The 144,179-nt window shown below is 36.1% G+C and overlaps 2 protein-coding genes across 5 annotated transcripts; one reads left to right on the top strand and one right to left on the bottom strand.

Moving 5' to 3' along the window:
- Window positions 1-23,456: 23,456 nt before the first annotated feature.
- LOC124629571 (cadherin-86C) lies at window positions 23,457-118,316 on the bottom strand. 4 transcript variants are annotated; one of them, XM_047163034.1, is made up of 15 exons: window positions 118,046-118,316; window positions 77,720-77,816; window positions 38,775-38,965; window positions 37,833-38,077; window positions 36,825-36,908; window positions 35,502-35,627; window positions 33,671-33,935; window positions 29,333-29,525; window positions 28,920-29,163; window positions 28,253-28,838; window positions 27,811-28,162; window positions 27,530-27,725; window positions 27,309-27,439; window positions 26,510-26,836; window positions 23,457-26,427 (listed from the first exon to the last, which is right to left on the bottom strand). In XM_047163034.1, the coding sequence occupies exons 2-15, from the start codon at window positions 77,761-77,763 to the stop codon at window positions 23,970-23,972; spliced, it is 5,442 nt and encodes a 1,813-aa protein (XP_047018990.1). In that variant the 5' UTR covers window positions 77,764-77,816; window positions 118,046-118,316; the 3' UTR covers window positions 23,457-23,969. The 4 variants fall into 4 exon arrangements, with proteins under 4 accessions (XP_047018990.1, XP_047018991.1, XP_047018992.1 ...); XM_047163035.1 differs by lacking the exon at window positions 23,457-26,427 and adding an exon at window positions 27,114-27,166 and having other exon boundaries at window positions 26,681-26,807; XM_047163036.1 differs by lacking the exon at window positions 23,457-26,427 and adding an exon at window positions 27,118-27,166 and having other exon boundaries at window positions 26,734-26,836.
- Window positions 118,317-123,480: 5,164 nt separating this feature from the next.
- LOC124629572 lies at window positions 123,481-132,450 on the top strand. Its single transcript, XM_047163038.1, has 2 exons — window positions 123,481-124,056; window positions 130,320-132,450. The coding sequence occupies exons 1-2, from the start codon at window positions 124,019-124,021 to the stop codon at window positions 132,130-132,132; spliced, it is 1,851 nt and encodes a 616-aa protein (XP_047018994.1). The 5' UTR covers window positions 123,481-124,018; the 3' UTR covers window positions 132,133-132,450.
- The last annotated feature ends 11,729 nt before the right edge of the window (window positions 132,451-144,179 follow it).

Here is a 144,179-nt window from a genome sequence, read left to right as displayed (position 1 = left end):
AAAAACACGTAAAAACTGTGTTTCGAAGAATCACCCAAATATTGTACAGTTTAAAATTATGTTCTACATAAAAGTGATGTCAATAATAACGGCTTTTGTTACCAAAAACGTTGAATAAAATCAATGTAAAGTATCGATACGGTGATTAGGAGCGAAGAGGTAGACGGAGGTCAGCAATAAAGTGACCGTCGTCAGACGCTGCGTCACGTCCGACCGCTGACGACAGCGGCCCGCCCTCGTTCGTCGCAGCGATTTTATTGACTCTTGCGGTTGATGCGCTCCTGGTAACAATTCGTGTGTTCGAAAGTGAAAACGGTAAAATTCATCGTATTCGATAATGACTGTGACTGCAGTCCGGATTTTGGGACAAGTTACGTTGACATTGAAAAGGAAAAGTAATGACGTGTGTTTTGGTTACGCGTTGTTTTTGTTGCGTTTGGGGGTTTTACAAGCTCGTTCACGACATTTATACTTGACAACGTATTATTAAAAAAGAAGAGGAAGGAAAATATGTAGTTGGCAGAATTCTAAGATAATACCTAAGCATGTCCATTATCTTACCTACATTAGCTTATTATTAAAGCAAAAAAAATGTTGAACTGAAGTTCCTTTACTCTTTAGAGAAACTAAACAAACGGAAAATTAAATAAACTCCGCATAGCTACTCCCGTATGTAAATCGTCCATGTCTAATACGTAGGAGGTTATAAATATCACTCATATTTCAAAGTCGTTTGCATCTGGACACCGGCCATTGAGACAAGAGGGGCTCGCTCCAGAAATAATTGTCAAAGGGCCGAATGTTGCAAAGAAAGAAAACGAAATAATAGCAGCGATTATGTTTCAATTTTTTAATACATAATCAAGAATTTTGAAATTGATTAATTGTGTTAAGTAACAAATAAACACGTAAGGTACGAATCAAATTGATCGAACAAAATAAAAAATAAAATAAACAACAGACACAACAAGGGTGTAGAATTGTCACATTCCCTCAACACTCCCTTTGTGACAGGCCATAAAACGCAAATTCGGCAATAAAAAGAACACCCCGACAAAACATCCTTCCTGGACACTGGCTCAATACAATGGCCGCCGTTCACGACGAATTATTGTATTTTTCCAGCACTCGAAATATTTAAGAAAGGAATTAATGAATCTTGGGCTAAACCCAAGCGATACTCAACCCTGTGCTGCAATATTTTGAAGCTGATTTGGTATCCAAATTGAGGCTCCCGCAAGATTCGTTTAACAATGAGGTCCTAATTAGCTGTCAAGGCTGCAGACTTGAGCCCGACGCGCGTCCGTGTCTGTCCCAGAAATGCGAATAATTCAAAGGATGTCTCCAGTGATTTCTTTCGTTTTATTGCAATATTGTGTAAGGAAAACGTGCAAAAAAGTTGCACAACCGCAGATTCGCAAAGCGGATAGGTATGTTGGAGGAGCAATTTTTGGTGTAACTTTCCCTAAGCTTTAATACTTTGGTGAATATTATAAAATATTTCGTGTCTTTAATTAAATACAATTATGTAAAATAGCTAGAAATACTCGAGTAGTATAAAACAGTGAGCCCGTCGTTATCCGCGTATATGCATAATACATCTCAAATGAAACGAATTAGCGTTAAAATGACGATAAATCAGCCGAAACACAAACTACAGTTACGCATTCAAAAACAATTACGAGGGCGCGATTTTGGGCCGCTGCCTAATTGGTATGAGATTTGCAAGTGTTTCTAATTGCGTAGAAATTTACGCATCCAAGGCGATCAGTCACACCGCCATCAGGTTAATTAAACCATTTGTCTGCTAAGTTCCGATGCTCATGTACAAATTGTTCGGCTATTTGCGATTTGTGAAAAATTAGACGCGTATTTTTGTAGGGTGCAGCGTAGGAAGGTTGAGTCGACCAGTCTTGATCGTTGGTTTAATTTTGAAATCTGTGCATTATACGTAAAATTTTAACGCAAATAGGGTAGGTACTTAGGTAGTTACAATATTGTTTATAAGAAAGCTAGAATTGGATAAGCTTTACTGATTTTTTAACTTTTCAACTAGTGACATTGTTATTTTTTTGTGACATACTGAAGCCAAAACTAGACGAAAATCTCGTTGTAGGTTGGCAATTCCTGCCGCCAGCCTAGCATCTATTAACAATGGTCAACATCAAAATATTTTTTTGATTAGTCATAGGATCAAAACCTCTTGATCCTTCTCACAAACATTAGGACGTGTTCCTCGAATTCATGGCATTTCGTTTTATAAAAAAGGTTCATTTTCATTAACGCCATCGGTTCACATATTTGTCATAACCTGTTCGTGTCGTCGAGCCCGGCCTCTTGCAGCGAATGCTCCTTTTTCCGCCGTTTTTAATTTACGCTGTTCCGGTTTTGTTCCTTCGTGTTGGAGATGGAACATAATTGGCCCACGTTTCATTGGAATTTACCATACCGGACTGCTCCTAAAAGGGCAGAGATGTTTCGTGAAATGAAAGCAGTGTTATTTTCTCGTTTGCTCTTCACTTGTTTTTACTTCGTTTCTTCTTGTGGTTACTCATTCATATAATCCTTCCTAGCAGTTGTTTGTTCTTGTTGTTGGTTATGCTATGCGTTGGCTATTTCAAAACACTAATCATGACCCTATGCGGAGTCACTCATAAAAAAAGAAATAGTATTCGTTTAACTGTTAAAGTTCTTTCCATAATCAAATATTCGTTCGGTCGGAACACATCGCAGCTCAATGGAGATTCATGCCTCACCACCGCGTCTAGACGCACACAGACCCACAGTCTCTGCCAGACTGTCTAATGTGCCAGCTTTACATATTTAAAACCTATGCCCTCGTAATAATCGCGTTTGACTTTTTTAAATTTTGACGGGCTTTATCGAACTTTTCAACGTTCGATTCCACATGATGGAATTATCTCTTTTCGAGACCCATTTATCAATTATTTATCAAGTCTGCGCTTGAAGTTGGTTAGGGCACGTAGATTAAATATATTATCAGTCTCGGTATTAGTGAAGCGGATAATTGTATTGGTAGTAAACAGTATCTCATTAACTTAACGATGCACTCATGAAATAAAATATGTAGCTATTGGTTTCCCGCAGACAGCCTTCATGGAAATTGCTTCCAACCATGCATAAATATCTATTAGGCGGCATCGCGGGATTAATATTTTTATACAAAGGTTGAGGGACTGTCTCAGAACAAATGGGCGCAGACTCTACAAACAAGGGTGTACGAAACAGCTAGTTAGCGGTAAAATGAATATTTTGCTTTGTTTATTTTATTTCGGGAAAATAGCTGTGGGTTATTTGGGTTCTCATATTATTATTTCATCCTTTTTGTAAGTAACCGTTCTTCATAACAGACGAAACAATTATGTGTTGTCGTACCCTTTTTAAATTTCATAACGCGTTTTTCCAGTTTCCCTGTTTCCGACCCTTGCCTTAGAAAGCGGGTGGAGGCGATAGGTGCGAAATGATATAGCTCCAAAGGTCCAATGTCAGACAATAGGTAGAATTCATACGGGCTGTGCGCGGTGAATGCAAACAACCTAATTATATTCACGATAGCCAAGATGGCGACGGACGGTGGAGGAGAGAAGAAACTGTGCCTTGCAGACGTACTTATATTGTAAGTTGAACTTCAGGTGTTACGCTTGATTGATTATTGATTGAACTTGTTTGCCATCTAATGAGATGTTAAGAATTTTATCGACAAAAGTTAAAGGCTCGTTAAGAAGAATTTGCATTTAAAATTTTTCATTGTTTCCACTTAAAGAAGAGCTTAGAGGTACTTATTCGTAGAATAAGAAATTCGAAGTCAAAACAAAGTCTCTGTCACCTATATCGCCAGCAGGCGAAAATTTAACTTTCCGTTTATCGCTAAACGTGGGATCAATAAATCGAAAAGTAACATCTTTATCTGCAAGGTAAGAAAGTAAATACGCTTAAACTTAAGCTTTACTTCTCCAAACTTAATGGCGTTTCATTACATCGTTAGGTAGGCTTAGGTCGGTTCCGCCGCCAGTGAATTATGGTTATTTGAATTGTGCGAAACAAAATAAATTTAGTGAACGTGCTCTATAGCGTACTGCTCTTTGCATTTTTGAGTGCTTATTTCGAGTAGGATAAAAGTTTGCGTTATTTATGGCTCTCTCTAAGATTTAATGTGAAGTCAAACAGCGATAATGTGAATCCCGTCTGAATATTTTTGTCGACTGTGACGTATCTACCGTTGTTTGTGAACTTCTGAGTTTTGGGGGGTGAGATTTTCGGAATGTATTTCCAATTTTGGAAGTATTCCTATTTCAGTCATTATCCAAATAGAAACCAGACAGTTTCCAACCCTTTTCTCATACCTACCAAAACTATAACTTCATTACTTAACCAAATAAGCCATATGTAAACTACAAAATCGGAATGCTCATCAAATAACAAGGCTCATTTCCCGGGTCCGGTAGTAGTAACATTGTTTTATTGTGCATGGGCTGGGATCGCGTTTCTCTAACTGTTCTTACTATTTCCTCCCTAAGCGGGATGAATGCCGTACCGTTACTCGAGCCATTTGCCATAATGCGCGGTTTGGTCGGATTGACAGCTTTGAGGTAGCGGTTATAGTGAGTTAGCGGGTGAAAGTGGAAGATTAAATTGGTATTTATTTTCTAGAAATTGCATATGTTTCTGTATAAAATATACATGTAGTATTCGTTTCAGTATTGATCGTAAAAATTAAGGCTGGGATAATTTCAATAAAGATTTTAAATGATATATAACATAAATGTGTATTTCAAAATTGAACAACAGTGTTCATCATCGATTATTTTTTAGTGTTCGGTAGTTTAATATATAATATAAAAATAATTTACCGGTTAATGTTTTAACAGTTCTTAAATTCAACACCTTTTCCGCTCTCTTGTGCAATGTGATTGAGTCCTTGTTTTCCTGCGGAACCTTAATGATACCTACTTTGAGTTGTACTGTTTTCCAATATGTGATTTAATTAATGGTTCCAATTTAAACTTCAGAACAAGGCTGTTAGCAAACTAATGGTTTATTTCATAATTTAATTTTGGTTTAAATTCATTTATTGAAATTAAAATAACATAGGTATATTAATATGGGTTTCATGTACCTATTTATCTTAATTTTGCTCTAGTACCTACACTTAGCTTTTACAAAAACTCAAAGAGTTAAGTAGGTAAGTAGGAACTCACTTTATAGTTACCCAAAAGAAAGGATATTTTCATATGACCAGACACATTAATAAAGCATAAAGATCCAAATTAATTGTGTTTCCAAACCGACTTAAGCTACCCCGAGTAACCTAGATTTATATGCGGATAATAACCTCATAACTGGTAACTGAGTTACAAGACATGTTAGGGCCGCCCGGCCACATGTAGCGAAAATTCCGGATTAGTACGCAGTAAAATTTGTTAAATAGGACTTTCAGGATACGGGTGCCTCGCGGCTGTGTCAGAACCAATACCACAAGACCTGTGAAGATCCCCCCAATCCTCCTTTTAACTTAAGTCTTAAAGGCCCAAAGAAGGGCAGGGGAGGTCATGTTACCCTGGCAGTTTCTAACATGTATTAATACGAAGCTGCGGACGGGCCAGCGACGGGCCTCAACTATCTCCCACTTGCAGACACGAACACTATAATCCCCGATAAAGCCCGCACATTTACATTCAATTCTAATTCCGGAACACCCACTTCCACTCGGCTCTGATTGCCTGGTACTTGTCTACGTTGATTAAAATACCCCTTTAGCTAGATAATCTTTGATAATAAATTAATGTGTCTCCCATATAGGGCAAAGTACACATAAACGGACTTACGAACTTTAGAAATAGGTTAAACTAAATAAAAAGTGTCGTTATAGCCACAAAGAAAGTGCACACATAAAATTAAATATTTCAAAAGCAAAGGGCACTTAATTGAGTTTGTTCAGGACAAAACAAAGAGCGAGAAAACTTTTTAAATTGAGTATCCGTGAAGTGTTGCCAACATGTTGATCTTTTCCAACTGCGCTACTTAGAGGGGACAGTGGGTACCTGCCCGATGTCCCAAGTTAATATTTTCTTTGCTGGCAGGTCTGCTCTATTTAAAACTTAGATAAGGTCCGCTTGTTTTCCTGATGAAACTAGTTTTGAGAGTGTTCTTTTTTTCATATGACTTATATTTTTTTCTACGTCAGTAATAGTAGTCTTTACAACGGAATAGGAACTCATCAATTTGATATTATTGTTTCCTTAACGTTCTACAAAATTACTCCAAAGTCTCAATTCATCATACAGAAATTATAATTGAATCCTTTTATGAGGAACATGCATCAAAACAAACAATAAACGTAAAGAAAAACTTCGCAAATAACAGTTCTGAGTGAAACTGAACTTTTTTTACTGTCGCTTGATATTTCTATTACACCTATGATAAAATGTTACGATCGCGTATCGAATGGGGCACACGGGGGTAGATATTTTGTATTTGTATGTATTTTATTTACAAACTTCGCAACTACATTATAATCAGAAAAGCAATCTCGTTCCCCACACACACTTTATATTTATACTTTCTACCTGTACAAGAAAATGTACCGAATGATAATCCAGTAAAAAAACTTTCGTAAAGTTTTTAAAACAACCAATATTTTTCTCCGTAAAATATCAACAGTTTAATTAATTGATTGGCTCAAGGCTTGGGCTGAAAACAAGCCTCAAGAAAAGCAAAGATTTATTTTACTTTCGGTAGCAATTAACGTTGAAAGTGAAAAATCTTTCAAAACTCCAGCGCCGCCTGCAATCCGGCGCTTATTCCCTTTCTTTAAATTGAGCAAATTTTTCTTGCGAAAACTTTTTGATTCGACCCCTTTCTCCGGCAATCAGGCAAATCTCTTGGCGGCCACATGATACGTCACAGAGTAGTACTAAGCAGTTGGGTAATTTTATTTAGTGCTGTTTTCGCTTGTGTTCGCTTTAACCTTAGATTAAAAACCATTATGGGGTTATATTTTGTTCCAAAAAAAGTAATATACATATTTTTGTTATTTAATTAAATAAAAGAAAAACAAATACGGGAAAGGGAATCACTAACTCTTTTGGTGACACCGTAATTCGTTACTCTGTACCAATTCTTACAAACAATAATAATGGGCGCAACGGCAAATACAATTAGGTTAATTAATGAATTAAGACCCGTCGAGTTTCTTTATCTTGTTATTAATTTGTCTAAGGCGAGCTACCCAGACGTCTTACAAATGAGAACCGAGCAAATATTTGTTTAAAGCGAAGCAATTCACTTAATTCAATCAAACTTGTTACATTATCCATATCTATTTAGGTAAAATATATCGTATTCTGAATTTACCTCTGTTTAACTAAACTCAGTTGCAAAAGCAAGCGAAACTTAAAATTTTTCTTCAAAGCTTTTTTGCTTATTAATTTTTTTTTTATATTTGGTATTGAAGAAAAAAGAAATCATGGTTGTTCTATTTTCATGCTCAAACTTTTTAAGAAAGAAAAAACAACTGTCGGCAAAAAAAAACGCATCACAGATCCAAAACACGTTACACATGACGCCCGTCTCAATTTGAAGACGTTAACAAATGTTTGCAAAGAAAACAGCATTAATCAGGGTCAGGAAGCATCATTTGAATATAAAGCGGAGTATGAGGTGGTGCATGTGAGCCTATCATTAGTCATAAACGCGAGAGGCGGCTCAAGAACGTGACCTGAAGTGTAATGGAGCTACTTCTTATCGGGACATTTGGTACACTGGCGGACATGTGCACTTAGGCGTAAACGACTCACACGTGGTTCGCACGCTTAGTTATTTGCAGTCCGCATAAGTACGTTGTTTCGAGTTTCGAGGTTGAAAGCAGTTATGATAGCGTTATTTCGGTTGCTAATTGGTAAATGTTCGTTTGAGAATTTTGTTGCTTCTGATTTTTATCTGAGCTTTAGTGGTCGGTTTAAAAAAAAATTCTTCGGAGTATTTTTATCAACCTCTCATTTTGATGCAAGTCAAGAAGTTCTGCAAATAAAAACGCAATAACTACATAAGTATACTTCTAAATTTGAATATTTCCATTTTGAATAACACCGATACATGACCAGAATATAATATAAAATCAAAAATAAAATAGAACCGTCGCACCCTTCTCCGATAACTGGATTACGAAGGTATAGGCAGTGACAATTGAAACATCACACCGCACTGGACCGCACTGAATTTAAATATACGATGTTTCCAAAGCGTGGTCACCGAATACCGCAGTTATTTAGATGAGCATCAAATTTGTCGGATTTTTGCGGATATTCTTCGGAACACTCCCGAGGGATTGCGGTTTGTATTCCGATATTTTTATTTTCATTGACTAATGTCCATAAAGTGGGAATGGCACGTCATTTACAATTTTATATGAATGTGATGGTATTTTTAGGTGAATATAGCTTTTTTGACATACAAAGGAGGAAGATAGTTTCATAAAATAGAGGATTACCAGACTTTCGATTGGCGTTTATCCCTTCAAGTTTAAGCAAGAGACTAGCGCTTATGGTCAAGTCAACTTAGCTGTTCATCAACATTTTCTTTTAAACCCAAAAGTCTGTCTTAAAAAGTATACTGCTCAAAACTGTTATTTAAAACAAACGCATTCGTTAAAATAAAGCTAATATTTTCCAAATCATAACCACAATAAATCAGATATAGCCACCTCATTGGCATTCCTTGCGTACGTCTTAGCATTCCTCACTGGCAGGAATCAGTGCGGTGGTAAAAATCAAATTGAGTGGCCGATAAACACTCCGACGTTCCTTCGCGCGGGTTTCCACCAAAATTTTGATTACACCGAAAAGTGTTACTTATTCTCAAATAAAAAATACCGGAGGAAAAATTTCGCTGATGTCGATATTGTTATGGCGGGTTTATGTCGAAAATTGGGGGTACGGTTATTGCATGTCATTAGGAATTATGGGCTTCCGAGGTAGGCACGAGAAAAATTCGCCGATGGTGAGGTGGCGCTTATACGTACTTTTTTCGATAATATAATTATTGGAAATTTATTCCGCGTCTTTTAAGTGGCAGGCGGTTTGTGTAAACTGTACTTAGTATCTATTTAGGTGGAATTGTTAGAGACATTAAGGAATATTGATTTAAGGCAAGAGGAAACTTTATGTTAAAATGAAGCGAGTATGCATTGTGTTAGCATGTTTAGCATTGTGTTGTGTTGCTGTTCCAAACTTTTATACTTAGGTACTACATATTATCTCAAACATTTCAAATTCAAATAAATAACATTTCATAAAGGACTACCTGAAATATATTGAGTGACACTTGAAACTAATTTAAAGACGTTGAACTCACAATACCAGCTAATTTATTAATTACACACACTAGAAAACACGAGACATAACACTCACGAGTAATAATAACAAACTTAACAAAGAAATAAACCATCGGCTGGAGCCCTTACCGGCACCGTGATGCATGGGGCCGTTGAAATAATATTATCGTTACCGAGTACTCACACTCCAAGGAAAATCAACATAAAGTGAATAAAAGAAAATTATGAATCGCACGAAAATAAATTACCCCGTGTTGGCGGCAAAATAACATCACATTTGAATGCCTTTTATGCTTTATGGGCCCGTAACTATATGAAATAAGTCCCGGTACCGTTTTATGGGACACGGGAGCACGTACGCCGCATTATTTTTCAAATGTTTGTTGCGAATCGTAAGTCATTTTTGAGAATGCAGAAGTTTCTTCTTACTTTGAGAGCACTTATTTATTGATCCGAAAATATGGGCCGGTAGTTATTGTGCTACCTATTTTGGTAAACCTTTTGATGTTACTTAATTGTGTCCAAAGCTCATTTCATTTAGACATTTATTAAGGGAACTGAATTAAGTATAGCGAACGTCTATTTATACAATAGTAAGCTACTGCCAAACTAATCAAAACTCTCTAGGATTCACTGAAAAAGACATCCATTAATCCATTTCCAGAAAAGCCAGCGTAGAAAACACACAAAAACCCAGAAGGTTTAAAGGTAAATATTTGTTTATTTTCCAGACGTTTGACGCCTTGTCCCGTCAGGTGAGAAGTGTAATGGCGTGCGATTCTCCCCTGGCTTGAACGTCCACCGGCGAATATTTCATGCGCCAATGCACGCATACTGGTCCCGAATTATGACGGTCAACTGATCACCGGACTGAGGAGTCCGTAATCAGATCAACAAACACAGCCTTTGATAAAAGGCAAAACGTCATTGTTTAACTTATCTATGTAGAATGGAGTGGAGATAATTTGGTTATCGAAATGTTTGAGAGAAGGTGCGCCTGATTGAAAGTACGTTTGATTGAGATGGTCTATATCTATATAACATAGATAGGAACTTGTAGATAGGTTGTTATGTAATGAGAGCTTTTTAAATACAAAACAGGTGAATACTAATCTTAGAAGTTATGCAATGAGCAAAAAAGTAAGTAGTTGTCTGTCCAAGGTCTAACCATTTGCTTTACCGTCCAAATTCTTACAACCAAAACTTCTACTGCCAGCACCGAACACAAATTCAGTAGGTATAGCGAGCATAGTTTGGCAAGTTTCCGTCGTTCAAGACGTGACTGACATGACTGTAACGTCAGATTTGCAAGTTGAATGTTTAGCGGCACCTGCTTGGGCCATCGACTCATAATATTCGGCTTAGCGCGCCTCCCTCGTGAAACGTTTTATATTGAACGGCTTGAACTTAGGGTGGGTACATGTGTAAACAAATCGACAATGCGTTTTAGATTATTGATTTTTCTTGGATGACCTTTTGTTTGGGCATTAAAAGAACAGAGATAAAGAGACCAGGGTCTTAAGAGTGTTTGTACATCCAATAGATGAAAAACAAAAGAAAACTAACTCAGTTACTTATGTGATATCTCTTTATCGAAGTAGTCAGCAGTAAATGGGTGTCATTGCAATGAATCAACTGTCAGACGCCCATCATTTTCTCACATCGGGACAGAAACAACGAAATGCGTTGTCATCAATTCGGTTCCTGTTCCGTTGATAGTTTTCCCATAAATGACCACCTTGGGGTGGCAATAAAATCGCCCACTATCTATCCAGTTTTCCGATACACTGCCTGCTGGTCACTGCGGACGCAGCTAACAATTATCTAAATAGCCATCTACATTCTTACCCCTTACATTTTATTATTACCGGTCAATTTATCCGATAGCCTCGTGCGGTGTTCGCAAATCTCTGCCATACTCCTGTTTGCCTGGTAGATTTGCCGATATCGTTGGAAACTGCCCAAGAAATAAAACAGGGGATTTTCATGGTGTTACGCACAAGTTTTCTTCTATGTTGATATTATCATACGTAATTGCGTTTGTGTTTGCGGTACGGATTTTATTGGGTAAACTTTCGTACATTTCAGACAGAGATTGCTCACACATGGGTATATAGATAATATTCTATCGAGTACTTTGGATTTTTTTGGATACTACTCAGAAATAATATAGACGAGTTACGAGTATATACCTTGCAAGGACCTATACATACAACTAAATAAATCTTGTCCTCAATTTTCTACGAAAATAAATTAGAGTCATGAATAGTTTCTTAGACACAATAGGTGGTGATTTAAAATAAAGCCACCCACGGTTGTCAAACGGACCCCGCGCCTTGTGGTCTGAAGTTAATGTGCTGGACATTGGGAATTCAGACGTTTGGGTAAACCACAGACTATGGAATGAATAGAGGCCGACATTAAAATATTTTTAGTAAAATTGCGTGTGCAGTGTTTTTGTGATTTCAGTAGCAGCAGCTGCTGGAAGATTTAACAAAAAAAAGTAAGTTTTACTGGGATATTGGTACGTTTTCAAAAATAACAACTGTGTAATCTAAAACAGTTTAAAATCTTACGTAGTTCCTTTTAAGATAACTTGGTCACAACACTGACTTTTCTCCGCGATTTTAAGAGTTTTTTTTCACTTTTAAATTCTACCAAACTTTGCTTTGACTCAACATTGCATTTCTAACTCTATTTTCCAAATATTCGTCCGCTGTCGATTGCTGACTGGTCCTTCCTTACATTGTCTCGAGGGCGGCTCGGTGGCTGCGGGCGGAGACAAAAGAATCACATCGCTCACCGCCCGCGCCGGACACAATGACCAAAGCCTATTTATCTTCGGGATTAACTTGCTTATCGCTGACCGGCTGCCCTTGAGTTATTACGTTTTTGAGGATTTCAACATACTTAGGTTGGGATGGGTGGTTTTGTAGAGATGTATGTGTAGCTTTTGGATTTTTTTGTTCCGTCTTTCGTCTACGCGTATCAATATAACTAAAAATAGAAAAAAAAAACTATAATAGAAAAATATCTTGGAACAACACATTCCATTTATACTCCCCACAAAATAAATACAACATCAGCATTATCCGCATTATTCCCACAAAAACTAAACACAATTAAGACGTTAAATTATTCAGATGACAGGCCCAAGGGTATACTGATGTCCCTCTTAGCACTTTAATAGTGTGAGGAGTCCCCAAGCGGCGGTCAAGTACCGTGGACAGCCCAAAGGCGTTCCGGGACCATTAACGGCCGTCCGGCACCTCCCCTAGTTTGTTCCCGCAAATTAGTTCGCACAAGAAAACGTAATCCCGGTGTCACCTTCATTCCACTTACCAAATGAATCTTTTCGAGACATTCTGGCTTTTACCGAAATATTAATATTGGGCACGTAACGCAAGGGTGAATACTAAATTAACATCCGCTACCTTCGGCAAACATTGCCAAGACACCGGTTCGTAATACAATGTTTGTTTCCATGTAAGGGCCTTTCGATGAATCTTAATCTTCCTGAGTCAGGTTACCCTCTAACCCGCATGTGTATAACTTAATCGGCGCCCCCCATCTCCCTAACTTGCCTCTAATTGTTTGCTCTCGATATTGTCGACGTCCATGTATTCGTAATGTTCTGTAGCTAGTCTCTGTTTGCGCAAACAACATTAGTCAGGAGTTATATTAATCAAGTAGCAGATCTTTGTATAACAAGGAAGCCAACATTACACGTAAAGTGCGTCGCCTTTTTATTGCTTGTCTTGCGTCGCTTATTGCAAGGTGTTCTCATTACAGAGAAGACAAGAAACCCTCTCACGTTCTCAACTGCCGTGACGAATCGCACTCATAAACTCACATGCTCTTCTTCCTTATACACTCCGAGTACTTTCGACTGCAACTTATGAACTTTTCCTGTAATTAAATGGGTCTTTATTATCATTGCTTAACGCATCTGATTACGTACGTGCAGCATCATGTTTGAGGAAATTGGAAACATAAACTGTAGACATTTTGTTCTGAAGTGAATAAAGTCGTAGTAACCACAGTTTAAGTAAAGACAAAAAGATTAGGAAGTTCTGTACTTTATTTTTGATCCTGTGCAGCAATTAAAAAACCCGCCGTTTCCTCCGTCTCGTCGCCGACCGAAAATAAACACAGAATACGTTTGGCGTGTTTTCCTTTAATTAGCATATCAATGTTGTCTTGCGCACCGCTCGTTACATCATTTCCATATGGAAAAATGATACGATTCCCTGTTAGATACCCCTGTGACGCAATATGTCGGTTTGTGCGGGACCCGGGACGTCGCAAGAAACACCCTCCCATACGCGAAAATTATACGGTAGCAGAACGCATTAATTTGCCATATTAATTTGGCCGTAAAACTCTGCTCGCGACAAGCCGACGGGGAATTTCTGAAGTTTGGCGTCCCAGGCGGCCGCTTGTTCACACAATCGCTTGTTCAACACGGTGGGTTTATGGGCCTACAGCTATTGAAGAAAATACCGAAGCGATGCGCCGTGTTATGTTATTGCTAATAACGGTGTTGTAAAACCCTTCCGTTACACGTAACAATGTTTCATTGTGGATATTTAAATGTTACAGGTGACTTTGTGTAAGTTTGACAGTTTCTTAAAATATTGCTCAATATTCCATTACGTAGACCGGATTTTTGGGAATGGTGAGCACTCCTAGAAGTCTTAAATATATATTTCCTTATCCTTATTCTATCTCTAGGTACTATATATCGTTATCATTTATTAATGTGGTTACTCTATTGCTAATCGCAATGCAACTGATTGATTGAAAACGAAAACGTGCCAATAACTCACTTACAGATTACTTTCCCTTTCAAAGGTGCAGTGGAGCGATTCATCAGGGCTGACAGTTATCGGCAGAGTTCATTTTTAACGGCATTGTTGGAGCGTCCATCTGCAACGGCACAACACATGGAGTGCCAACCCTAGGGGATGAGTGGTCAATCGCAACATAATTGATGATGGTGATGTGAGATATAAATGCAGCACTTGAGGTGGTGAAGGTTTTTTGGAGTTACTTATCGATGAAGACGGGAAGAGTTCTTACTGGTTCCTTTGAAAAAAAATGTACAAAATGTATAGTTATACATGTGTGTGTTATACATGTATTACAAAAAGAAAAACAATTAATACAATGTTGGGTAAACGTAAAGTAGATAAGTGGTCTTTTTTATATTTACGTATGCAAAAAATCATATTATGTAGTATCACGTAAAGCCAACAAGTATGGGTTGATCATACAAAAAATATATCCAAAAATACCAAAGGTATATATATGATACATACATATAGCGGATCTATGTCGCCGAAACAATATTATTGATCAGCTTAAAGATCAAACTCACCAATCTCTCTGACTTAGCACTTCTCACATCTAATTTCAAAAACATCCCACAGACATCCAAAACTAATAGTCACAGATCACACGGCAATATGTTACACCATAATTCATCCCCGTCGGAGCCGCTATCGAATCCCATGATAAGCGTTTTCTCATGACTTGCATATTCCGCTGATGTTACCGTGGAATATCTGATACTGGTGAATTTGGGAATGGGACGATCGATGCTTTATGTATCGAGCTTGGAAGTGTTCTAATAAGTTGAGCTTAGTTCAAAGTATAATTTAAAAAATGGTGTGGTGTTGAAAGTTTAATGATTTATAGACACTGATGGGTATACACGTAGACACTCACATATAAGTACTTTTAGTCACGTGCTAAGATTCAAAGGTAGGGCTAATTTCTAAATAGGTAATATATTTTAATCGAGCTGACAAAAGGAAGAGTTTCTCAATTTAGATACATCTGTTTTCATGTTTTTAGAACAATGAAGACTATACCTAATATTCTAAGACAAACCCACCCAAAACAAAAATGTGAAAGACTGCCAAGTTCGATAATATGGGAATGCTTCGCCTATATAAGAAGTGAGATCTGAATAAGTACCAAGTTCCATACACATACCTCAGTTAAAAATAGTTACTTTTTAATGATGTTACTTGGCAAGTTTTCACACACCTTGTTATAACCCTACTAAACGCAATGAATCAAGTATTTAATTTTCTATTAAAACTTGCCAAGTAACATCATTAAAAAGTAACTATTTTTAACTGAGGTGTGTGTATGGAACTTGGTACTTATTCAGATCTCACTTCTTATATAGGCGAAGCATTCCCATATTATCGAACTTGGCAGTCTTTCACATTTTTGTTTTGGGTGGGATTTCATTTATTTTTGTAAGGTTGTTTATTTTATTTTTTTCTTATGATGAAGTTAGTTAAAGAAATGTCTCATTTATACTATTTTTCAGATTTTTTAATATGCACTATGTTTCTTACAAAGAAATGAACTAGATTAACTAAATGGACTAGATTTACCAACTAACTGACATGACATGTTATCATATATATTATGTTCGTGGATCAAAGTTACACATTCGTTATTTTCGAAAGTGATTCACACTTGGCCGTTTTCAGATTTTTACTTTACTTTGACTAAATACAAACCTTTGTAACGAATTTCAGATCGGTACGACCATTCGAAGATATATTATATAAATATAGATAAATTTAGTTCGTTTTAGTTCCTTAGGGGTATAAATTTACACCGGGTATAAAACACCTTCATTATTTTGAAACCGACTCACACTGGGTCATTTTCAGATTTTTCCCTTTACCTTGACATAAAGACCTACCTCCATGCCAAATTTCAAGTCAATACGACCATTGGAAGTGGTCTAGGTTTTTGATGAGTGAGTCAGTCAGTGAGTGTATAGTAAAAATAGCGATTTTCTGACGTCAATATCTCAAGACCTACAATAGGTATATTAATGAAATTTTGTATTTTAGATAAGTGAGAGGGTCTCAACAGATACTAGAAATTTGATATGCGTAAATAAAATAGATTTTGAGTTACAGGGGGGTCGAATTTGGCCCGAAATGGTTCGTGTAATATAACCCACGGCCGGTGTGTCGCTTTTTTTGCTCGAACTTGGCGGACACACTGCCGTGTGTCTAGATTCTTACTACTCTAACCTTCACAGTAACATCTACGCAGATTTCTCCTACAGAAGGGAGGGTAGCCACGCGTGTCTCTCCAATCGACATGTTTATCGCTTTAATATAAAATAAAGGGAACGGGGTTACCGATATGCCAATAGATGAAAAACTTCCACCAGATATTCCAACACGGAAATTGTATTTCTTTTCTCTTGTAACCTGTCAAAAGATTATTTTAGAATGATGGATGACTGTGAAGTTTTTTTTTATCAAAATGATCAGATTCAAGAGTTTCTTCATCATCACCATTAACCAATATCAAGGTTTGTTTTGGAAAAATTACGGTCAACATTTAATCCGTAGAGAGTTCTGTTGAGGTCAGTATATGAAATTGAAGAATAAAAATGACCTTCTACAAAGCGAGTAAACCATACATCTTCTGTATGCAATAAACATCACACATGAAGAATTCAGGCCACGAATAACTTCGTAAGGGGTGCACACAGAATAATTTTATTTGTTTATAATTTTAATAACTCCCCACGCGCGCCGTATATTACTGCTTCGCGAGGCACGGGGTGTGCATACATTTTTCACATCGCGGGTACAATACGAAATATTGTCACTTTAGAATTTGCTACGGGGTGACGTGTCGAGGGCGATATTTATAGATTATCCCGGATTTTCCTCTCGAAATATTCCATGTAAGGCCATAAACATATTTCTGCATCAACGTATTACAGGAGATCGTTGAAAAAATTGGTCTATTCATGCGAGGATGATAAGGTTCCACGGTGTAGTCATAAAGTAACAACCAAATCATTACATATTTTGTTGCTGAGGTATTGGCAAAAGCAATAGAAAATTAGATAAACTACATTGATAAGTACTAGCTGCAAAGAGAAATCTTGCCATTCTTTCTTTGAAAAAATATTTATATAAGAAAACAAGAAAATACGGTGACCTTATAAAAAAGGTTGTGGTAAGATTTGTTTTTCTTCCGTACACGTTGCAGCTACAGTTCCTGTGTGAAGCCAAAGTCAACGCGCGGGATTTGAATTCCAAATTCAAATTCATCGCATCTCGATATTCACCTTTCTGCTTTTCTTCTTATTGTTTATCTACCGTTTTTTGTTTGGTTACTGGCACATGATTTTCTTTCAGGATGATCCAATAAAAAGTGACAAAACAAACCTTAATTTTGGAATTTATTCATTTTAAAATTTTGGATGTATTTTTCAAGGATCGGCTCAAAATGCTTGTCAATACCTAAATTACTTATATTGATAAAAAAAAAACTATTAAAAATACAATTTTCTCCCTAAACTCAAAACAAAACTATATCCACTTCTATTTTCTTGTAATCATTCAGAGGAAACTTTTGAAGAGCCTCCATATTGAATAGTCCCACTCTACCAGGATCGCATAAGTACGCAGCGGTCACCCCTGTTGTCTTAGTAAGCACTAAGCGCAGGTCAAGTAAACATCCATAATGGATTCTACCCGAGTCGGTAAATTATCATCTTCCCGGATATTGAATATATTAAGGCAATATTGCTCCAACTGAACATGCAAAGCAGGAATTATGTGTTTGTGTAATTGGCGTTGGTGAATCCCACGATGTTATGGTTAGCAGCGGTTGGGTCCTTTGACAATTGTAGAAACAACACTGTAGCCCCTTATATCTCTCAATATTTCCTTATGTAAATATTAATGTAGCAAGATGTTGTTAAAATAAAAAATAGGAAGGGCTCATCTGCATAATCAGCAAAGACGATAAACAAACCTCCTCAGGAATGCAATCACTCACAAAAGGAAAGTAATTAGCTTGTACGAAATCAAAGCAAAAGTATAGAGAGGACACGAAGGCGGTGTCGTCCAAGCAATAATGGAGAAGGAGATGAACCAGACCAGCCGGGCCCTGAATATTAATCGACTGCGGGAAATGGATTAAAAATTCGTGTCCGTGTCCCTACAACCGCACCAGCCTCCGTCACGATCTCTCGTGTTTTCCAACAAGTTTTTTTAAACATTCCGATCTCATTTGCATTATTTTTTTCCTTTTCCCTCGTGAATAATTTAATGAATCTTAAGAAATATCGCCTCCTGCAGTTCGGAGGGATGTCTTTTGTTGATATTGTTCTTTAATTTCGAAACAATATAAGTATGCATGAATGCAAGAATCAGAATGAAACAAAAAAAAAAACAATAACAAAAAAATTTACGTACACGACTTTTAAATTAGACTTTTTTTTCCTAACCTTAAAAGGATTCGCGCTGAGTGTAACAAAATTTAACGGATATTAAAAAGTTTAACTCGTCGTACCGGAGTTAATATTGACGGGCGTGGCAGATGGGAAGAAAGGGTTTCTTCAAAAGAATTCAAACGGTGACAAAAAGGCGTAAAGAATCACGGGCGGGAAGGGGTGAAGTAACTTATGCGGCGAAGAAAGAGCCCAAGAATTAACAAAAATAAAAGGTGACGGCCGCGTCGCTGTTTACAGGGTGGCGAAGGGCGACCCTTAATTAAAGGCTTTTGGACTTTTCGCGATGCAATTTGCCTAAAAGACAAGAATTATTTTTATTGAAGTCATCACTAATTTCGGAAGAAAAGAGGGGGGTGAGAGGACCGCTCCTTTGTTGTGGACAAATGGCATTTAATTGCGCGGTTTTTGGGACCAATTGGGAAAATAATCGCCCGTCGGCTGATTGTTAAATGCCATTATTTTCTCGGAATGCACAAAAAGCTATAGAAAATATCTATTTTTATTTCTTATCCCTTTTTCCTCCATTTTAGTAAGTTTTAGTACACATTAAGTATATTTAGTAAATACTATGTAATTGTATCATTGACATTAAAAAGTTAGCATTTCTTAAATACACTAGAGTTCCGGTGTTAACTTAGTTTCGAGTACCTTGGTACACCATAAATTACATTTGGTTGTCAGGTTGCGTCACAACCGGCTTACGTTTAGGTAGTAATCTGAAATATTGGCCAAACTATATTGACTTGAATTACGATTTTTTAAAATATTGTTCCATATTTCAGGATTCAAAGCCAGCAGGTACAAAACTCCTACTTATTTATCCGTAACAAGGAAAAGATTTTCTAATTAAGTTTGGAAATGCTTAAACAAATTTTAAGTAGTATTAATTGTCTTCCTCCTTTATTAATAAAAGTCCAAACTGGAGTCGAAAAAATTTGAGTGGAGACAGTTGTTCACAAATCCTTGATTTGGCCGAGGGTTCGTACAGAGAGCAAAAATTAAAATCATAAGAAAATAATTAAAGTCCGTAAGGGGATTTATTGGACAGAGGCGACGTGATTAATTGGTTTTCTTGGATAAATTTGGGGAAAAGCAATAAGTGTCAATGTTGTGCGTTCGGGATTCATTGGAAAAATTAATAAAGAAAATTTTAATGAATACGCTGGTATGTACCTTGTTTGAGATCTTGGCCCTGTCCTTTACTCTATGTTTAGAAGGAACATTGTCGTACGTAAATTAAAATGGCTTAAGTACTACAAGGTATATAAATCTAAATTGGTTGTACTTATATACTTTTTCCTTCTTAGAAAAATCATCGTTCAATTTACACTTTATGTAAAATACGAGTACTTACCTCATTGTTTAAATGCTTTTGTGCAATAGATATATTTTATAAATAATCAACATTGTTTAAACCCAAAACAATTCCCAGTTATTAAAATATCTGAGAAACAAATGGCATCAATTTAATAATTCAGTTACAGCAATCAGTTCTAATTTGGGGCGAAGCGGCGGCGGGTTGAACTTGACCATTAATAAATGGCAATGATACTTCAAAGTTAACCCTCTCGCTGCTGAGGATAATGAGAGGTATCAGCCTCAACTTATGTTTCAAATGTCTAAGCTGATGGATTTAAGTGATTCGGGGGGTTAAAAACAATGTGACTCAAAAGTTTGTATGTAACATGTTCGCGTCTGTAATTTTAATTAGAAACTATATAGATGTCTAATTAATATTTAAGCTTTACGATATGACTTTTTAATACCATTAGGTGTAACGTTCCATTTTTGACAGCCAAAAACAAAGGTGTAGAATTAAGGACTTTACTCTCTTCTGCAGAGTCAAAAGACACTAGTTACCATGCCTTCATAATTCACATCGCAATAAAACGGACATTAGAACCGTTACACACTTAAAATCGCATAAAATATCGCTCGCCCTAACCTTTTTAATGGTCTTGGCTCACCCTAGGGGAAAACAAAGCGGAAAAAAAAAACTTTGCAAAAAGTAGTGTATTCTGGTGATATTTATTATTATATTAAAAGTAGGGGATTTCGGACCAGTTTGAAAAAATGTAGCTCCAAGTTTGATTCGGAATACATTGCGTTTTTTTCTCAACCTTCTAACTAAATTTCAGAACAAAATCAGCAGTGTATGTTGAAATGAAGCTGGAATGTCTTCGAATTTTCTGTGGAAGAGCCGTTCCTGGGGTCGTTCGCTAAGAATTTCGCCGTCGGCGAGCGCCGGGCGATTACTGCACCGACCACAGAATTTATGGTCAAACTTCTGTGTGAAAGCGACGGCGCGAGTTTTTATTATGATCAGCCCAGTGGACCGTGAAAGCAAGTTGCCGCGGGGAGACGTAATTTCCATACCTCATGTCTGTTTCTGTCGCCCTAGTACTTTCTTAATAAAAGTTGCGGTTCTGTTTTATTATTACTAAATTAAATACGTTCATCGGATGGGCTAAGGTTTGTTTTAATATTTTATGTTTGAGGGAAATGGTAATAAGGCCTTCTCCTATTATCCTTCTTTTATTTCAGGTCAAGTCTTAACTTTCAGCCTTATTATTAAATAGGTATCTAAGTATTTAGTCCAAGGTTCAGAGGACACAATTAAAAGATATAATTACCAAAGTTACCTACCTGTACTTATTGTAGGGGAAAAAATAATTAGAATTGAGAATTTTCATAAAGGATCATTTTTTTAAACATTCCAATCAACACAAACGTTTGTTCAATCAGAACAAACTAAACAAAACTCGGAATAAAAATTAGCCAAACACCAAAAAAGAAGAAAAAATAAACAGTCAACTCCCAAACTCCCCAGTTATGAAAACTTTAGTAAGTAAGTAAGACGTGAAAAATGGGAATATGAAAAGAAATAATTTTCCGCGCGACTCGTCTGTGCAAATGAGCTGAATGAACAAACTGCTCACGCGAATGATTGAACGCAGTTCTGATGAAACAATATTTAAGTTCACGTCGTTAACTAGGAAAATGCGGGAAGAGAATGACTTTTTGTGACTTTGTGTGGTCTGGTCGCGAGTTAAAATATAATAAAATTCCTACGTCCGTCCGTTTGGTTTGAAGATTCGGTTTTAAAGTGCACTTTAATCAAGACTGTTTGGTTTGCATACACCACTGAATTCAGAATGGCTGTTTATACACAAGTCGCCTTTATCAGTAGGTCTACATCGATTACTATTCACAGACATGGTACAGTATTTACAAGAATCATATATATTTATATAAATGCATCTTATTAAACACAAAAATAATCTAAAATGTAGAATTATGATGATTTACTGTGCAAAAATAAATATCTTGAAGGCAGGAAAAACTTTAATTTTTACAAAGCACGAGTAGTTCCCTACCTTGTCCTACAAATGACCAAGTAGATCGTAAATATACAAACAGATTTCTTCCATTATTAAACACATACATATAAATTACATTTTCAAACGTAGCTAATAAAACAATAGCATTATTACTGGGAAATCTGTAAAAATAATTTATAATTCATTCAACTCTGCCACAAGTATAGCCATCAATGCCATCTATTGTGGAATTTGTAACTTTCATGATTTTTCAGACCTTTGTTCACCAACTCCTAAAATAGAAATAATGTTGAGTGTAGCGACATCTAATATGGCTGCTGGGAAAACTGGCCGGCGTTTTGCTCACAGCGCCATCTACATTTTGATTCTGAAAAACACGAACATTGTCCTTCGATACTCCTAAGTGGTTATGAAGCCCTGGTAAAATTAGATCCAACGTTCCGAATATCAACGAAAATGTTCAACGTTTGTCTAACAGCGCCATCTTGATTTTAGTTTCGAGAAACACGAACATTGTCCTTCAATACTCTCAAGTAGTTATGCAGCCCTGGTAAAATTAGAGCCAACGTTCCGAATATCAACGACACGGGCGGATCAACTGTATCTTGGGTTCGTTCAGAAATAAAAATGAACCATAGATTAAAAACTTGTAACATTGTAGAGTTTGGATAGAATTTTGAAATCGTACGGATTGGTGGCAGTATTCAATGAAAAACCAATTTATTTTATTTCTGTAATTTTTTTTGTGTCCATTTTAATTTTTTAGAAAATCAGTGACATCTACATATACTTTGAGCATTATTGTATACTTACATGCAACTACCTAACTATTCTGGTAAAATTCATTGCTTGCTGTAAATATAGATATTTTATGTAAGTAGGTAGGTAGATTTTAGTTTTGGTAATCTGACTAGGTAACTAGCGCCTAACAAACTCGCGTATAGTTCCCGGCACGTAACTTGGCAAGAATCGCGAGATGAAAACAGGTCCTATTTTTTTTAAGCAGACATATTCTCCAATAAATGATGTCACTAACCATAGACTAATGCATAAGCAATAACAGGGACCATTTTTTTGTATAATTTAGTGCACTATGTGCGAGCTCCCACTCATTAAAGGTCCCAAATCCTTGCCAACTTATATGCCGGCTACTATACCATTTCTAGAGTTACGCAAGTTTGTGCGTCATGAATCTTCAGGTAGTTTATAGTAAGTTTTTCAGACAATCAATTTGGAATTATAATACAGCGTTAAGACGAATTGTTTAAATTATGAAATTGATGCATGTTATCGATGCTCAATGATACGACAACCGGGAGCCACTGCCTGGTGCAAATGTCTTCTTGATGGCCATTGTAATCATAGCATAGGTGAATAGCTTGTTGTCTTTGATTATAAAGGGGTAAGCTTGGTTCGAAACAACTAGGGTAAAATAACGACAAAAATTAAATAATACTCACGGTTTAATATGTAATATATAACTTTATATTTTATAACAAATATAGAATTGCACACTGTATCAGAATGCATTGTAAGGTATTACAGAAATAATATTTACAAAGAGATATTATTAAAGCTACAATTAATTTAAATATTACTTAATTATATTTTCAACATGTGGCCTATATACATTATTATAGGAAAATATTCTAAAATTATATAATAAACCAGTCAATAAACAAAGGCAGTTGTATCAAGTTACACTTCTTATACAAAGCTGAACTTGAATTCATTTTAGCTAAAATCCTGTACAAGTAACGAAACTAGCTTATTATAATTTATTCTAAGTATCTGGATATTAGCCAAAAAGATATCAATATTCCAGCGTAAAAATAGTTCATTTTGTTTTATCAAATAATTTAACACTTTCAACATTGGACGGAGAGTAAGAAAGAGTCTTTAATTTTGGGACTATCCTAATTTATTCACAATGATTTTAAGGCACTCAATCGACGGACACGAATATAAAAGTGATTTAGTAAGAAGTGGAGCTACTATCTGGTCGAAGTTGTTTGGTTTGTACATCGTCGTATGCGATTGTGAACACACTTTTCTTTTCAGTGATGGGTAACCTCTTCGTGTTATTCTGTTGAACCAACGTATTCATAGCTATACCGGAATCATTGTCATCTATCTTAGACGTGACACTTCTATGGGCTATGTCGGGAATATTATCGCCTCCTATGTTTATTTTAGAGACATGAACTTCTGGATTCTTTCGATCTTCTTCGTAGCTTGTTGATATTGATATACTGTGGGTTAAGGCACTTTCTGCTATATCCTGTTTAGGTTCTTTAACATCATCTTGATTTACATAAATGGGCTGTTGTTCTGGTGCTTGTTTCCGCGGCATTGGTTGCTGGCCTAAATATTTAGGTATATGCGTAGGCTGTATGTAACATAGAGGATTTTGGTTTTCGTATTGGTGTTCATATCTATGTTCAGAATGTTGCAGTAAAGGATGAACATCTGGTAAGGGGCCTTCTGGAACTGGAGTAACCTTTTCTTCTTTCAGTATCCGTGGATGAATAAACTCACTTTCTTTTGATTTGAAGTTTTTTTTTACCTCTGAGTCGCCTTGAGTGTCTTTATTCATAATCTTACCGTACCGACCAACTTTATCATCATCGTTTTTCGTTTTCGATGATCTTTTTGGTTTCCTCGGTACTACTTTTTCAGCGGGTGTAGATTTTGCTGCTGCTGACTTTTTCCCATACCATTGCATATAGCGTGGTAAGCTTTTTTGTGTCGGTTTAACACTTTCTGACGATTTCGTTGATTCACTCGCTTCATTTACTCTTTTACTAGGTTCTGGATTACTTGGGCTATCTAATTTAGAGGACTGCGCCTCTACGTCTGATGATTTTGACTTTGCTGAAGAATGTTCTGCTGCAATTTCCCGTGCTTCTGTGGAAGAACCTTGTCTTGAAAATACTAAATTGCGATGGTCTTTTGAAGCTGAACTGCTTCTGCTTTTATTGTCATTACTATCATTTTCGATAGCTAAAGGGCTTTTGAGCTGTGTATCATCGGTTGTAACAGAAAATTGTTTCTGGAGCCTTAATCTTCTGTCGCTGATGTCAGATTCCACTTTATCGTCTATAGAATCCGAAATCTCCATTAACACGTCTCTTCTTAATCTTGATTTTCTGTCACTGTCAGATATTTTTATTTGAGTAGACGATACGGTTTCATTTTTTGATGTAGTTACTGTGCTTCTTGTCATATCGCCATAATTTTTTATATGTTCTTCCCTTTCGTTGGTTTTGCTTATTTTTATATGCTTTTCACTTTCCAAGGAAGGAGACACTTCACTTTCTTCGAGGATTGGTGTCTTTATTTTTCTACTTAAATCGTATACTCTCATACTTCGCCGGGGATCTTTGTGTTTTAATTTCTTTTTAGGCTTTCTCTTTTTTACCCACGCTACTTTTTTTGTTTCATCTTCTACAACCATTTGTGATTCATCTTCACTGTACGAATCATTGTCACTTCTCGCTTTTCTTCTTGTGGGCTTCATTAGCTGTGGCTCAGTTTGTGTACCAATGTGACATTCGGTTTGGGTAGCCATCACGGAATGGCCAGGTAGACTCTGAGTTTCAAGTTTACTTTCAACTTGAGAAGCAGTTTCTTGGTTTTGTAACATTCTTTCTCGTTCTATGAGTATTTGATGTAAAAGCTCATTTTGTTTTCTGAGTGATGATTCTAGTAGCTCCTGATGGATTGTTGATTTGTTTTGCATTTCTAATAGCGCTGACTGTAAGTAATCTGTTTTTAAAGGCACTGTACCTGGTACTTCAGGGTGAAGGTTAGTATACTCATGAAATTGATTTTGCCCTTCGCTACCTACTTGTGATCTTTGTCCGTAGCTTTTAGCATCTTTACCATTCGAAATGTTATCTAAGTCAGTTACTTTGCTCATTCTCTCTCTAATATTTTTAGCTTCTTCGCCTTGTTCTCTTATAAATCGTTCCATTAATAGATTTTTTCCGCTATCTACTACAACGTATTGTGTATGCGGTATAAGTGTGACAGGTCTTTGTTGTTGAGCAGGAAGATTAACGTAGCGCTCTTCTTCATTCTTACCTCTAGTCACTAATCTTAAAATTTCTGTATTTCCCTCTTTTATAAAATATTGATCCCTGCCGTGAGTAGATGGGGCGCGCACTTTTTCCGAATATTCGTGTTTAGTTTTGCTATCAGTCTTGTCGTGTAAATTTTTGTCTACATCAGACTTGAGGAAGACCCCGACTTCGGAGCCCCTATCTATTTCATGTCTACGTATCGAATCGTTGTCTTGTTCCCTACGTTGATAATGTAGTGTTGCGATTCTATCGTATCCGTTTTCTAAGTCTTCGATATACTCTTTATGTTTGTTCGCAAATGCTTCTTGTAGTTGCATTTCTTTTGTGTAAATAATGTTGGGTCCATCTCTGCAACAAGGAAAATATATTTAACCTTAGGTATATTGAATGTAATAACTCCTAAACAATAGTTAAACATATTTCAAATTACCTGCGAAATGATTGCCGATTATCGTTATATCTGTAATCATTGTCAGCTGCTGTATGTACGAACTCTTGATGAATATCTCCCGGCGTTGAAGCTGGTTTAGATGGCTCTTTATTGGATCTGTGGTTTCTCTTATTGAACTTCCACTGCGTTGGTTTCGTCCTCAAGTCTGCCTGTTCAGCACTCCATGCCTCGCGCCTCCTCCACTCATTAGCTTGTATTGACTTATTTTCTATATTTTGCGTCGACTTGTTTTCCCTCCCAAGTCCCTTGTCGCGCACCACTAAATGCACGTCGTCCTCTGTGGAGTTGACACGTATCACTCTTTTCCTAGAATTTATTAATGGATTTCTATGTACCTATCTGTTCTGTTATCAACACTTAATTAGTATATGAATTATGTGGTGCATGTTAACTTGTGGAATACATTCAAACACATTCCCAGTTAGGTATCATGCAATGTTTGTGTTTTGTCGCTTTTAGGATATTATTATCTCAAAAAGCTGTCTTTCACATAAAAATCCTAGATTAAGCATCATTTTTTGGGTAAGATTGAGGAACTTAAAAGAAAATAAATGGTGCTTTGTAAATGAAAATAAATATTTACCTACAAAAGTGTTAAGCTGTTGTGGGGACTTGCATTAGTTGGTGCATTTCAGTCTGTTAATAAGAAAAAAAAGGAAATATTAGTAGAAAAAAATATTAAAACATTAGTAGGGTGCCTGATAAGGATAGATGTGTTAAAACATAGCAATTGTGTGAATAGTAAAGCTTATAACAAAACATAAGAGTTGAAATTTACCTAGGAGGCATATAAAGTGGACATCCTTCGCATATGCAGCAGCATATAAGGAGTAACAGTACCAGGGCTACTAATATCGCCAGCAGTATTAGTAGCCAGAATAATAACCGACTTTCTGCTCTGTAGAGACCCTGAAAAATGCAAAACAATAAATTATGAAAGTTCCATAAAAATAGGATAGTTCATATCCTAGGAAATGAAGAAATAGTAGATATACTTACAGAATCACTACCGTCGGCTGTAGACGCATGATCAGATTTTCCTGAATTTGATCCTGATCCTGTACCAGTGTTGAAGACACCACCCGAGTTAGTGCCGGTCGTGTAGATTGTTACATTCTTTGCCAGTTGCTCTTGGAGCTTGGCTACATTTATGGCTGTGTTTCCAGACATCCGCACCACAGCGATAACTTCACTCCTGGAAAAGGCAATTTATTTATTTTTCACGGAACTTTCATTGAAATACGATTTTAGGTCTAGCTAAAAGTAAAATCAATACTCACTTTTCTTGACTAGATTCCTGACCGTTCAAATCTGTTGCAGTATTATCACTGCCTCTGTATGGCTTAATATCAATAATAGTTACTTTTCCTCCAGAGAGTGTACTAAGAACTTCTTCTAGTTTCTTTTTATCAGGGTTAGCACCAGGAACTATGAAAGACATTGTCCTAGTCTTACTCTCTGGAGGATAAACTTTCGCTATTGTTGTAGAGGATAATCTAGGAACTCCTAGATCGTAAGCTCTTATTGTAAGCACAAATACTTCGCTTTCCTCTTGATCATTAGATTGACGTCTTCGTCTGTGAACGTTTTGTTTCTTTGTTCTTTTTAGCGCTTCTAGAAGATACAGTTCACCTGGAAAGTTAACATTTATATTAAGTACTTGGATTTTCCAGTTTCCGTATAAACAAATATGTGATGGTAAGCAATGACTTGACGAATTACCTGTATCTTCATTTATAGCGAATTTTCCATCTCCATTTCCCTGTATTATTTCATATCTGACTATATTATTTGGTGGTTCGGAATCTCTGTCAACTGCCTTTACGAATGCTGCCGATGTGAAATTATTCAGACTCGGCGACAGCACAAACTCGTAAAGCGATCTTTCAAACTCTGGTGGGTTATCATTTACATCTAGTAACTTAATAATTAATGGCACTGTTACTCTTAAACCTACTCCATCATTATCTCTAGCCTCTACTAAGAAATGCAGATCTGGCATCGCTTCACGGTCGAAGCCGTGATTATTTGTGGCGACTGTTATGACACCTGATATAGGGTCCAAGTTAAGGGATGTGTTGAGGTATCCTAATATGGCAGTGAACTGTACTTTGCCAAATGCACCAGTGTCTACGTCGTCTGCTGCGACTTGTACGACCTTGGTGCCGGCGGTTACGTTTTCTGGCAGTTCCACGTCATATGATTGCGCCAGGAAGATTGGCGGGTTATCGTTGACGTCGTTTAGATAGACTGTCACATTCGCTGTCACTGACAGATTCGTTGCTGGGCCAAGCTCTTGAGCTAAAATCTGTAATTTAAAAATATCCTTGTTAGTACATTTCGTCTTTACTATTTTAGGGTCAAAAAGTAACGTATACAATGCATGTACCTGAAACACAACAGACTTTCTAGCTTCAAAATCGAGCATGGTATTGTCCCGCACTTTGATGATGAACTGGGCGTGTCTCTCAGCGACAGTGGGCGAGATCTCGAAAGTTCCATTGTTGCCGACCAACGAGAGAGAGAACACGCCATTCTTGCCAGCGTCGTTGTCGTTCACTTGCGGTATGTAGGGATCGCTGAACATCAGCGCTGTGCCTTGAGGAGCGTTCTCGTCTAGGTAAGTAATGTAGCTGGAAAAGGACAGTAGATCACTATATAGTTTTGAACACAAAAGCATGAGTGATACGCACTGGCTTCGGCTAATCAATGAATGTACAAAATCTTATTTTAGTATGCTTGATTGGCTCGCCGGTAATCGGACCTACTCCCTAATTAATAATAAAAAGAAGGAATACTTACAACTGATTCTCAAAGTACGGCGGTGAGTTCTCTCGTTCGGGCAGTATGAACGCAAGCTGTACAGTCGAGGACATGGCTTCGGGCTCCTCTCGCGACAATCGAACCTCTTCGGCAACCACTGTCAGGAGTATTGGGGCACCAGCGTGGGAGATCGCTGCTATCTCCTCGATAGGACGCTCTAGGGTTACCTCACCTGAAATAATGGTCAAAGAAATTATTAACTGCCCATAGATACAATTATAGGTATAAGTTAGACAAAAACTCTTAACGTAAATACTTAATACTGGGACTGAACCCTTTTGCATAGTATCATATAGCCATAATCAAGGAGCTCGTTTGTTTTTGATAGCCATATGTAGCAATAAGTTTGTAGTGAGTGTTGATGGGAGATGATACAACGCCATCTATACGACAAACCTGTAATCCCTTCTTAGTAACGAGAAATGGAGGCTGATCTCGCCCTATTTGCCCTACGTCCCTACTGAACGAAATACCTATTTATAATTCTGTATTTTGCTCACAGATGGCGTATCGTGACTATCTCATAATACCATGCTGTTGATTTAAAATAGGTTCGCGCTGTATGCAAAATAATTCCTACATTAAGTAATTAAATAGGATTCGTGCATAAATATAGTTTTCATTGTATTCCTTCAAAGGCTTTCCCTTCTGACAATAATTTGCTGTTCTAAAAGCAAAGTTACGACAAAAAATGTAAATGATATTAACAAAAGAGAAGGCCCTGATAACATACACCCTGGTATGTGAAAAGAAAAACAATAAACCCCTGAACATTTTATACGTCAGTTACCCAAACATTCAAGCGTCCCCTTATAATGAAATTCTTTACCAAGTTCCATTATTTATTAAACGAGTTTCAAACAGCCGAACAACTACAAACATTTACCATCTTTGTCGAAAAAAAAACATGTATGAAATTAATTAATATGGACATAATAATTTGGACGTGCAAGAACATGCTTCTATTCATAACAGCCTGGTACTTTGGGACCGTTTAATTATGCCAAGTAGGTGTTTGAGAAAAAAGTCGTGAATGCCGATTAGCATACAAAAGTGGTGCATCCACTCTTGATATGAACCTCCCGAGATCGTCATCTGTCGGCGGTGACAAGGCAAATGAGGGGCTCATTAATTATTTACTAGCTAGACATGAATGGGACGAATAAATTATTGCTAAGGTATAAATTAGTTCGGGTTTGTTTTGATCTTTCCTCTTCTGAAGGAAGTGGTTAGTAACTTCGTCAAGTTCGAAAGCAATAAAAAGGCACTTTTTGAATCGTACATCTTTTTTTTGCAGCCGGTAGCGAAATGGTTCAAGATTTTATTTGAAAGAAAAGTGCTTTTATTTAACCAGTATTGATTCAAGATTATTTTTATACACCACTTTTAAAGTATCATTATGAACTAAACCCGAGACATCTAAATGTCATACAATATAGGAAATAATTGCTCCAAATGTTTCTGTAAACGATCGTGGGTTAAAAATACAAAAACAGTAATTAAATGTAAATGGCCTTACTACAAAAACCTTAACCCCTGTTTTACACTTGTCTAATAAAATTTTGGCTGCAAAATGAACCGTATGTCAACGTCATAATTTGACATTTTTTTAGACAAGGCATAAACTGACGTTTAAAAGTTTTTGTGGTAAGACCGAAGGTGTTTAAGGTTAAATGCGCATTAACTTCACTTCGTCGCATTTATATGGAAAAGCTCACTTATTTTACACCAACGCGGTATTAACGCTGGACCGATGGCTTAACTAATGAACAGAATTGATCGCCTCTTTTATTCATTTCTATCTCCTACTTAATAGCAAAGCTTAACCTTTAAGCTTGAACATTATTCATTCATTGTACTGGGATTAATTTAATTACTAGGAAACTTCTGCAGGTAATTTCTTACTGGCAATTATTGTAGTTAAAAATGAAAACATTAAGAATGTAATGGTGTAGCGGAATCCTGTGGATAGTAATCATTACTAGATAATTAAATACGACGTTGAGAAATATGTAGTAATTACTATCGAGTAGAAAAGCTTTCTTAATGATTAGAATGATTCCCCAGATACCTATTTAATTCAAAACACAGTGAACAAAACAAGGTTCTAATAACAGCGAGCACGAATATTGAAATGAGGCCAAAAATATACCACCTACTTTTTATACCGGAATCACAATAAACTTTATGGGCGGGTGTTCACAATACAACCATTCGTATGTACCAAGCACCCGACTCGTAATACGTCCTCACACTAACTTCGGAATAGCTCCAACCAAATTGAATCTTGATACCCATTCACACGTTTATAAGGTGTGGTCTGATTAATGCGACAAATTCACAAGTGCGACAGGTCTTCCGATACCTCGATAAGTTTTAACGGTTCTAAGGGGCAAGTTTGCGGAGGCGAGCATTTATCGAGCTGATAATGTCAGAGCAAGTCGGGATTGTATTGTCAGCTACTACGTAGGTACGGGGACGCTATTCAAAGGAAGTGCCTTTATTATGAAGTAAGGTAGGGCAGCTTTACAAACAATGGATGGCGAGGCGAGAGCGCGACCGGTAAGGTCTAATGAGCCATTATGTGCTTGTTCAGCAGAATGCAAGGTTGCATTAAAAGCCCTGTTAGCGTTTTCGAAGTCCGTCGTGTTTGTAGTTTTGTTAGCAAACAAATACGCATTGTTAAGTGTTGTCAGAGCTACCACCGCCACGCACTCAACATCAACTTATGGCATTGTTAAGGGAATTTAGATGTAAAGTTCAACTTTAGATTCTTGTACGTTGAAAGTTGGAGCAAAGTTAGTTCTAGAATAGTTACTGTGACTGCTTGTGACAATGCGGTGGCATATTGTTTATGCTAAGTAGCTTTCAGGCATCTGAACGCGTTGAATGTATATCAAATAAAGGTTATGGGGCATAAATATTTCCAGACATAACAAAGCAATATTACCTAACATAAAACAAATAGCAAACACTGCATTTAATTTAAACTCAAACTAATTACGAACCCTTTTGTCTACACGTTAATTGTAACACTTAACAAACAAACTTTGGCTATTCAATTTGCTGCCATAAAATGGAAGTTTGGTGGAAAATGACTGCAAACTAAATCTGATAGTGTTATAAAAGTAAAGTGGGACACGCAAGGTTGCGGGCAGTGGTACTTCTGTATATATAGCAACTGGGCCATAAGGGGTGGTGTCGACCAGCGATAAGGAAGTAGGATATCCCACGGAAGCCGGACGCTCGACGGACGTACCGATCTTATCAAAGCAAAAAAAACCTATGAAAAACTTCTCTGACCTAGTAGTGTCTGCAAAAACATACTTCTAGAATACTGAGAAACTAAGCTAGCAACATTATAGGCTAAGGCTAAATGTTTAGCTGAAGTGGGTTACGTTACAGGCTGCTAGACTTCTTTTACGACCTCCGGTAAACGGTTAAGTTAGTGCTAAAGTTGAGCTGATAAATTCTCAGTTTATGGTCCAGTTTTAGAACATAAAAGTACCAGGCCACGCTTAACAGATAGCATTTGTTCCTTTAACAGTGCGCGAAATGACTTGAATTGAATTGATTTGTAAAGTTGGAAATCGAACATAATAATGATTTGATTTCCCATAGTCTATGTACAAACAAAATTAGTGCTGAGTGTTTCTTGCAGCGAGGCTTCAAAACAAACATGCTAGCCATTAAAATGCCGCTGACCCATAGCACTTAAATGTTCTTCGTGTAAAATTAACGTAAGGGTAAATGCAGCATTTTAGTTTCCCGCAAAGTGAATTCAACCCTAAATTCTGGTTTTAATTATGTAATTAATCCAAAAAGAAAGTACTTACGTGCAATTTTAATTACTGGATAAACTGGGATATCATGAGGTCCATTGTTAAAAGGTTTTCGGATAAAACGCCGGAAACGTTCAAGATTTTATTAATTAATTAAAAAAGCTTTTAGTGCGCCGTTTATGAGAATCGGATACAAAATGAGTTTATGTAAATGAGTGTTCGTGTTTTAAGTAAGACTATATCATATTAAAATATGATAATATTTACTTTATAGGCTTCTAAAGTGTCCATTGTGTCGTACTCTAATTATGAAATATAAGAGAGATTTTAAAGTTACGAAAGACACGTTAGTTATCTTATTCAGATAAGAATGGTATAGCCTTATAGAGGTTAGAGAGGTTGTTAATAAGGTATCGAGGAAATGGAAAAACAGTATGTTGTATAATTATATGTAGGAAAACTGGCAGTAGCACCAGAAAAATATATCTTCTACTAACGATACATGACTATCCAGTAGTAAAAGTAAGAAACTTACCCGATGTTTCATTGATGTTGAAGAACGGTGTAAAAGGATTCCCTTCAGACACCAGTCCGTATCTGATCTGCCTCGGTGCCCCCTTATCTCCATCTTCTGCTCTCACCCTCACCACCATGTCTCCCGGAGCCACCTGCCTTGGCAGATGGGTGATGGGCGGAGCAGCAGTGAACACTGGAGGCATGTCCTGAACATCTTGGACGACCACCACGACTTCTAGGCCGGCGATGTTGCGTGTATCCTTGCCTATTTCTATGAAGGGATCCTGGAAGTAAAGAACATGGATAAGAACTGTTTGATCAACAAAAAAAAAACTAGTTGACACAAAAGTAGGAGCATAGCTTCAAAGGCGTTGTTCAATCTTAAAGAAAACTAGAAATACTCTCATGGTTACAGCTACGGTCCTGCAATGTTACGGTTTAATCAATCAGCTGTTTTATTCTAGGTCTATAAAACACTGTACCACTACTAAGAAATACCTATTCCACATCCTAAAGCAGAATTTATTTTAAGACTACAAAGAAATCATCATCCAATCGAGTATGAAGTTCTCAATATTGGCAGTATACAAGCCTAAGTGCAGCTTATCAACTGTTTATCATCCTGTTATAAATCCTCTAATCCCCTCGAGGAACACCCACGGGGCACATAGGTTCTATTCTTAGATCACGACCACACGGCAAAGAGGACTGTGTGTTTGTATTATTTTATAGGCCGACTCTTAATCGATAGAATGTGCGCACTCCCACGCAGCCTTATGTTCGGAAAGGGTTAATAAAATCGTCAATGCGTTTAAGGAGGTTTTATTTGAAAAGGGTCCTAACGGCTTCTGAAGGTTAAGTGCCATTCTACTTCTGTCTATCTTAATTCTTGATCTATTCCTGTATTTTGATATTTTCGAAGAAACGAATATTAGAATGGCAGATTAATTTATTTCTTAAGAGTTTTTGGCGTTTCTGAATTATTTTTAATTTTTAGCTTTGATACTTTATATCATGTTATTTTTGGCAATTTCAGCAAATTTCAATTACTTCAGATAAAAATTAAGGTTAAGAGAAATTAGATTATATTCTAAATAGATTTTTAGGGGGACATATTAAGATGTTAATAAGTCGCTATTATTAAGCAAATATTTGTACGTGAGGTACAAGATATGACTTTGGCACGAGCCCACCATACTATTCCTAGTTAATGGCTGAATTACTGATGTTTAATTAGCATACAGATTAGAACCCCTTCTAAGAAAAGGCACTTCCTTGGTTCCTATTGTATAATTTTATATATCCTTAATTATCGATCTTTATTAGATCTATTGTTATGCAAGAATTGAAACTTAAATGATATAATAACGTCGCATAAGAGACTCCATATGAATATTTAAGAGGATTGTGAATAATAGCGAATTAGGATTCATGAAACACGTATTGGCCATAAAATTCATTTAATTATTGTGGTGCACTTAATCCTTGTTCTGTTTCCAATATGAAATCCAGATTTTTTAAACAGCTGCGACCTAATTGCGCATTCTTTGGTATTTGCAATGAAAAAGAATTAAAAATTGTATTATACATTGGCAGACTAAGAATGCATTGGGAGGTCAAAGCAGAGACATAAACCCAAAGTAGTACAAATATCACGCGTACCAACATACATCAGTTGGAATCACGACAAGCCACGAAATCTATCGCACTTGTTTTGCCATAATTAATTACAGTTTAAATTCTGATCATTAGTCTATGTACCAGATTGCGCGCTTGATCTAGTGAAGGAACTCAGAATAATTAACCCTAATTAGGGAAATAAGGTTCATTTGAATAAACTAGTTCCTTACCACGGCCAGTAGTGTCAAATGGTACATCGATTGGGCCTCGAAGTCTAGTGGCCCCACTAGGAATATGGTCCCTTCAGTATTTTCGGCTGATACCCGCCGCTGCCGGATCGCAAAGAGAGGAGATCCCTGCGAACAAAAATGTTAATTAGGAAAGTGAAGCAATTAAGATTAATGATTAAGTTATAAAGCATCGTTTGCGTCATAAAGTGACGTAAATATTTAAGTACCAATTACGTTTTAATTGATGTGATATAATGTTGACACCGCAATTTGAGCTTCCATTAAATTTGGTACGGTTGACGACCTCACCATGAAATGGAGCAGATTTCTTGAAACGTTTATTTTTCATAGCAAATGTGAGATCCTTTTGCAACGAAATTATTTCCCACCACTTACTTAGCGAATACTATGTACTCATTATCGAAATAGGGCTCTGGACCGATACAGTAAATTCACTTAGGCATACCCAGTTGGATGTTACCCAGCCCACAACCGACATTCTAAAATTACACTACATGTAAGGACACGATCTCCATTATTATAGCATTTAAGCCTATAAAACGACCTCGAGTCGGGTGCTAGCCATTCTCTGGCCTGTGAGAATTTTAACACGCTTTGCTCTTAATGCCCTATAATTGCATCCCGGCTGATGGACCCTCGCGAAACCGAACTACACTACATGTATTAAGCAGAGGCCTAATGTAATCTCATTCGCGAAATAACGTATTCATAGCTACTAGTTTAACTTTATTGAGTACTATAACCATCAGTTTGGCTTGACTACATCTGTAACTGTAACAAAAATGAGGCACGAATTGTACCAAGAACACTTTAAATTGAGCGAATTAAAGCTTTCGCCTTATTATCTTTTTGTGCTTTCAACGCGTTTTGTTGTTACAATTATCATTTTGTAATGGTACTCTACAATGCTCGCAATTATTGTAACGTGAATTAGATTATTTCGCACGAACATCACATTGTCGAGTCAGTTGAAAAGGAAAGAATTTACGTAACTTTTTACCGTTTCTTAACTTCTTCATGAATTTTTTTGAATTTATTGCCTTTTAAAATTGGAGTTAGATCTTTCCTATTCCGTATACGTAACGTGAGGGTCCGACCGCATAAACAGCAAATGAGTTTCGCGAAGGCGTATCCCGCGTCAGCCATAACACCGTGAAAATGATCCCTATTACTGAGCAAGCGAAACTTCATTATGTGGTTACGGCGAAATGCGTGTCAAACACGACGCAGGCGTAAAATATCATTAGCTAACCCCTAATCATCGCTTCCATCGCGACCCCTTTTAAAATATAAATTACTTACCCAAAGTTCGAGTTCCAAAGGCTTCGGCGTCACGGGGTTTTTTCTCGCAATTACTATCTCAAGATCGGTTCCGCGTTTAGCGTCCTGTAAGAATAAAAAATTGTTAGACTCTGTTACGCAAACATAAAAGAGTGCGATAAAAAAGGCCTTTACTTTAGGGAAAAGTAAAAGTTCGCTAATAGGCTAGTCAATTACTGTAGCACAGTGTTATGCAATAACCATAAATTATGTTTAAACTATGAGAAAATTTTAGACAAGAAAATTACGAGGGAAACTGTAATTAAAAAATTAATTCTTCCATGAATTTACAACTTTATTATGCGTTCTCAACCACAACAAACATCTCACTACTCCGTTTACTATAATGTTGCGCTAGAGTAATGCTAATTTGGATATGAGGCTGGCGTCCATTGTGCCAGAATGCACGTACGTCATCATCATCATCAATCACGGCGTCACACGGCACGCTTCTCGGCGCCTCATTTGTTGCCCTGAACACCGACAGGTGCTTTTTCCACGTAAATCCGCCATTATAACTGGACTATGCAAATGAACATCTTTATAACCGCCGACATTTTTAATGCGGCTATTTTATTCCGAGACTTTTGCAATTCTAATGAGCCATTCATGTGTCATTTGGAGTGATAAACTCTCATACTCAGAGTTTGTAGCCCTCTTTACAGAAATTGATTTTGAAGCAATTTTCGATGATGCTTTACACTTACGTTTACTAGAACTATCAGTTAAGAGTGCATAATGAAGGAGAAAATTGCAGTATTTCAATTACAGACTGTTTTATGATAGGTTAAATGAAGTGGTTTTTTATATTCATAGCGGGAGAAGGTAATCGTAGGTTGTTCATATAATTTGATGGATCATAAGTTGTGAAGATTGGCAAATGCTTTTAACTAAGCTTTGCAGAAAAGACGGTAAGATAAAATCAATTTACTTGATAAGTTTTGGACTTCATTCATCACCAACAAATTAATGTGTTACAACTAAACCTACCTCTGGCACCAAAATGATTCCGGGCTGGTGAGGAAAAATGGTATCCCTGGGCGTTGTGGCATTGGTCCCAGTTACAGAGCAGGCTATCCTGGAACTTCGTCCTCTGGTGTTCCGCACCGATAGCCTGAAGTCCACATACCGGCCGGGCTCCAATCTCCTCAGGAGGATGATGTTGGCTTGGCAAACTGAGTTGTATCGAGTACAGGGAAGGGTTTCCACACCGATGTCTAGGCGACCCATTTGACCTGGAGGAAGAGACAAGAGAAGTTGGGGGTTAATATTAGTACTACCTGCATATATTGGTTCTATAGAGGTATATTGGTTTAATACATCGGTCTCTTGTAAATATTCAAATTATTCATTTGATCAATTGTAAGGTTTGTACTTGCAATCTGACCATGTAAGAATACATTCAGAAATGTAACTATTTCCAGATTTGTTACCAATTCTAGCATTGTTCGAACATATCAAGATTTATGAATAAGGAAACAATTCAGATTTTGTCCTGAATAGCAGGAATTGTTTACGTTGATTTCCGTTAATCAATGACAAATTAACTTCTCGGGTTTCTTGCTAATGGAATGCAATAACGCTTTGTTTTCTTTCAGGCCCCCTGATATTGGGTTACAAGCTGTCGAGTTGACTTTAGTAAACTTTATCTTGTATCCCGTACTAATTGGGTAGCTTGAGTCGAGGCACGGCCAAATTCTATTTGGTGTTTTTGATAATACGGCGAAGCGAAAATCTTAAAAATTACTTTTGGTTTGTTTAACTTTTACATTGCTTTAATCATCTATTATATTGTACATCATTTAGCGTTTATTGCTTGGCTGCTTATGCTTTACCTGGTTCAATTTTTTTAACTTCATTAAAATTAGGAGCGAAATGAATTGGCTCAGATTTTAAGTAACCACTAAAATCAAAATTAATTTGAACCCTTACCAATAAGTTCAAAATGCAGCGGATAATCGAAGTCAGGGTCGGAGGCGCGGACGCGGTAGATGACTGAGCCGACGGGCACGTCAGCCGGGACGAGCACCAGCCGCATCAGGGTGCTCGGGTCGAACACCGGCTCGCCGGCGCTCGCGCCGACCGCCCACCAAACCACTACCAGCGCCAAGGCGAACGTCATCCTGGAAACAAAGAATTTGTTAGAAGTTTGTATTTTCCTGCAAAGAATAAGATGGTACATAGTTATGTAACTACTTACAGAGATTTTGACAAATAGGTACTGCATTAGGTTAACGATCAAGCTCGTAATAACTCCAATATAAACCAATTTGGATGAACATTGCAGCAGTGAAGACTATTTTATGGTAAACTTGCTTCCGCCAGCGGCTTCGCCCGCATGGTGTTCATAAAAAGTAGCATATGTGTTAATCCAGGATATCACCTATCTACATACCAAATTTAAACCAAATCGGTCCAGCCGTTTTTGCGTGAAAGAATAACAAACATACATCCATACATTCTCACAAACTTTCACAATTATAATATTATAGTTCGGCCATTCAGAGAATGCGTTCCTGACACGTCGCGATTGAACTGACGACGTAACTTTGCAATGGCGTTGCAGTACGATAAAAATATTTTTGCTGGTTGTTTACCGTTTTAACAATTGAGGAGCATAAAAACAACATTATTATATCAATAATCAATGAATGTTATTACGTCGTCAGTTCAATCGCGTCGTGTCAGGAACGCATTCTCTGAATGGCCGAACTATAGTAGGATGTATAACGAACAATTAGACACGGCGTAGGTATATTTTCATGAATGATGAACGAGAGTTACATAGGACTGTTTGGTGTGGCTTAAGATTCATTTCCTTACGGGTCCTGTGAGAGGACTTTCCTGATTACTCATTGTCTTTTAGAACCAAAATCACATACATACATATCCGTTGTTGCAAAGAACTGAATAAAATTGACAATCGCTAAAGAAAAGTTTTATGTGTAAAAAGATGTAATGTTATAAGAACTGGCTCTCCAACATTATTTAATTAACTCTCCAATTTTAGTATTAACTGAAGTTAATGCTATTAGCTGCGGTGATGCTTGTTTGTAGTCTTTAATTATTAGGAATGCTGAAGAAAAATATTTACGACTGGATTTTCCCATGGGAGTTTTTGCAACTGTTAATGTTATTGAAACCTTGATCAAGGGGAATCAATAAAGAGGCTTTAGTACTAAAAATAGAAAAATAGTTCGATTAGTTTTTCTTAGTCTAGTTTTTCAGTCCTTGTCCCAGTTTTTTTTTGTAAACTTACGAAGTAAATATTCAATACGAAATATATTTTTTTGTAAAAAGAACTAATCTAGTAAATTTTACTGTACTCGGAAAGCAAGAAACACAATGACAAAGTTTCCGTAGTCGACCCCAACACTAAGTTAAATCAGAACCAACTCGACGAACAGCTACAAGTTCGGAAACGAGGTTTCGCTGCGACCCATTTCATTATCTAGACATAACTCAGTAAATCATAATTCGAATAGCTGAAATCAAAAGTTAGGTCCGTGTATCTACTCGTACGATTATGTCGGGAGCGAGCAAAGCGGGCATTAAATTATAAATTGGCCGTATCTCCGTGATATTCTCGGGATCAGCTCCGACCGCAGACCTAGCAAGCCTTGCGAAAGGGAAATTCGAGTTATGAAATCATACCACTGCGCCGCTTCTGTGTGCCGACCAGGAAGTAGCCGCTCTTTATGGCTCGCCCGTAATAACTCCGTTAGGGATGCTATCAACTCAATTTTATTTTAATTTCATACGCAACCTGCGTCTCTAATCTCGGATCAGCATTGTGCGATAAAATAACCATAATTAAGCGCACACCATAACTCACTAGTTTATTACAAATCTATAATATTATTTGCTCGATGTTATTTATTATTTACGCTAGCTAAAATTTATTGTGTTTCGTTACAGAAAGTTATCACTTCCAATAGGTTAATAGATACAGTTATTTCTTTAAGTAGCCCAAAGCATTACGAAACTGTTGTTGGTTTTCTCGTATTCCTTGAACAGTGGCATAACTATTTTAAAACAAAATCCAGCCGGCGAACTAGAATAAACCTATTCTCGTGTTGTCTGTTTGTGTGTTATCTACTGCGCTGCAGTTGTGTAAGTAACACCAACTACGAACAAGTTCACTGGCACGTTAACATGGAACATGTCTAACTTCGCAACTTTCGGATAAACATTTTGCGAAGAAAATATCGCAGACGGAAATTGACACGACGATACCGATATGTATCGTATTTCTATTTAGACGATTATTTTCAAGATTTTACGTTTGTTTTGTTTGAAGGGCGTCTCACTGTAGGATGTATACGGTCGGTATGCGAGGGCTATTAATATCGGCCAAACGTCTGAGAGGCAATTATTCAGCAGTAAAAGTTATTGCTTGTCGGTAGGGAGGCTAGTGTTTTAGAGGTGAATCTCGCAAGACGAATGTGGACGTAAAGGCTCCGGGAGTTTGATTTAGCGCAAGCAAGGTTTAGTGTGGTCTGCGTCACATCGGTGTTTCCTCGTGGCGCCGCGACCAAGGTGAAATATTTGTCTGACGCGAACGCTCGCCGCCTGCGACACTAAATCTTGTCGCGTGCTCAACCCGGACTGTGAACTACACTACATCTAGCCCTAGATATCGACAACATTTTGATACCACACCTAAATGTTGTAACTTATTCAATAAAAACAACAATTTCCTCCATAACTGTAAACACTTGAGCGATACTTAATTATTACTTTCCGAACAATAATGACAAAGTCTATTGAAATATACGCCATCTCCCGACGCCAATTAAAGTCATTTCGGGCAGACAGAGAGCTATTACTGCCTTTCGATCATTCGGGAAAGCGCAGGAACGCAATTAAGGTATCATTATCTCTGAGTCCATGCGAACCGAGAATTTAGCTTTAAATCATCTGACAGTCCGTTTATCCTTGACATTAATATGAGCTTTATGGTATGGTAATGTGTATTCTCGAGGATACAGCCTTGTTCTCTCAGGTAGATTCGAACATTTTGGTGTAAACCTCAAAGCAGGTAACTTGGCTTGTAACTACAATCTATTTATAGCCACAACATTCCCATAAAAAGTTATAGGCGTGAACTGCACCACAAATGGTAACGAGTACTGCGATCGTAGTAGAATATCATTTGTCATTATTATTTATGAGAGCTTTCGTTTTGAAGTGGGAAGTAGCGGTCGGTCGGTCCTGGGGCTTTAGTCCCTAACAGCGGGAGATATGCGGCAAAAATGGAAGGCGCACGATGTCGTCCGAGCGAGCGACGCGACCGGCCGCGCGACCGAGCGACCCCGGCGCAGCGCGTAATAGAGCGTTGTTCCCTTTTGGTCACGGCTCCCCATTACCATAACACTGAGTGTGTGAGGAGCGGACGTGAGCCTCTCGCCGACAGATAGCCTCGCGGTCTCGTGCTTATTATAAATTCTAATATACAATCTCGTAACAACGTAACATTATGCGCTGGCGATCGATTTGTTAAGATACCGGGTCATGGTTCCCAGCCTCCAGCTATCCCGTCTATAAACTTTTATTGCTAATTTACCCGTTTTAGTATCACCCCTCAACGCGTATTAGTTCGATTGTGTGTACTCAGTAAAATAAAACAAGCGAAATGTTCATAGTGTAAAAGATACCGAGGGATCAATTTACTAAACTGAAATCGTAGGAAGTCAAGCGAGTTTTGTGATGGGATTAAACCACCTAATCCTATATTGGGAGGTGTTAACTAAATCCGAGATTAACATAATTGTGATCTCATGAGGTTTTTCTGCTGCGTAAGAGTTCACTTTAAGTAGTTTATTTTTATTTGTATTGGGTTACAAGTTTATATTAGGTAATAGAATGAGTTTGGCCTCGGCATCTACGGACGCGTGGGTAGTAATATTATTGATTTTTCTTTCACAGCAATAACGTACTGAAACAAATTGCCTGTCCATGTCGCTAATGAGGCGCTGGGTTATTTTATGAAATAGACATTTTGCACAAACACAAGCAGACGATCATTGGAGATTGTTAGTAAAATATATCGATTCGTATTCTCGATCATTTCATGAAGATATCGACCGAGATAAGGTCAGTTAATATAGAGTAACAGTAACAGCAAATGGACTAGCTGTAGCCAACTTGGAGGAACTTATTAAACTTTATTAATGTCGTGCAGTTAATCATGACCATTTAAGGGGGTATCGTGGCGCGGTAAATCTGGACAAAAACGTAATTTTATAGCGAGAATCACGCGAACTGACCTCTGGTGACCCCATTAACTGTGTAGTGGCTAAGTTGGCCCGTGCTTACAGAATAACACTATAACATTGTTAGTTCATAATAAAAAAAATAACTTCACCAACATAACTCTTTGAAGCTATTAAAGTGTGTTTCCGTGAGCAACTGTAGTAATTTGAATACAGAATTATAAAGTTTATTACAAACATTTACCTTTCAGGGCCAGATTTAATTAATATTTTTTACCCTTATTTTAAAATGAGTGTCTGAAAAGTATAAATGAGCAAAATTGAAGCTTATTCCGAATTTAATTAAACACAATGTTAGGGCTGAAGACCACAAGGATTTATTTGTTTAAAACAAAACGGACCTCTATAAACTGTGATGGATAAGCTAAAAGACTAACTTTTGTTAACCCGGACCATTCATTTCTGCCAAAAGTGATTTGTTCCCCATTACATTGGCAGACAAAGCCAATTTATTTGAAAATTTAATGAACAATATAAACAAGGAAATCCTTTGAACATTTAACAGATAATAATCTCAAACATAACTGATATAACCGTGTTATTCTTTATTACGTAAGTTTTTACAGCTTTAGAAGTAACGAAACGCAGTATCATAAAACTTCATTATCAGATGCAAATAAACAAATTGTTGAGTAACTTACGAAGCTGTAATAAATGCTCCACATATAATTATAATTGATTAATGACTTATTCAATTACATTTTTATTTCGTATCAAGGTATTTGTATTTGTCACGATTGATAACATAACATGGTCATAAATTATCTAATCTCGAAAGTAAGCAGTAGTAAAATAGTTAAATGTTTCTTTATATCTTTTTATGACATCAAGAATTGTGAAAAAGTAGCAATTTAATCGGTTTTCCGTTTCAAGCAATTTCAATTTAACGGATCAATTCAATTTATAATTTTATCGTACGGATTGTCAACCTACTTTAACGGTCTTGAAATATCAAATGCTTTCAACTTTTAAAATAAATTCCTATTTAAGCCTCATTTTCAATTCTAAAGCTTTGCGATTTTTGATGGAAAAATAAAACTTTTGAGACCTAGACAGACATCCTCAATATCATTTTCATGAATGACTAAAGCCTATTTTCACCGAGAACATGTCCAAATATCCGACTTCTGAAAACAACTGTTTACTTTGAAAATTAAAAGCCAAAAATTCACAGTGGGTAAACATGTTTCAAAAGAGGACGGTTATGTTGTCAGTGAACACGGGCCTAAGACTAACTACCTAACCTATAAATAAATAGGTACGTACATATCTACCATCGTGACGACACGCCAAAAAGAAACCTAGCGAACCAAACCCTAGCTTGTATGAAGTAGCTTTTGTAATGTTACACAAGTCTACAACTATCGACTATCCCAGTGCTGATAAATTCGCACTAAGCCCTACTTTCTCTGGTCACGTCTCCTAACATGCCGTAACAAATCACCGACCATTATTTCTTCATTATAGCTCATTTCACTTTTATTGAATCGCGTTTCAAACTATATGTTTTAATTAGAAGGATAGAATGTTCTGGAATTGAATTGATTGCTTTATCGGACGATGCAGTTGGTTGTAATTTATTTTGCAAGCTTTTCAATAAGTTTTACATGTAAGTAATTGTAATAAATTAGTAGATGGTTTACCTGCAGGATATTTATAATTATAGAACGACTGTGTGTACATACATAATAAAAATCGGAATATTTCTTTATTTAATCCAGATAAGAGCGGCGTTGTGTAGCGGTAGAAATAGATACGATAGTAGAATTACAGCGGACAAACTCCTACGCAAATACCTCAAAACAACTGAACTTAACATGAAAGACCCATAGAATAATATAGGTACATAGTTCAGACGTTTTTGTCATGTTATTCAAAAATATGTTGGGGTATTATGTAATTTTAAAAAAATACCCTTACTTAGTTATAGCATGTACAGCTGTGTACATAATATAATTAGATGTTTTATTTATCGCTTTATAAAATACTCCTAAAGACCCGATACACATTCAATTATTTCTAAACTATCTGGTACCGTAAATGAGCGATCGTGTTTTGTTTTTAATCAAGTGAACCGATGTTCAGTTCTTCAGAGATTGTTGCTTCGAATACTTTAATGAAAACTAGTGTTTTCTCATTTAGCATTCACTTTGAAGAAGTTTCCTTTGACCAGCTTTTAAAGACCTGTCCTCTTGAAGGAGTCTAAAAGGCTTGTAGATTGGTGTACGGTTCTTTAAGTTCTGGTTTACCTTATTTATGTCATATTGCTCAATCGTTCGAGAGACCATCTCGCTTACACAATGTGAGCATTTTTGCTCAACACTGCCCACTCGACCATTGTTTAACGTACATAGTAATGTGAAACAATGATGTACTATACTTTAATGTATGTAGTCGTGTTTGTAGTTTTGGTTATCGATTGTGTATCAATTTCTTTTGTTTGTTTAAGCAATTTAATTTTAATTTGTGGTAATTTATTCTGTTTTGTATTTGGGTATTATATTTAGGCATTATTTTGATTCAAGATTTTTTCTCAAACTTGAATTAAAAAGTATAGGTGTATAGTTAATTTTTCTATTAGGTACACTGGATAACATAAATAATTAATTTGCAGGTACGTTAAAACCACACAAACCAACACCAGAAACCTAATTAAAACAACAGTTACACTACAAGAACTAAAACTAATTTCACTTAGCCACTTTAATCGGTCAAATAATCTCTTTTACAAGTTAAATTCCGATACGTGTCGCAGATAAATGGGACTTTCGTTTCGTCCGCAATGTTGGTGAGTTACGTGCCTATTATGTGCTTACGGTATACCGCTGATTGTTGTTTACCTGACGAGGTATCAACTACCTGAGAACTATTTGTTACACACCGTTACACAAAACACCAAAAAAAACCTAATTGTGACACTGTCATTGACTTCTTTTCACGCCGCACCGATAATGATGTGTATTCCAATTTAATTATATCAATTAATACAATATAATGTGAGGAAATTAATACAATATAATATAATGTGTACAGTAAAAACCAGCAAGGAAAGATTTTTTTATCTGCCCCCATAAGTCAAATGAGCTATTAACAGACACAGAAGAGCAGAAACCAGTAAAAAGAAACATTACAAAAGTCATTTGGTAACGTGAGGCACGATGTTGATATACTAATTGTAACAAAACTTTTTACAGCCGTTTTGAAATTGCCTAAATGATGCTGGCTGGAGAAGAAAAAATAACGTTCCACATTCAAATTTCAAACGTTCGACGCACGAAATAAATCAAAGAGACTAATTAAGAATTATCGAGGTGGCAATACAGATTATAATAATAGAGGCTTTTAACACCCCTACGCGTGGGAATGAAGACCGAATGAACGAATGAACGTTATTCATCGTCGAGACAGTTATGGCTTCAGTTGATTACATAAGGCCTTAAAAGTTTCTACAAAATGAATTCAAATGACATAAAGCTGTTAAAATTTAAATTATGACTGCGCCGTAGTGTCGTATCACTTTAAACCGAATTTAATGAACTATCGTCGCAGACAGATTTGGTCAAAAGTTGTGGTTGGAGAAATAAAAGGTGCTTTAGAATGAATGAAGAGATTGTGAGCGAATTCGTGAGCATTCCATCGCGTTATAATTAAGGCTATCGTTAAAAAAGGAATTTTAACTGTCACTTTTAAACTTGTAATTGAATGGAATTCTTTTTATTTGAGAAAATTTATGGAATTAAAGTCAACCAGTATCAAGTAATGCTTAGATATGTGAAGCCAATAAAATCGGTGACTGAACTTATAAAACATGATACCGATACCCTTAAAGGTATCCTCTAATCTAAATAAAAGCCTGCTTCATTCGTTGCGGTTAAGAATGTAATAGTATCGAAGAACTGGCACATTTATGGTTTACCCGCAAATACCGTAGTAGCCAATTTAAATACGCTACGATTTACCGTATCACCGGGAGTAGATACTTTTTACTCAAACCAACAATCTCGGAGCTAAAAAAAAGAACAAAACAGGCATATCTCTTCGTATAACTAGTCCCATTTAATTCAATTTTTACGCCCCATTCAATTACAATGTGGAACAATTTTTTCACCAAATATAGTTATTGAAAGTGGAACGCGTTAGAAAACTTTTTATTGCCAACGGAATTGAAGTCGTGATCTTTGGTATCATGATACGAAGAATTTCTTATATTATTACGATCGTTAAATGCCCCACATCTGGTCCATCGTTAAATGCTTTTATTAGCCGTTGGGCCTTATTGGATCGTGTTTTAAAAGTAACAATGTAAATAAACAGTTGAACATCACCTTAATGAATCCATAAAAATAAACAACGGGAAGAAACAACTTTTTCAATGTAAATGGGTGACTTGAATATTTTATTGCTTGCATAATTTAGTTTTACCAGTCATCTTGAAATGTGTATCTGCTTTGATTAAACGAAAACGTGAAACAAAGTCAGCTTCTTCTTTGAACCAAAGGAGTATTTGCATTTCGGGGAACATGATATGACCTTTTCCGTCAACGGAGATGGGAATACTTTTATTACAACAATAGTCACAAAAAATGACATGAAAGACGAATACCAGACTGGGTCTAATGATATGGTCTATCTCTCATCACAAAGGCACATTGTGAGGGTTTCCGGCATGTAACACAAGACGTCTAATTTAACTTGACACATGAGATCGGCGCCACGCGCAAAGGAATCTGTCAAACAAATGTCAAATCCAGAACTTTTAGCTTTAGTTCCATATTTTACCACCGGTCATGTTATATTGGGTACTGGTAGAATTATAAAAGATTTTAATAACAGCCAGCAGGCAATGTCGCCTTACAATAAGCTGGTGCCGGATGTTCAATCATACTTATTACCATAATATAATTCCATCACTGTCGGGAATTTCACGATTCAATTTCTAGTTTTTTTTTTCTTGGGTGTCATCTTTGACGTAAAGGCTTTGGAAGCCTTTACGTTTATTGGATAGTAAAAGCTTTTAGTTTTTTTTTTGTTGTTTCACATCGTGTGAAAGTATTTTTATCAGGGAGCTGTCCAGTCAATCCTGAATTAATTACAAGACGCTTTAATTTAATATTTTTTGAGATATCAAGGCAAGCATAAACAGTTCTAAGATATAGGAACTGCAAAAAAACGATTGTTGAATATAATACCTACATTTAAATTAAAGTACATTGTGGATTTTATCTTAAGTAGTTTTTACACCATTGATATTTTTTGTGATGTCTTCTGTTGAAAGGAACTAATCCGATCTTTTTAAACTTTGGGATAAGTGGCCCTTCGAGCTAGTGCTCATTGATCCGAAATAATCCTTTAATTGCCACTTCGAGACCCGGAGCATACAATGGAAGGGAGACCTCACAATACCAGACGAAATGGTGGATAAGTATGACAAAAAGTGATATTGAATTCATCATTCTTTATTTAGTTGGTTAACCAACTTTTTGATGCTTCTATCTTTGCTGAGGTTCAATTTATTTTATTTTCTTACGACTTTATTTGAGAAATATTTTCACACCATATTAGGCCTCTTCCACGTAAATAAAAGCACACATTACTCCCACATAACATTACGAAATACCAGAGCAGGTAAGCTAAACACGAATCTACGAGAATAGTTAACGAGCGTTCGAGTCGGATCGTTACGTCCAAGTCATGTGTATTATTATGCCTAAGAAGGAATGCGCGGCCGAACCCGGGTCGCCCCACTAGTATGCAGTAGCCGACGTGAGCTATCTCCGTACATACGTTGACCTTAGGGCAACAATTACATCGGCCCATTTTACATGATTTCTGTACTGTATTTGTATTGCTGTGTTCGTTATTTTATATTAAAGTCGAGTATTTTGTAATTGCACTTGTGGTCAAGTAATGATTTGTATTGAGGACAAGATTTTCTTTATAAGATGAAGTACTTCTTCTCTGTATGGTGATTTGTATTCAGTAGCCGATGATTTTAATAAAGGTATACAGGTACATTGAATGAAGGTTGAACAAACATTTGATAACACTCAAGCGAATTAAAAACTTAAGACGAACTTAACCTAAAAATTATGAAGCGCATCACAAATAACTATTACGAAACTAAAACGACAAAGCAACTGAATGTGCTGACTAATAATGAATATCGAAAACTAAATTCAAAAGAGATTCTTCTTATTTTACTAAATCAGCGTTCCTTTGTATCGCCGAATGCTATTAACAGTATCGAGATTGTAAGATTAGCCTGGTTATCGATAGGAATCTTTTGACCCTTGATCCGCTAATAATCGTGTAGCCAACGTATTTGGTGGGGCATTATTGTACCTTTTTAGTATCGACACCGTCACACGACAACTAAAGCGGCACTTGCCTGACTCGATGACTTTGCAACTCCTTTGTACGACCAAGTGTAAACGAGATGTCTTTATTCGATAGTAATAGGCTTCGAGATCACTGTTATTCAGTAAATGGAGATACATTCTTTTCGTACGAAGTTTATAGGGGTCACAAACCTTGGTACAAATCTCTTAATACTCTATAGTGTAATAGAGGTGGAGCAAATGTAGTTACGGCCATAAGCTTCGCGAACGAACATAAAACACATTCGTTCTCGAGGAAGCGAGGAAGTACCTATACAGGGGTCGTAAACACTGGTACAAATCTCTGCGAATAGACTGAGAAGCAGGGATGAAGTTTATGTATCTACAGAAGGTTTATGGGGGAAAGAAAAGGAAGAATTGATAGATAAACCATGTGTTTATTGATTTGAAAGTAAGCTTTGAAGTAAGAAAGATACGTATATAATACGGTTCACCGACCTTGGTAAGGGAAGTAACAAAGCTATGTGAAACAAAAGTGTCATATAAAAACGAGGAATAGCCAAACAAACAATTTCAATCCATTCGCTTCGGTGACAGCAGCTATGCATTTCAAAGACCTGAATATGAATTTAAGTTCGAAGTTACAACACAAACGACTTGCTTGGCTCGATCCTGGGCCTCGTTACAGGCACTTCCACAAACAAAGCTTCACATCATGAAGCACTTGTGTGGCTGCAATAAATACTTATTTGCGATACCGTGAGCTTGTCATCGTAAGGTACAATCAATGGACAAGAGGCGAGCCGGTCGGTCACTCCGCCCGGGGCATTGTTCCCATACAACTTATATTTGCTTTAGTACTAAACCCATCGCTACGTTAAATGCCACCCATACGATTGTAAATTGCTGTTATTGAATATGACTAGCATACTTTGTCTGCAATAAACTCAATAAAACTTTATAGTGTGTATGAGAAAGTCGTAGCTTTTTAACTTGATATCGCGAACTAGTTCCGCTGTACCATAATGTTCATTGTTACTATGCGTGATAGTTTTTTGTTTATTTTTACTAGACGTGATAATCGGTGCCATCAAAGACGACGTTGATGTATGATAGAAACTCATTATTTTAACGGCTTTAGGGGTTTGTTTGACCTTAACACGAGGTACAGCAATAGCTTATATCCTAGGAAGTTGTCAAGAACCAAAAGTATCCAGCAGAGCCTCATTCATCTATCAATTGGTCGCATTAGAGGCAACGAGCCAGTGAAATGTTTATGAAGTTGCAATGGGCTCATTTATTATAGGACGCACGCATGCTCTCGGCACTCGACGTGTTTTAAAATTATAATTTATGGCTTATTTGAGTGTCGAAAGAGTTGATTGTGTGGGCGGTATCGGTTATAGACGTTGTACGTACATCTTGTGCGTATCGGTGTAAATGTCGTCGGCCGTATTGTTCGTAACGGTGTAATGCACGCTAAGCTGCAATCAACTCGGATTTATAGCTCCGGCGGTATGTGTGAATTATCATTATGTTTCACATTAATATTACATTATGTCCTAACAACAATGCTTTTGGCACTAATGGCAAACTACTTATTTATAAGGCGTAATCGTACACTTCTTGATCTCAATTTGAGCAACTTTTTCGTTAATTTTTTTGGCCACCAAAAAGGTCAATGACTCATTGATAGAAAATGATAGGAGGGGTTCTATGTAGTCGAAGTTTTGCCAAAGCGTATCCATGTCACATAAGTGTGCAACGACATTCTTGCTCTTAGAGTGGAACATAGCAATCATAGTTTGTAGCAGAAATAATTTCGAAAATAACACCCTTATTAAGCTCATTACTATATAGTACGTAAGCCATAGGAAATACGGTGAATATCTTGTAGAAGACCATTTCCCTAAACTTTATATAAAAATATGTAAAGTAAATTGCATAGATTAGTATCTAAAGTGTATCTGAACGATGTGTGTGAGTTGAAGCGAATAACTTGCGCACGCGTCGGTCGGTACTTAGTTTAGGCAGGATACCATCAGTAGATGAAGCGATATGTTTAGTCTCGCCTCTCTATCTTTTCTTAGTTTTGGTCTTAGAAACATGATTTAAAAAAACACAGGAATAAGAATAAAATTTTAGAGGTTTTTATATCTTTTATGCAATTGCTCATAAGATTATGAAATACTTACATATTTAACGTAGGCGTTAAAGCTTTTAAAGTTTAAAATCGAGTCTATTTCCACATACACACATTAATATATCTTACATTGGAATAAGTGAGGAAGTAAAAGCAATAAATCATGATTACGATCCTACAAAATAATTACTATAATAAGGCCTTCAAAATTGGTCGCGCCACTATTTCAACTTGTTACGTATCTCCGACCTTTGACACCAAACCGAAGTAAGGTATTTTTTTATTAGTATCAATGTTATTATTGCAATCTATTGTTGTCAGAAATGATGTATTGGCTCTTTTTATACGACGTGTCTATTTTAGATAATCAGCCAGTCACGAAATAACATAAAGTTGTCTTGTTATAGCAGTTTATTTACTCGACGAATAAAAAATGAAGAAATTTTATTTTATCGTCTTCATGAGCACTTCTTCTAGTTCAAAGGCTGCTTTATGTATCGTTCATGAAGGTTCGTAAGCATTGAAACCTCTGAGGTCGTCCAAGGTGTATTACCAAATATAGTGACGTTTACGATACGTCGATAGTATCGCGACATGCCTACGGTACTAACAATACAAAAAGGTAACTGTTAGTTATTGTGATTGGTTTCGGCAGGCAGTGCGCGGGAAAACTCTCAGTCACGCTTGCTCGTGGTCCGGGACCCAACTCGATCGAAACTCGATCAGATAAGAGATGCGCACAAAAATATCGAGTCGATGGACCGATGGAGCGATCCGCGGTCGTGATCGATAGAGAATCGAAGTGTCACGCGCAGGGTCGACGCCCTGCGGTCAGGGTCGGGGTTCCTCGTCTTGCATTTATGCAACGCAAATATCGTTTCCCCCGACGGATACGTCGTTACGTGGAATATTACATGTAAACACTTCATTGTTATTCCCTATCGAGTGTTTTTATTCGTGACTCGCCGACAGAGCGCGGATCGCCGTTTTATTTGCCGAGCTCGCGTCTGGGTGTTTAACCTCTGTTCCGTCATGTCACTGTTTGTCTAACCGCTCATTTGATTAGAATTTGTGATAGTGTTTTCTAAGAAAACCTATGCGAATATATTCAGACTGTAACCAATTTCTTTAACGTCTAATTTCCATGTAGCCGCACGTAAAAGTCTAATGAACTTCGCAATAAAATATTACAATGCGCATATTAATAAGAGCTTGCATGCAAATGTATTTAGAAAATTTATACTTCCATTGTAGCTGAGCGTAATCATTCCGCGGAATGCTCTGCAAGTTCGTATTGCAATTGGCACTGACAACAAACGTATTAAGGGACTGCTAGACGATTCGTTCCATTCCGTTCCGGAACTTAATACTTACACTTGTGAACGCTAAACGCCAATTTCGAAGCGAATGGTATCAAATCACCATAAAGCTATCTCGGTTATGGCTCAATATGGAGCGCACGGAATAACGGAAAACTGTTCACTTCTGAGAATGATGTAGGTACCTCGCACTCTGACCCTCGCTACGGTTTAGGCATGAGATTGAAACAAAGAATATGCAGTGACCCACAGGTTTATCATAAACTTTACAGTTTTCAACTAAATATGCTCAGACTCAGATATTCGTGTCGACGTTATGATAAAAGGTTTATTCTATTTTGTTATTCTATTCAAAGAAACTAGAAGTCATGAGAGCTTGCGAAATTGTTTGGGGAATATACTAGCGTGACACATGTGCTAAAGTTAGAACGTAAACTATTTCTGTATTTAGGGCTAGGGTCCTAATAATAACCCAAAGTTATTGTCTTTCTTTTTATGGTCTTAGGGTGTAACCGAAATATTGTATGCTTTACGATGCTAAGTTTATTCAATAACTAATTTAATTTAGCTTTTTATAGACGCTACACTTATAGTGTCAACAATGAAAAAGTACCTATATGTATGTCTTCTATATTCTGTCCCTCTTTTTAAAGGTTACCAATTTACCTCAAACGGACACATAAAGTTCATGGTTTAACAAATTCCATTAAAGTGTACTCGAAGTAGATCAATCACTATACCTGTTTGGGGCAAAAATGTAATTGACTAAGGTCAGGCTGTGCCCCATCGGCGCGGGAGCATAGGTTAATCGAGTGTGCGCCCGAGCACGCCACTGTCACAGCGCATAGGCGATAGCGATTAACGATAACTTATTGCCTTTTAGCCGAATAAATTGGGTACAGACACGATCGAAGATTACGACGTGTTAAATTGGTTACTGTGAGATCAAAATCTTATTTTGTTTATGAGCATCTTTATACTTCGAAACTTTTTCTGGAGACATTTCTCTACGGGTGTTACAACGTGTATAGAATTATTCTTAACGTTCGAGGTGTTCACAAATTGTAAACGTTATCCCAGAGTCGGGTTAACTTACTGTCCATAAAAGGCCTTAATTACTACAAATGTCGCATTTAAACTTCATCGTAACACGGAAATCAAGGCGACATTTTATGTCATCACGTTGAGCTGTGGTCGTAACACAGTGACACGGGGGTTATCGCGTAGACTTAGCAATGTGTGCACGGCCCGAGGACGCGGAAGCGGCGCAAGAGTCGCTGATAACACCACATAATAAAACAATGCACGCCAGTGCCCGCCACTTTGCCTACGTCCCGCCTTTTTCATTGAAAATTTAAGGGCAAAGTGATTTACTTCGATGATACGCTAGACGCTTCGGAAACGGTTTCAACGACCTGTAAGTGGTCGCGACGTTTACGATATGATTAACTTTATTACGTCGAGTTACCGTCTACACTGCTCTTGCATATAAATGTTTAAACCCCAAACTTACACCATTTTGATAGAAATCCAATTCGGCCGTAAATAGTATCCGGTTCTCAGTTAACATCAACACCACACGAATATACCTCAAATGTTACGTAATCATTCTAATAGCTATTAGATTTGTAACAATTTAAGTTGTAGATACAGTTAAAGTTAATGTCATTACTTACTAAATAAAAATGATATCCAATTAAAAACGTCCTACGCATCGTAAGAGACGACTGCATTCCGACACCCGGCTAGCTCTCGTGTTATTCTTCGAAAAAAAAGTGTATTTCTAACGCATAAAAACTCGTGTGATTATCGAAATTTTAATGAGCCCATAAATAACATTGGGCCTTTGATTATTATTTGAATATAGGACAAATTGGAGATGCACCCTCGGGTCTCGACAGTTAACAATACTCAAAGGAACGTAGGGTCAAACCTTTTTTCTTCTCGCCCAAATAAACCGCTTTGAATGGAGGCTTGATTTTATGATTTATAGGGCCCTTTATCCGGCCTCTGCTTCTTCGTATTCTGTTTTGATTGAGGCTCCTTTCAGTGCTCCGAAGATTGATTGTTTCTGATGGTGTGGGACTTTTTGTTGACCACGTCTGAGTGTAAATGTTTTAGTTTTATTTTTATTTCTATCAAAGAATGGTCTGAGCAGTGGCAGGAATGAAAACAAATCGTTTATGGCTTCAAATCTCAAAATAACCGACGATGGATGGTGTTTATGTCTATTTATAAATTTGATATAATTGCCCAGGAATTTGTGTCAAGAATTAATTTATCGATAGTTAACTGCCAAATCACGTCAGTTACAGAACTTATAATTATAATTGATAGTTTATTGGTAAAGTAAAGCTAGCAAAATTGCATTTCAGTGGCGGCATTGAGATATTGCTGTTTCCAGCTGTATCGATTGCGAGGCATTCCCAAGAGGCAATTGAGCAATAGCATCCACCGCGGGCCCCCACCTTCCTAGATTGTTCCTCCGAGCCTTAACTGAATACCTCCATCCTGTTCGACAGACCTATGAACTTAACAGACATTCTCGTTCCACTTTTAAATATTTCCTGAGTTTGAATTTTGACATGTCTGTCTTGAATGACAAGCATGTGATAGTCAGCCATCATGTTTATTTTAAAGATTCTTTCAATATTCTGCCGGAACAACTAAGGTTGAACTGATTCGAGCGGTCCTTTGTTGGTCACGAGAGTATCTCCATTCGATGACATTTCTCATTAAGCACCTCGTAAACCAGAACAGTTTGACGCTTACTAATATGTTCACGTCACATCTTTACGATCATTGAACGATTTAGATGTTGAAGGGTCTCAAATGGACATAGGATTGTTATAAATTACCAAAGGAAATGAGCTAGCCTGATTTCGATGACCATAAAAAAGACCTGACATACTCATCTATTTTTATATAGCCGGTTTTCAAAAAAATTGTTTATATTCGAAAATAGGATTTTGAATTCAATTTCATTGGATTTGACATTATACAAAAGTCATTTGCATTAAATCGTAAACGAATCGGTTTGACTAGGGAATAACGGTGTTGGATGAGACATTCAAAGGCAAGTCATGGTATAACTGAATCGCTAAAGGGCTTTATAAATTGGCCTCGCCGAATCTATCCCATGTGTTACACTGCCCGAAGGCAGGGGACTGCAATTGAAATGTCCCGCTAGCGTGTAGTGGGTGCTAGCCGTGTCCATTTCCGCAATTTCAAGACGTACAAGAGCCGATCGTGTACCGACAATGGGCGCTATCGTTGGGCGTCTAATCACGAGGGCCGTTGTACTGTTAGGTCGCTGTATCGCCCGCGGCCGAGCCAGCTCGTAATATGCGTGCGAACGCGATCCGATCGTCGTCGCCTGCGCAACATCTCGTCTGATCTCGGTAACGTTTGCTGGGAGCACTATCTGACAAAACACTAATCACTGTGACCGAACCAGCTTGATTATGCGTGAACGGTCAAAGGTCTAGCGAGTTATTCGTAATTACTGGTCGGTTACACGCTAGTAAAAGCGATGTTTAATTGCAGGTTAACATGAAAAATTCTAAAACGGTATCGACCGAACGGTTGTAATGTCGAATTACTTGACAGTTAATTAGGGCCTGCCATTCAGCCGCAGCCTTGTTCCGAGCTTTGTGGCAAACTTGTAGTTTCGTAATATCTGTCGTATGTCCGCCCGCCGACAATACTGCGCCTATGATTTATGGTCCTAGGCCCTTGCCGCAGATTGAACTCTTTGTAATCATTGACAAATTATGCGGCTACCATTTACTTTTATCCGGTCCTAGCTTTGTTTCTTGTTAAGAATATAATAGGTTCGATAGCAGTCAGCGTTGAATGCGCAACGAATTATAATAAGCACCTAACTGTACCGTTAGCGACTGACATTTGAAATTTACTTTCATAGACATTGTTTTGGTTTATAATAAATATTGGGATAATTAGTGGTGGTGCACATTATTTACGCAGAGCACGGCGTATGACTCGCGAGTAAACTAGGGCTTGTCTTTGTATGCACGTTGGCTATGGGATTTTCAATAGTGGACATTAACGACATGATACAGCTGATAACTATCTTTGCAAAATTGACGGCCTTAATGGTGTATTACTATATGTAAATAAAGTAAAGTGAACACAATATAAGGCTTTCCTCCATCAAAGCAGGAATATTCCAGCATTCACAGTCGAAGGAGCCATTAGCGCGGACACGCACAATATGATTTGCACTATTTGTAACTTGTAGCCCAGTAATGCGATCCTTTGTGAGATATCCATAAATTTTTCATACGGTTCCCTTCTCATGTAACAATACGTTTGCCTACAAACAACATTTATAAGGTCGGACACAAAGGCGAGATTCCGATGGCTTATAGTCTAGCGCTCTATGCCTGAAATAAACACTTATAAATCTCAAAAGGGTTATATTTAATCACTAGTGCCTTCACAGAAAGCACGTTTGCAGTTGAAGTCTGAATTATTTTAAAGCGGAGACTGGGTCTTTTATTGTGGCAAGCATTGTAAGACCCCAGTAAATCAGCTTAGTAGACGGATGCTGTGAGTGTTATCTTCCCTACTTTGAATTGTATGAATCTTACTGATGATTTTGGTTTTTAGTGGACTTTAGTAAAAGCTTCTTGTCTCCTCAGTGTCACTGTTAGCTGGCTCTCTTGATTTATACTGGGAACTGTTAATGCTTTTACATGGGAAACCATTAATGTGTCACAATTTGAATCTTATATAAGAATAGAAGATGTAATGACAACTCTTTCTATACCATAGCCAAAATTGTTGACTTGCAATCCAGATTTGGGACCCCACTTTGTCTTAAGCCTCCATATTTTTAGTGACAACTAATGCCCTTGTTTGCCAAACTACTTTATTTATGCCACAAACAGATAGCCGAATAAGTGCAATAACAATACAACAACCTGTTGAAGGAACCGTAACACCCGACTGAGTGAACGTAAAGATTTAACTGATAACTTACCATTCTCGAGCTTGAATTAATCAATTGTTGAGCCAGTTTTTTCTTAAATCAAGATCAAATTTTGGAAAATTATGTCAATATTCTGAACTTGGTGATAATTTTTGAGGTTTTTCTTAACCAGACTTTTGTTTTCAAAACTAGCAAATATTTACAAGGTTAAATGAATATTTCACTAAAAGGCGACTGTAAAACAATTGAATATAAATCCATTTCGCGTTTGTGACAAATAATAGAACTTTGTAAACACTCAGTAGGTGTGCTGTCTCGACTATGGTGACATTTAAAGTTAGTTAAAAGCTAATAATCCCTTAGTCGGCTTATTCAAATTTAAACGATTTGGTGTAACAGATTTAAAGGAGAAACCTTTGTGGTGGAATCCATTTTAATGCTATTAGTAAATGGATTGGGTTTAGTAAGGAGACACTTATAGACGGTGTCACCGCAAAGTGATGAAGGTACGTAGTTAGCGGTGTCTTTGTTGCGCTGTGTTTGTTATAGCTTCTCGGGACACAAGTGGATTAGGAAGTCTCTTTCTAGTGTTTCTGATTTTAATCATTACTAGAAAAAAAGGTTTGATTTTTCAATAAAAGTTTTTGAACTGTTCCACTTCTGTTTTTCTATGTTACATCTTCAAGAAACATTCACATGACGTCAAGAAATATCTGTGTATTTTCTTTTGCTTTAATTATTTTATAAAACTTTTTAAATCCAGGTAGGTACTGAAGTCATTACATATCAATGCTATTAATAAAAATAAAAGTAAACCAACCTTTTTTTATTAAAAACCACAAATTAAATTTAAAACACAAGAAGAAAATACACAATATTTTACAAAGAATTTCTAAGTACGCCGTAAATCCCTACAACGGCATATTGCGGTCAAGTGGGAGCGGGTAAGGCGCTTACCCGAGCCTCAGACGCTAAACGGAATCAGATTATAATTATTTTTTCTTCCACTTTCCATTCCACTGAGTAAGCTACTCGTAGTTCCAGTAATATTTAACCTCTAAAAGTGAAAACTATGGTGTTATTGTTGGTTATGAAAACGACTACAGTTTTTAGTTTTTTAGGTTTTTAGTCTGGAACGAAACTAACCAGTTTTATCAATAATGGTATAGATTCTTAAGGAACTTTGAATAGAATTATAAATATGCCAAAGGGCTTATAAAATTGATATTAATTTAAGATACAAGCAAGATGAATAGACAGCGATCCATCTCGACAAACCCGACTCACGCCTGCAAATCGCACAAAGGCCGTTTTACTGAAGTGAACCACACAACAAGGAGGTAGGTAACTGTTGCAACCATTTCACCCGTTACGACATTATTAATGATCCCAGATCGGATCACTTACTAAATTGAATCCAGAACGACCAAGCAGGTTTTTATGTCTAACAAGGCATCACTGTTCCATAGAGTTTGAACGTAAACTATTCGTTGTTTTAGGATGTCGGCCGGTTCGATAAGGCATTAATTTTTAATTCGGAACAGTCGTGACATGCTTCAGTGTTACTTCAAGGTGCTTAGAATCCATTGCCTCATCTTTAAGAGCGATCGTCTGCCAAATGTACCTGCGTCACTATTGTTCATTTGGACTAACAAGGCAAGAGTCTCGGTATGACCGCCTTATGTCAGAAGCTAATCATTTAAGTCCGTTGGTTAATGGTGGGCAGTATTGTTCTCCAGTGAACCGCGGTTAGGTAACGCTATCGCAATGAACCACAAACTTTCGAGTTATTAATTATGCTTTATTGGCTTCGGCTGAGGACCGCCCGTCATGTTTACATACGGCTTGGGTAATGTTGGCCAGGTCATAGGATAATGAAGATACTAAATCCGTTCATAAACATTATAATCGTTGTTTGTTGTTGTAACTATTATCATAGCTCATGCATTATGTAAAGGCTATGATGCCTGTACTGTTTCGACTGTATCGAGCAGGTAATATATTACTTATTTTAATATCTTCTATTCTTCATCATCATCAACAGTAGTAAGTAAGAACATTCATCAGAAACTAGATGCAATGTGTCCCAAAAAAACGAAGTACATATTTATTTTCTTTACTAAATCATTCTTACTGTAAACATAAATGAATGAAAGAACACCGCAAAGAAAAACAATCCCTTTCTTTTACACATTAACACGAAGTCTGATTGTTGATATTTGTCGAACAATGAGCGTGTGTATGAAGTGAAACACGGACGGTCAACACACAAAAATGCCGTAACGTCCACACGGTTTACGTAATATCGTGGGATTCGAACGTTCAATATGACGACTCAGAAAATCGACCATGTGTACCACATTGACGTAACTGTCAGTTAATTATCGACCACTTTTTATACTTTAAATCGTTAAATAACGATGTTGATGTAATTCTAACAACTGCAGTCATGAGTCATAATCATTTTATGTGCAGTATCTCTTGATCTCTTAGGCCTTTTTATAGGTTCTTTCCGTACGAAAGTGGGAGTTTTTGATGAAAGTTAATGCACAACGATATTCCAAATTAGTACTAAAAGTTATGAAACATGATCTGTTCGTTCCAAAGAACGTTTATGTGGGTGTAGTATCCGGTATGTTAATGGTATAGAGGTGGCAGTTTTGGGTTAAGAATAGGCCATTTTTCTTGGAGAAACGTCCTGTTAATTCTACATGAAAAATGAATAATAGTTCCACGTGCAACATTAATTAAAACAGTTTGTTAGCAGGGTTATTAACCCTTTTGAGATTCATAAAGTTAACATCCATAACCAACATTGACAAAGCGTGCTATTAAAATTATTGCAACTCAAACAGCTATTGTGTTTCTGAAGTATCTATAAAATGTGCGATGTGTTTAATGTGCAAAGCTTTAGAACTGTTTATAGGCAAAAGGCGGTCTTTATGTAGGTATTATGTAAAGTTTCCCAATAGCCTTCAACTAGTTTTCACACATCGCTGCACTGTCTTAACGGCCGGTCTATACAGTACTAAGGGCCAGGCCACAACAGTGCGTTGCGGCGTCGCATCGCAAAAACAACATTGCACAGCTATGCGATTAATATGATATGCGTCGTTGATTTTTGCGATGCGACGCCGCAACGCACTGTTGTGGCCTGGCCCTAAGTAAGCTATCAACGCTGACTCACGGCCATACCAACATTTAGGTGATCCAAATTTCTAAGTAATACTTTCATTACGAATTCATGCGACGGTGTAATGTGGGTTGAGCAAATAAAATGCTGTTTATACCGTCAATCCCCCTCCGTGACATTATCCAAACACATGAGTCGTTGATTCCACTGATAAGTCACATGATGAAAAAATAAAGCTCTATTTGTATTCAGGTTTGAATTTTACGTCGCACGGTTAGGAAATTGGGGCGAACGTCAAACCTGTGTAGGAATGAATGGACCAACTTTCACGGTTTGATAACAGTTTCTCGGCATTCAATAGTATTTGCAACCCTTGGCAAGGCATGCGGTGTTACCAGTTATCTCAGCCAACGCAACATTGTAACAAGTACAGTAACCACCCTATTCAGTAAACACGATTCAGATAAAAACGTTAAACGCCGTTACATCTGTGCATAAATACAAAAATAAGACATGATAATGCATAATGCCATTTTACAGGCGTCTCATTGAAATGCGAATAAATTAACATAAACGACGCGACGATGTCTCGCAGGGAGCGTTTGCGGAACAAGCTAACGCAATAAATATCTGAGTAATGACGGTACACTGAGCATTGCTGGAGATGCTGTGACGACAGAATAAGGGGCATAAATAAAGATTTACTTTTCAGACCACAATTATACGGCGCCCTGGCATATATTCATTTATGGAGCACAACTGGAGCCCAAATTATCATCGCTTATCGGCGACAAAGGAATATCAAAGACATGTTTTACTCTTGCACGACAGACCATTTTTTGCCAAAGTCCAGATCCCGATCTGCCTGCATGTGAATTCGTGACTGTCGATTTGTGGGAAATTGATAAGTGAACTCAAACAATGTTGGCGGAAACGAACCTTGCCTTTCTAAACCTTGCCCAACACAGCATAATACAGCAGTTTAATGAAAAATCATGTAGCATGGGAAAAGTTTATGGTATCTCGTCTTACAGTTATCATTGAGCATGCGTAACTGGTGCGCGGAGGACTATCGGCCGGTTATCTCGTCTGCGCCCGCGCTTTGTTAGCTGCGTGCCCAGAATAACAAGTCTATCGGAACTATTATATAGCAAATATGAGACCTTCAATAATACGTTGTTTATTGGAAAACTACAGATAAATATAGTTGCGTGTCGACTTGAGCTGTGTAAAACATAATTTATGTACAGTTATGAATTTTGCCAGAGAGCTTTGAATCTAGAAAGGACCATATAAGGAAACTGCATCTAAATTAACGGCAAAGAGGCATTCAGCTAGATGTTTGGACGGATTTTATTTATGTTTTATCTGTGTTGCTCCCAATGGCCACATGGTTTCGGTTCGCGTGTGAAACCCGACCATCAGGCACATCAGGCGACTCGTTATTGCATTGCGTGCTATAATGTGCAAACGTGAATTTTAAACTGCGCCATGAATTATTGCCTACAGTTGATTTGAGCGCATTATCTGTGTGTTTGTGTAGTTGCCCGGGGCGAGCGTGATGGCGCGAAGTTTCCGCGAGAGATCTGTAATTTATGCGTTGAAGAATGACCACTATGTGCTCGGCTACACATCGTGGCAAGCGCCGGGATAAGTAAAGAAAGCATTAGGAAAGTTCGTGCAATAGTTGCCGCATAAGTCACCCGTATACACCCAAAGGGCACACACATAGTTATTTCTGAATACCAACCATTCGTAGACATTATTTGAAATTCAAAATATTCGCAATTTCGCCGAGTTTTATCCTGGCAGCGGCAACGTCAGCGACATTCCTTTGCACACCTTTATCTTTGCCACTGAATTCTTTGTAGATGTGCAATTGGAAATATTTTTCCTTTGGTAAGGGATCCTAATAAATAAGGTTCGCGTGAGCTATGTAATGCTCACATGGTATATGATACAGATGGAGTTGTGATTTATCAGGAGATACATCGGATGTTAAAAATATTTTATAGTGCAGTAGTGCTCGAGCCTCGTAAGTAATGGGACGGGTAAGATTTGTAGCTATATGTATGTGAAGCGATAAAGTACTAAAGTAAATAATCTTTTATCGACTTTACTGTGCATTTTATGAATAGACTCATTGTTTGTTCTTGATGGCCGGATATTAACTTTACTAAGTATTATTTGAAAGTTTGATTAAATGATAATTTACGCCGTAAATTCATCAAGAACCAATTCAGTACTTAGTTGTCACAGCCGGGTGTTTATAATGGTACAATAGTAAGTTAGTTTAATTCACAGTTGTTTCCTAACTAATTCGTAGTAACTCTATAACACTTGCAATATAAATTATCATGATGTATGGCTCTAATGATTTTTCATTTTGTGTCAATGTTATCTACTAATGGAGATGTATACTAATTGAACCTTCGTGTTTCTACAAATGTTCTATGATTATAAAATTCCGTATTATGATGCAGATTAAAATAATAGTAGGTAACTCTATGTTCGTTTGATTTAAAATCGATTGTATTTAAAACGATGAGTAATTTTTTATCACTCTGTTAATGTGCCAGAATTTGATAGCAGAAGTGGATAATTATGAGCGAGTCACAATTACTTTTATTCATATTTTCCAAACACGAGGTATCTGATTACATCATACTATTGCAGTTTTATTTTCCCGTCGTAAAGTCTCCAGTCTAATCACATTATTGAGCAATTTTATATTCATTTTCTTATAATTTGCTATTTGATAACTCATTTCATCAGTGCCGCAATCTTTGCGAATAAACTAATAGAATCTGTCCCAGTTTCTTTGATTGATGGCAAGACGGGTCGCCGAGTGATGATTGCATGTCTGCATGTTCAATTGTTTCTAACAATGCGATAGAAACAATCTATTTCGATCGAATAAATTCGATTCCTTCTCCGATCTTACATAATTCGGAGCTGGTTATTGGCTGGCCACGTTTTCTTTGTTTACATTGTACCAATCATTACTTACAGTCACTTCGTATCATATTATTGGATCTCGTGATGATGTATATTGAGTATCAATTGCTTATCCTCGTGTGAATTGTTATTCTACAGAAGGAAACGAGTTTGAGTAAGCTTCTGCTTACGACTATGTGATTGACGTTGGACAGAAATTAATCGAAGTAAGTTATACGTGTAAACAAAATACACACATCAAAAGTGTCTAGGGATCAAGCATTTTTATGCGGATTTCTTGAGATTGAGATGTGGCTTTGTAATAAATTTATGATTTTATAAATTTATATGGATCCTTTTTGGTGCATTTCATAATTTGAATCAGGAACTGTGAATCAAATTCGAGTAAAAGATGAAAATCAGCTGTCAATATTTTCCCTATAAACACATACAACGCATTGAAGACATTATTAGTGCTACTGTTTCCCTACTACTGATTAAAACCAACGTTATTATGGAGCGGCGACGTCATTTAAGCAGGGAAGAAATGCTCAGAGCCGTGGGAATGATAGAAGCTGGTTCCCGGCAACGTACTGTGGCTTTAGCTCTGAATACAAGTCAGAGTGTTATCAGTCGACTTTGGACACGTTACCGAAGCACTGGTACCGTAGCTGAGCGCCATGGAGGACGGTATCGCTGCACCACACGGAGACAAGACCGATACATTCAAATCTTAACTCGAAGAGCTCCAACAATAACCGCCATGATGTTAGCCGTGAGGCTTCATCACTCTTCAGGGAACTTAATTAGCGACCAAACAGTCAGAAACCGCTTGCATGAAGTGAACCTTCATTCCCGAAGACCGCTACGGGTACCACCTATAGCAATGCACAATCGTAGGATTCGATATCAATGGGCTCTTGAACACAGAAATTGGGCAGAAGAACAATGGCGTTTCGTGTGCTTTTCTGATGAGTCTCGTTTTGGTATGAGACCGGATACAAGACGTATACGACACTGGAGAACCCCTGGACGCCAACAGCGATTAAAATCCTGCCAGGAAGTCCATCCTTATAGTGGTGGAACCATCATGGTATGGGCGGGTATTTGGATCGGCGGAAGAACTGAGTTGATTTGGATCAGAAGCAACCTCAACGCTCAAATTTATGCTGAGACGATTGTATCAGACGTCATCGTTCCTCTACAAGTGCAAATCGGTCCCTTATTTCAGTTAATGCATGATAATGCACGACCGCACACCGCAAGAGTTGTAAGACAGACTCTCGCGGCAGCTAACATCAATGTCCTGCCCTGGCCTGCTCAGTCGCCAGACTTGAACCCGATTGAGCATGCATGGGATATGCTACAGAGAAGAGCTCTGCCGAATATGGAGGGTATCCAGTCGCAAGAAGACCTTTTTTTGTTGTTGCAACGAACATGGGCGGCCATTCCACATCGTGATTTGGATGAACTCATTTTGAGTATGCCAAACCGATGTTCTTGTGTTGTTAGTGTTCGCGGTAGAAACACGGATTATTAATTGTTTAAGTTACCCAATAAACTTTTAAAGAAAACTGTTATTTCAGTCTTTTTTTTCGAACTTTTGTGTTAGTGTTTCAAATGTCAAAAATCCCTTTATTAGGAAAATGGCAAATTTCTTTATTAGTGCAAAGGTGACTTGGTTTATCGTTACTGTGACAAACGAAAACACTTTATTTGATGAATCCTTAAAGAAAATTTTAATTAATATCAATCAGGAGAAAAGTTATTGCAAAAATATATGTTGATCCCTAGACACTTTTGATGTGTGTATTTTGGAAAAGGTACTTTATTGAGTAACTACATATGTCGTTCACACGTTCATCACTCAATGCACAATATTTCGTGTCAACTGTTTCCAACCAGTTATGCTTAATTTGATTTAATTAAGCACTAATTTAATTTATGTAATAGACAGTAATTAACACGGACACTGTAATTTGATCTCATGTGAGAACATGAAAGTATAACATGATATTTAATGACAGTCTATTTTATTCCCGTTGACGTAAATTGAACCGGCTGTACCAGGATATCAGAAATCCTAAGCAATTAATGAAAACAACACCAATTCAGCGATTATGTTGTCATCGTCATCATGAGCGCTGGTTCGGTCTCCCATTCCTGTTATCTACAACCTTTTAGTACCAGGAGATCAGAAACATCTGCAATTAAACAAGTTGTCCTGTTGGAGATATTACTGCCTGTATATATACTTACGTTCGTATCTTAGAGCCGGTATATTATGGGTCACAACTGCATACTAAAATCAATCTGCAAAGCCGTTACCACAAGTTGTACGTGCCAAAAGCTGTCATGTAAGCATCTGCATTGTGTTCTGTTGAAAGGCTCAAATCCTAATCCATTGGACTATTGTGTTGGAATCACTATACCACAAGTACTTGGGTTGTATAATATCCTCGTTCTGGGACGTGTACTAATAGTTGATGGGAACTCAAATACTCGAACCTAAAATTGATTGAAGCTAGAAGGATAAGTTGTGTGTGATTTGCAAAATCGTAAATTTAGCGAATATGGAGCTTTTTCGTAGCACACCATAAGGATCATTTTATGTTTTCCGATTTATTTCAAAAGAAGCTGTTCCCCGTGGTCCTTTCTCAGGACTGTGTGCCTAATGTCTTTTAAATAGATTTATTTTGTTTTGGCGTGAATAAGTAGAGATTTTGTAAGTAGCTGGCAGTTCAAAACCTCACATCAATATCCGGATTCTTGGACACCAAAAAAGTACCATAAAACTGGTCGATATAAACCTTATCTATGACTGGTAAGCGTCCAGTATTTCATTATAATTGCTGCTGGTACACGAACCGGTCAGTAAGACAATGACGAACGTGTAGCCGGCCTTATATAATTTGTTTCTTTGATCTCAAAAATAACTAATTAGTAGTCTGAGTACCTACTGACAGGTTTCGCCATAGACTTTTGCTTTTTATTGCGTAACATATGAATGAATTGATTCTATAGTTGGTTTTGTTAATACGAGTTTGTATGTTCAATTAACATGTAGTCGTGCGGTCTAAATTAATAATCTCATTGATCTACGCATGTGTAGAAATTAAGCTCTCTTATCTATACGCAATATCACGAGAAGCTACTAGATTTCTTCTGTTCTCAGTCATCAAGCTGTTCTTTCAGTTTTAATTGATCAGGTAACAAAATCCTGAATATTTTTTAACCGCTGTCAGTTTTTGCCCAAAGCTCACAGTATTATACTAGATGATTTAAATATAGCCATTGCATGAGCTCGGAAGGTTGCAAATGTTGCAATGTGCATATTTTGTACTGTTGTTAAATAATGTTTTATTTTAAGACTCAACAGTTGTCTAGTATCTGGAATTAAATGATATATACGTACAAACGTATGTCAGAATTCTCAAATATAATTTATAGCTATTTGACCGGAATGCAGGTCATGTATTCTAGTTTTTTTTCCGTCATAAATCTGTTCATTTGAGAACTATGACAGGTATATATTTACAAACGTGTTAAAGGTTACCTCATATATTACATAATGTACCTACTAGTAACTAACCTCGGTGGACCAATAAATTGTTATTTGTGACTTATTGATATATTACCGTTTCAACACCGATGAAATAGTTAAAAGAGATAAAACTAATGGAAGCGAGATAGGTGGTCTGTTTTCTTTGTATGTAAATTAAGGAAATTACTATTTCATTCAACTGTTGGTTTAAGAGTTCATTTAAATTCTTAAATTAACGGTGGTCAACAGTTAATTTGAAAATTAGCATTTAGAGGTTATTTGTAGAAGAATTATATTAGATTTACCTAAGCGTTTTCAACAAAATTTCACTTCAGCTTTCTACTGTTAAACCATCAACAACAGCATTTCCCTCACAGGCAGGAAAAAACGAGAACTCTAATTTTGCTGTTCTAATTTAGCTACTGACTTTCAGGCTGTTTACAAGCGATATTAAAGTTCCTACAAGTCTATTAACGTACTATAATTTCATCTGGAATGCCAAAGCACAAACAAAAAAGGTACACATTGCACATACTCGAACTATAGTACCTAGGCACCTCTATACTTCATTCACACCGATGCACAGACTTCGTCGAAAAAATGCCAATCACCAAGGTCAATGCCCTATCTGTACTTTTTCGTGGAACTATGGCCAATGTGATAATTGATGCTAAACATTTAGTTCTCAGAGCTTCGAACGTTACGCTCCATTCATATTCACCGTTGCAGGTGACAAATATGATGGCTGCATCAATATTGTGTAGACTCAGTGGACTCCATACTATTTCATTCATGCTGCATAATAATCAGCCTCATGTTTGGCATGAGCATCGAATGAATGTTAAGCGAACATATTGGCAGTAAAGTATGTGGACGTAGGTTTAATAATCGCTAGAATGGCATTTGTTGTGTTATGGCTGCGATTTAGTTGGTCTAGTTTTCGATTCGATTATCATTGTTCAACGTTCGATATTTTGGAATCTATTGTTGATTCCTAGAAGCAGTTAAACAAAAGGTAGGTTAATACTCCAGTTAATACGAAATATTAAGTACAGATTAAGTAAACCGGCTCTGAAAATTGAGTTCTTACGTCGATCTACCGAGTTTAGTTGGTAATAAACCCACGTATGACTGCAATATAGATACATCAGATAATATGTGCGTTGTCCTAAATCAACTTCCCATAAGCCACGCCATTAAATAAACATACAGCGGCAGTAGTACCATAACCGTACGTTCAACAAGTCTACATCTGAGCCATTAAATCAATCCACTATTCGTATTTTCAATCTGGTACACCGATAAAAGACGCAATACACGTAAATCATTGCTTTCTATTATTATTTATTGGTGGCAATGCTACAGTTAGTGCATTATTTCATCAAATTCAATGCAGTGTCTGCCCACAGCGATGTGGACTGCCCATTCACCGGATGTTTCGTAAATGCAATGCACACAGGCATTCTTATCAAAGCCAATCTATCGTACATCCGTAAAGTGACTTCGATAAAACAATATCGGTGTATATCCGAGTAATCTGATAGGTCGTGACCACCTCGTGAAATAATTCACACTCTGTGTGGTCCCAACGCTCCATACTTTGGAAACTCATTAATAGATTAACAATTAAACCAACGCTGTAAATCTCGATTTCGAAAACTTCACTTTACATAAATTATGGAGGTATGCATTTTCAAATAATAAAACTACAATCGGAACATTTTTCCGTCTTTCAGTTACGTGGAATTCGTTAAATATTTACAAGAAGTTAAAGGCACCAAATTTTGTGAACCAGCCAGTTGGCTGGTTCACAAAATTTGGTGGAATGTCCGGTTTTTCAAAGAACCCGTGAAGTTGTGGTAATTTGATGATTTATGCTATTTACCATTGCGTGTTAGGAAGCTCGTGAAGTGTAGCGAAACATTATAATTGCATTTTTGTACATTGCATTTTTTGTGTTAATTGCGAATTTAGCAAATCGTACGGTTCGTGCTTATTCTCAGTACCTCAAAACACCATTAAGCACACCATTACCATATTATCTTACTTAAATTGGCACATACTGTTGGAAATGACGCTAAAATCTCAAATAATTTCAGTAGACCCAGGTTTCTCTTAGAAATTGACAAAATCTAGCATGATCGCAAGAGACGTTATTGTGAAATAGAAATCAGCTTTAATCCGTTGACTCAACTATCGAACCTTCGATCGACGTGGCTCGTAGAGAGGGCGCGAGTCTGTCCGACCGGCTATTATCCGCAATGACTGCACAGTAATACCGACTCAATGAGCGACTAATTAACTCACGTATAATTACGTCAGCGAGCCCTTGTCAAACTCCAGCCATTGTCAGAAATGTCTGACAATAGGAAATGGACTGACACGGCGCTATGAGAGGCGATAAGAATACGTTTTAAGTGTCCTTAGGATTAGATTACTCGGAACTTGAGTTCCTGAGAATAAATGTTTAGTTAGTAACCATTATGTATTGACGGTTGTCCCTGATAAGATACGTGGTCTAACATTTGGATTAGTGAGTAATTTATTTGACTTGACGACTATTTGAGATTTGAGCTTGTAATGTTCATGTTAAATTGCTAATGACTAAGATTTGGCAGTAATGTCTTGAGATACTCTGGTCTGTTTTGGATAACTCAATTCTACCAACGGTATTGTTTTCACAATATGAAATGAGGGATATCAGTTATTGAATTCATGAAAAAAACTTTACTCTTGATGTGTTTTACTAACTTCGTAACAGAATACTCTATAGCTTCTTGGAATAAAAGTGTCCTTTTTCTACAACACAATAAAATTATATTGAAATTACAGATAGGCTTTTAAATTCTTCGCCAGTATTAAAGTGTTGTATTGCAAAGAACCTATCTAAAACCAAACACGCACATAAAAGACCATCGCCTTACAAAGAAAGAAAGGAATTGCTTTTATTTTCATTCCTTCCAAGATTAATTTCCACTGCTTATCCCGAGTATATTAGAGCAGAGAGCGACATTCCGAAACGCAAAGAATTTTCATATCGGATTCCAAATCGATTGTTATTCTATTCGATTCGCTAATCGAGTCATGTTAGTCGAGGGTACATATAGGGCACAGGACGTGGTCTGCTTTCGTCGACAACGTTTGTCGTTTGTCGCTGACAACTGGTATGATGCAAGCCAATGAGTTCGACATGCTTCGAACAAATGCTTGCTTGTTAGTAATGAGACCGTACTTACACATGAGTACAATATAATATGTGAATCGATTTATAAGGAGTTAGACATGCAAATTCATAGTCCATTTAAAGATGTAAGACCTTATTGAAGCTTGTAATCATTATTTTATTTTGAAGCAAGATATTTTTTATAACATTAATAAGTCGTATTTTACAGTTGTGTGCGTTTTTGTGGGTATGAATTTTAGAAAGAGTAAATAAATGTCATGTCATGTACATCTATTGTAGCCTGTGGCATTCTCAAAAACAAAGTGTTTAAAGCTTTTAAACAATTGTTTACATTCATTCAAGTATACTTTATGTCAAACATCTTCAATGTATAGAGTATAGAGTGCTTGTTAATAAACCTCTATGGCATTAATGATGCGTCTAAACAATTAATTAAAAGAGACACGACATAGCTTTGAAAGTTTCCGGGGTGATTACAATTAGTTGTGTAGTTCTTGCTTAATATTCATGTGTATTAATTATGTCTAATTATGTATGAAGGTGCATTTATTATGAGCGAAGATAAGTCAAGTTTATTGTCATTAAGATTGTGTTTATTTATTATAGAGTAAGCGACGTTTTCAAAATTTATTGATTGTTATTAAATACGTCACATTTTTGTGTACAATGTGATTCATCATGACTGATGGGATCATGGATTCATGGTGATCTGTGTTAGCAAAGGTTGCTACCAATTCAGAAAAGTTCCGTAATCATTTTATTTTTTCCAAAACTTCATTATATTGAGATAAGTTTATTTTATATGTAGTTTTGATTTTTTAATAACTTAAAAAAAAAACATTGATATAAATATTTATATACCTAAGCATCTAACACTTAAATTACATTAGACTGAAATACAGGATAATCTCGTATGCAATCGCCAAACCTATAATTTTACATTGTAAACACAAGTTGATCAGCTGTAAACTATATTTGATCAGTAATAAAGAACTTTTGACCAGTTGTAAAGCAATCTATTCATATTGAACAATCGACTAATTGTTGAGTCTAGTTAGATTACTTCTTACAACAGTATTGCTTTGCAAAATTATACATTTGGTTAGAAATCTGAAACATGCAATAATAATAATAGGTGGTTCTCTTATTCTTTATTGTAGGTATACTAGTACTATGTGCACTTATTTTTAGGGTAAGAAATGGAAACAAGGATATCTCATAAGTTTATATGATTCATTATCTACGTATCTCTATGTTTGTTTTTAAGTTATTTATTGTTAGTTTACTGTGGTTAAATATCACCATATTTTTCCAATTACTGACTGGATGATTAAGAAGAGAAATGAATTGAATAAAAAAAAATAGTGAAAAAAGCTTATGTTATGTTTTTTTTCTTACTTCGCCGTTACATATTAAACGTCATCAATATTTTCAGCCCAATCAATCCCCTATCAATCTTCAATCAACCACAAACCCAACGCCCTACCACTACACACATAGATTACCAGGCTCTATGACTAACTATATAGTTTTTCTAACCAGCTGCGTAATGTTGTGTAACTGGTGTTAGGAGCAGCGGGTACAACAATAATTACTAGCCAAGTGGAATGGCGGCCCGCCGTGTGCGGCTTTTCATATAGGGCTGTCTGTTTCATTTTGTTCTGCAATGTTGCTACGGATTACGGTTGAGAGTTATGTAGCTGCGTTATTTCGTGTGAGAGGTTAAGCTGCGGTTGAGTAGGTCAGGTTTTGGATGGGTGACCGATTTCTGTTAGTTTTGAGCGGTTAGTAGGTACGTTAAATGAGGGATGATGTAAATTTTTTAACTATTGTTTTATGTAATTTTCTTTGATTAAAAAAATATATAAGTATGCTTTCTTAAACGATTCTAAACTGTGGTTATGCTCAAGAATGATAATCTTTATTTAACTTCCGCCAAGACTAAGATTATTATGCAAGTTCTAGCTTAAATTATGCTTAACATTAATTTTGAACCTCAGATGTGTAACAACGTTAAACAAATAGATTTAACTTAGACAAAGTTAGTTCCGTTAGCGGTAACCGTGCTTAAACTGATAAACTAAATCCGTTAGTCTGAACAGTTAATTTACAGGTCTCCTTTATTCATGCCATATTTCGCGACCATAGTATCAATCTTATGTCAATCAAGCGGTACTTATTTAATTTAGAACAAAGCTTTGTACAGACCAATTAATTTTAAGTAACTTGCAATAATAATGCCATTCGAATATATTGCTAAAACACTATCGCACTTGACTCTTGCAAAGATACGCTATTCAAAATATCTTACTACATGCATTACTATGTAAAAAGGTGGTAGCTACAAGATAAAGTAAAATTTACTATTCAGATAATGTCGGGTTGGAAGATTCCTCAGCACACTTATCAATGTTTCCGCATAGCAACAGAATATGGCTATCGCAGTACATAATTACGGCACCACATCCTTACATTTCTGCGGGCCTGGTAGCCCTGGTAGCCCGTAGGTACAGAAAAGGCAACCCTGACGGTTCGTTGGTCTTGCAACCAGTTTACACGGAAGGACGTTTTAGGCATTGCACGGCGAGCTTTATGCGGCAAATCGATGTGACAACCGCGGCTTTGCATGCGTTCCGCCTGATCTCTGGATACGTTAGTCAATTAGGCTTGTCACGATCATGACTACACATGGAATATACCGTAGATCTTGTGCAAAAAACTCAACGATAGGTGAATCGCTAGTAAACATCGAAAAGATTGCGATAACGCCCCGTTTCTAAATGAAATAGGCCGATTTATCACTGTTTGTTCATTGCTAAGAATTTATTGGACATTCAGATTTTTATTGGCCGTTTTATGGGATCTTAGTTTGGATATCGTTTGAGTGAACAATCGCTTCCGTTGATGTTGAGATTGGTCGACAGATGCAGTTAAGACGGTATCAGTTAAACATACGATACAAGTGAGTGCAATCGGAAATGAAAGTAATATAATTTGGACATTCTAAAGAACACAATAATAAAGAAGTTACTTCATTGGGGTGCAGTGTACTTTTAATGCTTAACAACATACTAAGATAACTATTTCCAAGTCTTAATAAATCTAGAGAGCCGCGGGTTAATGGCGTCGCAAGCGCAGGTTTTGATGCGCCTCTTGTTAAAATTCTCAATTTTTTCTTCGACAAAAATATAGAAAATTCCTTTAAACGAGCTCAAAGGTCCCGGGAAGGATGTCTCCGATTATCGGGCGTCATTACGGCGGTACCGTGGCGCGGGGATGCGACAGGTACAAAGAGTATGAACTGAGACACAGAATACAAATAATACAATTTCCTTGCAAAAATCTTACTACATATAAGAAATGAAATATACAGAAAAATAAGTTTATTAAATAATGTTTCTAAATAAAATCAAGTATATTGGTAAGACCAAAAATTAGAACACATAACAGAGCCTGCAATTAAAATGTTGCTTAATCGTTAAGTGCTCGCGCTTGCATTGCCTGAAGGCCTTACATACGTTAGGTTAAAACTTCGATTGTTTCAAACATGTGTAATAAATAACACTTATCTTCAAGGTTTTAAAACTAACAAGTTTAGAGGTTTTTGTTCTGCAATTATGAATTTTTCGAGATGCCAATAATACCTAAAATATGATAGCAAAAGCATACCTACGATTTGACAGACTATGTCTACTTTATATAGAACTATATCGAAATATTTTACCGAAGTGCAGTCACTCCATCCTAAATCTAATAAATGATCACAATAATTTCAAAAGATTCACAGCTATAACTTTTTAAATCCTCCCCTATAATATTCCTATTGCTAAAGCGCTCTATAAATTCTCCATTCTCTGAGGTCAGTTGGTTGTCGCCCCACCACGGCAGGTTGGCTTCGATTTATTGGTTAATCTCTACGCCATTAATTGCTCCTTGCTCCAGGGACCACTTTTATTTCTATTATTTTTGAATGCCTCACTTAATAATAGCTTCTCTCGAAAATCGCAATTTATTGCAGAGCTAGTGGATTTTATCTCGTATTTATGATTGGTTTTGTTTGGTTTGCTTGGACGTTGTTATTTCTTATGATTACATTATACTTAACTTGATATAATATCTAAATACTTATTTAGGTATATAGTCTTGAGTCTAGGAATGAAAAGCACATTGAACGTACTGAAAAAGTCTGTAGTAATTTGATCCAAAGACAAGTTGTCTTACCTCCGCTACTCTCAAAGCTACGAAACATCAACTGAATTTCCCAAATCCATCTTTGTACATTGAAACATATTTCGAAACATCTTGTCAACGATCTATTCTGAATAGGATTAACTTCAATAAACCAATAAGGATAAGTCAGATACATTCAATAAATTATTAGCTCCGATAGTTTATTGGCAGTCTACAGTTTCGTCATATCGTGGATTTACTCAGTTCTGACGATTTCATCTTGGCAACATTTTATAAGTAGGTAAGTTAAACATAAAATAAGGGACTCGATGCGAATTTCTTAGCATTTTGTCGAATAAATCTTAGTAGTTAATAGTTGCGTAAGTAGTTTCGAAATATTGAATGCCACAATTCATTGATTGGGCTTACAGGCGTTAAGTTTTAGAGTTATTGAAAAGCCTGGAATGTAAATACGGTAGTTAGGTAGGAACTGCGTGTGTTAAATACTTAAGTCTGATTTAGTATGATTGTGTTTAGTGGTTGAAATATGACCGTGGATAGTTGCTCTGTGTAAATATTCGTGTTTAATACCTAGTGATAGTATTTCGTTAGCTTTTATGCCGCTTATGATAATTGGACCTGGTTTGTTTAACACACATAAAACAGTGAAAGTTATCGTATTCCATTGCATATCCCTGGGCTATATCGACTTCTTATAACCACTTAACGTATTTTTAATACTAGCAGTATTTCTATTTAAAACCTTCAATATAATATCAATTAATATAATTCAAACACATAAGCTCGATCGAATTAACAGAGGGCATTCAAGGTAAAAAGTGTGCACAAAAATGTTTTTGCTCCTACTTGTGTTCAACATTAAGAAAAGTAGAATAGGGAGTGTCAACCTTCCTTAAGTTAGGGGCACGACACGCACACACATAAATCACACGCACAGTAATCAAAGCCTAATGTGCTGACGGAAGTGCAAGCACGCCCTTATTAATTGGGTTCAGTTTATTTTGGTACTTAGTGAAATGTCGTTCTATTTTTGGAGGTAACTTTATTTGTCACTATTGTACTTAATTAGGTTAACAGTCAGCTATTTTTATCTCAAGCTTGGTATTCTTTCATTTATGTTAACTTTATATATAAGTATCTACGTATCTGATCTTTCACAGTCTTTCGTTAACGTATCACCATTTAACAGTTAAATTTAACAAAGAGATGCTACCAACACGGAAATAAAATCCTATTCCGCCACATTTTTATCTGACAATAACCGTCCATAACTTTATGAGGTAACAACCTTATTCAGCATTTTGTGGCCAAATCGTTTCCGAAGCGAGCTACGACATTCTCCACAGTCTGCGAAAGCTATTCGCTAACGAAATGGCTCACATTTCATTCCAATTCGCAGTTCGCAAACCAGTCAGCGTCTAGTCAGCACCATCTGGAATTACTCGTATAATTCAATCGTTGAATTAAACAGCGCGAAGACTCAAACAATACGAATGATTAGGAAAGCCGTAATTGTTAATTTGTTCCCCAAACTTTCGGTGAGCGTCAAATTTTATCACAGTGTGGAAACAACAAAATTTTCTTTGACAACCTCTTTGAATTGTTGACAACGGAGTTAGCTTGTTCCTTCTATTGAAACGATTAATAGGAGGGCAAGCTTTGTAAGGTTAAGTTCAAAGTTTGTTTAGGAAATTAACAACTCAGTTAGATCAGTTTAATGACGAAAACAAACACAAAATCGGTACAATTTTGACGTAAACTGCGCCAGTGTCACACAACGCGTTGATTAAACGCTTGAGGCTAGCCACATTCATTCACTTCCTACGAACTGTAGATTCAACAAGCTGTAAACATTTCTCAGGCATGCAAATGTCACCGACGCACGTGTACTACGTATCGCGAGAACTGAGTAATTTGTTGGTTATTTATCGTCGCACTCCCCTAGATGTATTTCGTAAGGCGGTGCGTTTAAATCGTGAAATTATACGAGCCCACGTGGGCGGGATATGACAATGCGCAAATGCATTGTTACACGGTGTGTGTTTCGCTCAAGCAACGGAACTATTCTCAGCTTACTCAGAATCATAGTCGTCAAATCTTTGTTCTTCGACCATTTCACAATACGATATAGTTCCAAAAACTATTATGAATAAATACCAGGAAACCAGAAATTGAAAGCGCCTTATCGAATAGCAATAAATTGTCGAAGACGATCTATTACTATTTGTGTTTTATTTCTTTTATTTTGATATCGACTTGGAGTATTTATGGCCTAACAAGAACCCATTCGGTCCGGTCCATACGTGATTTACTGTCCCTGCACCAATTTCTACAGTTTATCGAAAGCAATTTCAAGTAAAAACTTTTATATTTATAGCTTACTGTGCTTAGACAAGACTATTATCAAAATAAAGGCCATTAGTGACTAACGGTTGTGCCCCATTAAAATAAACAGCTTACAACGTTTTGATAAAGGGCCGTTGCAATTTTTGTTTTAGCTAAGCAATATCTGTGACTGGTCTAAATTGGCGCTAAAATGTAACTCCAATTAATATCTCAAACCAATGACACGCTGACCAATCCAATTATCTGGTTAGGACTTACGTAACTTATCAATATGGCAGTTTAATAGCCTCTAATAAACTTATTTTTATGGTTCAGCGAAGTTTACATTTCTCATCCACACGCCGATACCTAAGTTGAACATGTGCCAAGTTCGTGTGCCTGCAATTTCTCTAAGGCAATGTACGTGATTTGTGTTCTAGATAGACTTTAGTCGCATTATCTCTCTAAATTATTTCTATCATTCTGCTTAGTACTATAATAAAGTTTGAATGGAATATATTCATTAAGACTTACCTGTTGATTTCAGTATGTCTGGGCCAAAGCAGCGTTTCCAGCATCGTTGCTTATTCCTCATCCTTTGGGAGGCACGGCTACCGTTATACTACTCCACCTAAAACAAAAGAAGGTTTGATTATTACGAGTTTCGAAGTGCTAATGAATTAATTAGAATTTATTAGCATAGTTTCTCCGAGTTTGATTTTTAGTTCGTCTTCAATTAGCATGGCACGAGAAGTGGAACACCGTTCCTCATTAGGAGAGCAGAGTGTGGCAAGAGGTAGATGTGAGATAACGCATTACGCATGCGCGCGCCATTGTCTTCGCGCCCAGATGCCTTAGATAATGCGGCGAAAGCTCACAGTATATTTAATGCTGTAAGACTTGTGATGTCACGCGAATCATAAATAATTAATTGGCAGTGTTGCTGTATGAAAAATGATATACGACTTCGTTTTTGTTTAGTAGTGATTTGAATGCAAAGTGATGTTGTTTATTTCATTGCGAAATGAGAGATGTAAAAACTTATATCACCATGGCGTCTTTTGTCTTAGCAAATGCCTTGTCTACATGATCTGATTTATCCGCTTCTATTTTTCGCCTCTCTTTCACTTTTTCATTGCATCCGAATATTTCCCATATACTACACAAGTAAGTAAACGCGAGTAGCTTACCGAGCGCACGTGCCAAGCACTCCGTACTTCGCATACCTCACCAAACACAGTTCAATAAATACGATTTTGGATATGCATAATGAGTACTGTCCAACGATAACTATGGTCAATGAGAACCAACGGTTAGTAAACGCGGAACTTTCAGATTAGAAACTGTATTGAAGCTGGTGAAATCGCTCCTATTGTCACACTTTAACGGTTTTGGTAAGGTATTGTATGTGGAAGCTTAGTGTAAGATCGTGTCGCAATAATGGATGGTGTGTCCTTTGTTTTGGATGTTCCTGGTTCAACACTACACCTAGGTCAAAAATCATAAAAGCTGTATAAAGAAACTTAACAGAATACAAATATTTCTGCAGGCGCATTTTTGATAAAACAATATAAAAATGATTAGAGTTCAGAAAGTTGCTATGTGCATCATAAATAATACATTTATAATTTCACATTCAACAACCAATTTGATTATTCGCAAAGCAATTATGGGGGTAATTGCTAATAATTCGAGCAGTCCACTTTAATAGCTGATAATTTTACGTCAAACTCAGTTGTAGTGCAGCAAAGCTCTGTCCAAATGAAATAACGTTATCCGAGCCGATTGCAATGGTAAAATTATTGGCATTTATTACCTCACAGCTCGTAAAATTCGTATAACAGAGGTCTATTTTGAGAGAGACGTTGGACCCTCGGATAACGCCATTATCGTCACGAGTCCATCGGACGATGGTATCGGCGCACCAATGAATGCTGGTTGCCATCAGACAGATATTATCTTAAAGCTAATTATTGCTCGGGTCCTAGCTATGTGTAGTATTCGGTTTTGCTCAATAGTCTTGTAAGTGTAATTAAAGTTGCCGTGATATTGTAGACAGACTTAAATAAGGTAATTATTAAAACAAATGACTGTCAGGTAAACCACTGACGACAAATATTATTTACAAAGTATCAATTTTACAACTGTTTAACAGGATAATTTCTCGAGACGACGTGATTCAGTCCGCGATGCCGCGAAGAAAAACCGCGCGGAAAATTCGTGAAAGACTGCTATCCGCGATCAACGTGGAAAACTCTTTAATTTGAAAGCGCTGTAATATTGTTATTATTAGCTATATAGAACAGCCTAACAATTCAATACATTTCTACAATTCAATAAACACTATCAATAAAATCATTCACACACTCTAAATCAAAACAGAAAACATGATCCGATGTTTTCTGTTGCAGTTCTCATAATCGCAGACATTGTTCCTCGCACAACAGATGTTCTATTTACCAACCAAATGAAGCAAACATAACGGTACAAAGAATAACTTCACAAAGAGCTCTTAGTTCTTATCTTACGTTAAAACTAAATAGTTACTTAGCAAAAACGTGATGGAGATTGTATGAGATGTTAGTGAAGTTATGAGGGAAAATCTTCAGAAGTTTCACAGGTTTGTATGAATAAGTAAGATTTAAAAGCTATTAAGGATAAAAAAAGAAAATTTTCAGTGGTCTTTCCTACAGTATTCTGATAAAAACAGTGTAAAATGGATGTTTGTATAATAATCTACACTTTGAAATATATGTGCTATCTTTTTTATTATTTTCACAGCTAAAACTAACTTCAAATAGTTTGTCGCTATTTATAATTATGCTTTTTTAGGATTCATTTGATAATTTACAAACTTAAGCTAAAAAACTCAAAAGGTAACTTTTAGAGGTCACTAACTTACCTAAGAATTGCCACGATATAAATTGCGATTTTTGTGTACAAAATATTAAAGTTATCCTTTTATTGCGATTTGGATGGAGAAAATAAAAGCTATCCTTCTTTATGTACCTACTCTATGGCATAACACATAAAGGCGTGTCATTTGTTCATATTTTGTATGATTATTAGAAGTGTTTATTGTGATGTAAGCTTGTCTGTAACTAACCGTTCTGTTAATTACTCACGACACGGTAATTAATGAGCGATTCGCTGAGAAAAGCTTTTTGTTATTAATGCTTGATATAACAAGTTTCTTTATAGAAAACGAGATAATTATACGGAGGCGCTTTCATTTTGAATTTTTGTTTACGCCCACTGATGATCAAACTGCACTCAGCTTGCAGATTGAGGAATATTTATATACTAAGTCTTTCTCACAGTTTCACTCGCATACTGAAGGAACTCGTCATATTAAAGAAGGTAGGATAGAATATAATCTTCCTCCACAAAACGATGTTAGAGACAGGATGGTCTTTCTTAAGACTCAAATAGGGCGACCGTGAACAAACAAACGAACACAAAAGCCACTTATAATATTTGTAGAAATTGTATTTCCTCTTCGTTGAATTAAATCTGAGTATAATTTAGTACTACTTAAACTATTACAAGATACATAAATCATTCCTTAAAAAGATTAATGACATAAGTATTACGGACGCTATTGTTAGGTATAATGCCCTCTTTATTTCGTCGTGATTAAAATAAATGTTTTTTTGTTGTGTGTTTAGAATATAATATGGTTATTTGTACGATATATATTTAAATACTAAAGTAGTTTATCTATACTCATAAATATAATAAAGAGGACACATTTAATAGTTTTTTTGTAACATAGAGGCTCTGAATCGATAAAAAAAATCATTTTACTGTTGGGAAGCTAGGCTTACAGAGTAGCATAGGCCATTTCGTCCAGGTACGGGAAGAAGTTTCACCAGGACGCTGGTCAAAACCAAAAGAAAAAACCGTTTTTTGTATGGGAGCCCCCCAAAATATGTATTTAATTCTTGTTTTCAGTATTTGTTGTTATAGCGGCAACAGAAATACATCATCTGTGAAAATTTCAGCTCTCTAACTATTACGGTCCATGAGATACAGCCTGGTGACAGACAGACGGACGGACGGACGGGAGGGGAGGTAACTTGGACCCGGGAGAAGGTTTTAGGATAGTTTTTGTCACCATCCGGCGGGATGCGGGTGAAACCGTGGGCGAAAGCTAGTATTTTAGATAATGAAATACATATGTTACATTAAGAAATTACCTACGTACCTACGTATCATTATTCATAATCCCATTTATACTTTTTAATGTAGTTACATTATACATCGTATTACGACTTTAGCTAGATATCGAAAACTAATTTTGCGGCATTGAGCAACCTACAGTTAAATCTAATTTCAGTGGGTACATCAACGTGTCTACTTGTCTAGTTAAAATCTAAGAAGTCATTAGGATTAATAGTTCAGTAATGAACTCTAACTGACCTATTGCACTTTGCACACCATTAATTATGATGATTATCACTAAAATTTCTATTCAACAAGAACAATTTTGTCAGACTTTAAAATCTGGTGGCCTTACTACAAAAACTTAAACATCTGTCGAACAATTGTCTAAAAAAATGTGGCTGCAAAATGGACCTTATTTCAACGTCATAATCTAACATTTTTTAGACAAGTGTTCAACAGACGTTTATAAGTTTATGTGGTACGACGGTTAGTGTTTGAAATGGCCTTACAAAAGTTCTCGGTTAACCATGTTACGCGATAAAATAAGCAGATAAAACTTTAATATCGCCTTTAATTAAGTATGATAATTTTGACGTTTAAATTAGTTATCTTAATTAAGAGTCGTCACATAATATCACTCATTAATAAGGTGTAGTAATTATGCAATAATGATTTATATTATATTGATCAATCAAAGATGTTGTTCACGGCTATCCAATATCTCAAATGACCATGTATTTTATAATTACTAGTTTTAACCGGTTTATAAAAAAGGGTTTAGTATTTACGATCGACACATAAAGGCGTGTCATTTGTGTGAATAAATTAGTACACCATTTTAATTACTTTTCTAGTTTATGTCATCCTGGTAGATGCAGTTCGCAGCAAGCAACTTTGTGATCTGATGTTAGCCATTTGACGTGTCCACGCACACAGTAGTATTCTATTCATATATATTTTTTACTATTGTTGTTTTTTCAAGTAAAGCTTCTCGACAATATTCAGGAACAAATGCGCAAGGAGTCAAATGGCTAACTTCAGAGTTGTAAAGTTATTTGGTGCGAACTGTACTCACTATTAAAACTCAACAACAATTTCCTTAATCCCTATCGGCAAAGCTCAACTCGTATACAAGTTACATAATTGATCGATTTGACAGAATAATCGAATGAATATCGATTAATTACATTCTCGCTTTACGCTGGTTGCAACAGCACGGCTTTCGTCTCGTAACTGAATGCTAATGCTTTACTTGTTTTGTTTAGTGTAACAGCCCGCCATTGTTGTTGGGCAGCGGCAAATTTACGTGCCAACAGTTTTGCAACAACCAACCAGTTTTTGTAGGACCGATGAAGATATGAGAATGCTAGGTACTGAGCCACTTTCGCAACTTGTCGCGTAATTAAGTGTTTATCAGAGGCACAGGGTATCACAACCCTTCTATCTGACGCCTGAGATTAAGTAGGCAAGTTACAATTGCTCAATTAATTATTTCGAAGTAACTGAGTACCTACTAAACACTTACTAAGCCTGTTTCTGTACTGAAGTTTACTACGCACGCCAATTACAATCCATTTCGAACGGAAATTTTAATTAAACTGTTTAGTTGTAATGTTCATTATTGTGAACACTCAATAGTTCTTGGAAATTTATCTCGAAATTTTATAGCGTAATATACAATAAATACAAGTTATCACACCCGGAATCTAATGCGTGTTCAGATAGAAAATAATAAATAACAGCTAAGAAAACGCCAAGCTTTACGCTTTATTAAATCTTTTACGATATCTTTAGCAATGTTGTGTGAATTAACTTGTAGATGCTATCTATTTTTAGCATTTATTATAAAATATTTTGTTGATCACACTGGAGAGACGATAAAATTACCTAACAACTGCTATAAAACATGATCACACGACAACATTAAACAGGTATTATTCCGTCAATGGTCGTATCGTGGAACGGAATCAAACAGAACCGGCAAATTATAATGAATTAAAAAATAAAAATACACGATTAAAAATGCAGGAATGTGATTCAATGAACTCGTTCAGACGGCGCGACCTTGGCAGAGCGTGCAAAAAGAAAACAAGCGGAATATTTGTGTGCGGGTCAATCCACGCGTATGTTCGGAGCTCGGAGCTGCGTCCCCGAAGGTAAGCCACTTTCCACACCGGTTCCGTACATTTTGAACGCCTTTTACTTACGATATGCACGTTTGTGGTGGGCGGGATCCACCGATACCCCTACTCTGTGGCCGAGATATTACCAAACTGATTGTTGTTTTGGCCACATTTTATTGCGCAACAATGGCTTATTTTGTAACCGACACACATGGATGACGTATTTCATATTTAAAAAGACCACACTTGAAGTTTAAGTCTTGGTAAAATAATTCTGTACAAATTCGCTGAATGAAATGTGAGCATCACAATGAAACAGAGTAAATTGAATTCGTATTTTAATCTCACTCTGAACACACAACAGTGTAATAATTAATTTTATTATGACATTTATTGAAGCAGTAAGCTTCGAGTCGGTGAATTATTTGATTAATCTAGAGCAACGATTGGGTTTAGACACGTAATTAAGGGAAAACTGGAACTATTAATCATAGGAGGAAATTGTGAAGCGTTGGGTTGCGGTTTACACCAGTTCTTGAAGAAAATGAAAGTGGCCAGGTTATAAGGAAGTTCGATTAAACAGAGGCTGTGCTTAATGGTCAGACAGGGTCCTAAATACAGTACAAAACAGATTTCCGTTGCATGGGCGTTCTAAGTTTCTGCTAGACATCAGCTCTACCGCAAGTGTGAGTGGGACTATAAACAATGACGTTTATGTCAATATTTGAATTTATTGATCGGAGATATCGAGAGTGTCGAATAAAACGGAATTACGATCTATGATGGTATAAAATTACGTTTATGAGTTAGACAATACTGTTATGTTTGTTGAACCCTCGGTATGTTTATTAATAAAGGAAAGACATCAAAGATAGTGGAAGCACAGCTTTACTAAACGTTCTCAATGAAGAAGATATAGGTGCAGATAACCACTATGTCTTCTTTTTCATAACTTTAAAGCGTGGGGACATGACCATACTTAGTTTATATCTTACCAATTGAAGGCTTTACTACCAATTGTTCATCATAAATGGAGCTTGTAATCCCAAGTGTAAAAATGGCCGTATCACACCAATTTCCAAACGTTTACATTTAATTGTTCGACACAAAAGGTGCTTGTAATTGTCAGCGTTTAAAATCCATTTAAGTCTTTCCGTGATGTAATGACATGCCGGGATCGTATAAGTAGAAAGTTTACGTAAAATCCGCATCCGCGCACAATGCAACAAAAATAAAACGGTCTGCCATTTAAGGAGACGGTACGCAATACCGGCTATCTGAGCGCGCAGTCCTTTAAAGTCGCTAAGCCGCTTATGAAATGTGGGTACAGACGTTCCAACTTTTCTCATCGGCTGTGCTCATAGCGCTCATTCCGCCGGCCGCTAGGTGGCGCGCCGAGCGACGCTCCCAACGCTCAATGAATTTTTCTTTCATATCAACCGCGAGTTCCGGGTATAGTTTATTGAACACTACGACTAGTATAAATTACTCATCTCACGCTTCGCAGCCACGCAAAAACTTCACTGACGCGCCGATTGGTTTCAAGCTCAAAAAACTAAAAGTATCTGACCGTACATTTAATCTGTGGGAGATTAATGGATTTTTTAAAAGATTCAATAGTGTTATGCAAATATGGTGATATATCATTAAATTTTTACAAGGAAGCTATAAATCTATCGAATGGTTCATTAGTTCTGATTGTCGAACACGTTTGACAACATTAACGTAATTTGCGTCAATCAAAAGCGTGGACAAAATGATTTATTATACTTAGCTATGTAATAAACCTTTTATGTGATGTACCTATTTAACAAGCTTTCAGTCATAAAGTGATGTAATATAAATCTCTTCGTTTCGGTAACTCTGAAGGCTTTAATTAATTTCGGATTTATGTGAAATATTCATTCTACCTTCGACAGAGCATCGCGGCTACATTCTGCCAGATACATGCTTATGACAAAAATAACTGTAGATGTAAATAACTTTACTGGCGTCATAAACTTAACTATGAGATAATACCACCTAAGCCGCTCAAGTAAACTATTCAAAACAGCAAAAATACCTTGTAGTACAAAATATTTACTGTGAAGTAAATATTATATTCTATATTGCATAGATTTCCTTTCATTTCACAAAACAACAGTTACATGCAGTAACGGTTGACCGTGTCCAGTTATGTAAGTACGAAAGCTGCATTTTTGACAGCACGACCTTTCTATGCAAGTGCACTAGTTTACAGCCAATAGAAAGCAGGCCCCGGGCGACAGGAACTAACCTTTCGCGACCGACCTTTAGCCAATATTAGGTGGCCGACCCCGGCAGTGTTAGATACGTGAAATACGCTACTATTTCACTGTTGATAACGTTTTGGTCGTGGATAATTTCTATGTAAGCGTAGGCGTGAGCATCGGTCACGTATTGGCCTGAGTTATAACCCGGGAACGAAATAAATCTAGCTTAGGTCTGTTCCTATAGTGTTGAGCACATAGACCGCCCACGCTAAGGATTAACATACGTAATACGCGAATGGCCAGCTTGTCAATCTTTGTGAGTTGGGTAGCTCTGATGGCTTTTATGCAAGCTCTTCTATCCTATTAACGTATTGTTAAACGGGTCTCTTTGTGAATTCAAGTCTTGGGATTCTATTTAGCAAAACTGCCACTAGGTATGTTTTGCCAAAACGTATCTAATTATCCTGTTTATCCTCAGATACATGACCAGTCGTTATTTATAAAACCGTTCTTATTTTAAATTGCTCCATTTTAAAACGGCTGTAACCTGACAGAGAACAAGACAGCCAATTAAATAATTGCAAAACGTATCTGTCTTACTTACAATGCAAACTTTTCCTCGTTTCGTGGCCGCAACCTCACTTGAAATTGAGTTTTTTATTAGAGGGTATATACTATAAACGAATATGAAATCTCAAGCCACAATAGACTAGCTTTCGCTTTACACAGGTTCCTTCACGCATATTTTCTTATTCGATTCGCAATAACAATGTTTGTGGTCACATTGACTGTCATTTCGTGCGTATAAAATTTTGGGGAAGTAATTTTGTGATGCAATTTTGTTGACGTTGGTACAGTCGGCGTCATAATAAAATGAGTTATATTTCTAACTTAATACATTGCACGTAATAAAAAATGGTACGAATATTTCGTAAATGACGATAGAAATAAATCAAACTTTTCTTGAATCATTAAATTGGTTTCCCATCGACTGTACTGCATTCAGTCAAAAATGTTCCAGACGATGAAAAACTATACTGTTGTAAAAACTTTTTGCTCACTCATTGCAATAAGTTTGAAAGTGATACCTGCACCACGGGTGGTCTGGCTGTGTACATATTTATTAAACATTATATAAACGTTGATAGCTCAGTAATCACGCCACTGATTTTGATACTATTTCAACTGACTGTTGCGTCCAAAATTCGGCGTAACAATTTTTTTGACTGAATTTTAATTGACACAGAAAAACTTGGTCTGTTCGATTCGATTACTTTGGTTCGGAGAAAAAGTGAGGATAAATGTCTGAAGTGTTTTTATTGGGAATTGTTTTTGAGATGCAATTTCAGTGTGATTTTTAGAGTGAAGTGAATGAAAGCTTGATTAAAGCTGACTAGATTTTTGCAATATTGGGTAAGGAAAAACATCACTGCTTCTGATCTAAAGCTTTAATTTTATTTTATGCCCTAACAATTCCACAAGATTATACACAGCAGCCCAAACATTAAGATCGGCATTTACGAATAACAGATTTATGCATATTGGTAGCGTTACATTGAAAGTTACAACGGAAGCAAAATAATCGATTTCAAATACAACAACCTTTCCACTAGCTACATGCAATAGACACCAATAAACAGTTTAGATTTGCCTACAAATAACACAAGTCCTTGTCGATGCAAGACTTTATTGCGAGTTAGATTTTAATCTAGCACTTAAAACAAGTGGCTACCCACGCAGCCATTTCTAGCTTTAAACGTGTGAACTGTCAGTCACGTAATAACTTGATGACAGTTCATTACGTGTGACCATGGAGAACAATATCATTAGTGGAGATGTCATTAGGAAAGCATCCCTAAAAAAAGCGCCAAAATGCGGGTGTTCGGGGGACGAGGAAAGTTACGGTTTCCACCCACGTCTTCTTTGGACCCGAATTTTTTTTTAAATACCCAAAGTAACCGAACGCCTCGTTAGTTCACTCGTAAGTGATGGTTTTCGTCATGCCCACCGTATGTATTTGACCTACAAGAAAGCGCCTGACCTACCTGCATTATAGCATCTCCACTCATCCTTCCTTACTTAGTGGGTTTGACAGTTAGGATGTTGAAGTACGAGTTTCTAAGTTTAGCTTTCGATGGCAAGGATGTTGGTACTTATAAAGTACTCGAAATTAAAGGCTGTGGAGGTGTCAAGTTGTTAGTTATTTGTTTTTTTTTTATGGGTGAATGAAACATAGATGTTTTTTTGTTCTTTCAATGGTCATTTGTGTTGTTTGTTAATTGACAGTTGGCTGAAGAGCTTGAAAGAAATATGCTTTATCTTCATAACACTCATGCAGCGTGACTTGTAAGTTATTTGTAGTGAGCTGACAAGACAAAGTTATCCTAAGATATAAAATAAAGCAAAAGAATACCATTTTACGAATTTGTCACTACTTGTATTCTATGCAGTTGGCTGTTAAAAATGCACTGTGGGTGCCAATTTGTGACATATTTGAAATACAGTCGCGTCCTCCGCTTTTATCGAGCTCACATACTGAATCGCGTTTGACAGATATGATCGTTCTCTATGCACATTTTTGCATACACTCTGAACGTGCTGAATATAAAATAAATTGTACCTCACAAGTTGATACTTTTTAGTATTAGGACTTATTTGTATTAAGTGAGGCATTAGCTTGATTTTTTTGAGTAAATAATGAATGTGAAAGTATGATCCGTTTATTTGTATTTTTAGACTTTCACAGTTAAACCACAAGAATTTGTATTATCAAAATTGTAGATTATAGGTGCCTTTTTCGATCGTGGAAAATATTATGAAGTAATTTCCTGAGAGTACAGCTGATAAAACAGTTGATGTCTAATAAATTGTGCCATAGGTACAAGTCGATAGATAAAATGTTATACTTGAACTGTTAAGCACAGAGTACTTTGTAAACAATTGCTTGCAAATAGAACAAATTCATATCCGGTTATATGAAATACGGGGTGTTCAATAAATACCAGTTTATAATTGCCTTAAAGTATAAGCGAACAGCAAATTATCTAAACTTGGTTACCTAGAAGTTAAGGGGAACTTATTAAGGCCTCAATTTACCGAGAATGGAGTTGTGTCGTGAGGTCGAGGGTTCGAACTCCGATTGTGGTATGGCCACATTTAGGTAATACATTCACAAGTTCGTAGCTAACAGTAAAACTGTTAGATAGCAGTGTTATTTATTTTGCTTACCTTATTTAGATTCGGAAGAGAATTCCTCATGGGATATAGGTTAAGTTCGATTGGTTGAAAAGATTAAACATAAATAGAATAAATACCAAAGCAAAAGATCCAAACCAAGAACCAAAGATTCCTGACATACGACCTCTTTTAAAGCTAAGCATTCAACGTTTCTTGAATTCCCGAATTACCATACAAATTATTAACATTAAAATAAAATAAATGAACACCCCTTCCTGTGATCGACATTTAATCGGGTCATCAATAACATTCCAGTTCACTGCTCTTGTTTTACAAAATCGAACTTTAACACATGTTATTAAGATACAAAATTGCTTTGCTTCAGTTTTAAATAAACGTCAGTTTAGGGTGTCGTTTACTATTGGAGTGTAATGTGGCCATAAAGTCGTGTGACGCGGAGGCCCCCTAGAGAGTCGCACGCGCAACTTTACGATACACGTTATGGCCACACACTAAGTAAAAATACGTATTTTGCACGAATAACATAATGTTTTCTGTACTTTGAATGGAGGTTTTGATAAAATTGTGCTCTATAGTAGCTGTTGTGACATGTTTTCTTATTGATAATAATAGCTTTATTTTAGCTATCGTTTATTGCGATTCTGTGTGGTTTAATTTGGTCGGCTCTTGGAAAATCTTCTTCGACAGTTATAAAGATTGTTTAAAAGGTGTAAAGTGTTTATTCGGTTCATTTAATCTTGTGAAATCTTCTGATTCCGTACTTATTTTCATTTTTTTTCCGAAAAGGAATGTACGTCTTGGTCTTGCAAGTCAAGATAGGGTTTTTGCCCGCGGATCTCAATCAATGGAAAAACCCAAAAAAAACTAGGTATTAACAATAAATTATCAAAGGAAATTAATTATTCAAACACCATCTGAAACAATACAACAAATAATATTAACACAAAATCTCGAAGACCACAATAAATCTGGCTTATCGTCATTAATTCACAATTTGCTCGTCATTATAAAATGTAAATATTTACAGTCGGCCGACCGCAAAAGTGAAATAATTTGCGTCATGAATATGCGACGTAAACGGGTTTACTGACGAAAACTGAATTAGTTAATGACGCTCGAAGCGAAGCCGCGTAGGCGCCGGAATTGGAACGTCATTATTTTTCGAATTTCATGCTTATTAATATAAATTGATTTTAATACGTACCTAATAATGGGTAATTTTGATATAAGATAGCTTAGAAATATATTAAGATAAACTTGATTTGAGTAGGTTGATGATACTTACATGGACATTTTTCTAATGTTGTAATTTCTTTCCATAGGTTAAGTATTTGGACATATATTTAGTTGAAAGATACACATATAAGTCTGGGCTCGCCAATGAGCTTTGATATGATAAGAAATACTAGTCTTAGCTTGTTATTACAAGATGATTGTTTTGATATTTAAGGACGACTTCACATAAAACGCACCGATTCTAATAATGACTGCAGTTATGAGTTAAATGACGATAAAATTGCTCTGTGTACTGACTTGTGACTAATTGCAGTCCTGCAATAACTGCTTGTATGCTTATATCAACCACAGTACATCCTTGGGAAGGAAATATAAGTACGTAGGTATAACTTATACTACATGGCTATCAAGTAAGTAAGTATATGTTCTTATGATTGTTGAAAAGAATATACCTACATTTTTAAGAGTTCTAAAATTAGACGTACAGTACAGATGAAAACGTGAAATTGCTTGTTCGTTTACTTAATTATTGCACCGAATGAAGAGCTGAGGAATTTATTGAAAAATTAGAATTAATTCAGTATAGATAGATGTAGGATAGAGTAGGTTTTTAGGCAGTTGTAAATTATGTAATGCTGGTAATTCTAGACACTTCCCTAAGGAGTGGTAAAACCCGCTATCTCACAAACATATCCTTTACCGCATTACTAATAGTATGTCTTTATACGTATTATCAAACACATGGACATGAAACCAAACAAAACTAAAGTCACGAACGACCGAAGAGTTCTCCGTCCTTTGTTAGCCAACGATATCAAGATGTGAGGGATACTTGGCAAAGAATGTGCCAAGTAATTGTTAAACTATGCAAATTGCCTTACAGTAACCACACTGCAAACTTTTAGTCGCCCGACATTTCGATCGGGCGCTTGATAAGTATGGAGATGTATGGGAGTGGGGACATAAGAATGATCAGTATTCAACCGGTAGCAGACTGATTAAAAACTTTGATTCAATTCACGATTTTCTTAAATTCTCAATTTTTTTTTATTGGAAATCATCAAATGGAATCATCAAAAACCCATCATGTTCCTTCTGAAGCCCTTTATGTACAGGGGCCACGGTAACTCTTTCGAACAATCCCGCAGCCCTGGCTTTTCCAACCATTGGCCGGTGGCCCAACTGTTGGCCGACTGTTTAGTATGAAGTTGGCGACTACTCTTAAGGCCTTACACTCAGATAAAAAGTTTCACGTTTTACGCCTTTAAGTACTGATAACATTGCATGTTAATTAAACAAAATGTTTTGTTCGACAGAGGTTCGATATTGATTGGCGAATTCTTGGTAGTTTGGTATTTCTGGCTACTTGATAAGCGATTTTGTGGAATACGGAAATTATACCGTTTTTATCTCTCGTTTTAGTAAAGCCATGCCTTATATTTAAGTTCCTATCTGCGATTGGAAAATAAACAACCGTTCACAAACTACATTTTAAAAGTGAATCTGTTATTTATTTTAGATTAATTATGATCACTTTTTCTATGGCCTCTGATCGGATATAATTGCTGTATCAAAAGTTCACTAAAATTCGATTAACTCTATAGACTACATTAATAGAATATTCCACTATCAATATCAATTAGATACGTTTACATAACGCAAACAAATTATGATAAATGCCTTAAAATATAAATCACCAAAACGAAGGTGAAACTTGTACAGTTAGCAGCAAAAGTCGTGATGTTGTTTAAATTAATAATCAAAAATAAAACCGGACTTAAAAGTATTACACATTTCTTCCACCATTGCTTATGTAACTAATTAAATTACTTTTTTAATTTAATATTTATATGGGATTTCAATAATTCAATGCTATGGTACATTTCTAAAACGTTGATTAACTCACTTTTTTTCGTATCTGTACGGTAGTTGAGAGTTGTGCAAGCTATAATGAAACCCAGTAGCATTGATATACGGCTCATAATTACACCAATATGTACTATGGGAAGTCGATTGAGCAATACCAATAGGTACTGTCTGTGTTATTGATGCTTAATGATTTGCTATTAAACTCGTTCAGGTAGTATTATGTGCAAAGGACCAAACATTTAGTAGCTGAAGCGTCGTATTATTAGCTAGAATGGTATATTTTTCCATATTATTCTTTAAAGTGCAATGTGGGATCTTTTTTTCAGGACAAGATATGTACAATGATGCATTTTTAAGTAAAATTTTGGCCAGTAGTTCAGTATATCTTGTAATAATTTTCAGTTTCGCTAACAAATTCGCACCTTCTCACCTTCTCTGAACATTTTCTCTTAGATAATTTCACTTTCAACAGTTAAGTCGTTGCTCCAGTTCGGATGATGATTCTCTTCACCTGCTCGTCATAATTGGAGCGAGACTAAGGTCGTGGCCTCACGGAGTCACGGTACTCAATGTAACACGTAGGAAATTGAAACCGCGAATACCGAAACATGGTACGTACGTATGGTACGGTATGAATTTTATTGGGTCTAATGATTTTGTTTTGTTTTGGTTCTTTTTGAAAGTGGTACAGTGACATTGGGAGTGTTGTGGTTTGTGTTTGTATAAAATAACTTGTTTTAGTGGTAGTAAAACAAAAATCGAAATCATTTCTAGGGTGAATAAAAAATAGTCAGTTGTTTTTCTGTGCAATATTTAAACATTGCCTAACAGGTAAACATTGACTATCTATCTACCTGTAGATAGATACAGAAATAGCGAGTCCAGAAATTATTTTATTACATAAACAATTGGTAACTGAAGGATTCGTTGTAGACACCTGTGTATCATTGTTGGTTGCCATTGTATGATTTTAATCCGATTATAGCGCTAACCAAGTGGCTAAAATAACAGTGTTGTACCGCTTACAAATACGCACTTAAGAAGAGAGAAGAAGTAGGTAATCTATCTACACTGAAATCTTTCCCAATCCCAACTGCACTGCAATCCTCACTCCAATCAGCTATTCATTCAAAATTATCAATTACCAATTAGTTACTCACTCTACACCGCGATTGCCGCAAGAAATTAGTATCACCCACGCTTGGTATGACTCATAGTCATAAGGCAGGAGGGAGTTCGGTAATCTATTACCTATAATAACTAATGAGCAGTCTGTAATGTTATTTGTCAACGATATGTGTATTTAAATTAAGTAACGGTTGTGGTTAGGGCTGGTCTGAAAAACGGGTTTGTTAATTGCAGTGTGTCTTGCCTCTTTAGTCGAGGCTAATAGTGGTAGGGAGTCAGATTCTACATCGATATTGATATCGTCAATGTCTGGCTATGGTGAAGTTGGGTCGCCAAAAGCAGAAGGCAAATATGGTTATTACAGTAGATATGTACCCTTCATTAAGACTCTACAAAATAGGCTGATGCATTTGCACTCAGATTACCTACTCTCTACAGTTAGAAATTGCTAATTAAAAAAAATATAAAGTACGAGAAATAGTTCACAATTCGGTCATATTATATCAGTATAGATTTAGTAGATACGTTTGTAATAAATTGGTAGACGCATCAGGATAAACCAGGTAATTGTATTGGGTACTTAGTTATATTCTTTGAAATATGGTTCAGCCCTAACAACGAGGTTAGGCACAAAAAAGTTTATTGCTCTTCTGTGCTAACGACTTTACGGCTATATGTCAGTAGGTAATATTCACATGATCTGCTCATACAAAATACCTCACTCCTTATGTGTTTATTAATAATGGTATGTTTTACACGTATCGGTTCAACAAAGCCCATAATGTTCAGGACAAATATTTTTTTCTGTGATAGATAGTTAGTGAAAAACTAAGCTTTTTAGGTCTATATTTTTTGACTATCAGGTCGTCTATTGCCACAGCTTTTTGTAAAGGGATGATAGATATTACAATTGTTGGTTTTCCCAAATAAAAAAAAAAAATAAAAATTAATTATCTAATGATTATCAAAACACGAATGTTTATTTAACACAATACTTTGAACTACATTTTTTCATACTAGCATTCAAACTACCAGGTAATGGGTCCGACCTTGATATAACTACCATTGTATCATTCAATCTAAATTACTCTAAGATAGTAATCACATATATTTATTGAATTATCGTAGCATGATTAGGTGCAATAACAATTTAGACTAATGTTAATAATAACTGGTATAATTACGTTTTATATTCGCATTCGCATACTTTAGACATTGTGTTTTATTGTTGGTATAAAATAATCGGAGTCAACAGTCGTAGAACTTGAGTTAATGAGAGTTATAATAATGTACTAGTACTCGTATACTCTTAGTACCGTAGGCAACTGAAAATATTTCATTGAATATTTTGTGGCTTGATTCTCTTAACTTAGTTTAGTTAGTTGGGCATTTTAGCAGACCGTAGTCTAGTCGGTGACTTATTTGATAGCATGTCAAATAATTCTAAAACTTGCACTAATAAATAAACTTGTCTGAAATGAAGAGATTTGTACTTGTAAGTAACATATGATTTTTATAGGTATAGGTGGTAAGAATGGTTCAAAAGTCATAGGTACCTACTTCAAAGAAAATTGAGCGTTAGCAATTCATACCAACAGTAACTAGAAAAATGTTTTGCGTTATTTTTATTCTATTTAAATATTGCTGAATTGCTGACTGTACACAAGTTGTACAGTAAACAAAACATGAATGAAAGAACTGGTTGCAAGTCTGCAAACGTGGAGATTACCGGTTCTCTTAAGAGAAGTGGATTCTTGTAAAATACTTATATCCTGTACCTAGTAAAGGCAAAACATTACACGTTTTAATAATGTTTCCAAGCTTTTATTTATACGCCTTTCCAGTAATTGAAATATTTTTCGAATGGGATGTATAAAAAATTGCAAAAGGTGTTGCATTGAATTGTTGCGAATCTAGAGTACTTATTATAATTCATTGTTTTTTTTCGTATTTTAACAAGAAAAGGGGAGGTTTACATATGTTTTTACATTTGGTCTTCTGGCGGTTAATAAACCCATTTGAAAATTTTGATTTTTTTTTTCATTTTTGTTGGTACGAATAACATTTTTATGAATGCTTTAATAATTTCCAGTTAAGCAACATTGCATTTAAGTGTGAATGAAGAGAGTTTACAACGTCAATTGTGCAATTTCAGTAGATTTTCAAATAACCTGACAATGAATGAATGAATTTGGACAATACACTTAAAATAATGTTTTCCACTTGTCAATAGAAAAACAACGTTATAGTCGTAAATAAATTCTGTAGGTTATACAATATTATTATGAAGCAAACCTCATTGGTGAATTCCTGAAACAGTTACAATAAGTTAATACCAGAGGAATTTTATTACTTAAAAGAAATATTAAGAACCTGTATGCTATTGTCCACTACAGTATTGAGTTCTGAATATCTTTACTCTTTACATACTCGTACATGCCTAACTGTATTATTTCATGGTCCGTAACATATTATGAAGTAATAAATAAACAGTGTTCTGGGAAATCTTTACAAAACTGAAACTGTTATATGAAAGGGACTCGTTTCATCAAGTGGGCACCTGGGTATAATATGACCTTTTAATGTGTTTCTTTTCAAGTCAACAAATTAGTGAGCAAGAAGTATTTCAAGTATTCTTGGCACAGCATATTCTATTCACAGCAAGATTTTCAAGTTGTCGTTATTGTAAGATAGTGGTACATAGTTCTCACATGATCTTTAGTACAGTTTTTTGCGATAAAAGTTTTTCTATTCATACTACCTAGCTTCAACATACATATATTTATACTACTTTTTAGTAAACTTCTAGCTTTTTAAGCCCCGCAGAGCGATCTGAACATAGCCGGAACAAATTAGCGCCTCACACGCGTTATTATAGTTATCGTTCTATCTAATAATAGGATGGCTTGCAGGCAACATTACGTGGTGTTGCTATCCGATTGGTCGATGTTGCTCTCCTTAATCATTATTTTGTTCTAAGTTACTAACGCGATTACTTACCGAGGAAATATTTAGAAGGCTTTTTATCCATTTATTAAAGCAAGCCCATATATGATTTTTTGTTGAGTTTTGAAAAGTCAATTAGCTTAAAAGTTTACGAGTGGCGAAAAAAGAAAATAAAATAATTAGGACATGAACCCACTAAACTGGTTTTATACGTCTATTTTAGCGCAACCCTAATTTTTTATTTAAATTCACACAGAAAGCATTACACAATATTTATGTATATTGTAATAAATTATTTTATATTTAGAGCTAAAACGCAAACCAGTGCTCGGCGGCGGATATTTTCTAAACAAAACAAGTTTTGCGTGTGTAACAAAAGTTTTAATTAGTCACTGTGACCTAAATTGTTAGACCAGTAACCTGTTTGGTGGTAAACTAGTTGCGTGATTTATTTGCTCTTTAGATCTGAATATGTTTTGGAGCTAATGGCTTTTTTCAGACAGTGTCACTTTCACGTCAAGAGCAATGTGAGTAGTATGTTATTACAGAGTATTTATTCGTGTAAAAATAGTGCAATAATGTCATTATTGCATATGTGCATTATTGAATAAAATATGAAGTTCGGAAGTAATTACTTTCAATTATAATTGATTTACGGTTTTCATTATTTTAAAATTAAAAATGCACGATGTATGTTAATGTTACCCATTCAACTTTGATCCAGTTCCATGTAATTAAAATTATGGCGAAGTAAATTAACTTTAAAATATAATAAGCGCTGATATCCAAAGTTCTCTCTATTAAACCTGTTACCAACTGAAGCGTATCGTTAAACTTTTTATGTGGAATGTCAGTTCACGACGTTTCATTAGTGAACATTGACATGCGCTATTGCCTCAAGTCCGGCAATCTATATAAGTGGAAAAACTCTATGATGCATGCAATGTTACGCCCCAGTGGACACTGACCTTAATTCGAAGAAACACGGGAATCGAATAAATTCAAACGTTTAATCAAAAGGAATTTCAAAATTGATTTATTTTTGTCTTTTACGAATAACTTTCAGCTTTTTGCGCGACAGTACTACTCATGGATAGAGGCAGTTTCTTTTTCATTTATTTTTCAATTTCTCGGCGATGTATTTTTTCCTTTGCTCCAGCGCAAAGCCTTCCAATTTTATTTTTCATTTAGCTTTAAGTTTCTCTGCATCTAAAGATCGTAATGTAACGTCTTGGTGGACAGGAATGTTGATTCTGTAAAGAGAAGCCGAGGCTGCGAGGTGGCCGGGTCAACAGTGACCAAAGATAAGTACCGAAACAAATCCTCACAAAACGTGAAAGCAATTGCGTAAAATAACATGACAAGCGTTATCTGTAAAAGCGTAGACAATTAAAAGCATAGAGCTAATCACGATGCCACGCCGTGTTCACCGTACGAAGATAAAAATACGCCATGTTCCCGTTGATATTTCGAATAAATTGGTATAATTATCGCTTACGAGATCCCAAGTACTACTAAGTTGTGCTTAATTGGAGAGGGATCTGATAAGAAATGAAACTAACGGTCATGTAGTGACATTTAGGAGCGTGTGGTGTGAGTACGGACGGCGACGGCGCTCCTAACAATTAGCCGTGTCCATCAGTTAAGACCGTAAGGCGATCCGCTTTGACCGCGATAGCTTCGTTACCATAGCAACCGAGGACCACACACGACCACCAATAAACTTGGACCCTCGTACTGAAATATGCAAATTCAGCCCTTCGGTGAATACGGCATGAATATTTTAAATGTTTTGTTTTCTTGTGAAATTAATTAAATTCGCGACGAGTTACTCTGCTGTAATGAGAGTTTGTTTTGTGTTGGTTTTACTGCATTCCAGTTCGCTTCTATACGTATGTAATTGTAAAAAACAAACAATGTTCGATCATGGAAATAAATTGGATGGATATAGTTTTTATATTCAAAAAACTTCGACCTCGAACCATGGCAAAAAGATTTCATACACTATTAAAGTATAATATTATTATATTATGTTATAAAATGACTCAAGTTACTGTTCGCTATTACCGTAAATCTGATATGAAATAGATTCCTATTTTTAGCTTTGTGTAGTTAAAGTGGTTTTTAGATTTCAGGTCGAATTTAGATTAGGTATTTTATTTTTAACGCTACAAAATGACCTAGTCGTAGTTAATGAAGTAGAACTGTTTTATTTATTGCTTGTGCTTTTGTGAAGTGGTATGTTAAAGGTTAAAAGTAAATTGATGATATCATAACAAAAAATGATTCTTTGATAGCTTTAGAGAACAAAACAAAATTAAGGGTTCACACTCACGACTGCCACAATTCCTATGTGATACCTACCTAATAAATCACATGCTAAGATGTGATATGATTAGAATGTGGGCCTTCCTATTCCTTTTTCCTAGGTAGCTTTTTACTGCAGAATTGCGTCTGCACGAGTAGGCGTCCTCAAACAGTTGTAGTACCCATTTTCTAAATTAACTCCTCAACAGACAATACACATACCGACATCAGAAGTAACTTCAACAACAGTTTGACCACGTGACAGCGTGGAGAATCACTTTAATACCGGCACCCACGATCCATTTCAAGTGGACGACATTGCCAAAGACAATTATCGGCAGTGGGAACGCGATAAATCACTTATAGACCGTTATTGTGACGGACTGAAACTGTGGCACTGTTGCTTTTGGTATAACACGAGTGAAGGTACATGGGACGGTGGACTTATTGGATGTAAGGCATCTGGGGAATTTAAAGCTGGAACAGCCTTGGACGAGGGCGGAGGCGTTAAAGGGAAAGAAATTGTTGATCCGATTGTATTACGAAAAGCAAAATTACCGATGAGTGCTATCGATTTTATACAAAGTATTGAGTTTTTGCCTCATATGACCAAAGAAATTAGTTGATATTAAATAATGATGAAAAATATTTTCTGTATTATTAAATCTACTATCTTGAATTCCTACAACAACCTTATTCAAGAAGTTAAATATTAACCCCAAAACCTACACACTAAATAAATCAGAAAAACCTTAGTCTTTTACTGGCATTTTTACTAAGCCTTTTCTGAATCATCGGGAATAACGTCACGCAAAGAGTTGCGCAACAAGCACCGTAACAATCAATAGGACGACGAATAAAACATGTTGCTGTTTATACAGCGCTTTTTATAAAACAAATAGAAATATATAACAGTATTCCCAAAATAAATTTTGGCAATGGCCTCCAGACCTATTGTTGGTCCCACCGGCTTTTCTCGAAGAGGATGATCTAGCTTCGCAGGACATTATAATTACATACTCGTAAATATGCTCAAGCTTTTGAGCAAGCATAGGTCCTTCCCTCTCATAGTTTGATGGGATGGCAATCTGACAGGACCGGAGATAAGGTAAACTTAAGTATCATTTAATATAACCTATTGTCCCTATCTATTAAGGGCAAACTATGACATCATTTGCGTATTTCTGAAATTACCCCTAACATTCTTCAACTCAAAAAGCAATATGACAGCATATTACTAGAAATAATACAGTAACTTAGTAATATTTTCCGCATGTTTCGCTTATAAATAAGTTGAGAGCTTATCTAACGGATTTGAGTTATACATGTTGTAATAGGAAAATGTTTGTGCTTATCCTTTTCGCTTAGTACAAATCTAGAACATTACACCGCAGTTCTGTCGTAACGCACATAGTCATAATGTAGGCGTACGTAAGTACTTTTACTGAGATAGGAATCAGTGTCTTTTTTGAAATGGTGTGTGGTTTGTGGTTTCTAAAGATGTTATGTGAGTTCGATCTCAAAATGCATATATTTTGTCTAGGCACAAGTAGATACCATAATTATTAAACTTACGTCTTGAAACTGAAAGGCGTAATAATAGGATAATAAACAGTTCACTAGTTTTGCTCATACTTTGCAAAATCAACGAAAACAATTCCGTGATACAGATCCCAAGATTTAGAACAAGGATTTTGGATAAGATTAAAAATCACATCATCTCTACAAGTAGACTATAAGGAAAGTAGGCAAAAATACTAAAAAATACAGGTTCTTACACACACAGCCTATAAAAGATATTTTTAGCCCACCAACACACTGAAACGTAATACCACAACTATGATGCAATCTCAGACCGCCAATTCGGAGGATATAGACATTTGTATAAAATTCTTACTTCCAAATACAGTTATGCAATTGTGCATGACATTGCCTTATATGCATGGCATATGCTGGCATGTGCGGTGCATGCATACTTGCACGTGCGATTCGTCACTAATGTTTATTGATCGCATTGTTGTGGCTGATACTGGGTTTGCAGAGTAATGTTTGTTGCTATGTTATGTGGGTGTAGTGTGGTGTATTGGGTTACTGAGTGTGAGCTTGCCTTTATACAAAATAGTGTACATCATAAGCTGATTTATAAGTAAGTATAAGTCAATGTTTGATCTCTTTCCGGTCGTGTCGGATTGCAGTCCCATCGGGCTATGAGAGTGAAGGAATAGGGAGTGCACCTGTGTCTGCGCAAATGCTCGTGCACTATAATATGTCATGCGCAGCTGGCTGATCTCCTTAAATGAGAACAGCCGCCGTGGCCGAAATCGGCCGTGGACGCCATTATAAGTCAATGTTGAAGGAGATAATCTCTGGTTCTAATGAACCGATTTCTGAACATCTCATTTGTGAGTGTCATAAGATATATTAAACCTGTGTACGGGTAATAGTTCCCTCAAAAAATTGTAGTAGTAACTATAAGGACACTTTGCCCGTTTGCATCCAATAACAGTCTTAAGTGACAGCGAAAAGTTAATTGTGTAAGTACAAAGTTTTTTAAGACAAATTCTATTAAGTAACACAGAAAAAAAAGCAATTAATCACACTTCCTCCGCAACTTGTCCATTTTAACGACATCACAAATGGTTTCAAATCAAAACAGCATCATAGCTAATAACAACTGTAAGACATTACATACTGCGGTACGACCATACATCATTCACATAATGACATAGTACTCGTTCAGAACGTAACACGCATCTTTAATTCAAATGCGGTGAACGAGACTTCCCTGATACATGTGGGTGAGAAGATCAGAAGGTCCACAAATATCTGGTGTTTCTGTTAAACTGTTGTACTACTACATTTTGTTACAGAAATTAGCTACTTCTAGCTTCTAGCTCGTGCAGAAGCAGTGAGAGCACTAATAAAGAAGTAAAAATTATGTTTTAGGGAAGGGGTCCAAAAATCCCAAAAAATATTTTATCACACATAACATTTAGGACTGGTGGAAAGTTAGGAAAAATATAGCCTCTAGAAGAATACAATTAAGTAACTAATGTAGCATTTGGGCATAAAACTAATTTATTCCGACGTCATTTAATTGTTTGTAGGCACACCTAGGTATTTCACACCATGGAAGACGGCAACAAACTGAAGAGATAAACCGTATTTCTTGCGTAGGATCGTCTTTGTAATCACTTCACGGCGCCAGACGTATTACACAACAAAAATCCGATATCTCGAACATTTTTTGTTCAAAACGAAAATATGAAGTTTATAGTATCCGCATTTTCTAAGTGGTTCCCTCGGCAGCAATCCTGCTTACCATATAAGGACTTGCGCATGAGTTATCGGGCCGCGGCTATCGTAATAGACTGGAGTCAGTAACCACATGAATTGCAATTTATAAGAGATAGAAATAAAAAGAAAGCAGGTTATTTTTAGTCTGCGAAGCTATATTTTTTTTAAATATTTAAATCGAATTATGGAAAAAAACACCGAATAAATTAAATATATAGGTATATTATATTCTGCCCGTGATGTATTCGTGGTTGAGTTTACTTGAAAATCTCAAAAGTTGTCTAGTTACCTAGCTAACTAGTTTCCTGTAATTCAATATGCTACGTATTTTTCCTTCTAAGCCACGACTGAGGACACTAATGCTTACCGCAATCGATTTTATTAGAAAACCAATTAAGTCAAACAGAAGAAAACAAAAGAAAGTCGTTGGAAACTCCTCAAGAGCTTTCCTTTCCATAATAATTGCTTTGTGCATCAGAATCAGCCTGACTAGACTATAATCAGCAACAACGCCCCATAAATTAATCAGTTGGCAGCTAGCGGTGCATTTGCCACATACGCCTAACTGACGGTAGCTAATTGAACTGAACGAGCCTATCGACCTGGTACTGTCACTATGGAAGGAACGCAGAAGTTTAGCTTCCAAATGTCTTACTAGTAGCTGTGTAAAATTGTCAGACTTAATAGCAACTGCTTAAATAAAATAAAACTAGGCAAGCCAGTGCTTTGAAAAAAACATAGGTATACTTGTGATTTTTTTTTACTTAGCCTGAATTGTCCCACTACTGGGCTACTTCCCCATTTTGTAATTCTTCATATAAAGACGGAAGAAGAAGACATTAAGCTCAGGCCTCAACCATGTTTGGAATAAAGGAAGGATGATGATATTGTATTCGAAAGTGAAAATCATCCTCCGAGCCTTTTTCCCAATCATGTTGGGGTCGGCTTCCAGTCTAACCGGATTCAGCTGAGTACCAGTGCTTTACAAGAAGCGACTGCCTATCTGACCTCCTCAACCCAGTTACCCGGGCAACCCGATACCCCTTGGTTAGACTGGTGTCAGACTTACTGGCTTCTGACTACCCGTAACGACTGCCAAGGATGTTCAGTGACAGCCGGGACCTACAGTTTAACGTGCCATCCGAAACACAGTCATTGGTGTCTAAGATATACTTAGAAAGTACATACAAACTTAGACAAGCTGCATTTATTCGAAAGTGAAAATACATATAAAAAAAAAATACATAACATTGACATTAACTTGACCTGTTGATCAGTGCCCTTTGTGTAGGAGTCGCCATAATTTTGGCAATATCACGTACGTAAGTCGTGAGTCGTGCGCGTTGACATTCCAATCTTGTGCGGATTAAAATTTACGATTATGAAGACAATCGTGCTGATGCTTGACAGGAGCGGTCTTTTAATGGTACCTACTTAAGATGTTTTACTTAGGCTACCTATCCACGTCCGATAATCGGTGACCATTTTTTTTTTTGAGAAAAATAGATCACATTGATAGCAATAGTGCAACGCACACGTCTTACGAAAACTTGGTCAAATTCTAGTCAGATAGTCCTACAAAATATCGGCCCAATTATTATCAGTCCTACATGGGTAGGCAGCCTCATTAACATAAAACATTGAATATTTCTTAAATTATTTCGCACTTTATATGACTTCTGATCTACTCTGTTACATTGGTGAGACGTTATAAATTAATTTATACGGCGTGGCGGCGCCGGCGCACTCTAACGCTAGCTCAGATAATGTCATCTTGAATTATATCGCACATTGTAAAAATGTATAAGCTTGTATACTGTTATTTCTTTGAATGCTGACCAGATATATTCTTAGAATGGGAATTTATCGATGGGAATCGTAACTGTAATGTAAGAGCTCGATGACTATTTAATAACTGCTTCAAGAAGTTGTTCTTCATTTAAATGTTGTACTTACTTTTAACCCGTTGTATGGCGGAGCGCAGGCATACGCGAAAGACAATCGAGTTTCTATTGTTTTATAATTTACAAGAGGTTAAACGTAAAACATACGGAACTCTTTTGTATTCTGATTATCTGATTCCAAAGAACAAGAAACGCAAGTTCTTCCACAATTCTACTTTCCGTACACAAAACAAAATGTTCTTTTTACAAGAAATAGTCACTAATGTCACTACATATCTTACTCCTACATTGACACACTGAGTTGTTGTTTCAATCAGTAGAACAGACATTTTAAATGGAAACCATACGTTTCCTACCTAAGTTTATTGGCTAGCCATCTAAGTAGTCTCGTCTTTCAGCCCACGCGGCCGTTACTGTAGGTTCATCAGCCGTAAACCAAGAAACATTGAAATCAAGCGAAATCAATTGTACCGAAGATTTAATAGCACAGACTCTCAATTGTCAATGTGAATAACCACAGAAGGCATTGTAATCGAAATAACGTGCAAAATACTACCCACGGATTACTATTGGAACTATGGAACTATGAAACACATTTACTGTAATTGAGTAGTTATAGTTAAATGCTATTTTCTAACATCGATCGCTTCCTTTTGCTGTCTTGTAAGTAGTTGATCAGTATTTAAATGGGATCAAGATTATATTCATAACAAGATTCTAGCTAGAGAATATTTGTAGTTTTATTGCAGGAGTGATAGTTCTGCTATAAAAGTCGGCGGCTCTTAACTGTTAAAGTTATTATGTAACTGTAATAAATAATTATTGCTAATGACTTTTCTAGTAGTAAATAATGTAAACGAAGGAGGTGTGAAGTGAAACCTAACTTGCATTTATACATTGAACTTTGAAATGAAAAAAGTAGATGCTGGTTACAAATAGTTTTCTACATCCATGTTCAATCAGGGAATTAGTAGGTAAATAGGTACGTATGCCTCAGTTAACGTAGAATTCAATTACAACCTACCATATAACATCTATGAATTATATAAGCAGGAGATAGTTTAATGGTTCATTAAAGTTAGGTCATTAGACATTGCACAGAAAGCGCACGCAAGCCTATTACTGTTCACTGACTTATATTTTTTTATGCAAAACAAATGCATGTAATTGGGACAGATTTGCATGTGCATACATTAGCAGTCATAGCAGTTGCATTAGAACCAAATGCACCGACATTCTTATTAGATATTGCAGTTATTAATTCTTGTGTTAACCGTTTATTTCTATTAAGTTAAAGGCATTGCAGCAATAGCACGCCAATTATTACCTAAAAATACAATTTGCAATTTGGTAAATTATGCGAATAAGTGTTAAAACTGAAATGTTTAAAGAGTAACAATGAAATGAAAAACGAAAATGGATGAACGCATTTAAAATTCCTTTACGACCGTTTTAAGCGGTGATACAATTTATTGAAGACCCAACCATAAAAAGATTTTGGCAAATTTCTGAGTACCAAACACCATGGGAGGTTGTCGGCCTCAAAACATGGGAATCCTCGCATTTACGTCTCGGCTCCTAAACAAAAATTCCATGGTAAGAAAACGCGCCTAGAATTTTAAAAGGTCCACCAAATGCCGATGGTTTGATACATTTTTTTAGTTTGGCGTCCCAATGTTTCTGGAAATGTGTTGTTTATCTGTCACATCTCCGTGTATCGTGGTCGACGATGTGTCTAGCATTAATTAGGCACATGTGTGTTTTTGTTTGTGCGAAATTTTAGAAGCAAGTTGTTTTTTTTTATTTAAACTTAGTTGGGTGCTTGTGTAGTGATTATGAAGTTTGTGACAAAAAGATTGAGGGAACTCGTAATAAAAAGAAAATTTAATATTACCGTAGGAAAAAAGTGGAAGCTCTTAATTTTAAATAAGAATAATAAATACAGGCCGCAAAAGTAAGTAAATTAAAAGATGACATTATGACGTTTTGAAATTAAAAGAAGATATAATAATAAAAATATTTACACGAGGTTTTATAAAGCTTTTAAACTGGAAGGTCAAAGTTGACAGTTATGAAACACACTACATAAAACTTACTCATCATTGAACAATTTGATATTCCATGAACTATGACTGATATATCTAAAACGGTATGTTATTTTTCCGTAATTATAATCACGCAGGCCCGATTCCTTATTCAGATCAATAGCTAGTTTATAATGAACACCATGTAGAGTGTGTAATAGGCATGATGACAATTTTTTAAATTCCTTTGTATGATGTAGGTATACGTCTATTTTATATGAAAAATTATTAATTTTAAGAAAATGCGAAGTTTTTTTATCAAATAATTGCATTTTTCTCTGTCCACTTTGAATCCGGCGCGAAAACGCTTGTCAGTGTCATGTCGTCACTTGTGACGTCACGACTGAAATGACAAGACGCAAGTAAACAACGCTCGTGCAATAATTAAGTTTTTTGTGTTATTAAATATGAATTCGAAAGGGCATAGGTGTTGTGGGGTCCCCTGTGTAAGAACACATCCAAAACAACTCCTGATAAGTTATTTGTGTACGTTCCTCACAATAAAAAAATACGAAACAAGTGGCCTAAACTTGCAAGGCCAGATTCAAAAGCAATATTGCCCAGGGTACAACTTTATTTTTGTGAAGATCACTTTGATGTAAGTTATTACATAGTTCTCTAGATTCTAGCATAGTTTATAATGTAAATAACTATTTCGAGGTTAGGTTTCATCTCTCATTGTTTTTTAATTAAACTAGTATACTTACATGGAAGTTTTAACATTTCTAAATTCAGCTGAACGAAAATCTTTATTTGATGCCAAAAACTTTCCCAGCATTATGATATCAATTCTAGGCAAATTAGCGCTGTTTGCCTTGATAAATCCGGGCTCCATAACTCGTGTTATAAACAATTAATTAATTAAAAACAAAGATCGCAGTGGAAGTTCACAATAACGAAATGTGACGTTCGCGCGCTTTCGCGCGAGTTGTTTTGAGAAATGACGTCACGAGCTCTGATTGGTGTTCAAGATATCATGGCGGATTGCCTTATTTCGTAATTTTATTTTATAAAAATACATATTAATCACATTATTAATAAAGAAAACAATGCGCGTTTTATATTCCAAGCTTCAAGTTTAATTTAATAAATATATTATTTTAATGATTTTTGATTACTGTCATCATGCCTATTGCTTTTAGTCAGAAATACAGGCTGTTTTATAAGAGTGTCTATGGTATTCACTAATTATATAATTATTGGAGCGATGTAAAAAGGTGGTGGTTTCAAATGGTAGGTGAAATAAAATTGGCAGTTTTATCTCATTGGCTAGATGCAGAGTTTGGGGTTTTCATAGAAAGCACATTCAGTAATTATAAGAACTAGTTTGTCATTATCAAATCAATTCCTTAAAACGGAAAAATTACAATACCTATTATAATATTCTTATGATTATTACGCAGGTTAATTTCGTCTAGACAGTCATATAAATTCATATGAATAAATTATTAATAACATTTAAATACATGACTCTCATTTCAGCAAAATCAATACCATTTAATAATCCAAAAGGGGTCAAACCAAATATGAATAACCGAATCTGTGACGTCACCATAGCGGAAAATAAAGGTCATTTCATTATTCATAAACGATGACGTAAAATATTCATTATTTATGAATAATAGAAGTGGCTATGATTCAGCCTTTAAATGATAGACCATGGGGTATTTCTACAAAAGCCTTAAGTACTTAGATTTCACTGGTAATGGACAGCCCACGCAATGGTGACATTTGATGACCTCTGCAAACCTTGGACTTACGAGTCTTACGAGGAACTTACGAGGACTTAGAGTGAGTACTATAGCTATTCACAAGTTTAAACAGAAAAAACCTGCATTTTACTATCAAGAGTACATGCATACTGCAGACTTAACAGGCAGTTGACCCGATGGATGGCAATTTTTTTTAAAGAAAAAATTGTTTTCGCATAGAAGTCTTCAGTCGGTTTGATACAGTTAATTACGTGGTCTTTGTAATTTGCGTAACACAATTCATCACAATTAATCGAGTAGATAAGAAGAGGAGTACATAAGAGAGTTCATAAGAGAGTAAGTACATAAGTGGAGTACTGATACATTTCATACTGATTTATGAGCTCAAACAAATTATCGGCCGACTAATAGTTTGCAGTGTGCTCTAAGAGTGAGTACCTACTCTAGCTTTTCACTTGTTTAATAAAACAAAAACAGCTTTTTACTATTAAACACTTTATCTTCATTAGTAATGTTTTGATGAAGAATTTTATGAGGACGCTTGCCACGTCATAAAATACAGGATCGTTTATTCCACGAAGTCTGGTTTGTGTTTTTAGTTCCTAGAACTATGCGTTGGATAACAAAATTAAGTTGAAAGTGGTGACAAAGCTGGATAAAGCTTCATTAGTGTTTATATAAAATGACTATTTTTAAATAATTTTTTATATACCTAATCAGTGAAGAATCTGAGTTTTTTATAATATTATTGGAATATATAATAGGTTCAAAATGTATGTTTCTTTAAAGTATTGCCATTAAAGGCAAGATTACAATAGATAAGTATTACAATTAAGTACAAGTAAGAAATACCTTATTCTATAAAAGGTATAACGTCACCTATTTTAATTCACATATTTATAACGCCAACATCAAATTGAATCTTCAAAATCAATTCGATTTATTAGTTATCTGTACCCACACTTAATTACAAGCCGTCTGATCCATTTCATGTCTGATATTCAGTTATTGACGTGGCATGTCATTTCTTTCGTAAGATTACATCTCAATTAGAGTCAGTAGGTACCTAAGTAATCTGTCTGACAATCGGTAGCTGCCAAATGAATTGTTGAAATTATGGCATGTGCATTAAATATAATTATGATTACTATACTATAAATAAAAGGAAAAGGAATTGAATATGAGCACAAAAAAGTATTTTTCGCAACTGACATTTAGGGTCCGCCATATTTAATTTCTGTGACGTCATAACAGACCTTGTGGGATTGAGTCTAAGGATATATTTAAGGCTTTGATTTATTCCACTTTATAAAATATAGCTTGTAATTTTCCTGTATCTCTAACACCTATGATTTAAAACCAAGATTATGATTTTTACAAGAGCTCCAGTCTAATCCATACTTTTCATACTTCTATATATTTGGTGTTCTAATGAACTTGAATCTAATCAGATTTTGCTGTTGTTTATATAATAAAACAAGTATGACTAATGACTACCCCTTCCTAGTAGGTAGTAATTGCTTTTATTCCGACAATCTAAAGGTTAGTCAAGGCCAGCATATTAGTTAGTTTGAAACGAAACATAGTTGTACAATCAGTAGGTATAAATATATTCTCCACTCTTGGTTTTTAATAACAGCAATTAGATAACTTCAAAATACTAATTATACGTTAAACAATATAGAAGTTATAGCATCGAATACTTGAAAACTTGGTTTACAAGAAAGTTTAATAATGTTTCCGCTAAGCCTTATTTTCAAGGCCTACGCTAAAGTTCTTTTCAAGAAAATTCGCTGGGAATTTGAGTAACATAACATACTTTCATACTTCCTTATTTAGCATGAAAAGTTCTAAGAAATGTTAAGTGTTAGGTACTCACATTGTGTTAACACAAAAGAAAGTTTATACTGTATACTGTTACTTTTACACACGTCATATCAATTAAAACTCACGTAGATAGAGTATTTTTAATATATTTATATTTAGTAAGACACATTTGAAAGTGTTCATGTAATACGTAGTTGAGAATAAGATTTAATTTTGTCTATACTAAATGAGGATCCATTACTGTTTCAAATAAAAACTTTTTAACTATTTACTGATTCAGACAACACGAGTTTTACGTAAAAACTGTTAGCAACAAAGACTTTACTTGGTCAACATTTCTGCATTTGACACTTTACCGACTGAAAAAAATCATCATCCTCCGAGCCTTTTTCCAGTCTGCCGACTGAAAAAAATATTGACTTAGAATACACAATAAAATGTGATTTTACTACACACTTTACATACAAGTATATTCCACAAACAAATGTCTTACAGGAATTGCGTTCATTAAGGCCCACGTACACGATATACGCAAGCGAGTCATGACAAAGGGCTAACAGTTTACCCGTCACCGGTCGCGTGATAACAGCCACTCCGCCCGAAGGTTACAAAATCATTTCGATGCTATCAGACGCGACCAATAACGTTCAAATTGTACGCGTAACACTTGTACCGTAACCTTGGATAAACACTAAATTAATTTTGGCGCGGTGTTAAGGCTTGGGTGACATTTTAAGGGTTTTTTTTTTCTTAACAGAGCGGTGGTGGGTTATCTTGTACTTTGATCGAGTTAACATCGGTGTAATAGGTTTTTTTTTGACAACGCTGCGTGAGGTTTGGGTCTGCTTTATTTCTAATGGACTCACTATTATTTGTTTATAAGATTTTGACTCTAGCGACAGACATTAATGTGTGGTAGAGAAAATTGTTCTTCAGGGATTTATTTTGTTCATTTCCTATTTCAATTGAGAGTTATGTAGATGTAAATGTTTGCATTGATCAGTGATGAAGAATTCCCAGTTTTATTTGTGTACCTTTTTTTGTCCTACTTCGTTAGCTTTCTTGGTATTAACACAACTTATTATCAACCAATTGACTTGACTTCAAACGAGCAATTTGTATGTCCTCAATTGCAAGCCTCTAATATAAATAATTAAAAGACCCGCTCTACATCCACTGGTCAATTCAAGCGATGTTTTCTTTGTTATCGATTGCCGCCAGGGGTCAATGAATGAATGAATTTAATATATGTATATGTAAATGTGTTGTATATGTGTGTGTGTGTGTGTTAAACATTGTTTGAAAAACTTGTGTTACTCAAGGACGTAGTTTTTAGTCAATACGTGACCGAATTGACAATCGTTTGAAGTCTGGGTTTGAATTTGGAACATAGATATTACATACATTGAAATCATTGTTTTGTATTGTTTGTGTACAGTTGTTAGGACGACTATTATGATTGAATCAACTATTGTTAGAAAACACCTACAATGATTGATTTCTAGAAGTCATGTCTTTGTAATGACTTTTGAAAAATCATTCAATAAATCTTCATATTTTAACTATTCATTAATACTTATGACCAAATTACATGCAACATTCTACTCCCGTTTTTGGAATATATTCGAACAAAATTGAACTATTCTTGAAACCAAAATCATTAACATTTCCAACTTCAAAACATAAATTAATTTGACATTAATACGATGGGCAAGACTTCACAAAGGCGCTGCTAAAATAACATCGAGCGATTTATATCGATATACAAAATATTATTCAAATCGAAATACCTTAGCAATCGATATACTGCAGCTTTATCAACAACCAGGATCTAAGGACCGGTCGAATTTCTTTAATGAGTCACCGCTAACGATTTTCCGTCAGAACTAAGAACAATTGGACATGAATAATGGAAAACACAATTTACCTCCGACCTACATCTTGTACTGCGATTGTTTGTTTAGTCGCCAAAAAACTTGGTAGCTGACCAAAGCTTATCGACATGTTTTATCGAATTACGTGGCCAATATGTCAAATTCTGTCAAGTATTGGACCGGCCTTTTCGGTCGAAAGGGTCTTGTTATTCAGCTTATGTTCCCTATTATTATTATTTTTTAAGGTTAAACGGTGGTGGGTTGGTCATGTTTCATCAAGTGTTTGTAAGTTAAGCAATGTAACTGAAATATATTTCCAAAATTACTTTTGCAATTGCAAATGTAAACTATACAGAACCCCAGAATTTTTACACTGTTATGTATGTTCATCAAGATTGCTCCATTTTTCGAACAACCCTAATCCAAAACAAACTTGCGTAAGCTTTCCCATAAAAAACACGCAATAAACAAAACAATTAATACTCTCGACCCACATCGGATCGGCCGATAAGTCGCCAAAATACAGTCCGAAAATGGACCACGTCGGAGTGTTTTATTACGTCAAATCACGTATTTCCTACGAGAGTTTATGTGGGTCGGGACCGTTAAAAATACCAGCACACTACAAACTTTTAGTCGGCCGATAGTTGCCTGGGGCTTATAAATCAGAATGGTAGCGCGAACATTGCAAAGATCTGGTATTTAGCTGTATCTATAGTCTGACTGAAACCTGTTATTGGAATCAAGATCAAAATCAAAAAACTTGGCTGCAAAACAGCACTTTTTCAACATCAGAAATTTACAAAAGATATCCTATGTGTTTTTGCTGGGAAGAAGAACTGGCGCAACAAACTCCCCAGCAACACAATGTCTGTCTGTAGGTTAGAAGAACCTTAAACATTGTTTGATATATAAATGTATACAATGTTATTTTTATATTACAGGGTAGGAAATACAAGATTTAAGGTCGACTGTTTAGTCTACAGTGTGCGGTACTCTAAAAATTACCTATATTACCCTATATTATAATGGTTTGTTGGCAGTTTAATGTAGGTTGGAAACTGACCGGGGGTCAGGGGGTCAGACGTCGAGCGCTGTAAAAACAGAACCTATTACGGATGACGGAATTGGTGTGTGCTTGATAATGAGTGCCTGGTTTCTTGGAAGTAGGGCTAGATGTAGTCTGGGTGGTAGTGGGAAATTAAACTTTGTCAGTATATATATTGAATGTTTTTTATTTATAATAGCAGTTGAAATAATAGCTTGTAGATAGTTTGTTATGAAGACCATATATTATAAGATTTTAATAAGTATGTAGTAACAAAAAAGTATTTTGGCAGGAAACTAACATTGCAAAATTAGAAATTAAAATCAAACGACGGTCAACAATTTTGACCATTTCAAGCACTTAAACATTTATGTTCTTAAAATTTTTGTTGATTGACTTTTGTGGTGAAAGTAAACATTCTTCCTAATTATGAATCCTGTTTGTCACACAAAACATAGACTTGTTCTAACTAGACGAATTATTCGTAATAGAAATCGCAGGAACTATTGCGCAATTAACTGAGGAAGTAATTCATATGAAATCGATACTAACCTTCCTATATTATATTGACCGACAGTTAGCTATCTAGGCGAGCTTCAAGCTAGGCTAAAACTACTAAACATTTCATGACACGTGTAGCCCCGACCTTCGAATGATTCACCGTTGATTGCTTGTGTTTATAACTTAGTAATTTTATTACTAACTAGCTGATCCCGCGAACTTCGTATCGTTTAAACCTTCCCTGGACCTCTACAAACATTTTAAAACCAAAATAAGCTACATCGGTCCAGCCATTCTCAAGTTTTAGTCAGACTAACGAACAACAATTCATTTTTATTTATAAGAAGAAGAGAAGAAGAAGATAGAGTTTAACTAACTTAGAAAAAATGGTGTTTAATTACTGGGTTTCAGGTCTTGAACTTGTATGGATGATATTTATTTAAACAAATATATATTTAGTGGTAAGTAAGAATACATTCTACAGTGTCATATGCATATTTTAAAATTACTTTAATTATCTTTTAGATGACTAATTGACGCTGTGAAAACAAAACGACCAGTACAACATAGAAAGCATACAGAAAAGAGCTAAAGTTTTGCAAAACAAAATTAAACAAATAATCATAAGTAAGAAAAGGCAAAAAGATTTATAACTTAAGTAATTAAGTAAAAGGAGGCACTCGAGTAATACTCAATATAATTGACTATTTAAATGGCCTATAAATCGTCAGTAATGGGCCGATATCTGCTTTGTTTATATAAACCGCGTAGGCAGGAGGCAGGAGTGCACTCTCACAGCAAACCTTTTACTATAAATTGAGATACAATAAGCTCTAAAATAACGATGATTAACTACTAGGCTTTAAAACGACAATATATACAAACGTGTCAAAAATATATTCATGTCAAAATGTTCATTACAGAACTGGAATGGACAAGTATAACAGTTTGCACCTACACGTTGTCAGGTAACGTAGTAAATGCCTTTCGTAGTAAATATATGATTTTACGAGTAACCTTACATGTAGCGGTATGCATATTATTGCACGTGCTGTAGGAAATATAAGCTTACTTAAACGTAAAATACTGCAAGTGTTGTGTTACAAAAAGGTCTTTTCGTTTGATAAAATGCTTGAGAAATTCTTACTGAACCGTAATTTGAAGTCATAGTATCACGCAGACCACTTAAAGTGATTAAGTTCTTTATAAAAACTATTAAAATCAGTTAACAATTGCATGCATGCGCGGGCGCCGCTTCTTCTCCGTACAAAAGACTTCAACGCGCATACGCTGCGCTCGCGCATATGTATTGATTACGAACATTTATTAGATTTTTTGTTCGAAAAACGTCTAAAGCAATGTGCTAAGCTTTCTTGATTATATTTTATGAGTCAAATAAAAAGCGAAGAGAAGGTTATTTATTGGCACTAAACTTTTCATGGTTTCGTGTTAACATAGTTGCTACGTAAAACTTGTATGGGCATTTTTTATTTGCAGTTTGCGGGAATCGGCAACGTATGCGTCTGCGCATATGGCTAGGTAATTAGTTTCCGAGAATATTTACAAATGTGCAGCCGATTCAAACGCCCAAAATACATTTGCTTATATACATATCTATCTAAGCTGTTAAATGATGATGAAAGTAATGAGAAAACAGTACATGTTGGAGGTAACATTTATCACCCAGCTTTAACTCTCAACAATAAAACGTGCAACATCCAATGACAACACCCTCAACTTTAGTATTGCCATAAAAGAAAACACATTTAAACTTATGCGTGCTAACGCCTGCTGGTCGTGAAAGAGCCTTAAGCCAGGAATTGGCAGCACGACGGCCCATTAGACCGAAGTCACTGTCGCGCCCTAACGAGAGTCCGCCATTGTATCGATAACTAGAGATGGGATACTTTAGTCGATTTTGAGGTCGTTAACAAACCGATTTATTTTATCGAGAGGATTGTCTTTTGTTTGTTGTCCTTCTTTATCTTAATGGTTATTGAGTTCGGTATTATCTTAGCTTTTTTGCTGACCATTGATTTTTTTTTATGTATTTTTGTTTTGGTTTACTGTGTGAATCAGATTAGTTTCAAAATTGGTCCTTATGGCGTGTCTATAAATTTAAGAGATAACGATATCAATACCTATCGATTACAATCGACGAAACATTAAATGTTCGTATTATGTTACGTGACGATTGATTTGGTATTAACCAGTACTTCGCCTGTCACGAGCGAAGTAGACGAAGACAGAGAGTATAGATTCGGGTCAAACACAAACACGATCTCGGCTCATGACCGCTTTAACAATATCGCCACCATCAATCTGTTTGTTTGTTTTGGTATTAAGTAACCTTTTCAATATAAGTATAAGTACTTCGTCTTGTAGATAGAATATCATTTTTCATTAAGTAGGGCTTCATGTTCCCAAGAAAATTACCTACTTGTTACCTTTGCTCGTAATGACAGTGATATCGATTATTTTGACTTTACTATGTAATCGATTTTTTTCATCATCATCAGCATCATATCAGCCAATTATCGCCCTCTGCTGAACTATAACCATCCATCGGTCGTGGGATGGTTGTTGCTTTTCGATTTTTTATCAATTTATTTTAGTCGATTTTGTATTTAGTTTGTCAGTACATTACTATTGAAGTGGACAGAGATAAAGAGTATAGATTGTCCGGTTGTCGGCCACGATCTTCGCGTCTCGTGATTTGCTTTACGAGATCGCCGTGGGCATACATATTGTCTTCTATCATGCCTATCAGGTATGTGCTGGACACTGGTTTAAGTTCCCAAAGCTTTCGCAAAATGTAATCTAGGTAGGTAACGACAGATATTTTTCTACTTCATTTTGGAGTAAGTAAATATTAATCACTGCCTTAATCTGGCAAAACACAATAAGACTACGCATTTAAGTATTAGAATTGTCGATTATGACTTTAAATTTTTGAAAATGTTTGTAAAATACTTTCTTTTCAATGAAAACTTCCTTGAAAAAGAAACATTCTTCAACCTACCCTGTTTCCAATTATATTTAGGGTAGGCGCAGAAAAAAAAACTCCAAAGATCCAAATAGTCGCAGTATACATAGGTAACAATGGTCACCAACAAATCATTGTAGCGACTTGTTTTTTAGGATTCAGTGCATCAAGTTTTTATGAATCGATGAGCACACCACTAGTGCATCGTCGTCAGATAAAAAGCAGTGATAGCGGGGTGTCGCACGATCTCGTGTTGGCGGCAGGAGCCAACCGCATCAGTGTCGCCGAGTGAACTTCAATCATCATTGAAGCATTTGTTTTTAGTTGTACCTATCTACTTAAAACTTGTGCAGTGTGTTGTATCTATGTCTGTAAAAATAAATAGAGTGAAGCTGTATTAAGAATAACATAATTTAATCTGGCTGAATCATAACCATAATGATATAAAACAGTTGAATAGGACTTATAGAGTTCAATACATGAGTTCACTCGGAGTATAGTTTTAGTGAACTTTGCTTGTAAAACAGAAGACAAGTCACTTCTTTATATATCATCTTATTAAGTTACAGTTATATTGTTATCTTCGACAGCTGAAACCCTGAATCTACGAAAAACTATTTCCCAATTCATTCTCAGAGCTTTTAACTTCCACATGCGCAAGAGCATACCAAAACAAAATTCTCTCTACTTCTATTCCAAATTCAAATGCAAATAGGGTTCAACCACTATAGGCCGTATTGCCGATTACCTGGCACGTCAGTGGTGATAAGTGGCCGATAATGGGCTGTTTCAATTGCGACAGTGGGCCACGATCGGCCATCAAACGTGATTGGTCGATGACCATCCCCGACGGCTTATTGCGTACACTTAATCTTGCTTTGTAGGTTGGTACTTTTTGGTACTTTGTGTGTTAGATGTTAGGATGTTAGGTTAACGGTTTTTGCAATCGATACCTATGTATTTTTTTCATGAAACATGTGTTAAGATGCCATATTCATAAAAGGTATCATCATCGTCATTTACATAAGCAATTTTATAGCCGATATAAAGACATCAGTCTTTGGTATGCCAAAATCTTATTACAATTAAAGTCCTATTAGAAATGAGTACCTACCAAAACTACATTGAGTGTGACAGGCCTTAACTTACTGTCTGCCGCATTCTTAGAAAAGCTTTACTTAAATTATTGAAAAAACCCTACTCAACTTTAAAACTAACATGCAACTTAATGTTCCCCTACTTTAAGTACAGACATAAGTATTCCGTCCTTACCCTAAGTTACCTATATACCTGTAACTTATCCAAAGTATTCATCTGTTACCATTAAAGTTCATGATGTGGGATCTTTTTATGAAAAATGATAACTTTATCAAACAGTTATTTCTGAGTGTGAAATAAAAAACCTTACTAAATTTTGATTAAATAAATAAATATAGGTATACCTCTGTACAACGACTATCTACCAACCTTCTAATTCAGAATTGTAATGCAAATGTTAATCGAAGAAACGTGTTCGAGCTAAGAATCAAACCCTGATCATCGTTATCGTTATAGCACTCAAACTGAATAATTTTCATGCTGATAACTGAAACTTAGAGCAAGGAACCCCAAGGCGTTAAAACTTTGCTTTATCGATAGCCAAAAGTGCAATAAACATTACGACCAAAGTAGGTGCGTACATAACTATCTACATAGGTACCTAAATTGAAAAGTTATGGGTAGAAGGAAGTTCGAGACCACTGGCTTCGCCACAATCGACTCAAAATCGATCTCAGTATAGAGGCACGCCGGAGGGAAAATCAAAGCTTCGATAAATCATAAAACTGATAATTTATGGAATTAAAAATTCATGCGGAAAAACGGATTTCAACTAGAAACCTACAAGACAAAAGGAACCCTAAACTTTCAAACAAAAAGTTGAAAACAGCTTACACGAAGAAAATTCCGTTCTAATACTACGTAAACTACAAAGGCCGTATCTACATACTTACTTCATGATTGAGTTCAAACCATTTCGAATTCAAATAATAAGGTATGTGTACCAATACAAGCCGACCTACAAAAATTCAAATAAGGCACTAAAATATTCAAATAAGTCAGTGCTTACTTATATCTGTGTTTATTTACAAAAGCGACAAGCGAGATACAGTTTTAAGTTAAAGCGGCACTTAATTCGTAGATAAGAAGATTACGTCCATCAACCTGAGATAAGTTTATATCAACATTAACTTGACATGCGCAATGCAAACAGAAAAACTTGGCCAGTAATGTCTACTTACGAACAGATTAACTTTTGTATTGTTAATACGATAAAGCAACAATAAAGACCTATATACTTAGGTAATACATAAACAAAACATATTAACACATATAACACTCTATTTCTAAGACACTAAACTTTCTTACACTAAAGTGTACTTACTGTTATCACGCAACAATTACGAAAGCTCCAGTTATCAACGATTATGTAAAAGAGGGCGCGCTCGCGCCTCTGTCCTGCCACTTTCCCTCCAGACTCCCGCCAAATCCCTGTCACGTCCCCAAGTCACTCAAAGTGCACTCAATCCTCCGTATGAACAGTCAAACACAGTAAACACACCGGTAGAAAAGTTTGTATGAACAAATGTTTTAGTTTATGTTCGTGTGTGTATGCGCGCGCCGGGTTGTGGCGGCGCGCGTCCGCTGCGTCACTCCGCCCGTGCCGTACTAGAGTGGCGAGCCGCCAGCCGGCCGCGGCTACCGACTTGAGGACAAGTCGCCTCGGCCGCCGCGCCCGCCGGCCGCCCGTACCAACCCGCTGGCCGCTTACACACATCAACACTACCTATACTATACCCACCCATTCTTATTGCACGTTTTATCACTGTCGACTTTTGTAATGACTGGATTATGCACTAAAACCCTCAGAGTAGACTTCACGCTGACGCTAATATCAACTTTCGGATGTTAACTCCGCCACACAAAGCGTTCCCCTATCGAGTGATATAAATTTTATGTCAGGGTTACTTTACGATAAAGATCGAACTAGAGTATAATTCTCAGAGATACGGGTATTATGGAGTAAACAAATCAAGCGCGTCTCGAAGTTTCATCTGAAAGTTAAAGAAGGAGTTCTGTAACTCCAACATCTGGATAGACGAAGTTCGATAAGTATTTGAAGATTCTATTGTAAAACTTGATTCGTGGAATAAAGGCCGACGCTACTGGTTTTCTTTAAGTTCTGCGAAAGCTTGACATCGCGTGATGTAGGCACAGGGGTGAACCCTACGCGTCCGCCGACTTGCATGTAATTACTCACAGAAGGAGGTTCGCTTCTTTTCGGGGCCAGAGCGTGACTTATAGCCAACCCTCCACCTTAAAAATGTCATTATAAGGTAATAAAGGGCACGTAACATTGAATGTTCGCCCAAGAAAAAACATAAAGCTTATGGCTCGACATAAATCCAATCAGCAAAACTATGAATAAATCGATCTGGAATAATCTTGCCGATGCCGCCGCCGTCGACGATAAAAATTAGCTATTAATATGTCATTTGTATTGTAATTAAGACACAAATAAAATATTAATCAATTTTCCGTAGCTAATTTATATTAAAATGACTACGAGAAGAGATGAGATTAAAAAAATGAAATATACATAATGTATGCAAATGAAGGCAACCGGTCAGATCATTGAAAGCGGGGACGCGCTTAGAAAAACGTATCCTGTTTATTGCGAATGGGAAGAATGCAATAAATATAAAGACATAAATAAAGTATAGCGGCAGTGTTGTGAGGCGAGTCGGGTTGGCTCCCCGACAATGGTTAATCAAAAGGCCGTATCTCATTCCGCGAGACCTTGCCGGGACTGGACGTTACGTTATTTCGATTTCATTTGCGACTTGCGTTCTCGTGAGCGCGGTTTTTTACAACTTGTTGCTGAACGCGCCCACAGGTCATGCCTTGATCCCGGGGCCTTTGTTATTCCCGGAGAAATATGAGGCGAAGTCGGCAGGTACCAACGAATAAATGGGATTCTTTTGAGGTATATTGAAATATCTCTAGGCGATGCCGAGAAACAGGGAGATTAATTCTCGAATGATGAATGGTAAACGTAAATCTTGTTCGTAATTTACTCCTTGCTAGTTATCGCCTTTGTTTCGTGTGTTATTATTATAAATGAAGCACAATATTCTAGGAACAAGATATCCCTTTTATTGGGGAGTTGTATAGGAAGAGTTGTATGTCATCGCTCATTGTTCTGTTGGTCCGTTACTCGGTTAGAATATTTTTTTATTTTCGTAAACAAGCGGGGGAGTATAGAATGGATTTGTTTTCTTTTTACAAAAAGTAATTACTAGTCACGAATCTCGTGGCCAGCGAAGCGGGTGCGCGTCGAGATTAATTGAATTCTTAGGTGTGAAGAGATGGAGCCGCGAGGGGGCGAGCCTCACACTTTTTAGATAAGCCGATGTAAGATAGAAGCGGCAGCGACATTATGTATGATCTATACGATAAGACCAACTAGTGTTAAACGGGTTTCATTTCACAGAATTTATTGGTGTTAAAAACTTTTTAAAATCGTTATTACCTGATCTTCTACTATATAAATATTATGCATTCCACAAATAAGAGGCATATTAAGTTTATGTGTAAGGCAAATATGAAACTGTTCAGTAGATACGCATTCGAAAAATCAGTATGTGATTGATATCAAATAGGTAGATGAGATGTATTAAGTATCTGATTAATGTTTTTAGTGCACTGTAAAAAACCTAATTTGTCACAATTGACCACGGAGGAGAAAAGACTAGTCTTTTAATTGACCAATCAAAATGTAGTATCCGGCCTCATAATTAATTTTTGGCTAAAACAACACAGAAAATATTTGTAAACCATCAAAATCCTGTTCAAACAATTAAAAATTTATGAGGTCAACTCAATGACTTAACATAAGCCTCGGTCCACTAACGTGCCTCGAGTCCCCGATCTGCAGTTCAAGCTATAGGTTAATTGGACTCTACTAATAGGAATCTCAGTTATTGCCGGAGATTAGAACTGTATCCGATAAACTCCAACAAGCCTGAACATATAGGAGTCACATTTGAGAGAGACCGTTATTCGCAATCCTTGGGTTCACAATACTATGTTACTGCCTTCCTTATTTACTTGACGTTGCAATAAGATTTATATCGACGGTTTGTGCGGACTTTGCTAGAAGGATTGGAAGTTGCTAAAGTACTTTTAATTCTAAAGTTAAGTATAAAGTATTACCTTTTATTTGGTGTAATATTTTGAAACAAATGTTAGAAAAGGATTTACTGATCAGCCTTACTTGCTTGCTTACTTGCGTGCTTGAGTTGTAACCTTCGTCAAGTGTCAGTCCTAACCTTCTTCTTCTTCTTAACGTTTATACCGTCTTGTGACGGGCTCCGCTTTCCGTATCTTCCTCTTCCACTTCACTCTATCCTGGGGATCTTCCTCTTTGATTTGGCAGATTTTCATGTCTGTCTTTACGACACTCAACCACCGCAGTTTTGGCCTGCCTCTGCGCTTTTCTAGTCTTAACCTTCATGACAGAGATGTAATGTAAGCATATTTTTTGTGCACTCGAGCAATTTTTTTCACCTTCTTACCTACAGCAACTTTATAATACGCCATTTTAATTAGGTATTAAATCAAATATTCATTTTAAAATCAAATAGGATAGTTCCAATCTCGCGATCGCTTCTAACTCAAACTAAAACATTACATGTCCCATCTAAAAGGTCCATCATCACTTCGATGTCCGACGCCCGCGCATCCGATACAACCATAAAATGTATAGGTACTTTATCACATAATATTAAACGACGAGGTTATAATTACATGCCAGCGTCTTGTGAGACGGTCAATGAGATGTATTAACCTGTGCTATAGATTAGAGATAGCATAGGAAGAGGTGTTTAAAATTATATGAAGTTTATTTTCTCATTTATTTCAATCTGCAATGCAAAAAACAAGGATTAGATTTACTAATTTCTTTCAGATTTTATTGCCTCTTTTTATTCGAAGTTAAAATAATATACTATGTCCAACTATGTCTTTGTTTTTGCCTAACCATCAGTTGCAGAAAGCTCCATTAAAGTTAAAACTTCTTTAAATCCATTGCTGTCTCTTTCTTTGTCAACAAAATAAAAAGCGTTAGCAATAGATTTAATGAAACTTTAATTATAATGGAGCTTTCTGCAACTGACGGTATGGCTAGTTCTACCCTGTCAATTATCTTCGTCCATGAAGTATATATTATTAGTGTATAGTTCCAAAAATAAACAATGTTTGGTTATGCTAAACTGCATCCAACTCATTAGAATAGTATTATACTGATTATTTATCTACTGCCTGTCTATCACACAAAGAAACAAGCCTTCATACTCGCATGTGGCACAACGTCACAGACGCCACCACAAGACAAGCAATACATCTTACATAGATAAACAACACAGATACAAACCTCAATCTTTTGCTTATCATTGCTTGCGACATTAGTTTTTATACGATAATGGTTCGCGTGGGCACAGAAAGGATTAAAATGCCGATTATTGATGCCTGTCATTTTTCAGACGCCATGATGAATGAGATCAATCAAAAAGAGCGCGGACGCTTTTTGCGGAGTACCTACGATATAAAAAATGGAACTAGGTTTGTACACAAAATCCTGTTTATATTTTGTACACAGAAAGGGGGAAGGTTTATTTTAGAACATAGGTGATAAAGATGGGCTCATCATAAAGTAGACTGTTTCATTATAGGTTTTATGATCTACTCGGTATGCTTTGATTTGATGACGGCTGGTTTTATAACGTAGTTGGTACCTACGCCACAAGCGACTGTAGTTGACCAAATACTGAACCAGAAAATAAAACTGAGGCTGCAAAATTAATCCCGCATTTAGATCATTGTTGATTGCAAAGCAGTTAGTACATCTCGATAAAATTGAATTGAAGAGCATTATAAAAATGCATAACCTGCTAAAATCATCGAGAAATCCGTCTAAAAATTTTGCAAATCTATTACATCGTTTTCATAATCATTTAGGAATGTACTCAGTTTCCGTAAAATTGCGCAATCGACATTACTCATCACAATCGATTATTACCTTGTTTTAGAGTGGTTTAAGTGAAAAAATCTGTGGCAACGAATCAAACGATCTACAGTTAAAACGTCCGACACATAGTATTAAGTATTTTTATAATGACGTCTGTTGTGGCCTAGATTCTTGATCAAAATTGTGAGTCTAGACGGTAACAATTGTGTGTACAGATGTATTTGGGAGCTAGCGTATTATTACGAATAGATGAACTAACGTTAAAAATGTGTTGAAAATATAACATCGATAATAATAAAGGATGTTACATTTCAATAGGCAAATACTCTACGATTAAATCACCTCTGTCCCATCGAATGTAAACCAAAAATCTAAACTACTAAAATGTCAAACGTGCCTCCAAAAACAATTTGTGCGCACCGTGTTTTCTAAAATTTACGGACCCGATACCAGCTGTAGTATCCATATACAGTATGTTACATCGAGTAAATTTCAATCATGTGTCCGATTCTTTAGCGTAGATAGAAAGGCGTGTGCCCACGCATAAAATCAGTGGCTGCACCATGGAGAACAAAAGGGCTAGTGGAGATGTCATAACATAAAGTTTACTAAGAAAATAGCAGGTTCAAATGCGGGTGATCGGGGAGCGAGGAATTTTACTAGCTCCGTCCTTAAACACATTTGGCACTCGACTCACTATTTTCAAAATAAAATCACCAATTTATCAAGAGTTCACCGCGTTAGTTGTAGTAACTGATCACTTCTACCGTACTGTTATACCCTATTTTAATACTGCAACCCCATGTAGAGGGTGCTATGTCAGCAAATTATAATAATATAAATATACGTCGGATTCGCCCGCGCGAGTAGTCTGTTGTCATTCTCGACACATATCGGTACTATTTCCAATTACCAATTCGTTACTATTCCTATTTCTAGTTCTACTATTTCTAAGTGTCCAAATATCCTTAAATACTGTCAATTGTGGTGAAAAACCAATATAATCATTTTTGTGTGTAAAATTAGTTTTTTTTAAAAACCGTGTTCGAGGATCCCGTATAACATTTGGTGGCAGCGGTGGGATACCGAAAGTTCAATATATACACAGATATATCCCGAATACGTCTCCAAAGGACAAACCTTACAAATTAAAGTGCCAGTGTTACGTTTTCTTCAATAATCAAAGGCAATAATAAACAACGTTCACCCAAATATGCCTTCAACATCCTAGTGCGCGTGTGTATTGTGTGCTAGTGAATCCTGTGGAATATAAAATAAGTGCTGTGTGGAGTTGTTCCTGAGCCTTGATTATAATCAGGCCTCATCATCATGCTGTGGCAGATCTTCATTGTCGTGACAATACTACAGTGAGTGACGATATACTATATACACTTGTCTCGCATAGAACTCAGAGTCTTCCAATTCCCTAATTGACATCTTGATAATTAATAAATTCTTAACTTACTATCTGTTTTACATAATATTAAGTCGCTATACAAAATTGTAATCCTTGAAACAGCGAGTGATTGTTATTGTAATGCATACCAGACATCACTGATAAGCTCTGAATCTCGAGCCAGCGAACACGGTGTGGAAACAGCTCCTTGTACTATTATACTTGTACTTGTATTTTATAATCTTTTGTGTACTTTCTAGGCTTAACTTTAATATTTTAGCGTTATATTTCTATATTCAATTATTTCAAAATGTCTAAAGACGATTTAAAAGAAGAGGTTCCCAGTGGCTCTAGAGGTGCACAACTCCGTTCTGAAAAGGTTGAAGAAAAGGTCGAACTAAATGTCTTACTAAAGTTTATCAAACCATTCGATGGGTCCCGAGACAAATTAAACCCTTTTATATCCAATTGCCAAAGTGCTTATAATATAGCCAATAAAACTCAAAAACCAATTCTATTCAGATACATATTAAGTCAACTCATAGATAGGGCGGAGACAATATGTAGTATTAAAGAATTTGAATCTTTTGAACAACTTGTAGAGTTCTTAAAACAACAGTTCGGAGAACGAAAACACTATGCACACTTACTCTCCGAACTCCAAGATTGTAAACAAGGTCAAAATGAAACGGTTAATCAGTTCGCCCTTAAAATTGAAACCTGCTTAGCAAAATTACTTACCGAAATACAAGTATCTATACCTACTAAGAAAAAGTCGGAAATAGCTGGACGCGTAGCAGCCATGGAAGATCTAGCTCTCCATACATTTATTATCGGCCTTCACCCACGACTATCACAAATAGTTAGATGTCGTGATCCCGACTCGCTCAATGCTGCAGTAAACTTCGCAGTCGCGGAAGAAAAGATACTGTCGAATGCGTTTATGAAAAAGCCAACATATTTTCCTAATACAGACAAATCTAAATTTGTTCCAAAACGAGAACAACCCCAATACTATCGCCCTCAGATGCCAAATCAATACCGCGTATCGGATACTTCAAAGAAAGTTCACACAAGTGACCTCGTGTGTCGTTACTGCAAAAACGTAGGTCATACTTTAGAAAATTGTCGCAAACGACAATATAATAACAATAGATTTGCTAATAATTTCCAACCGTCAACATCCGGTCGCCAGACAAATTTCAATAATGAAGGACAGCCCCGATCCGTGCATTTAGTCCAAGATAACGACGGCGGTTATGATACGGTAGACTCGACCGATTTAAACGAATAAGATTTCCCGAGAGGTATCGTTCGGGAAATTACCCTCACCGAATCAAAATCGATGCCATACCTTCTGGCTCATCTACTAAATCGAATCCTCTGAATCCTCTGAATCCTCTGAATCCTCTGAATCCTCTGAATCCTCTGAATCCTCTGAATCCTCTGAATCCTCTGAATCCTCTGAATCCTCTGAATCCTCTGAATCCTCCGAATCCATTGAATCTTATAAAAACAAATTCACTGTCTCCTCCGAGTCCTTCGAATCAAACAAAATCAATTATTAAAAATAAAACTCAACCCACTGAATCCAATATATTAAAAATAAAAACTTACGCTGAATCCGTCAAAACCACTCAAAATAAATCGTTATTAGGTTCAAAGAAAATTACTAATTCTTCAGTATCAAAAGTCCTAAGCCATTCAAATTCTACTAGTTCACGACCCACGATTGGGCAAACCACCTCTCCTACATCGCAGCACCTGGAAAATAAAAAAAATATTAAAATATATGAAGTAAATAATAATACTGAGAAAAGATACCTACCTCACGTCACTGTTCAAACTCCATTCGCAGATCATCCACTATCATTTCTAGTCGACTCCGGTTCATGTGTAAGTCTCCTAAAACTCGATTCTATGTCCAGAATCCCAAAACTAAGTAATGAGGTTATCACACTTAAAGGTATTGACCCCAACGACGCGGTAACGCCTACCATGGGAAGCCTTCAAATGCAACTATTTCCAAATTCTCCAAAACCTTGCACGCACGAATTTCATGTAGTAAAGAACATAAGTCTTAGCCATGATGGTATAATAGGAAATGACCTAATGCAAAAATTTAAATGCCAAATCGATTATTACAAGAACATACTACGTTTCGATGAAAACTCCATCACACTGCATTTCTCTGAACCTATATATAAAATACCACCTCGTACAGAAGCAGTCATTGAATGTACAGTTAGCAACCCTCTTATTAAAGAAGGCGTTATATTAGACCAACACTTATCTGATTCACTACTCATTGCAAATTGTATAGTCAAAGTAAAACCAAATAGACGAATCAATATCACAGTTGTTAATACATCCGAAGAAACAGTTGTACTCCATCCCAATCTAAATATTACCTTGCAAGCTCTAGACGAACAATCTATACCAGTTCTCACATCAGCAATTCCCTCTAACACTTATACTAGAACTAAAGAAGTCCTAAATCAATTAAGGACCTCCCATCTTAATGACGAAGAAAAGGATGCTCTACTACAAGTATGCTCACAATACTCTGACATTTTCCATCTCCCAAACGAACAATTAACATATACTACATCCACTGAACATAAAATTAGAACAAACTCCGATATACCTATCCAAACTAAATCATATCGTTTTCCCGAATGTCATAAAAAGGAAGTAGAAAACCAAATAAATAAAATGCTAAATCAAAAAATAATTATACCGTCAAACTCACCCTGGTCTTCGCCTATTTGGGTAGTCCCCAAAAAACTAGATGCTTCGGGGCAACGCAAATGGAGAGTCGTTATCGATTACAGAAAATTAAATGACATAACAATAGGGGAAACTTACCCCATTCCACAAATAACTGAAATACTAGATCAATTAGGCAAGAGTCAGTACTTTACAACATTAGACCTGGCTTCAGGATTTCATCAAATTCCTATTGCTGCTGAAGACGCACCCAAAACCGCATTTTCCGTACCCCAAGGACATTTTGAATTTACGAGAATGCCATTTGGCCTTAAAAATGCTCCTTCGACATTCCAAAAACTTATGAACACTTGCCTGTCTGGACTTCAAGGCTCTCGCTGCTTCGTGTATCTCGACGATATTGTCGTTTATTCCCCTGATTTAGCTAGTCACATTCAGAACTTATCCGCTGTATTCGAAAAACTTAGAACTTATAATCTTAAGCTTCAACCAGACAAATGCGAATTCTTATGCAAGGAGGTTGCATACCTAGGTCACTTAATAAATAACGATGGAGTGCAACCGAACCCCGAAAAAATAAAAGCTATCACTGAATTCCCAATACCGAAGTCCCCCAAAGACATAAAATCATTTCTGGGTCTTGTATCTTATTATAGACGATTTATTCCAGATTTTTCCAAACTCGCGAAACCCTTAACATCCCTTCTAAAAAAGGACGCATCTTTCAAATGGCATAACGAACAACAACTCGCTTTTGAAACATTACAAAACAAATTAACCACTTCACCGATATTAGCATATCCCGATTTTTCACAGCCCTTTCTATTAACATGTGACGCCTCTAACTTCGCCATATCCGCAATCCTTTCTCAGGGTCAGATCGGTAAGGATCGGCCTATTGCTTTTGCTTCCCGCACTCTTAACAAAGCTGAATGCAATTATAGCGTCACAGAAAAAGAATGTCTCGCTATTATTTTCGGCACGAAAGCCTTTCGACCATATCTCTATGGCCGTAAATTCACTATCGTAACAGACCACAAACCACTTCAATGGCTTTTTAACTGTAAAGACCCGGGATCTAGACTAGTTCGTTGGCGCCTAAAACTAGAAGAATTCGATTATAATATAATCCATAAGAAAGGAAAAATTAATACCAATGCTGACGCTCTGTCCCGATTCCCAATTAATCCAATAGATGTACCATCTCCCGACTCTTTACCTACAAGCCCTAATGATTTAATCGATAACCCTTTGGAAGACCCCCTCTTAGATCTACCCTCTTATATACCGTTCACATTCGATGATAATGAATTATTAAACAACGACACTAATCGTAAACAGGATACTATTCCCGAGTCTGATACTGCTCATGACGCTATCCCTACTCATACCGAAGACAGTTTACCAGAACTTATAGACCTAGGACCACTTGACCTTAGCCCACAGAGTATTGATATAAACCCCAATTTTGATAACATCGAAATACCTTCGCCAACAGAATCTAACACTAAATCAGAAGCAAACGACGAAGACTATTCCAAATTTTTGAAATCAATATCGCGTAAAGAATTTAAAACAAATACCATTATAACTGAACATAACGAAAACTTACTCAAATGCCCTTATAAAACTATACTAATACCCACTTCAATCGACTTAGACGAATCAAACCCGTACATCTCTGAAATACTCTCTAGTGATAAAGACAAAGACGAAATTCTTAACGCTGAAAAAGAGCTCCATTCCTTCCTGAAAATAAACTTAGAAAATAAAGATATTTACCTAATTTTTACTAAAGTTCACCATTTCGACGAATCATCTTATCCTGATATACAAGGTGTTGATTTGCATTTGTGCCATAGTTCAGGAGGAGGACATACAATACGTAAATAATCGATTGGAATTACAGTAGATGGGAAATAACTAATATGCACTGCTTTTTTTGTCATTGTAATATCATGGTATTTCCGAAGTAATCCAATTTTATGAATGAAATTTATGAGTGATTGTTGCGTATGCTTTGTGTTTGCGTTTGTGTGAGGGTGCAGCACGGTTTTAACGCCAGTAACATACGCGCCAAGTTTAAATAAGGCTAGATGACATTTACGGAACTCCGAAAAAAAATTAAAGAAAAAAAATTACGTACCAATTTTTTTATTGATTTGGGTCGAGAATCATTAGCATAATTACCTCCTTGAATATGGCACGGATGCAAATCAACAGCTTGTATACAACACCCTGAAACGAGCGAGAAATGACATCATACTAGACTCATCGATCACAGATATAGCTACCTCTGACTTCAAAAACCCTTTCGACCGACATTCCTACACTAAAATCTACAATATTTTGACTTACCTGTTTCACGACACTCCAATCCGCATACACGTTTACGTAAATAAAATAATTTATCCTACATTGAGTGAAATACCCAAAATACTAAGGGAAAACCACGATATTCCAATCGCCGGGCACTTAGGCTCATCACGAATGTATTCTAGGATTAAAGAACAATTTTATTGGAAGGGAATGAGAAGTGACATAGAAAACTATATTAAGAAATGCAAATCCTGTCAAGAAAATAAAGCCCTTAGGAAACTTAATCGCGCCCCTATGGAAATAACCACTACTTCCACTGCACCATTTCAAAGAATAGCATTAGACATAGTAGGACCCCTACCTGAATCTGGTACAGCAAAGCTGAAATATATACTCACCATACAGGATGATTTATCAAAATATTCTGTCGCTTATCCGCTACGCAGCACAACAGCTGAAGAATCAGCTGATTGTTTAATCCATTTCGTCTCTCTCTTCGGTATTCCTAAATCAATACTTACCGATCAAGGTACTAATTTTACCTCTGACCTTTTTAAAACCACTTGCCAATTCTTAAAGATAAAACTACTCTGGGCATCACCCTATCATCCACAAACGCAAGGAGCTCTCGAACGCAGCCACTCTACACTTAAAGAGTACTTAAAATCATTCATTAATAATAATCAAGACAATTGGCCTACCTACGTATATACCGCTATGCTTACCTACAATACGACAATTCATTCCACCACGAAATTTACACCTTACGAACTAGTCTTTGGCCATAAACCATTCATTCCAAACTCGATATACGAAACTACACCTAATACAACATATTCGGATTACATAAGAATGTTACAACACAAATTCAAATTTACTAGAGAAAAGGCAGTAGAAAATATTCTAAAATCTAAGGAACATTCAAAAGCTTACTACGACAATCACACTAAACCGCCGCCCAATTACAAGGTTGGCGACCTAGTTTATCTTAAGAATCATTTACGACTAAGGAAAGCCTTATCTCCCATTTGGAAAGGACCATATAAAATCATATCGGTTCATAATAATAACACTGTCACTCTTCTTATAAATCGACGTCATGTGACACACCATTTCGATGAAATAAAACCTGCTGAAGTTTCATCCGATGAACAACACTAATTCATATTTCATTCTATCTTTCAGCATTCCAATCGATGCACGATCGGACTTTGTCAAGCCTTATCCTTCAAACGCTGGTATCTACTTCGATAGCCTGGGAAAACTTAAAATAATTAAGAGTAATTTAAACGTAATTAGTTATGTAGATATATCTTTCATAAAACCTCATCTTACTAATTTGAATGAAATCATAGGTACATTAAGGTTTAACTGTCAAAAATTTAACTTAACTTCTTGTGAAAACACGCTATCTCCTTTAACAGCTCGTTTTACAGACGTTCAACGAGAATATGATTCTATTTATCATCTTATTTCAAAGCGATACAAACGTAATGCATGGTTTGGCGGTATAGGTACAGTATTTAAGCACGTTTTCGGCACGCTTGATGAAGACGACGCTCTTAAATACGATTCTGCTATAGAATCTATACAAAATAATCAAAAGAAAATGGCAACATTAATAAAAGAAAATATCTTAGTTACTACTTCTACCTTAGAGTCCTATAAAAATATTATAAACAAATTAAAAACCAATCAAGAAATCATTAATGAATCATTAATATCATTCCTTAAACAAATAACAAATATCACAGAAATTACAAACAATTTAATCATAGAAACAAAAGTCCATTCCATACTTACCAACCTTGAAAGCTCTTTGCTTACATTATCGTTTCAACTCGAAGACTTGATAAACGCAATTATACTCAGTAGTCAAAACATCCTACATCCTAACATTGTAACGCCTGCCCAACTATACCGTGAACTCGCCGATAACGATAGGCACCTACCACGGGACACTGGGATTCCTATATCATTAAGCCTAGATAATATTCATTTAATTTTAAGTATATCTAATGTTGCATGTTATTATTTTAAGAATAAACTTGTATTTGTTTTGCAAGTGCCCCTCGTTACCAATGAGGAATTCAATTTATATCATACTTTGGCTCTGCCTACTCCTCATAGAGTGGATAACCCAAATAGTTATAGTTTAATCTCTCCTACTAGTTCGTATATTGCTATTTCTAATAGTAAACAATTATATTGTAATTTAGATAGTTTACGTAAGTGTAAGACCATATACTCTGAGTTCTTTTTATGCGAAGTACCGGTAATCTCGACGACAAGTGATAACCCGATATGCGAAAGTGAACTATTAACGAAAACTGTTAATGCTATTCCTAAACGGTGTGTTACCAAAACCATATTCGGCGAGCTAGACATTTGGCAACCACTAATAAACAATCGGTGGATTTTCGTGCAGTCTCGTCCGAATAAAGTGTCTATCGAGTGTGGTGTTTCAGAAATGCGTGAGATTATAGTGTCCGGTACGGGTATTTTAGATACCCCAAAACAGTGCACAATCTATACAAAAAGTGTAAGACTGATAACTTCAGATGACTCTTATAATATAAGTATACCTAGCCCTATACTAGATTTTAATATTATCAATGACTCATGTTGTCAAATCAATTATAACTCGATTAATAATAATACGTCCCCTATTCTTTTCCAAAATATCGATTTAGACGATTTAACATCTAATGTAAACAAACATAAAGAAATATTCGCGGAATTAGATAAGATCATAGATGACAAACCATTTATTATTAAATACGGGACGCATTATTCAATACTTACCTTTATAATTTTGTTAATTGTAATTTCTTTTATAATATACATCTTAATTAAAATTATATTAAAATATAAGAATGCATTTGTTATCAATAGAAACAATGTAAACATTGATAACGATACTCACGTCGAGAACGACAACGCTTCGCTGCATTCTATCGCTTCTATCCCATTACCGCGACTTAGGGAAGTAGTATAACCTTTCCGAATTTCGGTAATTAACCCCAAATTTCGGTCTTATGCGGGGGGTTGTTATACCCTATTTTAATACTGCAACCCCATGTAGAGGGTGCTATGTCAGCAAATTATAATAATATAAATATACGTCGGATTCGCCCGCGCGAGTAGTCTGTTGTCATTCTCGACACATATCGGTACTATTTCCAATTACCAATTCGTTACTATTCCTATTTCTAGTTCTACTATTTCTAAGTGTCCAAATATCCTTAAATACTGTCAATTGTGGTGAAAAACCAATATAATCATTTTTGTGTGTAAAATTAGTTTTTTTTAAAAACCGTGTTCGAGGATCCCGTATAACAGTACGTTTCTTGACCTACAAGAAAGCGCCTGGCCTACCTTCTTTATGTCATCTCCGCTATCTTTCCTTCCTCTGTGGGTACGCTGATACATAATTACGGTGAACGAAAGCGTGTAAGTGTTATGTCAAACGTTACATTACGCGTTACAGTGTATCAGTGTATCATGTTACTGCAACTGACAGTTTAGAAATTAGTAGATTAGTACATTTTAAAGACGTCACTGGTCTTTGGTATTCATGAGCTGCTGTTGGACTTGAGATCCTGTGTTGAATTCAGGGGTGACGCAAGAAGTTCAAAATTAATGTCAAAATTGGATGTATCAATATATTTTTGCATCTACCTACTATAGTATCCTCAGTTATGAATGTTACGTAAAAATTATGGACGTGTGTATTTATTTTTTATAAGATGTCCTTTTATGTTATCACATGAGCTACTGAAAACCTCTGTAGTTTAAGTATTTTTTATTACGTTGCTATTTTTACTACTGATTTTGCATCATAATTGCAGTGTTTTAGTCATCAGAACAAAGGTAATTTAGACCAAACTCCTCATTTCACAAGTATTCATACAAACATATAAGTATCTACGTAAAGTTATGTTTTATTTCTGTAACCAACTAATTGCGTAAACCATTAGCAATGTAACATAACCGTCATTTGTGCCATCTAGAGGGAAAAGTGATATTTACAGCCATATTTCAGCAATGACGCCAAATTGGCAGGGTCAACTGGACCCTTTTAACTCATACAATTTTAACCTAATTTTTAAGGTCCGACAAAAATTTTGCCTACATTTTATTACTTTAAAAAATTCAGATATTTTACCTTTTTTTCTATAGGTTCAAAGTAAAACTCTCAACTTTAACCCAGGGTTCAAGGGACCAATTTTATATGGCCCTGAGGTACCCATACATTATAAAGCAATTTATTTCACGAATGTCAACCGTCTCAGAATAACCTGATTGACTCATGGTATTTACGCGGAAATATGGACGACTGTATTTTACACATAAAAACATGGCGTATTATCGTTATTTTGAAGTGGTAAATAGCCTTGCACTTTGCAGAACTCGTGCTGATGCCATCTGGGCGACACGTTTGTAATTTTTCACAGAATAAAGTGATTTTTGGATCTAAAGATGAGATATCATACGCAAATGAAATGAAGAAGACCAATGAACTTTACGTAGTTTTCACAAGCCAATTGAACTTACAAAATCATATCGGTTAAAACAGTATTTATTTTACGTGAATTAAATAATGATTCTCAGAAACTTCTTCAAGAATACAAAAGTGTACACTAAACGTTTTATAATCGTCCATCCCAAACAACATAAATAAGCAGTACCTACCTCATCAAACTACAGAGCATAAATCATCGACATCCACACAGCTATACCTAGATAATTTATCACAAATTACTCATATGCAGGTCACTACACTACTACGCCTGCCATATAAAGTAAATCATTAAGCAAGGCCGAATCGCAAAAGGACTAATATGCGTAATATAGACGATTGAATCGGCATTTTCCTTTTAGCCTCGCATTCTTCCATCGTCCTTGTCAGTGTTACAAATAAAGGGTTCCCACGCGACTTCACAAATGAATAAAGCTGGTCTAACCTTTTATTATTACGAGTGCGATTGGCTATCCATTGGACTCACGATACCACGGATTTATCGCGAGGACTCTAAGGTCCAGCTATAAACTGATATGCGCTTCTAGGCCAACCCTGCTAACAAATTTACGACTACACAAGCTGTTTTTTTTCTCGTTTCTCGTTGAAGATTTCTTGAATTCGGATTTTATTACTTTTTAATGGTGAGCATCCTTGTAAAGATCTTTTTGTTGGACTTGAGCTTTCAAGCGCTTTTGGCGCTGTTGAAATCTGTTCTTTCGTTTATTTAAAACTATGTGGTTTGAAAATTTGAATGATTTATAAAAAAAATATAAAAAAGTTAAGTTGAAAGCTCTGAGTTAATTTATTCCACAACAATAGGAAGGCTAACTAATCTACCGTCACTAAACATCACGTCAGCCATCAACTGTCCGTCACGTCCGAACTTCTTACACCGAATCTTCCAAACAAATTAAATCTTAGAACAAAAAACTCACAACATCGAAAATGAAGCGCTTTATCGCTCGACGTTCATTCCGTTCCTTATCCTTGAGTTTTTTGGTGCAAAGCAAAGTGGGATCCATTAAGATAGGTCAAACGATACGCCTGTGGAATGCCATACTTCTCACTCCTCACTCAAATGGTTCCGTCGAAAGGAGCGGCAAATAGTTGCTCGATGATATTTTCTTGATTGCTTTCAATTTCCTTTCGATATGTTATTTTTTTGTAAACGCTTTTATTTATTTTGATTTCTGATTTTTTATGGACGCGTCGTAAAACATTTTAGATCGTAAAAGGTTTTTGTGCAATATTTTCTCTCGATCTATTAGATAATAACAGCAAACTTTTAGAAACTACTCAAAGGCGATCTCAATCTAGTTGAGTAAAGACCAAACGGATGAAGAAGCAATTCAACTTTCTGATCCTTGGCAGGATGAGCTTAAGTTGCCGCGTGCTATCAAATGAGAAAAGTCAATATGCTGTCAGTTCACCTGACGATAATCCGTTACATTTGACGCGTGTGACAGCCGTAGGGCATAAAGCATTGACCTTGTGAAATGGGACTGGTCCACCTACGCGTCTCTGGAACACATCAACAGCAGCCAGATATCTTCAAACATTCTCCGTCACTCCATCACCGACACCGGTCCGATTAAACGTCCCACATTACAAACCATCCTAAATAACCCAGAACAAAAAGTCCAGACCACTTTGTCGGCGCTTTTATTACAGGTTTTGCAACCGGCATCTTATGAAACATTTTTATCTAATAACAAATCAGCGGTCGCCTATAAAGGATTTATTTTAGCTGTCTAGTTTAATGCACAAACATGAAATTCATACAAATTCACCGGTTTACCCATAAGTGGTTAGCTTACAATATTAAAACACTACAAATCCTTCCTTATTCTGTCTACACACGAACAGTTACTTTATTGTAACGATCCATTAAATTATTATTATCAGGAACAACAAAGCCTAGAGCATATTGTTTTCCAGTATCAATTTCTACATTAACTACAGTTACCCGTTTATCAAAAACTAGGATCTTAATAACATAAAAAACTTTGTCAACGACCATTACTGGGAACTTTAAGAGTACCATTTCGACGCTTTTAAGACAACTTAGAGTGGAGTAAAACGAGCTTTTACCTCCCTCTCGTCTAACCGTCGGAGCAGTCGGGTAAATCACCACTTTAGGGTAATATTTATAGTGGTGTGTATTACTCGTCTTCAAAATTTATGGGACATATTACTGTGTCGTTACGACGTAAAATACACGTGGATTTAGTAGGCGAGGTTACAGCCACATATTGTAACAAATATATTGAATCGGAACGCAATAATGTGTGTGTGAGAAATGCCCGAGGCAAGGTTCGTCTGAATATTTTAAACGTATAGGCCGCACGTGGTTGACCGGTTATGCCAATATCTCAATTTGCGGTTGAAGACGCGGTGACGACGCGCACTGATGCAACCAATGCACATAACAGATCAATAATGTTGGACGTGACTTATTAACGGTTCTGTTATGAAAATGAAATAAACTATGAAGGTTTATGTGAGGTCTTTGACCCGGCGTTGGTTACAGCATTGACATTGCATCGGAATTTTAATATGATGAGATATTATTGTTAGATGTATGGTGACTGTTAAAATGCAATTGATGTCCAATAAATCGGACTCTATGATGGTGATGTTAAACGTCTTTTTTTAAGGGATAAGCTTGATTCTAAAGGCTCTTACGTGAATAGGAGTCAAGTTACAAAGATATAACATAAAATAAATATTACAATAGGGAATGTTAACAGTAATATTTTGTACGATTAAGTTGTTTCATACAAAGTTACGAATCATTTGTGCTTGTAAAAGTTCAGTGGTTTTATTGGCTTGCAAGTTGCTGCTACAATAAACGAGAAGGTACTTAACTGGAAAGTATTTAGTATGTTGTATTGTTTATGGGGTATTCCTGAAGTATTATTGCCATCTTAGAGATGATCCTCTCTTTTGCGGTTAAACGTCGAGATGCTACGAAAGCTAGAGTACCGTTTTCAACGATATCAGTTACCGTCTGTTAGTTAATCAATGTTTAATTATACACACACAAACCAACAAATAAACAACCTTTAATCTTTTCTAACTTTACATCAGTAGCGATACATCAACAACAGACACACATTAATTTAAAAAACTTCACAGTTCACACATTTCTTTACCATTACATAAAACAAATCGTCGCTTAAGATTCGAAATAGCAATAAGTAACAAATTATTCTAAGTAAATCTAAATTGAGTTGGGACAATCTGTTTGGAGTATCATAGGCAGGCCGGTGTTATCTCTTGGCGACTAGTTGAAGTCGTTTACAAATGTGAGGAGTCACGCGAGGAGTCAGCGACCAGGTAGCAACAAGGTAGCTTGTTCTGTTGTGTTGTTGTTCTAGCGTTATATATTGTTGCTTAGGAATAATGGTTTTTTGGGTATGTTTTGGATATTTTTTTTGTATGTTTATCGTGCATTTATTTTAACAATAGCCCTTATAGAGTGATATGAGGAAAGAATAACCATTCAGTTTCTTCGGTTTAGACTGCGGTTCCATAGATGACTGAGCGGAGATCATCTATTCATCAATCTCAAAAGTAAAGTCAATCCAAACTTAAGCTTGGATTCTGTGTTTCTTAATAAGCATTTAAAGGTTGCACCATGTAAATAAAACAGAAACCGAACCATACCTAGTCGTCACATCATCCATTTGACGGCAATTTTAATGCCTGGTTAGGCTTTGGTAAGTTACATAATGCAACCTAACCTAAAAGTTTTCCACAATAAACAAAAACCGTGTAAAATGCAAGACTTAACTAGTTTTTCAAACAAAACAATTTGCGTTAGAACGTTGTTTTTAAAGCACTTCTTAGAAGTAGTATTCCAAGTGCTGCTTGAATGAAGAACAGGTTGCTGTCGTTTGTAATACTGATATTGTTCCAAGAAGCAATCATGATTTCAATTTGCTTGTCGAAAAGTTCGTGAGGATAGAATAATTGCGTATAGTCTCTTTTTAACATAGAAAACTTAACAATATTCTTTTAGAACTGCTCCAGGATTTATGTTAGAGTACATTAAGGCTTAAAGAAGTTAAAATCTGACCTTGAACTATACAAGGTAACAGTCATTCTGACCCTTCAAGTCTACATATGAATTCTTTTAAAAAGACAGACGAAAATTATGTATGTTTTACGTCTGTTTACATGGAGATAATTTAATAGGAATAGAAAATCTTTTCTGCAAAAATACTGTTATCAATCTACTTCGTCATATATGTTTGTTTCGAACGCTCTCTAAGATTTGCCCATTGGAATAAAATCGAAGGCATAATATTATGATGAAAATTGACATTTAGACATTACAATCTAATATGATTTTCATGTACAAAGCTTTACCTACCGGTTATTAGTAGCACGATGGATATAAAACTTTCACTATCGCATAGCTTATTGATTTTCAATGAACTTGTAACGCCCACGCAAGCCATAAGGATCGCTAATGTCATTATAAATTATATACCGCGATAAAATACAAATATGTTAGTAATAGTATTCAAATTTTGCCTTGAATTATAGATAAGAGAAGATGAATAAAAGATGCTTAATAATCTATTCAGGAGTCAAATATTAATAGTTGCATTGTTTTGTAAACTTCGCGTCAATTCTTAACTTATTGAATAGCAAATATTTTCATTAGTTTTCACAATGCATTGCTGTTTGAAGGTAAAGTTTTGATGCAAGGTTTAACTTATTGAAAGACTTGTTCGTGGTCTTAGTAAGTATTCTACAACTATCTCTGCATAAAATGGCTCTATATAAAAATCGTCAAAACCTAAAGTACCACAGGATATTACCATCATAACCTACTACTAAATACAGAAAGTACTACAAACGGTTTGCAAACCGTAAACGCGTATGTTTGCGTTAACAACACGTGTAAACTGTAAATACAGTGCCTTTGTACGGAACGCCTAATGAAGTGAATTTATGTTGCGGCTCATTATACCTGCATTAAAGCGCACTATAAGATCCGACGCTAACTTTGCTAAATGCATAAAAATTATATCTACCTATGTACTGAGGTACTTGAGGAAAAAAATCATAATACTATGGAATTTGTTTATCTTTTTTTGCTCATAAGGAAAGTGTTTAGGGTGACGCCCACAGATTTTTCTCCTCATTATCATGTTAATATATTTTACATAGACATATTTATGAACAACTTAACTTCAACTGATAAGATTTAAACACCACTTAAATTTTAGTGACGTTAGTGTTTAAGCGTGAGCAAAATTCATCGCCAATTCAGTCTCAACCCACGTTCTAAGACAGTTAGCAAAACATTTACACATAGCCTCAAATTATCTACCTTAAGTGAATAATGTTCGCAGCTTTCCATAAACATTTCTAACTTCATACACTTTGTAACAGTACGAACTTCGCCAATTGTACGTTCTTCGACGTAACTTCCTACAAAGTTTTTAATAGCATACATTTTGATTCTTCCCCTCGTATATTATAAGCCATTGTATAGTTACTAGAGGTCAACTCTGAGCTCTGACTCCGAAAGGAGTCGTGGTATGCCTGTCCGTTTGTTGATGTTTATGCAATTGTTTTATATTTTTCTATTACTCTGTCGAGAGTTGCTGTTCTGCTTCACTAAGGACACACAACTGAGTAACACCAGCCTAAACTGCACCTTACTTCCAACTTGTTAAGTTTCAAATTCCTTTGCACGTGTTAGGGTTTTAAGCCTATTAGTTTGGTGGCATCAAAGTATTCGGATCCGTCGTACTCTCCGGTTCTCTGTGGGCGATGGTACTGGACATGCAATATGAATTGTACTGCGGCTAGTGCCGTCCCCTGTGATGTCGATGTAAGTACGTTACTCGGCGCATCCCTATTCATATATCATAATTTTCTTATGGGAATTGTTTTGCTACTTCGTTGCCTCGCATGATTGTTTTAAGAAGATATTTCGAAGACTTTATTGTGTACTGTTTGGTTGTAAGAGGCTCCGTAAAATGGAGGGTAAGAGTTCTTTTTCTGTTGAAGAAATATTTTTCCTTGATGTTACTTTTTAATGGGCTCTTAAATATTCACTCCGATACCATTGTGATAATAAACTATTGAGGGTCTAAACCAGATTTTTATAGATACTAAAAAGCACCCGTTTTATAATATTTTATTTGTTGATAGAAGTAAACTTTAATGATAGGTTTAGTTACACTGTTATTTGTTGTAAATTCCTACACGGATCAACCAGACTTCTGTCGTAAATAAACCAGTGACCGTGTCCAAGTCATTTTTTATTGAATTAAGTAACGTCAATCTTCGTGAAAATACTTTTAAATACTTCGATTGCTTATATTTAATTAAGAAACGGACTTCTCTTGAAATAAAGTGTATAACAAAAAAAAATCGAAGAATAATATTCATTCAGCGTGGCAATGCACCCAGCCTTTTGGGAACGATCCCCATTCTTTTCGATTGGGACTGACAGAGATACGGATGAATTTTTTGATTCATATGTAGTTTTAATTTTTCCTTTTTTATTTGTAAATATGTGGATTCAATTTGTAATGTATTGTCTAATGTAAATATCTATGTAAATAAAATAATAATATTCAATTAACAACGATGATAGTAACATCACTAGACATATCCAGCACGTGATACCTTAGGGTTACCATATTGTGCTCGTATAACGGGATTGGTCTCACATTTGCCCTTCCAATTTTGCACGTCACATTATCCCGTATACACGTGTAAAAAGAGGACAATGTTCGCACGATAATTCTATTAAGATGGAGTGTAAGTATAGTGTTATTTTCATACTTTAAGTGGATCTTTTTAAAGAATTATGTTTTTACTACATTTTTATAATTTTTACTGACTGACAAGCAGAGGAACGTACATTTACGACAATGACCATTTATTGATGATGTAGTATTACTAAAATAGTTTACCCAACAAGTTTTATTATTTATACCTTTACCAACGTAAATACCTTTAAATGGCTTATTAACTTTAAGTATACACTCCATACATTGTAGCAAAACAATGTGAAACTTCTATTAGAAAGCGTGCTATAATTATCTCAATACTAATTTAAGCTGCCCTATTAAGTAATGGTAAAGCTCTCCTAAACATTTACCATTTCCTAGTAAACTATTGGTTACACGTTTGTGTAACTCACGATTTTTCAGCGCTCAAGATATATGGTCAGTTTGTACCACTTATCTATATCTTCACGATTTACTGTACAGTATACTGTACGTACAGAGTACTGTACAAATTCAATTAGTGGCCATACTAATTATGTTCTCACCAATCAGAGCCACGTTTTCTCAGGAATCGGACTAAAGATCTTGTGGTTGGTAACGTGAACTAATATTTTATGTTAATGCTAAATGGGATGAGATTACTAGCCTTAAATAAATAGCATTGATACTATAGGGTGTTAATTAATCAGCAGATTTCCAAAAACTAATGATGAGTTTCCTAAAATAATAGTGTGTAAAAAAATCACATTGAACGAATTTCCAAATGCAAGTTGCATGTATTATCATTTCTTGTCAGCTCATCTATTTCGCTTTCAGTAAATTAATCTTACTGGTTATTTACCGCCCTAGTTATATTTATGTTCCTAAAATGAAATTATAATTAATTCATATACCAACTTAATATTTACGGCTAATAAAGGAATTTGTAATAAAGGCGTAGTCCAGTGACTAACACAAGCCACTAACATTACTTCTTATATCCCTTTAAAGGAATATTATAGGAAATCAAAGCTCATTTAACCGTAAACAATCATAATTTTAAAACGTCAACGGTGATAGTTAACACCTATACAGCATGACAGCCAATAAAAACAAATTATTACACACTAGAACGAGCAATTTCGGTATTTTATGGTCACTCTAGTGATACCAAGCGTTAATGGTTTTGTCTCGACAGACGGCGCCAAACAGTTTTGTCAATTTATCAGTGCGTACTAACAATCCTTCTTACCCGACTGCCTAGAAGGGTTATTTATTTATACTTTATGTACAAAATAGGTACATTGGCGGACTTAATGCCTCAAGGCATTCTCTACCAGTCAACCATCGGGTTAAAGGGAGAAAATAAATAAGTAGTACAAAAAAAAAAAAAAAAGAGAAAGTCATGAATAGATATGAATAAAAACATATTACAATACATAAATACTTAATACATAATAATAGGTTATGTTGTTAGCATTGTTTATACATATTCTTGATGTGCCTTGAAAAGATATTTTGTACCTATTTTTTAATTACTAGAGAAATTAAATGAGAGGCGAGCCAGAGAAATGTCGATTGCATATTGTTTTCAAGTAGAATATCCGTCTAGTAGGAGGGCTGATGAATAAACCTACAGGTTAAGATAATGAAATATTCTCTGTATGTTTTTTCTTCTTTAGTCCTTTTCTATGGCAATTATAGTAGTTTAAATCAATGTTCAATCGTTGACATGAATAATGTAAATGTGCAACAAAATAAAAGTTCTACAAGAAGTAAAGGCAAATATTCATCTATGCATTAATGTTATTTAATTGAAATAGGATTTCGCTGTGAGAACCTCATACAATGTAACTACTATAACTACCAATCTAACATTTTCTCTTTCGGCTGTAAGATTAAATAGGCTCCGCTCCGATATCATACATCGACTTTTTCTCACAATTGTAAAATGAAATGATTGCCTTCACGTAAGCTCCACGTAATTCTGCTACCCTAGTACTTTAGTTAGGTAACAATTTGCGAACGTAACGGCATAAACTATAAAATGTTATTAGATTTTGTAATAAAATAGTCTATTTTTCTTCAAGATAAGCTTCAAAAATATATCGTAAAAATACTAGTTGCTGTATTTTTTCTTGTACATTATATAGGAACAATGGTCCGTTAAAATGATCTCATACGCCCATTAGCTCGCCTGTTTCCATCAGATAAGCAAAAACAGAGATTTGTTATACAATCTTCATACAAACGCTGACAGATAACGGTAAGCGGTTATTGAATGAGACAGTTTCGGACTTTATAATGCTGAGTTAGAAATATAGGACAACATAGCTTTTGGGGTACCGTATCTAAGAACTTGGCTTTGGGCCATCTTTCTGCCTGTACCTGCTATCTGACTATAACGTCATCAACTCCAAAAGTTTGTTACAGAAATTATCTGGAAAGCCATTTAATCTATAAGAATAGTAATTGTAACTACCAATCGTGTTTTCTAAAAACACAGCACACAACTCTGTTTTACATTCAGTACAAAATGTTTTTGTTTTTGTATAGAATTAATTATACAACCCACATGCCACATAATAAGCTCACACTGCCATTTCAAAAACGAGAAATAAAAATTAACAAGGAAATAAAAATATCTTGTTATACAGAACCCAAAATAAACGAGCTCCACTTATATGTACTCTGTAGTTCTTTGTAGTTGCACTACTTACAACATAAGTGAAAGATATGAGGTAGTGCGTAGATAATGTGAAAAGAAAGGACATAAATAAGAACGGTTACCAACTCCAGATTTATTATCAGCAAGTTGGTAAACGAAAGATAATTTTGTATGGTTACAAACATAGAAATCTAAACTCGTCTATGGGTACAATGTATTAATAAAGAACTAACTTAAATATTTAAATGAATTAAAGTTATAGTTAAACACATTTTCCGATTATGGCAATCAGAGATCTATTCTATAAGTCACTCGTAATAATAATGCACTTTAGTCCTTTACATGTTGTGATAAGCGAATCGTAACATTTGAATTCAATAAGTTCGTTCCAAGAAAATATCTCACTATATAATAACCTACTAAGAAAACTTATGATATTTTCTACTACTTACACTCAAAAACAACAAATAGTATCGTATTCAAATTTCCTAGAATTTCCTTATAATGTTATTTATTCACCTCTGGAATATAATGCGAAAAGTTGTTGGCCTTTGTAATGCGAACTTTCTATTTCATATCAAAGTTGAGGAAGGGTGTGTATTTCGACTCTGGAAATAGGTCACATGATTCGGCACCCAAATTAAGTTAATAGAATAATTTTATGAGCAGTTGTTTTAATACAAACTACTGAGTTAAGGAAAATAAGTTAAGTTCAATGTTTTCAAAAGGCATTTTGAAGTACCTTTCGACTATTAACACTTTTACTTAATCTGGTCTGAAAAGTCTGTAATTGCCAATGCACTTTGAGATAGCTAAACGAATAATGATTATTTCTATTCCATATGAGAAGATGACCTTACTCAGAAGTGGGAAGAAAAAGTCTAATTGTAAATTACTTAACTTCGGCCTTGCCATTTTAAACTGGATTTCAGACATTCGAGCAAAACACACTAAACTTGCCAGTGACTTTCGTTAAATACACACAGCTCGTGCAATATCGAGTGGTTTCCTATTAAACCACTCATGTCGACTGTCGACTGTCGACGCCGGCGCCTCAACAACAACAAACTAATGCTATTGAAACGACAACGCGATACGCCGTATTTAGA

Source organism: Helicoverpa zea, chromosome 4, assembly GCF_022581195.2.
Source record: "Helicoverpa zea isolate HzStark_Cry1AcR chromosome 4, ilHelZeax1.1, whole genome shotgun sequence".
NCBI classification, from domain to species: Eukaryota; Metazoa; Arthropoda; class Insecta; order Lepidoptera; family Noctuidae; genus Helicoverpa; species Helicoverpa zea.
This window is presented reverse-complemented; position numbering and strand designations above follow the sequence as displayed.

What these genes read in the sequence shown, in the direction of transcription:
- LOC124629571 (XM_047163034.1), bottom strand. Translation starts at nt 77,763, where the DNA reads ATGCTGGAAACGCTGCTTTGGCCCAGACATACTGAAATCAACAG. An exon ending in CAACATCAATGAAACATCGG is followed by an intron (nt 29,526 to 33,670) that starts GTAAGTTTCTTA and finishes CCATTATTTCAG; the next exon opens with GTGAGGTAACCCTAGAGCGT. An exon ending in CCACTTTATATGCCTCCTAG is followed by an intron (nt 26,837 to 27,308) that starts GTAAATTTCAAC and finishes AATAAATTCTAG; the next exon opens with GAAAAGAGTGATACGTGTCA.
- LOC124629572 (XM_047163038.1), top strand. Translation starts at nt 124,019, where the DNA reads ATGCTGTGGCAGATCTTCATTGTCGTGACAATACTACA. An exon ending in ATTGTCGTGACAATACTACA is followed by an intron (nt 124,057 to 130,319) that starts GTGAGTGACGAT and finishes TCTATCTTTCAG; the next exon opens with CATTCCAATCGATGCACGAT.